The 125,782-nt window shown below is 39.7% G+C and overlaps 10 protein-coding genes, 3 non-coding genes and 1 pseudogene across 14 annotated transcripts; 10 read left to right on the forward strand and 4 right to left on the reverse strand.

Moving 5' to 3' along the window:
- Positions 1-415: 415 nt before the first annotated feature.
- LOC100429458 (olfactory receptor 2B6-like) lies at positions 416-77,872 on the reverse strand. The gene is given in 5 exon segments (XM_028847764.2): positions 416-976; positions 978-1,748; positions 2,041-2,241; positions 69,183-69,608; positions 77,742-77,872. Coding segments are annotated over 3 exon segments (1,092 nt in total). The 5' UTR covers positions 2,217-2,241; positions 69,183-69,608; positions 77,742-77,872; the 3' UTR covers positions 416-831.
- On the reverse strand, positions 22,983-25,059 carry LOC705826 (putative olfactory receptor 2W6). Its single transcript, XM_001097434.4, has one exon. It carries the CDS (start codon positions 25,037-25,039, stop codon positions 24,101-24,103), a length of 939 nt encoding a protein of 312 aa, XP_001097434.3. The 5' UTR covers positions 25,040-25,059; the 3' UTR covers positions 22,983-24,100.
- Positions 51,722-52,746, forward strand: LOC705704 (olfactory receptor 2B2). The gene has a single exon (XM_001097331.5). The coding sequence runs from the start codon at positions 51,805-51,807 to the stop codon at positions 52,744-52,746; it is 942 nt and encodes a 313-aa protein (XP_001097331.3). The 5' UTR covers positions 51,722-51,804.
- Positions 69,774-69,844, forward strand: TRNAG-GCC (transfer RNA glycine (anticodon GCC)). The gene has a single exon. It is a non-coding gene; the product is annotated as a tRNA-Gly (tRNA).
- Positions 70,194-70,265, forward strand: TRNAM-CAU (transfer RNA methionine (anticodon CAU)). Its single transcript has one exon. It is a non-coding gene; the product is annotated as a tRNA-Met (tRNA).
- LOC114677851 (U7 small nuclear RNA) lies at positions 75,219-75,281 on the forward strand. The gene has a single exon (XR_003729281.1). It is a non-coding gene; the product is annotated as a U7 small nuclear RNA (small nuclear RNA).
- On the reverse strand, positions 75,328-79,079 carry H2BC17 (H2B clustered histone 17). 2 transcript variants are annotated; one of them, XM_077998562.1, is made up of 2 exons: positions 78,414-79,079; positions 75,328-77,841 (listed from the first exon to the last, which is right to left on the reverse strand). In XM_077998562.1, the coding sequence occupies exon 1, from the start codon at positions 78,939-78,941 to the stop codon at positions 78,561-78,563; it is 381 nt and encodes a 126-aa protein (XP_077854688.1). In that variant the 5' UTR covers positions 78,942-79,079; the 3' UTR covers positions 75,328-77,841; positions 78,414-78,560.
- A 137-nt stretch (positions 79,080-79,216) lies between these two features.
- Positions 79,217-84,268, forward strand: H2AC17 (H2A clustered histone 17). Its single transcript, XM_078000796.1, has one exon. The coding sequence runs from the start codon at positions 79,253-79,255 to the stop codon at positions 79,643-79,645; it is 393 nt and encodes a 130-aa protein (XP_077856922.1). The 5' UTR covers positions 79,217-79,252; the 3' UTR covers positions 79,646-84,268.
- Positions 81,470-84,890, forward strand: H3C12 (H3 clustered histone 12). The gene is made up of 3 exons (XM_078000795.1): positions 81,470-82,001; positions 84,308-84,425; positions 84,785-84,890. The coding sequence occupies exons 1-2, from the start codon at positions 81,470-81,472 to the stop codon at positions 84,367-84,369; spliced, it is 594 nt and encodes a 197-aa protein (XP_077856921.1). The 3' UTR covers positions 84,370-84,425; positions 84,785-84,890.
- Positions 84,891-97,960: 13,070 nt separating this feature from the next.
- Positions 97,961-98,308, forward strand: H4C13 (H4 clustered histone 13). Its single transcript, NM_001374543.1, is given in 1 exon segment — positions 97,961-98,308. A coding segment is annotated over 1 exon segment (312 nt). The 5' UTR covers positions 97,961-97,976; the 3' UTR covers positions 98,289-98,308.
- An 848-nt stretch (positions 98,309-99,156) lies between these two features.
- LOC115945174 (histone H3.1) lies at positions 99,157-99,694 on the forward strand. The gene is given in 1 exon segment (NM_001374544.1): positions 99,157-99,694. A coding segment is annotated over 1 exon segment (411 nt). The 5' UTR covers positions 99,157-99,168; the 3' UTR covers positions 99,580-99,694.
- Positions 99,695-103,904: 4,210 nt separating this feature from the next.
- H1-5 (H1.5 linker histone, cluster member) lies at positions 103,905-104,694 on the forward strand. Its single transcript, NM_001194063.2, is given in 1 exon segment — positions 103,905-104,694. A coding segment is annotated over 1 exon segment (681 nt). The 5' UTR covers positions 103,905-103,956; the 3' UTR covers positions 104,638-104,694.
- A 732-nt stretch (positions 104,695-105,426) lies between these two features.
- On the reverse strand, positions 105,427-107,237 carry H2AC16 (H2A clustered histone 16). Its single transcript, XM_078000797.1, has one exon. The coding sequence runs from the start codon at positions 105,916-105,918 to the stop codon at positions 105,526-105,528; it is 393 nt and encodes a 130-aa protein (XP_077856923.1). The 5' UTR covers positions 105,919-107,237; the 3' UTR covers positions 105,427-105,525.
- Positions 106,101-109,319, forward strand: LOC144340625 (histone H2B type 1-M-like; annotated as a pseudogene).
- Positions 109,320-125,782: the final 16,463 nt, after the last annotated feature.

Below are 125,782 nucleotides of genomic sequence, written 5' to 3' on the forward strand. Positions count from 1 at the left end.
AGAAAACAATGGATAAAGAAGGGTAGCAAGGTTGTTAAATTATTATAATGTAAATGAATCACTCAATAACCAAAAGAATCAACTAATAATGTAAATGCATGCTATTTCCTCAGCACTACGATGACTTCTAAAGGTGATGTGGTAAAACGTATGCTGTAGTTTTTGTACACTCAAGAATAAAATATAATTAGACTACTATTATGCAAGACAAAAGTACTAAACAATAAATCTTTGGAAATCATTACATAATGTGCTATTTTGGAATCTAAGCTGTAAGTGCTTTAGGGTTTAAAAGAATGGTAGATAATATGATAGTTGGGAGAATTAGGAAAAAAAATTCATGTAAAAGAAAATTAGCTGGACCTAATAAATATCTAGAGTTTGATTTGCAAAGGAAATAAAAAGAATGCTTTCATTTAGTAGAAAAAACATGACTACAGAAATATGGTAAGAAAATGGAAAATCTGGTTATAATTTTAGAATAAAAATTATTATAGATTTCCTTATTATGCTGATGTGGGAGTGGAAATTTTAAAATTAGAATTGTTAACCCAGATCCAAATTTGAAGTGGTGGGGTTTGAGAGTTTCAGTGAGCCTCCTTTAGTGTGTGTGTGCTTTTGTGTGTGTGTGTGTGTGTGTGTGTGTGATATTGGAGAAAGAAATTCTGGCTTTTCTAAGGGTCTAAGTTACACTGAATTGTACAAGCATTGATGGGATGTTTGACAAACCTTGAAGATGTTGTGATTACAATTTTTGGTGAATTGGAAGGTCAATTCTGGGGGCTTGTTCAATGAAAACATTTCGGCAACAGAAGCAAATATAGTTCTTCGTCAAGGAAATTTTATTTGAGGGAGATTACAATTGTTCTCTACAGTAATGACAAAAGTAGGACAACTTGCAGAGAAATTAGTAAGCTAAGTAAACATTTTGTCTTTAGCAAAGCTTATCATTTGCATGTTTCTTATTTCTTGATTAGAAGACTCTTGCAACCAACCTTTTAAAGGCTTCCTTTACCTCTTTGTTCCTAAGTGTATATATAAGAGGATTCAGCATGGGTGCAATGATTCCATAGAAGAGAGAAACCATCTTTCCTCGGTCCTTGGAGCGGGGTGAAGGTGGTTGCACGTACACGGAGATAGCTGTACCATAAAAAAGTGACACCACAATTAGATGGGAACCACATGTCCCAAATGCTTTTTGTCGACCTTCAACAGACTGTATCCTCAACACTGCTCGCACAATAAAAGCGTATGATATAAGGATGAGTGTTAGGGGTATTAGATGGAAGAGCACACTGACAAGGAATAGTTCAGCCTCATTTGCTGTTGTCTCAACACAGGATAACTTGAGCATTGCAGGGGCTTCACAGAGAAAGTGATCTATCACATAAGGGTCACAGAGTGGCAGCTGGAGAGTCAGGGTAGACAACCACACTGAGTTACCAAAACCAGTAATCCAGGATGCAGCTGCCAACTGGAGACAGAGTCTCTAGTGCATGATAACTGAGTAATGGAGAGGCTGAAAAATAGCTACAAACCTATCAAGGGACCTGACAGCCAGGAGAAGACATTCAGTAGCCCCCAAGGCCAGAAATATGAAAAGCTGAGCTACACAGCCGCCATAACTGATTACTTTTCTGATGATGCATAAATTTACTAGCATTTGTGGGACTGTACATGTGGTGTAGCAAAGATCCAGGAGTGACAGATTGCTAAGAAAAAAATAGGCCGGGCGCGGTGGCTCAAGCCTGTAATCCCAGCACTTTGGGAGGCCGAGACGGGTGGATCACGAGGTCAGGAGATCGAGACCATCCTGGCTAACACGGTGAAACCCCGTCTCTACTAAAAAAATACAAAAAAATAGCCGGGCGAGGTGGTGGGCGCCTGTAGTCCCAGCTACTCGGGAGGCTGAGGCAGGAGAATGGCGTGAACCCGGGAGGCGGAGCTTGCAGTGAGCTGAGATCCGGCCACTGCACTCCAGCCTGGGCGACAGAGCAAGACTCCGTCTCAAAAAAAAAAAAAAAAAAAAAAAAAAAATACATAGGGGTATGGAGTTTGGAGTCCAGGCGTGACACTAGAATAATGGTCAGATTGCCAAAGATGGTCATGACGAAAGAAATCAAGAAGACCACAAAGAGTAGAAATTCCAGCCAAGGTCGATCTGAGAAATCCAGCAGAATAAACTCCTGTATGATGCTCTTATTTACCCAATTCATGATCAATGTTTCAACTCTTGGTTTCCTGAAACAGAAAAATTCAGGAAGTCAATTAACACCCATTTGTTGACTATTTCAGTTACTTATAGTCATTTTACTACCTGTTTGAAGATATTTACAGAATTGATATTGCTTGTTTTATAACATGAAAAATATACAGCTGAAAATGCTCATAATTACCAAAGTGTTTCTAAAATTTAATCTTTTTATATCTGTATCATCACTGCAAAAGTGAAAGCTAAAATGTAAAAAGTAGATTCCTGATTTAAACAACTATCACAAAATTTGTTCTTTGATTTTTTGTCGTTTGGTTAATCTTTCTAATACTTTCCACATAAATAGCTATTTTTAGATTCAGTCATAATCCCTAACACATTTTTTTTCACTCTAATTTCTCAATGCTAAGGAAACTGTCTTGTCATCTGAAACAAAGAATTTATTAGTTTCTTACTTTATATTTCTTTATGTTTATATTATATTTATATTATATTCTTTATATTTATATTTATATTACTTTATATTTCTTACTTTATATTAGTTTCTTACTTTTTTTATTTCAATAGGTTTTTGGGGAACAGGAGGTGTTTGGTTACATGAATAAGTTCTCTAGTGGTTATTTCTAAGATTTTGGTGCACCCATCACCTGAGCAGTGTATACCTGAGCAGTGTATACCGTACCCAGTGTGTAGTCTTTTATCCTTCAGCTCCCTCCCGCCCTTTCCCCCAAGTCCCCAAAGTCCGTTGTGTCATTCCTCATAGCTTAGTTCCCACTTATCAGTGGGAACATACAACGTGAAACAATTAAAATTATTTAGACCACCTCAAAAACTATACATATAGGCTTTAGCAAGCTATTAGACATATCTCAAGGAAACATCTTTTGCCTTCTAGGACTTTATCAAATCAGAATAAAAAGACATTAGCATGGAATTTGGAGGCAGATAATCTGGGTCCATGTCCCTACTAAATAAGTCATTAGTTACATCCTCCTGGGATTACTTCTTACTCTTTGTGAGCTTCAAGCTTTTCATCTATAAAATGACTATAATAGTGCCTTCCTGGGATAGTGGTACAAAGTGTAGACAAAAGGAACTGTAGTCATCTTCTGATGCTCAGAGAAAAATTATGTATAATTTTCAGAACTCTAAATGTCCCAGGGTTGCCAATAAAAAATGACTCTGTGAGTTAAAATTTATCTTCTTATTCTCTCCACAGCTCCAATACCATCAACTTTAACAACAGAGATAATAGTAACTATCTGATGTGAAGTATAAATGTGATCTTTAATGTAAATTGCCTGGCATAATGGCACACAGCAATGTGAATGAAAGTATCATATGATACAGGAACTCTGAGACATTCAAGGCAGAGGCTGTTCAGAGTCCTAAATTTGCTAAGTACTAATATAAGTCAAAGCTACCCGTTAAAAATTTCCAAGTCATCTATCTTGCTAACGCCACCCTCTATTGTTTTATTATTATTTTGTTAGTGTAAAAGTGTAAGTTTAAGGATAAGATCACAAATTTTAAATTATTATTCAATATGTATTTTAATTTTGCTCACTTATTCTACAGTTCTTAGTATAGAATGGGAGAGAAAGCTTTTATAGCCTCTCAAATGAGTCCCAATGCTATGCAGCTGTCAATAAAATTAGGAATGTGGTATAGATATAAATTCAGATATAGCTATAAATGTACAAAAATACTCAAATCCTCAAGGAAAAAAACAAGTTCCTGAACATGTATTTAGCATGCGTCCCTGTGTTTACATAGGGAATATAATATATTGGTCATATTCATATATGCATAAAATTACCTGGAAGGATACAGACGTGTTAAAAGTTGTTACTTCTGGGGAATGGAAATAGAAAGAGGGAGAAAAATCAGATTTTGATATTTGACTTTATCCTTGCTCTTTCTAATTTTTAATAAATATTATAATGCCTTTTATTATTAATAAAAATTATTATATATTACATAATTACTTTAAGTGAGGACACATTCATACTGTATGTTTTACTATAAAGACAAGCATTGCTTTAGACTTTATAACTGAAACAATCTTATATGAATTTAGACTTTTATCTCTTAACAGATTTTTAAAAAAGAATCTACATTAATCTACATGGACATTTTCTAAAGACTGGACTGCAGGGGCATTGGGCATTCGGCATCTTATTGACAAAAAAAATCGAAAAGGGTTGCCACTCATTATAGGAATTCTGAAAAGCAGAACAAGTGGAATCCATAGAAAGAGATTTCACAAGTTCACAATTTCCTTGAGTTAACAAGTGTTGGAAAATACCCTCAGTCTATATAATTAGGGTGACTGACTGCATATCTCAGTTTGCCCAGGACTGCGAGTTTACTCCTGCTGTTCTGACACAATTACTAATAGAACCGCTCAGTCTTCAAAAGGGTTCATGTTTGGGTGATAAGTTATAAGTCTCTCTAGCTGTAATATTGGAGACTAAAATAATTTTCAAATTATTGTTCAAGAGATACCTCATCACTGAGGACACTGCATATGCTTTCTCCTTACTTGTGCCAGTGGCTTTCCCTGACCAGCCCTGTATCTGGCATTTCTCTGCCTAGAATTCAGCCAAAAACAAACTCTCCAAGAAGCCCTGACTAATGACAATTCTAGAAGGGAGGAATTCAATTAACTTCTCACCCTTTCTCACTGAGGTTCAGCAATTACAAAAGTATTAAATGCACTTCTGTTATAGGTAATGTCCATGATCCACAGCAGTAAGGGAAATTTTGCCCCAAATTTCTCCTGCAGGAGAAGAAAAGTACTGGGGAGACTGTAGTGCAACTCATTCTTATATTCTGCTCTGCTCATTTTTGGGGCAAAGTTTCCCCATCTTTCAAATATCTAGTAACCTCAATACATATCCACTCTAAAAAAGAGAACTTTTGTTAAAAAGTTGAAAAATTGGCTGGGCGTGGTGGCTCATGCCTGTAATCCCAGCACTTTGGGAGGCTGAAGTGGGTGGATCACCTGAGGTCAGGAATTCAAGACCAGCCTGGCCAACATGGTGAAACCCCGTCACTACTGAAAATACAAAAATTAACTGGGTATGGTGGCACATGCCCGTAATCCCAGCTACTCGGGAGGCAGAGGCACGAGAATTACTTGAACCTGGGAGATGGAGGTTGCAGTGAGCTGAGATCGTGCCACTGCATTCCAGCCTGGGCAACAGAGTGAGACTCCATCTCAAAAAAAAAAAAAAAAAAAAAGTTGAAATATTATCTTGCACACAGAAGTTTCAAGTAATTTGAATTGTTATTCTTATCACTATCATTGGATTGGAAGGACTTGTTAACAATGGAAACAAGTAGGAAACTTGTATCTCGGAAATCCTTGCAGATAACATAACCAGTTATTTCACGGATTACACCTGTGCTGATGGTGGTGCCCAGTCATGGCTGACACCTCAAAAGGCTACACAATCTATTCCTCTGGTCCTGAATAGAATTCTGTTTACAGCATCTTCGGAAGATATCATTCTCATTTTGAGTTAACAAGCTTTCCTTTGGTCAAGATAGGAACATATTTTAATAATGCGAGACAAAAGGGATCAGATAGCATAGCAACTGTGTTACAACTGCAGGTAAGAAAAAGTGAGTATTGGGCCAGGTGTAGTGGCTCCTGCCTGTAATCCCAGCGGGAAGCTAGGGCAGATTGCTTGAGTCCAGGAGTTCATCCTGGGCAACATGTTAAAACCCTGTCTCTACCAAAAATACAAAATCAGCTGGGTGTAGTAGCATGTGCCTATAGTTTCAGCTACTCAAGAGGCTGATGTGGGAGGATTGTTTGAGCCCAGGAAGTTAAGGCTGCAATGAGATATGATTGCATCACTGCACTCCAGCATGGGCAACAGAGACCTTGTCTCAAAAAAAAAAAAAAAAAAAAAAAAAGCAAAAACAAAAGTGAGTATTGTAAAAAGCAAGAGCTGAAAAGGTTTATTTGGACTTTTAGAACTTTTATCTACATATAACTCAGGATATTTCAATTTTATTGCCCGAATAAATACAATCACCACCCATTTGCTTGTATATTAGTTGGGATTGCATCCATCAGCTACATACTGAAGTCTTTCAGTACATGGCTGACAGAGGATTCAGAATAATGAGGTTCAGCAAAGTCCTGAAAATTTTATTTTAAGCTGTTTACTATGGAATGAGCATTGAGATAAGAAATATGACAACAGCTGTAGTTTAGATGCTGCTACTAAGTCACTTCACAACTGGGCAAGTTACTCAATGACTTTGGGAAGCAGTTTAATCTACTGTAACACCAGAGTTTTCTGTTTTCCACTCGATATAAAAATTGTTTGCTTCTAAGTTTTCTATAATTATCATACCTCTGAGAATGTATAAAAAGCTTTAAAAATACTACAGTGAACCCCCATGTTCCTGCTGGAGTATAAGGATAAATACTAGGAGTAATTTTTTCACACAACAGTGCAATTTGGCTTAGAATAGATGAAAAGTTTGCCAATATTTTTTGTCTGTTTCACAAAAGGTTAATTATTCAGGTGGAAATCTGAATCTAGGGGTTCAGAGAGATTATTTTCGCAGGCTACTACATAGCAGACAGAAGGCTTGAATCCAAGACTGCTCTGCTCTAAAGTTTTAATTTCCAGTAGAGTTAACAAAACATTGCAAATAGTAGTATAAAACAAATAAATGGAATTAAGAAACTGGAGCCTTAGTCAAATTTTTCTAAGTGAGATAATCATAAACAGTCCATAAGTGCTCAAAACACCCAAATTTTAGCAAGTTTTATATAATAAATTTCTGAAATGTGTTCTACCTACCTCTATTTTAAGCATTAGTGATAGGATGATTTGTGTGTCCAAGAAGCTTTAAATTCAAATAGGATGAAATGGAAGCATGCAGATTCAATAACCTCTTCGTAAGCTATTAATTGTAAAACTGATATAGTGAAGTTTGTTCACTTTTCCCTTGTTTCACTCTGTAAGTGGCAAATTACAAGATCTCCATTCAGGATTAATTTAGAAAATATAAGAGTAGGTACAAAGCATTACAGATAATCCTACATGTTTTTCTGATATTATATTACCAAGTAAGAAGGTATTTATTCGTCTTTCCAGAATTCTCCTCACCGGGTTTACAAAATAAATGAGAGGGATAGGAAACTTTATTTTCGAATGTTGGGTGTGCTCTGGCTTACAGGGGAAGATAACAATCCTCATGTGGTTTATGGTAATTGACCATGATACCTGATGAGAAGAGAGAAGGAGGGGATCTCTGTGATGTGATACTTCATTTTAGTTTAGATTTTCTCCCTAATGCCCTTTCTCTGGGGATTGTCTCCTCAATTGTTTCTGAGACAAAAGGGAATGACAGTAGGGACTAAAATACTTTACCAAATAAAGTCTGGATTTTGTGCCACCAAACTGAGTGTTCGTTTCCTTTTTACTAAGCAAGTTCTGTCAAGCCACAGAAAATTGTCCATTTACTCTGAAATCCTGAGGTCAATTATCATGCAATAAAATAGGCTTCCAGTTAATTTGATGTAGAAATATTTTTACCTTGATTTACATAAAGTAGTTTTCTTCATTATGTATCCAAATAGGTTTCTTTTCTTTCATAGATTTTGAATTTCTAGCCTTAGTTAAAAAACTCTTCTTCAGTTCAATGTAATTTCCTAGATATTTTTCCAAGATTAAAAAAAGATTTATATTTTTCTATAGTTTTTTCTATACAGGATTTGTTTTTATACATTCTAATATGTAGTTTCATCAGCTTTTAAGGATGAGTAGATATGAGAAAATATATTTTCTCATATGGTTATGAAAAAGGTTGGTATCTATAAGTAGAGTTTTTATAAAGCCCAAGAAAAATACAAATAACACAACTGAAAAAATGCTAAATGATATGACCATATTTATACTGTGAACTCAGAATAGAAAATCTATATATGATTTTAAATTCCCAAATATTCAGACAAATATATTAAAGTAGTAATGATGAGTCACTTATCAGACTGAAAAAACAATGTAACTAGCAGTAACTCCTATTTCTAATGTTGCTGAAGGGAAAAGGCTCTCATAAATTATGGTTAGAAATTCAAAGTGTCACTGACATTTTAGAAATAAATAGGGCAGTGAATCTTGAAAAAAATATTCTACTCATCAACATAGCAATGCCATTCATGGAAATCTATCCTATGGAGTAAATTTACCAGTACACAAATCATAGAAATAATGATTTTTATTGTAGCAATGTTTGTGGTGGCCAAAGTAGAGAAAAAATTAGTTTCTCAATAGGAAATTGACTAAGTAATTAACCTAATCCAGAAGTATTTGCCTGTGATGTTGCTGAGTGAGAAAATGAAGATGTAAAAAGGAATAAATAACATGATCTTAATTACATAAACAATAACTTTATGTATTGTGCACCTGCATGGAATTACACGAGAGTGAAGAATAATAAAGAATACTTATTAGCTCCTTCATGTGGGCAATCTGAAGAGGGCAGAGGCTGACAACTGTGAAGGGAGAAGGAAGGGGCATCAAGTAAACCAGGGAAAAAGAGTAAGATGTAATCCACAAAAAATAATGCATACCATTTAAAACCTTCCCAAACTAGTAACAGTGCTTATCACTGAAAGTAAGAGTGAGCATGAGGGCGGGATTAATCAGGGGAAAATGTTTATAATGTTGAATTTTCTTTTTTCCCATAAATGCTTATAATAGATAATTTAAGTAAAGGGAATAGTATTTAAAGAAAAAAAAAACACCAAAAAACAGAGGGTTAAACAAATAAGAAAATAAAGACAAATCTTTAGTTTGCAGAATGAACCAAGGTAAATAAACTAAAAAATTTCAGTAGTCCTTAAAGTGAAAAATTAAGAAATAATGCTCAGTTATCAAGGGACTGGAAACAGGGGAGAATCTGCAGTTTAATACTACTACTAATAATAATATCAATGTTTACTATCCTTACAATGTCTTACATTTGTATCCTTACATTTCTATCCTTACAATTGCTACACTTTATTTTTTTTAATGTGGAAATGGAGGCTTAGAGAGGTTAAACAAACTTCCTAAATTAACATAATTTGTTAGGAAACCTAGATCTACTATGAATCTACATTTTTGTTCAAGTTTAATTTCTCCTCTTTGACTAATGCTTAAGGATGATTCGTGCCAAACTCAACACTCCCCATTTACCCTAATTTCCCAGAGGACTACTTACTTGATTAGTAGTGAAAGATCTCTTGAAACAATATAATTATAATTTAGTATATTAATTTATGACCATCTAATCAATTACCTCTCCTTATATCGGAATGAATTAGGCTTGGCTACAGTAATATTTTAGTGACTAGCCTTGGGGGTTGGATCACTCAGGCTTAGCTCTCAGGAAGAACTTTGTATGTAAGGGGGAACTGAGCATTGAGAAAGATAAACCTTTAATAGTACTTTAGGAAATGCCAAGTATTAAATATCTGAGAGACTAGGTGAATATAGAATTTGAAAAACAGTGTATCAGAGCAAAACAAGAGAGGGTCTTGGGCTACTGCCACAAATGTGCATGGGTATTTGTGCTTGATTTAATGGTACCTGAGAACATAACATGTTCTCAACCCAAACCTCATTCTTAGTTTATATTTTCCCTTTTATGATGGGAAGGTCAGCAACATCATTATGTTTAGTATGTAGAAGCTCAGATAAAACTTGGAGCATTCTTGGATTAGATAGGTTTCCATGAACTGATATTATGACTCAACCAATTTTAGTTACTGCCCCCAAAATTAGAGTGGCATGATTCTGGAAGAATTTAGGCATTTTCATAAATGTAATTTTGGTACCTTATGCCTGTATATTGGGTATATGTAGAGTTCAGGGCAGGGTCTAGCTAGGCCTCCAAAAAGCAAGGATTCAAGAATGGAAGCTAGATACAAATGCATAGGAAAATTTGGAAAGGTGTGAGATTGAGAACCTTACAGATCTTATTGGCCTTAGAAATAGTATTCTAGTTTGTGAAAGCATAGGAATGTGTGAATGCTTTGGTGGGAGAGCTGAATAAATCCTTAGCAATATTTATCTCATTCTGATGCCTGTATTTGGTTGAAATATACTTTATACTATTCTTTGCACTGAATGTTTTGCAAAAATTATTGAGTGGAAATAAGTTCTTTCATGTACATAAATGATGAATGCACTGCGGAAAGGAAAAGTAATGAGGGAGAACATCATGTTTTATATAAAATGCTCTGTCTTGCAAATTTGCTGAAAATTAGAATCAAATTCTATATCAATAAGGCAGGTGAGCCAGTTGTATTTTCTGTAAAAGAAATTCTATAACAGCAGAAAAGACTGAAGACGTTGGCTCACGTTAAGAGGAAATGAGGGTGGTGTGGGAAGAGGCTGAAATTCTACTATAATTATAAAATGCTCCATACTGAAATTCATAAGAATAATGATTTTAAAGCAGTGAATAGTAAGATCACGTGATATGAGAAATATCTGAAGTAACTGAAGACAACAATAAGGTTTCCTTCAAGAAAGGACAGTCAAAAGAGTGATTCCCTTAATCTGATGCTGCAATTATCAAAAAGAAGTTATTTGGGTACAAAGATGAAAGTGTTCTTTTGAGGCTTCCTTTTAAAAATACCTCCAGTAGTAAAATCTGTCATTTTTATTGTCACAAAATCTTGATCAAATTATCTCCCTATTTCATTTTATTATTTGTCTGTTGCTGATATGTATAGATACAATCGATTTTTGTGCATTGATCTGTTTTCCAGTGACCTTCATGAACTCATTTAATTAGTCTAATAGTTTCTATGTAGACTCTTTTGCATTTGAACCCATACAATCATGTCATTGGGAAAAAATGATAATTATACTTCTTTCCATTTCTAGTGTATTTTATTTATTTTTCTTGTCTTATTACACAAACTAGGACCATCAGTATAATGCCAAAAAGAAGTGATGATAGTGGGCCTCTGTGTCTCATTCAATACTTTATAATTGTGTATGATATCTGCTGCAGATTTCTTGTAAGTATTCTTCATGAGCTTAAGGGAATTTTCACTATATTCCTAGTTTGCTAAGATTTAAAAAAATAAATAGGCATTTAATTTTATCAAATGCTTTGTCCAAATCTATAGAGATTTGCCAAAAAATTTTTTAATTGATAAATAGTATGAAATGATTTTCAGATGTTACACCACTCTATCCTGTGATAAACACCACCAGTGCAATATGCTATACTTCTTGTATAACACTAGATAAAATTGATTAACAATTGTTTAGGATTTTCATATCTAGGCTCACAAGAGATTGGTCCCTAGTTTTCCTTTCTTGCAATGTCGTTATCACATTTGGTATTTAAATTATGGTGGCCCTACAAAAGGGGTCATAAATTATATCTGCTATCTATTTTCAATATAATACTATGGAAGAAATAACCACAAAATCCCTGGGACATCCAAAAATAATTATTTTTGCTTAGAAGTCCCTGGTTTAGCTGAGTGGTTCAGTTCCTCAAGTCTCATGTATGTATCTGTGGACAATACAGTTTGGCACAATAATTTTGCTAGCCTTGGCTGAAGCCTCAGTTGAGAAAATTGGGCTAAAATAGCTTTACTCAGTGTATGTCATTTTTCACCTTGCTATCCTGAGCATGTTCTCAAGATAAAATTGGAGAAGCATGAAAGGGAGTTGGAACCATGCAAAGCCTCTGGCATATTCTGTGGACCAAAGAAGTCACAAAACAACTCAGATTCAAGGGCTCAGGGAATAGACTTTACTTCTTGATGGGAGATGCTACAAAGTTACATTGTAAGTGGCATAAATACACTTACAATATGTATTTGTAAGTGTATTTATACTTACAAAGAGAGAGGGCTATAGAATTAGAAATATTTTTATAATCAATCTATCATAGTTAACAATCTTTTTGTATAAGAAATATGCTTACTTCTTTCCATGATCCCCAAAAGTCTGTCCAATCATGGCATCAGCCTCAAAGTCCAGGATCCTATGACCAGCATTGCGTTTGGATGCAGCTCCTCTTGATCTACAGACCTAGCCTCATAGATACTATGGTGCTCCACCCAGATAACGTCTTCAGGGCCAAGGCACTCATCCCCAAGGTCCTAAGATACTGATGACCGATGAATCATCCCTAGAAATTTCTTTGGCCATAGGGAAATGCCTTGGCCAAGGTTTTACCTCCTCCACAGTTTACAAAGACTCATCTTCTTTGCTTCTATTGGGAAAACTCTGAAAGGCCAGCTTAGCTCCTAAGCTCCCCATAAGACTTTGTGAGTTGCAGCCTCAGCTGTAAATGCATTTTGGATACTCCTCCAACGTATTTACCAATAGGGAAGGTTGCCATCTCTGAGTGGGCCCAAGAACAGGAAAAGGCTCTTCAGAAATTCCAGACTGCAACATAATTATAGTATTCCACAACTCTAGGCATCATGTGAAGCCACAGGTTAAACTCAAATAGTAGAATTGCAGTGTAGACCCCTAGAGTTCTTAAAGTTATCTGAAATAGAGAACTATAAATGTTTGTAAAACCAGTTTATGACATGCTAGTAGGCATTGTAGAGTTACAGTCTGACCGCATGACGTCAAGTAACTATGAGGCAAGAACTGCCCATCATGAGCTGGGTTCTGTCCAGATTCATTAAATCATAAGGTTGGGTGGGCCGTTAGCAATGCAATATTAGATGGAAATGGTATATCCTGGACAGGGCACAAGCAAGGCTGGCAGTCTAAGTAAGCTTCAGGAGCAGGTAGCCTGGTCTTATATGTTCATCTTTTTTGCATTGGGACCTCTCCTTCAGTTCATTTCTATGTCTGTCTGTGGCAGAAATTGGGGGTGGCTAATAACTAGCTTGCAGTAGAGAAGAAAGCTCATACATAGCTCATAGAGGGGTCAGCCCAATGTGTTCACAGGAGCTGAAAATGGATTGCTTTTACACTACAACACCACTCATGAGTGGTCCTAAAGACATTGGTGAGAAATCTTTCCAATGGGAAGAACTCTGGGAAGTGAACTAGGCCATCTATTTTTTGTGTGAAGAAAGAAGTGACCCAAGAAAGAATATAATGGGAGGTAAAAAATGACCTGGCTGATTAATTAAGGAGCAAGAATGGAAGATCTGAGACCACTTTTTCTGAAACAGGGTATGTAGATGGTTACATGGAAGTTAGTATAAGTGTGAAGAACTTTGCATTACACCTTAATGTCCACCAGGGACTATCCATTATGGAAGATGGACTCAACATCTGGATAGTTGCCTAAGCTAGTTGGCATCAGCCAACCTCTATCATTAACCATCCCAGTCCTGGCACAATGGAGTTGTAAATGCAGTAGTTCTGGTAAAAGAGATGGAGGCAATGTGTGGACCCAACATCTTTGGCTCCCTCTTATCAAAACTGATCTAGCAAATTGGTGACCAGATTGAAGATAAGTTTACCAGCTTAGACACTTTCCAAATCAGAAGAGGCAGCAATTTATTTTGAAAAGTATAGGCAAGAATATGCTGGGTATGAGCCTATCTTTCTTGCCTATAAGTCTTCAACCTTCTTTACTATCTGGTGGTTTATATTAGAGTGGCATGAGATTTCATATAACATTTTGTGAAGAATAATGCAGTGAAGAAGTATGGCAGTGGGTAAATGATTATGACTCCATTGGTTGTGTCATATATTACACCACACAGAAGCTGCTATCCTGAAAAAACAACGAATGTCTTTTTAATGGTAAGGCTAAAGTACCACTATGGAGGCAGAACTTTACTAGACTAGGAGGTGTGCTCCAGGATTCAGTTGACATTCTAAATCAAACACCCTTAGATGATACTTTGTATCTAGTATACAAAATACATGGGTCTGGGAACCAAGGAGTGGAAGCAGGAATGGCTGTACTTTTCATCACTGTCAGTGATCCACTTGAGGAATTTGTGCATCCCATCCCCACAGTTTTGGGGTTTGTGGGTTCAGAGGTCCTGGTTCCCAAAGGGAGAAAACTTCCACCAAAGACCAAGGCAAGAATCTAACTTATCAGGCTTCTCAGACTAAGGGACCAGCAGGTAAGAAGTGGAGTCATCACCTTAAGCAGGGACAATTTACCCTGATCATCAGGGAGAGCTAGAGCTACTGTTACGTGAGGAGACAGGAAGTGGTATCTTTGTCAACTCTAGGCAAATCCTTGCCCAATTTTCAGAGCAAACATACAAGTGAAGCAAGCCCAATTTTAAAAGGACGTAGTGACTAGAGTCAGGAATCAAGATTTGAGTCATTTCACCAGTTTAAGTTACCAGGGTCTGCTGAAGATGGGGGAGGTCTGGAATAGATAACAGAGAAAGGCTATGATAAACATCAGCCGTGGCCTCTAAACCAGCTGGAGTGATGGAAGTTGTAGATCATCTCACTAACTTTCACTAGTTTTCCTTAGGAAAAGAAGCTCCGTGGAATTTTAAAAGAGAATACGTATCTAAGAATACATATAACGAAATGGATCAAAACACAAAGAGTGGACTATGGTAGACACTGCAACATGCTAGCCAGTCCTTATTCAGAAATAAAAGACGTATTTCCTAGCTGTCAACTTTCTTTAGGGGTTGTCTTAGCTAAAGAAAACTGACCTGCCAGAGGTCATTCCTTCTTCCAGAAGCAGCCCACATACAATGACCGATCAAAATGGTGGCATAAAGTCACTCTTGCCTCAAATAGGGACAATTTTTAAGAGCCAGCCTAGTTTCAGAGTTCCCTATGGGATCTGCTGAGGTCTTCTTTGTGAATGCATTAAAGTTCAACTTTTCCCTCTGCCAAGCTTGTTTCTCTTTTCCAAGTGTTTTACAGAGTATCTCCTAATAAATTCCTGCACACCCACCTCTGTCTCAGAATCTTCTTGCCAGGAACCTAACCTGCACCAGTACAATTCAAGGTAAAAGCATATTTAGAAAAAAAACCCAAACCAAGAGAATTAATTGCCAGTTGAGAGATATGACAATAAATACTAAAATAAGTTTTTGAAAAGGAAGTAAAATTAACTCAAGTGAAAATGCTAAAAATACAAGAAGATATGGAGCAAAAGGAAAAGTAAACATATGGGTAACTGTAAATGAATGTTGATTGTGCAAAACATTAATAGTAATATCTTATAGGATTAAAAGGCATAAAGAGAATAACATAGAAGGCATGATGAGGCAAATGGTATTAAGGTTGTCTAAGATTTTAAAAAATAATAAATGTCATAAATTGTGTTAATCTATAATTGGTCCCAAATATGCACACACAAGATCCAGGGCAACCACTGAAAGAATGTTAAAGAATGTAAAACTAATTAGCTAGTATAGGGTAAAATGAAATTTAAAAATTGATAAATTCAAGAGAAAGAAAAAAGAGAGGGCCGGGCGCGGTGGCTCACGCCTGTAATCCCAGCACTTTGGGAGGCCGAGACGGGCGGATCACGAGGTCAGGAGATCAAGACCATCCTGGCTAACACGGTCAAACCCCGTCTCTACTAAAAAATACAAAAAACTAGCCGGGCGAGGTGGCGGGCGCCTATAGTCCCAGCTACTCGGGAGGCTGAGGCAGGAGAATGGCGTGAACCCGGGAGGCGGAGCTTGCAGTGAGCTGAGATCCGGCCACCGCACTCCAGCCTGGGTGACAGAGCGAGACTCCGTCTCAAAAAAAAAAGAAAAAAGAGAGAATGTAAAACAAGTGAATCAAATAGAAATAGTAACATAGTAACTATAAATCCAAATATATCAATGATTATATTGAATACAAATACAATAAATAAACTAAAAGTCTAAAATTATGAGACTGGAGGAAAAAAATCCAACCATAAGCTGCTTATAAAATAAGACTTAAATATAAGGACACAATATTTGAATGTAAAAGAATAGTAAAAAGCATATGTAAATGTGAATGAAAACAAAGCTTATGTTGCTCTATTATTATTTTTAAAAAGTACACGCTAAAGCAAGATGCACAGCTAAAGAAGAGCAATATTTTGGAATGGAAGAAGATTCAATTCACCAGGAAGAAATAACAATTTTAATTTCTGTATGTATCCAATAACAATTATTCAAAATATGTACAAGATAAATAGACAGTTAAAAAGAGATAGAAACAATTCCACAATCATATTGGGATACTTCAATATACCTTTCTAAATAGTACATAGGAAGAGCTGACCAAATTTCAATATGGGTATAAAACATTGTAGGGGAGGCAAAACTTACCTCTGTCCTCTCAGGCTCTCTGGCTAAGTCTGAGAATTAAATTGGTACAAGACAGATTAACAGTAGAAAAGCACACAGATTTTTTACATACACATGGGAGGCCTCATAGGAAAATGAAGACCCAAAGAAGTGGCACAACCCAAGTGCTTCTACACTACGTTGAAGAAAGACAATTTGTAGAAAAGTAACTAAAATAAATGGGGGAGAGCAAAGGAAGATATGAGTTACTTTAACAAGGTCTGTTTGTACAGAATTCTTTTGGACTCAACTTCCCATTTATGGTGATAAGAACATTTCTTTCCAATGGAAGTTTTATCTACTGATTTTAGGAAGAAAAAGAAAGGTCAGAGTGCCTTTCTTGTACCTACTGTTTTTCATGTGCCTTTAGCTCAAAACAATCCTTATGCCGAAGTGGCATATTTTGGCATCTGATAGAATATTCTGCCACTCATCAAGACAGAAAATATAAAAGAAAAGCCATATGGCCATCTTAGTAGATGAAGGAAGAGTGTCTGACAAAATGCAACATCCATTTTGATAGTAGTCTAATAGAAGAGAACTTCCTCAAATTGCTGAAGAGCATCTATGAAAAATGTATAACTAACAGCACACTTACTGAGGAAAAACGGAATGCTTTTCTCCTAAGATAAGAAGCATGGCATGGATGTCCACTCTTATCTCTTCTATTGAACTTTGTTCTGGAAGTTATAGCCAGTGCATTAAGGCAAAGCAAAGAAAAGGCATCTAGATTGGAAAAGAAGATGTAAAGTAGCTTTACTCACAGATGACATGATTGCCTGTGTAAAAAACTTGATTGAGTATACAGTAAAGCTTCTGGAACTAAGTGAATTCAGCAAGTTTGCAATATACAAGATAAATACTCAAATATTCAATTGCATTTCTATCTAGTAGCAACAGATAAATAGAAATTAAAACTAAAAATACTTTTTATGCTAGTATCAAAAATATGTAATTTTTAAGAATAAACCTGATACTCCATCATCATTCTCACTGAACCATTTTTTCCATACCCTCTTTCTACTTGTCTCTTCAGAAATAAATTTCTTCATTTTTGCTTATCTTTTTATTTTTTCTTATGAGCATACATCCATGTATTTTTTTAATGTCCTCTGCTTTCTTTCATCAAAAGTCACATGCTATAGATACTTTTTTTGTACTTTGCTTTTTACACCTAACAGTATGTCCTGGAAATTACTGCATATTGGTTCCTAAAGATGTTCCTTGTTCCATAATAGTTTATTGTATAACTATATCATTGTTTATATGATCACTCCTATGTAGAGGCATTTATGTTGTTTTCAATATTCTTAATTTATAAGAAATGCTGCACAAATAACTTTGTACATATGTGTTGTTGTACTGAAGGAGATGTATCTTCAGGGTAAGTTCTTAGACATGGGATTGTTGGGTAGAAAGATAAGAGCATGTGTGATTTTGTTAGATATTCCCAAATTTTCCTCCAGAAGGGTTGAACTCATTTGCATTCCCAACAGCAATGTACACTAGGAGAATTCTGGCTCCTGTCTAGAAATCTATGTGCGATGTTTCAAGTCTGGTCACAGGCAATTACAAAGATTTTACCTGGCAGAATCCCTAGGGGAAAACTGCCTCCTCACACCAGACTGGATGTACAGCCAATGTATGGCAATCCTAGGAGAGCTGCAGCCAAGAACTCGGGCCCCCCACTGGCTTGCTGTGCTCTTTGGTGTCTTGGCATTCCTAGCCCAGGCATTTCCTTTTAGAGGCCTCTTTATCTGGGGTCTTTTGCCAACATCTTCCTCAGGTGCCTCTGCCAATACCTCCATACCGGAAGAAGGGGATGGTAAACTTAAAGGCACTTTTATTCACTTTTACTCAATATTAACTACTTTTCTACTTGCAGCCTTTCTTCCTGTCCCTCCCTTCAACCACTGGGTCCATAAAACTGTCACTGAAAAAGGGGACTTGTCGCAGACTCCAAGAGCAGGTACTTGGATCTTGCATGGGAAAGAACTCAGGGCAAGTCACAGAGTATAGTGAAGTTAAGATGACCTATTAGAGACTTCAGTTACAAAGCAGAGCATCCTCAGAAAGCAAGAGGAGGAACACACCACCTTAAACATACTGCTTGCTTATATAGGGTGTTAAGAATAGAGTGTTTATTAAAAGTCTAGGATCAGCTTCTGACAGGCTACTAGTATTGTTATTTTCCTATGTTACTATTGATTTCAGTAAGAATTTATGAGTATTCTTTTATTTTTTAAAGCAAAATCTATCCTTAAACTAAGAATGCTTTTCATTCTTAAAGTATTGGGACATTTCAATAAGTTCTGGGTCTTTAGTTAGTTAACATCATTAACTCAGTCCCTCAACCATAAACATCTTGTAACCAAGAGTGTCCAACTCCCTGGGAAGGCAACCCAGCAGGTTTGGCTTTATCCAGCCTTTATTCAAGATGGAGTCACTCTGGTTAGGAAGCCTCTGACAGAACTGCAGGAGCCTTTTGTTTGGGACTTTCAGCATTTGAGAAGATTCCCCAGATTTGTGCTAGTTCACAGGGTATAATGGAAGTGTGGGGAGCACTTACTCCAGTTTAGCTGCTTTACAATATTATCAGAGTAAGTGATTAAAGGCATTTACTTTAATGGATTTAAAGGATTGCTCCTTTCATTTTGGCTGTTGTTTTAATTGACTTCTCCCACAACTGGCAGCTCAGCTCAGCTCTTGCTGGCCATTGAAACTCCTGCTTCCACGGAGCTTCACTAAAAGAACATGCCAATATTTTTAATGCCAATCTAATAAGTGAGAAATAGTATCTCAATATTGTTTTAATTTGTGCTTGTCTAATTATATGTGCATTTAAATTTTTTATATGTTGAGAATAATTTTTGTCTGGTTTGTTGATTGCTTCATTTCTCCATTTTTCTATTTGATATTTGGCTCTTCCTCCTTCAATGGTTCTTTATATATTAGAGATATTAGCCCTTTGTGCTATACATTGTGAATAGTTTCTACTACTTTTGTCGGTTGCATTTTGACTTTGTTTACAATATTTTTGCCATAATTTTTTTTAATATGTAGACAAATTAGTCAATCATCAAGAGGAATTCATCCATTTCCTTTTGATACTTTTATGTTTTCAATTTTATCTAGATCCTCAATTCCTTTGGAGTTTATTCTTGTAGTGGGTGTAAGGAAAGGATCTCATGTTTTTTAATAATGATCTACATGATCCTGCACGAATAAAAATAATTCCATTTTTACCTAGTTATTTCAAATGTCATCTTTGTAATATACTGAATTACCATATATATTTGGGTCTAATTCTGGACTTTTTATTCTATTTCACTGGCATAGTTATGCACTAGTACCATGTTATTTTAACTATAGAGTTTTATGATAATGTTTGGAAGGGCCAGTGCTCCTTCATGGTTTTTACTTTTCAGTGTTTTCTTAGCTATTCTTTCATTTTTTTGTTTTTCCATCTGAACTTATTATCAACTTGTTTCAGGCTAATACTGTTCTAACAGTCTTTATCTCTACCATGTTTTATATATTGCGACAACACTATAAACATGTGCATTGTGCTTACAACATGCCAGGAACCATTCTAAATGCTTTCATGTATTAACTCATTTAAACATCAAAATAGCCCCTGGAGAATGGCAGTATTATTATTCACATTTTTAAGCGAAGAAACTGAAGAATGGAGAAGTTAAATCTAAAGTAGAGATGAAATTCCAATTATGCAAGGAAGCCCATGTTCTCAAACACTTGACCCTTCTCTCTGTGGATCTATATAACCTCAAAGCTAACTTTATCTTTGACATATGTGTATCAGATTTGGGGGAAGAAAGAGTGGCTTGCAGCAGCATGATATTCCTGAGACTCTGTATGCCTGACTTCAGGTGAGAACTCTCTGAGTGTTGATAGGCTGCAGCTGCATGCAATACCACACGAAAGGGTCAGGGAGAGACCAGAAGGTAACTGGAAGGTAACTGAAAAACCCAGAAGAAAAACTTAAGATATTGACTTCTGATACCAGGCCTGACTGCTTATTATTGGATGGGGTATATTATGATGATAGGAGTGGAATTAACTAGGAGGAGCTTATGAAAGCACATCATGTGAAGGAGGCTTTACAAATCTTTCTCCTAGGAATTGCATATACATGATTCCCATTTAAGGCATGAAACTTCTAATCTCACTTGACCTACTAGTCACATGTTAGACAGTTGATCACTCCTTCCTTCTGGAAACGCTTTCTGCTCTTTCAGGATACACCTGGTCTTAATCTTCCTCCTGCTCACTCAATCCCTTTCTCTGGTTCTTCCTCATTTTCCTGAGATAAAAAATATTGTGCTTGCGACTTTCTCTGCTGGGATCACTCTCCCACAGATGTGTTTTCTTTGCTTTCTTATCTCCATCAGATCTTTGCTTGAACATACTTTCTAAGGTCTTCCCTGACTTCCTCCATTTGAAATTGCAGCCCTTCCATAATTCCTCCCACCTTTCCCTGTTACACTTATCGTCATAACACTTACAAAGATATTAACTATCACGTTTCTTTTATTTGTCAGTTTTCTTTCTTCTCCACTAGAATATAAGCTAAATGCTATGATGATTTTGTGGGTGTGTATTTTTGTTTATTTTGTTCCAGTACCTAGAACAAAGCCTGGTGCATAGTAGGTGCTTAATACATATTTACTGAATGGATAAATAAGGAAGAAAACCTTGAAAATAGACAACATATAAAATAGATGAAAGTTGTCTTCATGGCTGTTGTATTACCCACCAAGACAACAAGATGGAAAGTGATGTGCTAATCTGATTAATAGGCACTCATTGAGCTGTCCTCTTATAGATCATAATTCAAAATCACAGTGAGTAGAAAAACATGCACAGAGGCATATATGTAATATTTATTTCTCCTGGAGTTAGTTTCAGCATCATGGCTAAGAGATATGCAATTGTGCACAGTGGGTTGGATCCTGATGCTCTTTTATCTAAACCTCCATCTGCTCTGTCTGTGTAAAAGACCAGACTGTAAGAATGAGTCATAGATTAGCAAAAGGAAGAATCTGTAGAGGATAAAATGTTTCTGATTTTTTTAAAATTATGGGCAGTATTATGTGATTCCCATGAACGATTCCCAAGGCAGAACTATTAGAATATATTTGATTCAACTCACTTTATGCCTAAGTAAGCTATGTCAACTTTATAAACTATCCTACAAAATAAATAAAAGGTGATGCTGGGCCATGTTAATGTTTTTAAGGACATAACCAATGTTATTAAGGACATTTTTGCCTTGAGATCTGACACTGATTATTCCCTAAAACCTATAATAATGATTCTAAGTTTTTTAGAAGAGAGTGTAATTAACATAAAGCTTATGGAGAAAAAATAAAGTTTTGAAGAAAATTAGTCGGAAATTCCACAGGGTGCTTCCAAAATCAATGTATCTATAGAGATTTATACTCTGTTTTTTTAATCTTCTGTCTTACCTATGAATTCTAAAGTAATGCATGTCTAAACAGTATGGAGATTATAAAAAATTAATATAATCATTGTTTTTAGAGAATGATTCTAAAAGGACTTTTATTTATTTAGAAATGTATAGTATATACATGCTAGTAAGACACATATCATAAGTTGTTTTCTAGTAGAAGAGATGGAAAATGCTAAGCTGTGGGTCTCAATTCTGTTGGCTGAATTGATCCCTTTAATAAACATCATCATGGACAAATATCATATTTTACTCAGTGTAATTAATGTAGGAAAAATCAAATATATTCTAATTTTTCTGCCTTCTTATGGAAATAACTGAATATCTTCTACAATCAAAACCAAACCAAAACCCCATTCTCATAAACCCTAACTAATCAAAATATAATATAATATAATCCACCTGGATAAAATACAAGAGTTAGAGCTCAAAAAGTGGCAAATACGCACATTGTATCTGACAATTATATGTTTTGAGGAAAATACATTAACTATGTGGTATATTTTCTAAGGCTTCTAGATTAACCTGACCTTTCTTAAAATTTTTGAGGGAGCTTAACTGAGAAATTGCTAAACCCATTTTGTATCCAGTTCCTAATGATGCTGCTGGCAATACTCCCAAATTTTGGAATCCCTTATTCATTTGCAGAAATTTTAACATAATAGATGTTTTCCAAAGTTTTGAGATGAGATTGATTCAAATGATATGTCAGATCTGAAGAAACACACTTACCTTTAAGGTGGACATCCATTCATTTGACATAAACCATTCAAATCAATTTCCCTGATGACTGTTGAGGTACTGCTATCATTAAGGTAAATGTGAAGAAATCAACACTTGGGGAATACCCAATCATTAAGATTCTAACAGCCCCCTAGAATTGATCTCATTTCTCTCTGCCTCTATTCAAGGTTATCCTGACAACATATGAGAAAAGCAGAGATTGAATAATCTTCAAACATTTTAATCAAGAAGACTCCTTAGCTTTCTTTTGCCATTAACAAGTAATAACAAGGATCGAGTAGTAACAAGAAATTCTTCCTTCTATATAAAGCAAACACCTCATGGTCTTGCTTTATCTCCTTTCTTCTTGATTCTCTATCACCTCAGAAAATCAAACATAAATGTCATTAAACTCAATTATATAAATAATTCAACATGTGCGGAATCCATGGTTGGTTATGGTGTTGGAGATACTAAAGCTAGATAATTAAACAATTTATTTTGGCTCTCATTCAAGCATTTGGCACTATAAAAGCACATTTGAACTTTCTAGAAAAAAATAAGTACTTCTTCAGCACGACTTCGAAGATCTTTCTTTTCATATACTGTTGAGGACCTACTAAGTCCTTCTAAGATATTTCTTTTCATATATTGTTGAGGACCTATTAAATAACTGTAACAGAAACTGGTATGAGAACAAAAATGGCTGGTGTCTATATTCATGGCCAGTATTTTGGAGGCTTCTGGTGATGATGCTTGATTTAGAAGGACTTGAAAGGAATACAAGTGATTGTCAACTCAGGAGGAATATTACATGTTTTACATGTTTTCCTTCTTTTCTCTTTCTTTTTTTCCTTCCTTTCTCTTTCTTTTTCTTTCTTTCTCTTTCTTTTTTTTTCTTTCTCTTTCTTTTTCCTTCTTTCTTCCTCTTTCTTTCTCTCTTTCTTTCCCCTCTCTCTCTCTCTTTCTTTCTGACAGGGTCTTGCTCTGTCACCCAGACTGAGTGCAGTGGCACAAACATGGTCACTGTAGCCTCAAATTCCCAGGCTCAAGTGATCCTCCCACCTCAGCCTCCTGAGTAGCTGGGACTGTAGGCATGCACCACCATGACTGGCTAACTTTTTATATTTTTCATAGAGATGGGGGTCTCACTATGTTGCTCAGGCTAGTCTCAAACTCCTGGACTCAAGCAATACTCCCACCTCCCAAAATGCTGGGATTACAGGTGTGAGCCGCTGCTCCCAGTCCCTACTTTCTTGACCTACCTAACCATTGAATTCCCCCATCTCATTAAATGCCTCTTCATTCTGCAATGCCAAAACATTCCTATATTTGCTAGGTCTAACAACATGTATAGAAGATGGGTCAAAAGACAATCCCAAAATTTAATCACCCCTTACTATATTTCTGCACTCCCCTTCCCTAGCACCTTCTTCATGGCCTCTTGAACGTCTTTGTTTCTCAGTGTATAGATCAGGGGGTTAACACTGGGAGTGACAATTGTGTAGAAAAGGGTAAGAAACTTGCCCTGGTCCTGGGAATAAGTATTTGCTGGCTGGAGGTACATGTATATGATTGTACCATAGAAGAGAGAGACAACAATTAGATGGGAGCTGCAAGTGTTGAAGGCTTTCTTTTGCCCAGCAGCTGACTTGATTCTGAGTATTGTTCCTGCAATGTAACCATAAGAAATGAGAATGAGGATGAGTGGTGCCAGGATGATAAAGATTGCCAGGGCAAAAGCCAGTGCCTCAAGCATCGTGGTGTCTACACAGGCCATACCAATTAGTGCTGGCATCTCACAGAGAAAGTGGTCCACCCGTCTGTGCCCACAGCGGGGTAGCATCAATGTCTGGGGTGCCATTATGAGAGAATTGCCAAAGCCACTCAGCCATGCCACTGAAGTCAGGTGTCCACAGAGACTTGGGTGCATGATGACAGCGTAGTGCAGGGGTTTGCAGACTGCAGCATAGCGGTCATATGCCATGACAGCCAGGAGGACACACTCCACCCCTCCCAGGGCCAAGACAAAGTACAACTGGATGGCACAACCCACATAGCTGATGGTCTTATCTGGACCCCAAAGGTTGTAGAGCATCTGAGGGATGGAGCCTGTGGTGAAACACATGTCCAGGAATGAGAGGTTTGCCAAAAAGAAATACATCGGTGTGTGCAGCCGGGAATCCAGAGCTGAAAGCAAGATGATGGTCATGTTGCCAAGAAGAGTCAGCAGATAAAAGATGAGGACAACCACAAAGAGGATCAGCTCTAAGTGGGGACGGTCAGAGAAGCCCACCAGGATGAAGCCTTCAAAAGAACTTGTATTATCCTTTTCCATCACCTGTGGCTACATATTACCTGTTGAGAGAAAGATGAGTGCCTGTGAATAGCAGAGATATAGCCCTTCAGAAGTGAATGATTGGTAAAATAGTAGAATGGCAACTTCCTTAGATATGTGGGATGCTTGACCCAAAATTTTAATAGGTATGGATTAAATCATTATTTGGTCTGAGGAGCAGAGCATTTGGGAGAGTTCCTTTTTTTTTTGCTCCTGGCTGTGATGATTTACCAACATTTTGCATCACTGTTTTTCAATTGGGCAGGATGTAAAAAATTACTTTCAAAAGCTAAGGGAATTAACACTCAAAATGTTCCACCTTTTTTAAAAATGGAGAAGTAGTAAATGTTTCTAGCCGTACGTGACCCTTGGATAGACAAAGTGGATTGGGCCGGGCATGGTGGTGGTTTACGCCTGTAATCCTAGCACTTTGGGAGGCCAAGGCGGGTGGATTAACTTGAGGTCAGGAGTTCAAAACCAGCCTGGCCAACATGGTAAAACCCTACATCTACTAACAGTACCAAAAAAAAATAAATAAATAAAAAAAACCTGGGTGTGGTGGCTGGCGCTTGTAATCCCAGCTACTTGGGAGGCTGAGGCAGGGGAATTGCTTGAACCTGGGAGGTGGAGGTTGCAGGGAGGTGAGATCACACCACTACACTCCAGCCTAGGTAACAGAGCCAGACACCATCTCAAAAAAAGAAATAAATAAATAGTGGTTTGTGTCTCTGGATCAGAGAACCAGACTTGCTATTAGGTGAAATCTCATTCTAAATACTGTCTCATAAATACTGGAAAACCTAGAGTCATATCTAAACTCAACAAGGTGCAAGCGATCAAGCAAAATTTTAGGAAGAAGATACTTCATTATTATTTATATCTACATCTCTGATCCTATTTATTTTATTTACTGGGCATGACTCTGACATAGATGTGTCAGACAAGACAGCAATGAAAAGCTTACATCGTCACCTCAATATCCTCAGCCTATCCAAAGCCTCTGTGATCAATTGTTTTACACCGCTGAGATGTATTTAAACCCTGCAATTGAGTGACTTTTCTGATGTTGGGAATGCTTTTCCACACAGATAGAAAGACAGAAATAAGGCAATCCCCAAACTCAATTCCAATGGAACTAGTATTCCACATTTTATTCTCCCGAAGAATCCACTTCTAAGAAGCCGAATCGAATATTGTATTTAGTTGATTCTTATGATCTCATAGAATGAAAAGATTTCATTCCTTACATTTTTAATCACTTGGTGGTGATTTTATGTCTTAAGGTGAATGCACTATATAATATTAATTAACTAAAGGCAGAGTCCCACTTACTAATATTTTTGAATACTTTTCTAACTAAGCAGTTAGTAAAAAGCAATAGTATTGTGACTGTTAAAAGGGAATCTTTTGTATCTCTCAGGTACATAGAGGCACAAAACAGGGTACAAACCCACTGTTATAAGAATGCTTTGCCATAATTAAATCATGTTATGACATGTGTTCCCAGCAACAGCTTTAAGATTTTATACATTAAACTTTGACACTTAATTTAAGTCGCCATAATCTTTGCAGAAACATACACTCACACACAAACGTTGACATTGGAAATTAAAGGATTGTCAAAATCATCAGTCCAGAGGCTGCAACAAGTTTCTACAGTAGTGAAGGGTGGATGTGATAATATCTAGCTGGATAAAATGGGAATTTTAAAAGATGATGTTATATAATGGTTAAAGAAGAACATATAGGTACCTACAAAAGAACTGGAAAGGTCGATACCAAACTGATGATACTGGATGCCTCTGGAGAGAAAATTGGATTAAGGACTGGGACTTTCTCTTTATCTAAAATGTCTTATTTCTTTAAAAATATCTGGAAGAAAATATGGCCATAAAGGAATAGCTATTAATTCTGAATGGTAGAGTATACATGTTTTCTTCTATTAGTCTTTGTAAATTTCTGTGTTTTAGATATCTCAAAATGTTTTAGAAATATAAATTACAAGTTATTTAAATATTAATGTAACCGATATGTACCTCTTATGAGCTAAGGCACTAATGTTAACTGTGTGATAGAGTTTACCTCACTTCATTCTCAAAGAAGTCCCAGGAGGTCAGCAGTTTTATTTGTCAACATCAAGCTATTGAGAGTGATGAAATAACCTGCTCCAGATCACAGGAATGGGTCATGGAGCCGACTAGATCCCCTGTGATATCACTCCAAAGATCACTTCATCAATCACAATTCTCACTGTAGAGTTGAGCAGCTCAGTAATTATACTAAATCTGCACATAAAGAGAGAAAATAAGTTGTAAAATTTGACTAAAACTCATGTCCTTTGACTTGTTGCACAAAGTTCAATATAAAAAGACTTATTGGTTATAAATTGAATAAGGTAGGTAGGTAACTGTCTTGGTATTACTGGCAAAGATGTAGAGAAACAAATCACATTTTTATTCGGAAAATGAGAAATACAGTTAAAATTTGCCTGCTAGGATGGGTTAACACCAAGTTCACTGGGCACAGAAACTCTGCTGCCAAAATAAGCCTAGGCCTGGCATCATCTGTATTTACGGGAAGAAAGTGCAAGGCGACTGTGATTGGCAGTGACGGTCTCATTCCATAGTTATCATAATCAGCATTTTCCCTATGAATGTTTATCAGCCATAAAGTGGAATATAATAAACCCAAGTTGTTTTATTATTTTTCTTCTTTTTCAAATCAACCAGGGATTATTCAACTAGGATTATCTTCATAAATTTTTCATTTTGATTCAAAGTGGTTAAGCCATCTGTTCACTGCCTTTCTCCTTATATGATCATATCAATTCAGTTATTACTCTTCCTTATCGAACCTTCCCTTTGTGAGAATTGCATTCCTGTGTTTATGGACTTTAAATAACTAATGCATAATTTCTTTGTGTGCCAAGAATATTATTTTAAATGATATGTGTATGTCTATCCTTATTTGAATTCAATAGAATGGCTTCTAAATACAGTGACATGACAATTTTCTCACAAGAGCCATACACATTAACTATTTAATTATAGTGAAGCAGCTCATCAGTTCTGGCATTTAAATGTGTTACTATTGTTTTGGAAAACAAGACAAACTTGTTTTCTTGAGTGACTTCTGTAACCATGACCAGGTAATATAAATTTCACAATATTTTTAAAAAATTGAACCAAATAATACTCCAACACCAACTATTAGCTAATTAGCTTATAAAGAACCAGAATGGGGATTTACTGCTTAGTTAGTTTGGAGGAATGGATTATCAGGTCCCAGGGTTAAGAAACATGTGGGCACACTTCATAGCTAGATAGGCTGCTCGTTCTGTGCCAAATGGAAAATGAGGTAAATTCAAAGTCATAAGAAACCTAGAAGAACATTTTGTTTCTTTCATTGACTCTCCATGTTGGAGTTCAAAGTCCCAGTATCAATACTTACCACTCACAATTACTGAGAGCTCATTATTCAACATACTCTCATGCAATGCAGAACTACAGTTCATAATTTTATTCTTAAGATTTTCCAATACATTAAGTTCTACTCTCTAAATTAAGTTTTTGGTAATAACTCCACTAATAAACTCAAAGATCTCTCTCTAGCTTCCTCCTAACATTAATGGTATTATACCACAATCTTTAAAGTTTGACCAAATCTATGTAAATAAAGTGCATAGACAGACTGTGAGGTATTGGCATAATACATTTAATTGTCCATGATTTTGGCCACAGCCTAAGGTTCTAGGGAAACCAGATCCTCAGGTAGTTTAGAGGCCTAGGTCACATTTCTTACTACACCATTAACTTACCAAATTTGACTGCAACCTCAGAAAAGCCATGTCTGTGTTGCTTCTCTTTTTGGGACTTCACTTGGAAGTCCAAATGGGATGACCAGAGTGAAGACAAGGAGAGGAGAAAGATGACATTTAGGAAATCCAAAAGAATGGGAAAAAAACAAAGGGGCAACAGTACCTAGCAGAGCTAAATCTGAGTGAATGAAGAGAGAATGTTGATGAGCACACAATAGTTACATCACCCGAGGTACAGCTATGAGGTACATCCACATACTCCACCACCCAGCCCCAGATAAGGAGCCAGATAAGAAGCAGCATGAGGGAAGTTGGGGGTTCTCTGATGTACACCCAGCACAGGAAACACTTAAAGATTCAAGTCTGAAAAGGAAACTCTCCTTATAGGGTTCGGAGTTGATATGGGATTGGATACTTCCTTTTCTGATCACTCTATGGAGTAAAACCTGCTTTTCAAAAACTCCTGTCACTAATTATCCCTAACAAGGTTTGGGGGACAGTATGGCCTCAGAGGAAATATCGCTCTTCCCAGCACACACAGACACACACATAGGCATGCACACACACAATGCAGATTCACCCAAGAGAGAGACAAGAGACAGCACCAAATCTTCAAGAGTCTATTTTCGTCATCAAGACCAGTACATAGTAATAAGCATTAAGGTACCAAAAGTGGCCACCTTATACTTAGTTCAGAGCAGAACCTAGAGTCATGGAAAAGATGTACCAGGATATATGTGTGCTTTGGTTTCTTTTTGTGTTTCCTATCCTCTACCACTTGCTTAGTATATGCAGTGCAAAGAAGTGCTATTATTAAAGTGCTTTCACCATTTTGTTTACTTAAGATGAATTTTCTATGCAATTTAAAAATCCTTAACCATAAAGTTTAACTTGAATGTTTTCTATTTAAGACAAATATAGGTATATCAAGAGGAGGGTGAATTAAAAAAAGAAAAAGATTGATTTTTGACATTTAAAATTAATATTAAAAAGGCCAAAAATATTAAAATAATTTTATTTCAAAATTGCCAAATTTGGTATAAAATTATTTCAAGAGAGTTATTATCAATCTGACTGACAAATGACATCAGCTAAGTCAGAATAAATTAACAAGTTTTAGTTTTTTAAAAAGGCAGTAAATAACAGTATGCAATCGTTTCAGATCACTTGATTATCTGTTATAGTCATTAAGTAAACAATGTAGAAACAACTGTATCTCAAAAGCATATGTTCTATATTTACCTATCAAAGGCTTCTAAGGGAGATAAATTTTACATTTTACCTCTGCAACCAAAGGTTTTAATTGATGACACACATGAAATATAACATATAAATGCAGTTTGTACATTTAAAATGTTATTTAAATTTTAATAGTAGGCTAATAGTCTACTAACTTCAGTGACTATTTCCAGGTACTTTTGTCAACAGAACAGAAAATATCTGGTCATTAGTTTGTCAAATACTATGTTTTAAATATAAACATTATTAAAGTCATGTAATCTTAATACCACTAACTATATAAGTAGAGATAGAATATATTAGCTAGAAACAATGATAATACTATCATCTCCATTAATTTACAGACAAATGACATGCAACTTGTTTTCTTTGGACAGAAATACTGAAACACATAGAGGTGCAGTCAAAATTAATCAATATTAATTCTGTATGCCAACAAACTTCTTGGCATGGTCAGATGACTATTCCTCCTGATAATTGCTTTCTATGCTTAGATTCAGTTATTAGCTCATATTACTATCTGTTAGCTAATATTTTCTCTTGGAAACTAGGGAAAAATACCTAGAGAATTTGATGCTCTCAAGAATTTCCTATCTGAGATAATGAGTCCCTCTGAGAAGTGAAGGAGATGAGGTCCTTATGGGGCAGTTAACTCAAGAAGGGATATTAAGTTATTAAACAAAGAAGAAAATTTAGAAGAAATATTTAAATTTATTTTTTGCCACCTCGCTTCTACCCCTTTTATTCACTCTTGGCCCACCACCATTCCTAACTCATTACAAATACATTTAAACTTGTAACTGATGGAACTATTATAGTCATGGAAAGCTACTTTCTGTGAAATAAAATGATACAATCAAAGGGTTATATGTGATGCAAGAAGTGCTTCCCAACGTGTTACCATACGACTTAACATTTTGTAATATGACATCATAGAATGTCTTCAGGAAAAGAAATGAAAGCTATATCAGTCATCTTTTCCATCAGATGCAATTACATTTAATTCAGTCTTTTTTATTGCAATTTAATTGTTATCATTGTAGATTTTGTGGAAGTGAAGAACAGATTACTTATAATAGTTACATCACAAGTATGTATAAAATTTGATGTCAAATGTCCATTATTTCTTATTTCTTCAAACTTTATTTTTCAAACCTGCTCTTTTTGATTTTCATCCCTTTGTGATTTGTCCAGTCAACAAGTCTTGAAATACCACCATTTTCTTAGGCCATCTATTTCCCTGAATGCTCATATTCAATAAGTCTCTAGGGCTACTTTTAACCTCTGTCTTTCATACCTCCAACTAACTTTTTTGTTTTTACTCATCTTGTGCTAGCTCAGTAGCTCATTAACTTTTGCATGATTTGTTATACTAGCCTGTTCCTTTGTTAATCTCTAGTATCTTGCTACTTCAAACCATCTTTCGCTTTGCTACAAAAGGAGCCCTCCTAAAATATAGGCTTTGTTATGCCCATACGTAAAGTCCTGAAATGACCCTGTCTAGAGAAATACATGCATATTCTTTAATATTGATGTAGTTCTGTACCAACTTCACATTTCCAACTCTATCTAAAGAGCGCCTGTTTGTTTTATGCTCCAAATGCATTAAACTACTGACCATTTTTCATAAAGAATAAGAATTTAAATCATCTCTGGAATAAAGAGAAAGAAGAATAGCCTTTAGAGAATGGCTGAAACTCTAGCTCAGAAACAATCACTGCAGGCTCGAAAATTAGGAAGGCTCATTTACTACCATTAGAGAGAAAAATTGCTTTGAAGAGTTGTTGTGAAAGTTAAATAAGGTAAGAAACACTAAATATTTAGCATTGTCCCTGACATACAGTAGCTCTTTGATAATTATCATTACTCCTTTAACTATATCTCCTTCCTTATGATGTTCTTTCAGATGAGGATGTTCATCTTATAAAAATAATACTGAAAGAATCAAGGCCCAGGTGAAAAATTCTTCCTGTTGCACTTGACTATTGATATGGTTTGACTGTGTTCCCACCCAAATCTCATCTTGAATTCCCATGTGTTGTGGGAGGGACCAGTGAGAGGTAACTGAATCATGGGGGGAGGTCTTTCCCATGGTGTTCTTGTGGTAGTGAATAAGTCTCACGAGATCTGATGGTTTTAAAAATGGGAGTTTTTCTCCATAAGCTCTCTTTTTGCCTGCCACCATCCATGTAAGATGTGACTTGTTCCTCCTTGCCTTCCACCATGATTGTAAGGCCTCCTCAGCTATGTGGAATGATAAGTGCATTAAACCTCTTTTTCTTCTCATTCTCAGGTATGTCTGTATCAGCAGCATGAAAATGGACTAATACAGAAAATTGGTACCAGGAAAGTGGGATGCTGCTGAAAAGATACCCAAAAATGTGGAAGCAAGTTTGGAACTGGGTAACAGGCAGAAGTTGGAACAGTGTGGAGTGCTCAGAAGAAGAGAGGAAAATGTGGGAAAGTTTGTAGTTCCCTACAGACTTGTTGAATGTCTTTGACCAAAATGCTGATAATGATATGGACAATGAAATCCAGGTTGTGGTGGTCTTGGATGGAGATGAGGAACTTGTTGAGAGCTGCAGCAAAGGTGATTCTTGTTATGTTTTAGCAAAGAGACTGGCATCATTTTGCCCCTACCCTAGAGATTTGTGGAACTCTGAACTTGAGAGAAATGATTTAGGGTATCTGGTGGAAGAAACTTATAAGCAGCAAAGCATTGAAGAGGTGACTTGGGTGCTGTTAAAGGCATTCAGCTTCAAAAGGGAAACAGAGCATAAAAGTTTGGAAAATTTGCAGCCTAACAATGCAATAGAAAAGAAAATCTCATTTTTGAGGAAAAATTCAAGCTGGCTTTAGAAATTTGCATAAGTAACAAGGAGCCACATGTTAATCACCAAGACAATGGGAAAATGTCTTTAGGGCATGTCAGAGAACTTTGCAGTAGCCCCTCCCATCACAGGCCTGGAGACCTAGGAGGAAAAAATAGTTTCATGGACCAAGCCCAGGGTCCCCATGCTGTGTGCAGTCTAGGGACTTGGTGCCCTGTGTGCCAGCCACTCCAGCTATGACTAAAAGGAGCCAATGTACAGCTTGGGCCGTGGTTTCAGAGAGTGCAAGCCCCAATCCTTGACAGCTTCCTTGTGGTGTTGAGCCTGCAGGTGGACAGAAGTCAAGAATTGAGGTTTGGGAACCTCTGCCTAGATTTCAGAGGATATATGGAAATGCCTGGATATCCAGGCAGAAGTTTGCTGCAGGGGAAAGGCTCTCGTGGAGAACCTCTGCTAGGACAGTGTGGAAAGGAAATGTGGGGTTGGAGCCCCCACACAGAGTCCCTACTAGGGTACTGCCTAGCGGAGCTATGAGAAGAGAGTCACTGTCTTCCACGCCCCGGAATGGTAGATCCACCAACAGCTTGCACCGTGTGACTGGAAAAGCTACAGACACTCAGCACTAGCACATGAGAGCAGCTAGGAGGGAGGCTGTACCCTGCAGAGCCACAAGGGTGGAGCTGCCGAAGACCAAGGGAACCCACCTCTTACATCAGCATGACCTGAATGAGAGACATGGAACCAAAGGAGATCACTTTGGAGCTTTAAGATTTGACTGCCCCACTAGATTTTGGACTTGCCTGGGGAGTGTAGCCCTTTTGTTTTGGCCAATTTCTCCCATTTGGAACAGCTGTATTTACCCAATGCCTGTACTCACATTGTATCTAGGAAGTAACTAACTTGTTTTGATTTTACAGGCTCATAGGTGGAAGGGACTTTCCTTATCTCAAATGAGACTTTGGACTGTGGACTTTTGAGTTAATGCTGAAATGAGTTAAGACTTTGGGGGACTGTTGGGAAGGCATGATTGGTTTTGAAATGTGAGGACATGAGATTTGGTAGGGGCCAGGAGCAGAATGATATAGTTTGGCTATGTTTCTACCCAAATCTCATCTTGAATTCCCACATGTTGTGGGAGGGACCTAGTGGAAGGTAACTGAATCATGGGGGCAGGTCTTTCCTGTGCTGTTCTCATGATAGTGAATAAGTCTCCCGAGATCGGATGGTGTTAAAAATGGGAGTTTTCCTGCATAAGCTCTCTTTTTGCCTGCTGCCATCTATGTAAGATGTGACTTGCTCCTCCTTGCCTTCCACCATAATTGTGAGGCTTCCTCAGCCATGTGGAACTGTAAGTCCATTAAATCATTTTTTCTTTTCTTTTCTTTCTTTTTTTTTTTTTTTTTAGGGGGATACAGAGTCTCACACTGTCACCCGGGCTGGAGTGCAGTGGTACAATCTTGGCTCACTGCAACCTCAGCCTCCCAGGTTCAAGTGATTCTCCTGGCTCAGCCTCCTGAGTAGCTGGAATTACAGATGCCCGCCATCATGCCCAGCTAATTTTTTATATTTTTAGTAGAGATGGGGTTTCACTATCTTGGCCAGGCTGGTCTCAAACTCCTGACTTCGTGATCCGACTGCCTCAGCCTCCCAAAGTGCTGGGATTACAGGCATGAGCCACCACACCTGGCCTAACCTTTTTTTTTTCTTTCGCACTCTTGGGTGTGTCTTTATCAGCAGCATGAAAATGGACTAATACAGCTATTCCTCTCTGTTGTATTTGGCAGAATACCAGAAGCTCTTTATTTGCAGTTTGACTTTAGCACTTATTTTACTCTACATTGATTTTAGTTTATTTTGAAGAAAATTTAGAGAGATGGATGATTAAGGGGTGAATTACTAATAAAAAGAACAAAATGTACATAGAGAGAAAAGAAAAGTGATAATTTAGAAGAATTTACCAAAATGAAAGAATCAAAATGCTTACTGTGGCTGGTATGTGAGGAGATATGAAAGTAGGGGTGAAGGACAGTGAAGTGGAAGAAAATCTGCTTACTTGATCTACCTAAAGGAGAAACCCCTTTGGTGGAAAATAACATCATCTATTGCTCCTATTGTCCACTTACACAATGTCTAGTATATAATAAAAAGTTACTAGACATGAGAAGACCAAGAAGACCATATAATCAATAATCAAAAAATTTTAAAGAGGACTTAGAAAGAGATCCCTAGATGAACCAGATTTTAAGGTTAGCAAACAAATATTTGATCATAACTATGATTATTTTGTTAGAGAAAAATATGGATAAAATACATAAACTTATAGAATTTTCACCAGAGAATTGAAATACACAAAAAAGAATAAAATATGCATTCTAGAAATAAAAAGTAAAATAATAACAAATTACAAATTTAGTCTGGCTACACTGTTGTTGGGAACGTAAATTAGTGCAGCCATTGTGGAAAGCAGTTTGGAGATTTCTCAAATAATTTAAAACAGAACTAACATTAAACCCAGCAATCCCATTACTGGATATATATCCAAAGGAAAATTATTCTACCAAAAGACACTTGCACTCATAAGTTCATTGCAGCACTATCCACAGTAGCAGAGACATGGACTCAACCTAGGTGCCAATCAAGAGTAGACTGGATAAAGAAAATGTAGTACATACACACCATGGAATTCTATGCAGCCATTAAAAATATCAAAATCATGTCCTTTGCAGCAACACGGTTGCAGCTGGAGGGCATTATCCTAAGCAAATTAATGCAGGAACAGGAAACCAAATACAGCATGTTCATTGGGTACGCACAGATATAAAGATAGACACTGGGGATTACAAGGGAGAAGGGATGAAGGCAAGGTTAAAAAACTAACTATTGGATACTATGCTCAATACCTGGATGACGAGATCAATCAGACCCCAAACCTCAGCATTACAAAATATGCCCATGTAACAAACCTACACATGTATCGCCTGAATCTAAGATAAAAGTTGAAATTATTTTTAAAAATACATAAATGTAATTCATTTTTCTTTCTTTTATTATTATTATTATTATACTTTAAGTTCTAGGGTACATGTGCATAATGTGCAGGTTTGTTACATATGTATACTTGTGCCATGTTGGTGTGCTGCACCCATCAACTCGTCAGCACCCATCAACTCATCATTTACATCAGGTATAACTCCCAATGCAATCCCTCCTCCTCCCCCCTCCCCATAATAGGCCCCGGTGTGTGATGTTCCCCTTCCCGAGTCCAAGTGATCTCATTGTTTAGTTCCCACCTATGAGTGAGAACATGCGGTGTTTGGTTTTCCATTCTTGCGATAGTTTGCTGAGAATGATGGTTTCCAGCTGCATCCATGTCCCTACAAAGGACACAAACTCATCCTTTTTTATAGCTGCATAGTATTCTGTGGTGTATATGTGCCACATTTTCTTAATCCAGTCTGTCACTGATGGACATTTGGGTTGATTCCAAGTCTTTGCTATTGTGAATAGTGCCGCAATGAACATACATGTGCATGTGTCTTTATAGCAGCATGATTTATAATCCTTTGAGTATACCCAGTAATGGGATGGCTGGGTCATACGGTACTTCTAGTTCTAGATCCTTGAGGAATCACCATACTGTTTTCCATAATGGTTGAACTAGTTTACAATCCCACCAACAGCATAGAAGTGTTCCTATTTCTCCACATCCTCTCCAGCACCTGTTGTTTCCTGACTTTTTAATGATCGCCATTCTAACTGGTGTGAGATGGTATCTCATTGTGGTTTTGATTTGCATTTCTCTGATGGCCAGTGATGATGAGCATTTTTTCATGTGTCTGTAGGCTGTATGCATGTCTTCTTTTGAGAAATGTCTGTTCATATCCTTTGCCCACTTTCTGATGGGGTTGTTTGCTTTTTTCTTGTAAATTTGGTTGAGTTCTTTGTAGGTTCTGGATATTAGCATGTAATTCATTTTTCAAGGCAAACCCTCCCCCCAAAAAAAAACAAAACAAAAAAACCCACCAACCCCTGTAGTCTTATTTTAACCTCATAATACAGGAATTGTGACTGGAAGACAAAAAAGTAGAAGAAATCCCAAACTAACAACAAGAAAGAAAAAAAGAATAGAAACAAATTATGAACATAATGATTTGTATAGATGTATACAAATAATTTAAGATACAAATAGAGTACCAGATAGAGAAGTGAGAAAATACAAGGCAGAAGCAAAATTTGAAGAGATAATGGCTAAGAGTTTTTCAAAACCAATGAAAAACATCAGCCAACATATTCAAGAATCTCAGTAAATGCTAAAACGTGACAGCAAAAGCGTAATCCATAAAAGGAAAACAAATAAGTTGACTTCACCAAAATTGAAAATGTTTTTCTGTGAAAGGCCCTGTTAAAAGCATTAAAAAACCAGTTATAGACAGGGAGAAAGTATTTACAAACCATATATCTGACAAAAGACTCCTAACTAGAATATATTTTTTTAAAACTGTCAAAACTCAACAGTGAAAACGCAAACAATCCAACTAGAAAATGGCCAAAAGACAGGAGCTAATGTTTACCACAGAGCTGATGTTTACCACTGACAGCAATAAGCACACGAAAATATGTTCAACATCATTACCTATTAGGGAAATGCAAATTAAAATCACAAAGAGATATCACTACATACTGAATAGAAGAATTTTTTAAAATACTGATGACACCAAAGCTGACAAGAATACGGAGAAATGAGCTATAATACATCGCTGGTAGAAATGTAAATAGTACAACCACTCTAGAAAATAACTGCTTAAAAAATTAAACATACACTTACCATATAACCCAGCAGTCACATTTCTTGACAGTTATCCCAGAAAAATGAAAACTTATGCTCACAGAAAATTCTAGACATTGCTGTTTATAGTAGTTTTATTTGTAGTACCAAAACACAGACACAACCTAAATGTCCTTCAATGAGTGAATAAACAAACTATGGTACTTCCATGTCATGAAATATAACTCAACAGTAAAAAGGAACAAACTATTGATACATGCAACAGCTTGAATGAATGTCAAAGGAATTAATCTGAGTGAAAGAAGTTCATCTTAAAATATTACATGCTATATGATTTCATTTATGAACAAACATTCTCAAAAATGACAAATTAATGGAGATAGTGAACAAATTAGTGGTTGCCAAGAGTTAGGGATGGGGCATCGAGAACAGAAAGAGATAGGTGTAATTAGAAAGGAGTAACACAAGAGATATTTGTAGAAATGGAACAATAGTGTATCTTGATTGTGGCAATAGTTACACAAATCTACATGTGACAAGTTACATAGAACTATACACACACACATGCTTGTAAAACTAGTTAAATGAGTAAAACCTATGGATTGTATAAAAGTCAATTTCCTGGTTATTTTACTATTATTATGTAAGATGTTCCATTGTGGGAAACTGGGTAAAGGGTACAAAAGACCTCTATTATTACTTTTGCAATTTCTTGTAAATCTGTAACTTTTTCAAAATAAAAAGTTTTTAAAGAGACTTTTAAAATAGAATAAAGATGATCTGTATGAAGTAATACAGAGTGATTTCAGGTTATATTGTTAAATGGAAAAAGCAAAGTGCAAAGAGTACTATATATCATCGTTCTATTTTGTTTGTTTGTTTGTTTTTTAGATGAAGTCTCACTTTATCACCCAGGCTGGAGTGCAGTGGCACAATCTCGGCTCACTGCAACCTCTGCCTCCCAGGTTCAAGCGATTCTCCTGCCTCAGTCTCCAAAGTAGCTCGGATTATAGGTGCACACTACCACACCCAGTCAATTTTTATATTTTTAGTATAGACAGGGTTTTGCCATGTTGGCCAGGCTGGTCTCAAACTCCTGACCTCAAGTGATCCACCTGCCTGGGCCTCCCAAAGTGCTGGGATTACAGGCGTGAGCCACTGTACCCAGTCTATACTACCTTTCATATAATGTACTATCTTACAGTTCTTTCATATAAGAAAGAAGGACATGTAATGAACGATACACATATCTGCCCCTTTATACAAAAAGAAAGACAGGAATGATAAACCAGGAACTAATAAGATTAGTTACCCACAGGGTTAGAGGAGGTGGTGATTTGGAATACAGTATTAAAAATGGGAGAATTAGTGGAATGGAAAGGCTGAGGGGGAGTGACACTTACGTAAGTACATATAACATTTTGTGTGTTCTAACTTTTATAGCCATAGTAATGCTTCATATATCCAAATTTAAATAAATAATTAAAGTCAACCGGAATGGAAGATACCCAAAAGAAATACAGAGAATAATAAATTAACCCACCTGCATTACAAATGAGCAACAAAAGCAAGTTAAAGAGGGTAAGGAAGAAAAAAAAAAACTAACCTAATTAACTTTGGGAAAAAGAGTATCTTGACTATTTTGCTGATGACAGACTCATCTAAGGATAAAAGCAAAAAGAACTGTACATAAATATTGTGCTCTAGTTAGTAAAACTGTTATTCCCAACAGAGTGGATTAGTAATTCTAAAGCTATTTGTGTATTAGAATTGAGCAAATAAGTACATATATTATGGATAATGAGAGCCAAATTTCTCACTGTCCAAGAAAGAAGGTACAAGAAAGGAATGGAGGGAGTTGATGCAGATAAACTCTGTGGTATTTAGATTGGAATCGGAGGCATTAGTATGAACTGTGGTCACACACACAAACACACACACACACGCAGAGCTAGGTACAGAAATAAAAATGTATGTGTATGCTCTGTTCACTGAGAGTCTGGAAGCAATAACAAATCAGTAGCAATGAGCACACCTGGTGCCTAGATCTTGATTTCTAAATATATTTTCCAGTAAAAGGAACCAAGGATCCTTAGAAAAATTATTGATTCTAGGGCTGGGGAAGTAAAAGTCCAAGATGACCCTAGAACAGCTGGTGGTGACACAGAGTATAGAAGTTCTCAAATAGTGATGGGGCATGTTAAAAAGATACATGAGTCAACTTGAAGGAGCTCCCAAAGGCCAAATCTAGGACAATTTTAGCAGTAAATTAAATAATGATAGTATTGGGACTACAAACAATAGAATAAAACAAATTCCCATGAGTCTATATGAGTTTAAATAAATGACTGAACAAATAACAAACGGGGGAAAATAACAGCTCTTCTTTACAGTAGAATTCCAATAAATAAATGTAGAATTAGCAATAGAAATAGAAAATAGATGCTACAGAAATAATGGTTGCAGGCAAGAATCACTGATGAACACCAATGTAAGTAGCAAAAATATTATGAGAAACAGAATATTTGCATAATCTCAAAATATTCCCTCTCAAGATAATTATAAATTTAAAAAGGAAAAATGGTCACTTTACAGTGGAGAAACCTGGAAGAAATTATCTTAACCAAGTGTTCAAAGTTATTGTCATAGTAATACAATAAAACATCGTGAACATCTTGATATGAGGTACTAAAAGGAGCACCTCAACGTTCTTGTGATATTCTCGCCAAACATATATAACCTCAATATATGCCATAAGAAAACATCAGACAAACCCAAACTGAAGGTACTTCTATAAAATAATTGGCTAATAATCTTCAAAAGTGTCAAAGTCTTGAAAGACAGACTGAGGAACTGTCCCAGGTTGGAGGAGGAGACTAAAGAGATACAGCAACTAAATGCAATGTAGGATCCTGGATGAGATCCTGGGATAGTAAAAGGACATTTGTGAAAGAGTTTGCTTTTTTTTTTCTTCTTTCTTTTTTTGAGACAGAGCCTCACTCTGTCACCCAGACTGGAGTGCAATGGCTTGATCTTGCTCCCTGCAACCTCCACCTCCCAGGTTCAAGCGATTCTCTTGCCTCAGCCTCCTGAGTAGCTAGGATTACAGGAGTGCACCGCTGCACCTGGCTGATTTTTGTGCTTTTGGTAGAGAACCGGGTTTCACCATGTTGGCCAGGCTGGTCTTGAACTTCTGATCTTGGGTGATCCTCCCATCTCGGCAAAGTGCTAAGATTACAGGTGTGAGCATCTGCAGCTGGCCCAGTTTGCAAAATTTTAACAGTATTTTATCAATGGTAATTTCCTGTGCTTTGAAAATTATGCTATGATTATGTAAAATGTCTAGTTGAAGAGTATACATGAGTTCTCTCAACTATTTTTGTAACTTTTTGTAAGTCTAAAATTATTTCAAAATAAAAAGCTAACAGAATCAGTAAAATACACTCAGCAATTCATTTAAAGAGCTTTGCATTTAATTATGCGCAGATATATGTGTATATCTATATACATATATCTATAATCTACATTTCTTAAGACAATTAAGAATGTGAGGTCTCCTTTTATTTTATTTTATTTTTTTTAGCCGTGAGTCTGAAGATCTGAATGTCCTGTTTTTAAAGCAGTAATTTAGGATTCTCACCTTTCTATTTCCCTCAGTTGATCATTTTTTGCTAAAGAAGGCATGGCTATGCTGCAGAAATCTGGTAGCCTCTGCTAAAATACTTCTATCAAGGCATATATGGCCTCCATATAGCATTCCAATCTGCTTCAGACAGATCAAGCACTTTTGGATTTTTTTGGGTATGACAGCTAAAGCCACAATTGCTCACCTATAGATGGACAGATTCAAGATCTTTCTCTTGCTTTCAGCCACACACAAAGCTAACAGTCTCATGAGTTGATTCAGAAATAGAAGCAGAACATTCAAATACAGTTAATTTCTTCTCCAAAGTTGAAATTTAGCTCACTTAGTTTATTATATCCCTGTGGCAGCTTTTACAAATTGCCACATACGTGGTGACTTAAAACAACATAAATGTACTATCCTACAGTTCTGGAGATCAAAAGATAAAAATCTATTTCAGTGGGCTAAAATCGAGGTGTCAGTGAGAGGTTGCCAGATGTCAAGGTGGTCAAATAGGACAGCAAGTCAAACTGAAAGTAACAATTAATTAAAATTGCCACCTTATGAAGCTTATAATAATCCATTTCATTCATCAATCTCAATTTGCTTTATGCACAGGCTAAAGAGATAATGCAACTGGAGTTCAATACATCTTTCAAGTGTTTAACAGAAACATTATTCTCTGAAATCTCCCCAGAAGGGAGATTCTACTTGGTCAACTACTGAGTGTGGAGATTGGTGGCAGTCAAATGATAAATACTGTTTTCACCTAAATTCATTTCATGTGGGCCCTGGGAGTCCATAAATCCAGTCTGTGGTCATTTCCTCTGATTCAGGATGTTCACCTTTTCCTTTGCTAGGTAGAAAGGAATTTATCCAGGCAATGCCTGGATATATCAAGCATGATGTCTATATATATATATACATCAAGCATGATGTCTATACAGTTTCAAAGTAACTCTCTACAACATACATCTCAGTTAATAAATGCAAAATACTTATTAATTAGTTTTGTAGCAGACAAACTTAGCAGACACTTCATAAACAAGGTAATAAAAGTAAAAAATCTCAAATAATGAGACACATGGATATCAGATGCCTCTTAATATGATGAATGAGAAGATAACAGTATTTCTGTTGTATTCCTGCCAAAAATAATGAAGAAAAGTCAAATGCCCCAAATTGAGAGACAACCTACTCAGTGACAGGCCAACATTCTTGAAAAATACCATGTCATGAAAGATGAGGAAAAGCTGAAGAACTGCTCCTGATACAGAGAAACTAAGGAGACATCACAACTAAATACAACACATAACTCTGAGTTGGATCCTAGACCAAAAGGAAAAGTTGATTATGAAGGACACTCCTAAGGCAACTGACATAATTTAAATGTGGTGTGTAGATTGGATGGCAGTATTGCAATGGTGTGAATTTCCTAGTTGTGATGGTTATGCTGGAAATGGAGAATATTCTTGTTTGGAGGATATACCCTCTGAAAACTTTAGGAGTAGTGGGTATCAGGTCCAAAACACACACAAATGCTTCAAAAAATTTATACATGCACACATGTGTATCTAGAGAGAGAGAGAGAGAACTATAAAACAGGACTTGATTCTTTGTATTGAAGGCTTTGCTTTTTTGGATTTCTTATGGCAACATGGAATTAGTTGAGGAAATTATTGTTGGGCTAGCCTTGTTTGGAGAAAGCTTCAGCATTCCCTTTGATTTCTTAGAATACTACCCACTCCCTTTGGACTCCAGTACTAAGGGTTCATTTTAAATGTTAGTAAAATTTGGTCCTTATCCTATCTCCATTTCTCCTGGGAAAGTTGTTATATCCAGTCTTTCATGCTTCCTTAATATTTATCTGACAGAAAACACTTTGCCCACCTTGCTACTTACAGAATTTTGTTCTAATATTCGATACATTTTCTATTTTAAAATGCTAACAAGTATATTTCTGAAAAATAAGTCCTAGTGGTAAGAAGGAAGGCATGAAAAAAAAAAAAGAACAAAAAAAATACAAAATACAAAAATAAATAAATAAAAGTGGAACAGCCATATTATGTCACCAGTTCCCTGACACATTCTATTTTAATCACCCTAAGCCTCAGTTTCTACATCTATAGAATGCAGATAGTGAATTGCTTTCTCAGAGAGCACTTATGAGGACTGAGTGAAATAATCCTTTGAAAGGATGGCACATGTCTGGCTAGTAATAATAAATTCAGCAGATCCTTCCCTACTTCTAGAATTGCGTAAGTGGGTATCACTTGATAGTTTCTAAGTTTCAGAACTTTTGAAATCATTTCCATTTTTGCATAATTGTTTCATTCTACAGAATATTTATATTTATTCATATTTTCTTGCTTAGTTCTTTACTTTCTTTTCAAACTATACTTTTGTTTATTTAAATTACAACCTCTTGGCCAGGCCCGGTGGCTCACACCAGTAATCCTAGCACTTTGGGAGGCCAATGCAGGCGGATCACTTGAGGTCAGAAGTTCGAGACCAGGCTGGCCAACATGGTGAAACCCTGTCTCTACTAAAAACACAAAAAAATTAGTTGGGCATGGTGTTGCATGCCTGTAGTCCCAGCTATTTGGGAGGTTGAGGCAGGAGAATTACTTGAACTCAGGAGGTGGAGATTGCAGTAAGCCAAGGTCACACCACTGCACTCCAGCCTGGGCCACAAAACAAGACTCTTGTCTAAATAAATAAATAAATAAATAAATAAAACCTTTTTGAAAATATTGTAAAAAAACAAAGTTCACACACCAGTACAATTTTTCCCCTCATTCCTGGTCTTCTATTCAGGGGTAACCACTGCTATTACATTTTTAAAAAATCAATTGTATGTAAAATCTTAATTTCTTTCTCTTTCCAGTTTTACTTCATGTCCCATCTACCTCTTTCTCCTCCTCACCCCGCTCCTCCTCCTAATATTACTGTCTGCCTCTCTCCAAGTTACTCTTGTTAATTATGTAAGAAGTGGCCTTTCTTACTATTCTGGGGGAAAAAAAGGTCTTTTGTTATGTAATCTCACACAGACATACAATACAGAAAATCATATTTATGGTGCCTTAAATAATTATTTTATAAAACTGGGACCATGTTTTTTACCTTTTTTGCTTCTTTATTTGCTCACCCAGCGATACCCCAGGAAAATATCTCCAAGCTGTCTGTTAGACCTATAGTTCCTTATTTTAGATGGATGCATATTATTCTGTTCAGTGAACATATTAATTATTTAGAAAACTATCTACCAAAAAAAAAACCACGTTTTTCTCTATCTCTGGTCATTAAAATATCTCTACAATAAACGTCATTGCCCATGTGTCCTTACATACTGTTAATTTCCTTTCCCTAGGAAAGATTCCCAGGAGTAACAGTGCTAGAATGACAATATATATAGTTTGTAAGCAACTATTGCCATATTTCTCACCAGAATGCCTATAACACTTTAAATATCCACCAATAATCTGTGAGTAACTGTCTTCCTTCATCCACCTTAGCAATAAAAGTCATTTATCCTTTTGTTTCTGATCTGGTGAAAATGGGGAGCTTTATCATCATTACTTTAATATATCCTTCTCTCAGAAGGAGATGTTGAACTAAAAAGATATATCTTTCTATATTTGATAACTTGATCATATTTTCTTATATCTATTGATCATTTGACTGTGCTATTCTCTAAACTGCCTATGTAATTTATTTTCCTATTGAGCTATTTGTAGTATTTTTTCAAAATTGTTAAAAGTGTTTTTTTCTATTTAATAGATACCAAATATTTTTTCTAGAATTATAAACATGTCTTCTCATTTTATTAATCTAGAAAACAACTTAAATGAATCTGCACATTACAACATATAGAAAATGAAAGTATTACGTTTGGATTAAATACTGTACTATAAATAAACTTTAAACCAGGCAATTTAAGGGGCCAGATACAATTCTGAACTGAGGAAGACCTTAGAAACTGAGACTGAAAACTCAAAATCCATCAAAGAAAATATATACTAGATATATTGCTGCACATTAACTTTTTAAAAAGCCATTTTATACAAAATATACCATAAATCAAATTAATACACTATTTTCTTGAGATAAATGGTAGCTTATTTTCTGATATAGAAATCAAAGTTTTGGGAACATGATCTCGGATTGCATCTTAGAGATTTTACACGTGAAATAAAAACATTCTTCCCTTGGGCTGGGCGCGGTGATTCATGCCTATAATCCCAGCACTTTGGGAGGCCAAGGTGAGCGGATCACGAGGTCAGGAGATTGAGACCAGCCTGGCCAACATGGTGAAATCCCGTCTCTACTAAAAATACAAAAAAATTAGCCCATGTGTGGTGGCACTCACCTGTAGTCCCAGCTACTCGGAAGGCTGAGGCAGGAGAATTACTTGAACCGGGAGGCAGAGGTTGCGGTGAGCCGAGCTCACGCCATTGCACTCCAGCCTGGGCAACAGAGTGAGACTCTGTCTTAAAAAAAAAAAAAATTATTCCCTTGGCATGTGCAGCTGTGATTTTAAAAAAATAGTAATAAAAATAAAGACTTCTTTCCTGATAGAAGTAATTGGCTTTAAAGAACTCATGAAATAGTTTACAGAAGAAAACTAACTTCAATCTTAATAGCATAAAATTCCAGTGTTTTTTGATAAAGTAGTTTAGTCCCCATTGTCATGCCTTTTGCATTAGAAAAAGTTGAGGATTCAGTCCCTAGAGAAAGGATTTTGCTTAGCAAATCAGTTTTGAAAGAGGAACATCACTTCATAGACATCTCCTTTCTCTTCCCACTGGGTATGCTGTTTACTACTATAAACTGGGGTCGCCGGGGCGGGGAAGGGTTTTGCAGTTCAGTGATTGAGATTTCTGCCAGTGACCAAAACAAACACTACAATCAATAGAGAAAATTCTTTTATCATTTTGCAAAACTGACTCGAAAGATTCTCCGAGAATAGCAGTTGACACCCTAAATTCCAAGTGATGTGATGCTGCACACCACATTCTGGTCATCAGCAATATTTCATCCTTATTATCTAGTTAACTCTGAGTAGAAACTTCAGGACTTACTGCATATTGAGTGGAATTAAAATAAGTTAAAAAATTTCATGAAATCAATTATACAACTAAATGTATGAAGATGTTTATCTGTGCACTTTAAATTAGTCCCGTTTGAACTCAAGCCTTCTTACACACACACACACACACACACACACACACACAAAGATCTACCTCTAATTGCTTAAAATGGAGGTAAGTAGAAAACATTTCTAAAAATTATGAAATAAAATTACATTAAAATTTGAGTGTTCTAAGTAAGCACTCATGTTATAGTCTGTAATTCAAATCTCAGCAAAGACCAAATTATCTGCTGGAAAAATCTGACTTAGCTTCATCTTTTAGGTGCTTTATTGTTATACATAATGTTATTTTGAGCATATCTGCAATTTCTATGGGAAATAAGAACTTTAGAGAAGGTCAGTCTTTTGTTCTAATCTTCAGTTTGCTGCTTACAAGACCTAGGACTTCGGGAAAGTAATTTCTTTGAGTATATAATTTCAGGTTTCTACCTACAAAATTAATCTTTTATAAACAGGAATTTTTTTCTTTTACAAACTTCCTTGTACAATGTATCAGCTGTGTGGAGAAAATGGTCCTACGATTCATTCTCATACTCCAGCAAAAAGACGGTATCTGGAAATGTATCTCACAGGGATATGAGAAACTTTAAGAAAACATAGAAGTAAACAGTTTTATGCTGTAAGGAAAATAGCAACCCTATAATGTTACAAAAAATAAAACTGACAGCCGAAGCTATTAACTAACTCGCCCAATTATACAGTGACTTCGGACGGCAGGTTTGGGACTAAAACTCTTGTTGCCTCTCTTGTCTCGATTTTTTTTTCCACAGTGCAATTTAAAAAGATGCTTCCAAGACTCTGTTGAGCCTCATCTGTTTTTAATGTTAAAAATATATAATGAGAAAATTCAAGAGGGAGATGACAAATATAAGGTCAACCAATACACAGGTAAGAAAGGAGGTAAGGATGCGTATTCATCTAGGTAAGTATTCTAAACTAGGGATTAAAACATTCTAAAGTGACCACAGATAAAAACTATAAAGATCCCCTCAGCAGCTTTCTAAAATTCTCTTCCATTAACTTCTGTTTTAATCCACTTGCTACGCTCTCTTTCTGATCTGCTAGATATATCACATAATTCAAATGTTTTGTTTTGCTAGTCAATGGAATGTTTGCTATTCAAAATGAGAATAATTGTAGCTGGAGATGCCGGCAATGTGATTTTATTGGAAAGCAGAGAAATCTACCACCTTTAAGACATTAGCCACAATTGCAAGCAATTGGAGCAGGTATTAACACATAAGTACTCAGTAGCCCATTTGATATAATCTTAAAGATGCAGATAAGGACTTCCTAGTTTTGTTTTGTTTTGCTTTTTAGTTGTTGACAAACATTTTAATCCTAAAATTAGGGATATGAATCAGAAATTAAATTACATAAAATGTATGAAATACAAAAGGATACCACAGCTATTTAAAGATATCCTTTTAAGAGTGGATAAATATTTGAGGCAACTGTTTGTTTAGAAGATGAGAAAGTATGCAAAGATGAGTAAGACAGAATATTAGAATTCAGTGGTCTGAAATCTCCAGCTTCCTCCCCTCACTGCTTTCCAGCTGCATCATTGTTATTCAGCTCCAGGGCTTCCTACCTGAGTGATAAATATTTCCCCCCTTCTTGTGCCCTTACTACAGAATGCGAGGGGATATTACATAACAGGATACACTAATATGTTATATTGATGAGAGGGCAGTTTATTTATTTTGTAAGGACTGAATCTCAGAGTGAGGCAGTCAATTAATTTGAAAAGAGTTAACTGATTCTCTCCTTCTTCTATAATCCTCAGTGAAAGGGCTTTTTGGTGAGGCAGTCTCTTAGCTGAGTTCTAAGGAGAAAAGTAAGACAGACGGCCTGGTCAGGAAGGAAGGGCCATTGACCCATGTTAAAGGAGAAAGCACATGCAGTGTCCTTAATAGTGAGAGATCTCCTGAGCAATAAATGCAGGAGACGTTATAATTTATCCAAACAGGAACGTGTCTGAGAATAGGAGTGACTCTGTTAGTGACTATGTCAAGATAGCAGGAGTACATTCAGCAGTCCTGAATGAACTGGGGCATTTCAGCCATCCCAAAATTATGGGTTTGAGGGGATCTCTTCAATACTTGTGCAACTCAAAGAAATTGTGAAGTATATGAAATCTGTCTTTACTGAGGTCATTTGCCTTGTTTTATCTGATTCCTGCATTCCTTGGCGCTCTCTCTCTGTCTCTCACATTAATTGGATCAGTCTGTAATTTTATGTAAATTGCTAGCAAAATATATTACTAGTAATATATATATAATAGTAATATATATATATTATAGTAATATATATATATTACTAGTAAGATACAAAATGCTCCTACAATCCATCCTTTAAAAAACTCTTTGTACTTTCAGACTGAATTTTAAGGAATTATCAAGAAATAAAAAAATTATATTTCTTATAATATTTTCACCCTCATGGAGATCAAAGTCTTAACTAAAGCAATGCTAGTCTGAAAGTAGAATACAGAGAATAAATTGGTCAGCACAGTCATTTAAAAAAAAATTACAAAAGTAATGTCTGCTTATTAAAAACTTGAACAAAAAATAGGTAAATTTATTAGTAAAGTCTGCTTTACTCACCACCATTTTGATTTCCTAGGAGTAATACTTTCTTCTGTATCATTCAAGGTAGTTTTTAATTTATATATTAGTATATATATGTTATACTAATATTATATTCTTTTTATAAACTGATGGAATCATGCTATACAAATGTTCAGTAACTTCCTCTTTTCACTTAAAAATACCTTTGAATATCATTTCATATCCACATCTATGACTACAAATCTCAAATTTCTTTTCATATGAGAGTCAAGGAGACATTTATTAGGGAACGAATGGCTCTAAAATAACTAGAAAAATTAAAATTCACATTGCTAACATTTTGCTGAACATGAAGGAAATTGAAAAACAAATATTCTGATATTGATAAAGTAATAAAATAATTAAGTGTCCCATTAAGATTTTGGGGGGGATGAATACATGTTTAGCTGGTAGAGTTGGCGTATTAGTCCCTCCAGGAAATGTATGGGGCTGAATAGCCTCTACTCAAAGCATCTCAGAGTTCCTGCAGAACTGTTGTACTTTCTCTGACATGGCTGTGCGTCTATGTGCCAGGCACTTTGCTAGGCAATTTACAGTAAAGATCACATTTATACTCACATCATATGCTTACTATGACCCCCTCTTGTTGGAGTTGATGGTTTGTGGGTTAAGAAGGAAATCAGATGTTGAGTTTTAACAGGCATAGTCATTTCCATTGGTAACCCTAGGAAATTTAAAGTTCTAAAAATCATAAGTAATTCCTCTCTGAGCACCTCAGACCTTGGATCACTATAGTTCCTTTCATCCACTTTTCTCCATTTCTAAAGGCGTGAGTCTAGGGTAAATGTGTGCGCTTATACCTCACATCATTTATACTCCACATCAAGACAACTTAGAAAAATATTACAGTAGTCCTTCCTTATCTGTGGTTTTGCTCTGCACAATTTCAGTTACCCACAGTCAACCACGGTCTGCAAATATTAAAAGGAAAATTACAGAAGTCAACAATTCAGAAGTTTTAAATTCACGCCATTCTGAATAGCCTGATGAAGTCTTGTGTTGTCCCACCCAGTCACAGGAATCTTCCCTCTGTTTAGAGCAGGGGTGTCCAATCTTTTGTCTTCCCTGGGCCACATTGGAAGAAGAATTGTATTAGGCCTCACATAAAATACAGCAACACTAACAACAGCTGATGAGTTTTTTTTTTTTTTTTTTTAATCATCAGTGAATATCAGGATGTTTTAAGAAAGTTTACAAATCTATGTTGGGCCACATTCAAAGCCGTCCTGGGCTGCGTTCAAAGCCATCTTGGGCTGCATGCAGCCCGTGGGCCTCAGGTTGGACAAGCTTGATTTAGAGCATCCACCTGCCTGTTAGTCACTGAGTAGCCATCTCGGTTATCAGATCATCAGAACACAGAGGGGTGAGTACACTAGAATAAGGTGTTTTGAAGAGAAAAAAAGAAAGGGCCACCACATTCACATAACATTTATTACAATAAATGGGGGTGTGGAGCTGTTATACTTGTTCCATTTTATTATTGTTCTTAATCTCTTACTGTGCCTAATTTATAAATTAAACCTTATTATAGTTGTGTAGGTATTAAAAAAAACATAGTATATATAGGGTTTGGCACTACCCACAGTTTCAGGTATCTAGCCACTGGTGGTCTTGGAATGTATCCCCCATTGATAAAGGGGGGACCACTGTATCATCTTCATTTTACAAATGAGAAGTGTGGAGATCAAAGGGTTAGAAGCATTCCAATATCATGAATGTAACTAATTAGAGAGGGTAGGGATATGAGACCAGCCTGTCAACTTCAAATATCATTATTATTAAGGAATCTATACAAATTCTATGAGCTTCTAAAATGAAAAGGATGTGTCTCCTTAAATTGTGTCTGATAACTTACTAGATACTGTCTACATGACTTTTTTGAGGGAAGGGGAATAATGGGAGGTGGCTTTAACTAATTTTAACTGATTCCTACAATCAGGGAATCTCACTGGCCTTGAGGAGAAATTAGAATGAATTCAAATGAGAGGAAACTGTATCTACATCTACCTCACAGTAGATATCTAGGTAGGAAGAATGGTGAAAAATACATTTACAAACAGTAAAATATCAAAGGATACATTATGTCAATTTGGAAACTGAAAATATGGCTTAAGATTTTTGAAATTAGGCCGGACACGGTGTCTCATGCCTGTAATCTCAGCACTTTGGGAGGCTGAGGCGGGAGGATCACCTGAACTTGGGAGTTTGAGACCAGCCTGACCAACATGGAGAAACTCCATCAATACTAAAAATACAAAATTAGCCAGGTGTGGTGGCACATGCCTGTGATCCCAGCTACTGGGGAGGCTGAGGCAGGAGAATTGCTTGAGCCATGGAGGCAGAGGTTGCATTGAGCTGAGATGGCGCCATTGCACTCCAGCCTGGGCAAAACAGCGAAACTCCGTCTCAAAAAAAAAAAAAAAAAAAAAAAAAATGGATTCTTGAAATTCACTTTGCTGATACGCTGTTACAAATATATAAACACTTTTTAAATACTTGGATGGATAAATATTTATATTTTTATCAATACTTTTTCACATTAATTGGATCAGTCTGTAATTTTATGTAAATTGCTAGCAAAATGATTATAGCTGGCAAAATGATTATAGCTGACAAAATCAGTAAGTGTGTTGTTAACTTCCTGACTTCTTGTATTTCAGAGAATGAAGAGTTGAACCATTCATCATGAATTGGGTAAATAAGAGTGTCCCACAGGAGTTCATTCTGTTAGGTTTCACAGATCAACCATGGCTAGAGATTCCACTCTTTGTGATGTTTCTGTTTTCCTATATCTTGACAATCTTTGGCAATCTGACAATAATTCTTGTGTTACATTTGGATTTCAAACTCCACACCCCTATGTACTTTTTTCTTAGCAATCTCTCACTCCTGGACCTTTGCTATACCACAAGCACAGTTCCACAAATGCTGGTAAACATATGCAACACCAGGAAAGTAATCAGTTATGGTGGCTGTGTGGCCCAGCTTTTCATTTTCCTGGCCTTGGGTTCCACTGAATGTCTTCTCCTGGCCATCATGTCCTTTGATAGGTTTGTAGCTATTTGTCGGCCACTACATTACTCAATTGTCATGCACCAGAGGCTCTGCCTCCAGTTGGCAGCTGCATCCTGGATTAGTGGCTTTAGCAATTCAGTATTACAGTCCACCTGGACACTTAAGATGCCACTGTGTGGTCACAAAGAAGTGGATCACTTCTTCTGTGAAGTCCCTGCTCTGCTCAAGTTGTCCTGTGTTGAGACAACAGCAAATGAGGCTGAACTATTCTTCATCAGTGTGCTGTTCCTTCTAATACCCGTGACACTTGTCCTTATATCTTATGCTTTTATTGTCCAAGCAGTGTTGAGAATCCAGTCTGCTGAAGGTCGACGAAAGGCATTTGGGACATGTGGCTCCCATCTAATTGTGGTGTCACTTTTTTATGGTACAGCTATCTCCATGTATCTGCAACCACCTTCACCCCACTCCAAAGACCGGGGAAAGATGGTTTCTCTCTTCTATGGAATCATTGCACCCATGCTGAATCCCCTTATATATACACTTAGGAACAAAGAGGTAAAGGAAGCCTTTAAAAGGTTGGTTGCAAGAGTCTTCTTAATCAAGAAATAAGAAATATACAAATGATAAGTTTTGCTAAAGACACAATGCTTACTTAGCTTACTAACTTCTCTGCAAGTTGCCCTATTTTTGTCATTACTATAGAGAACTATTGTAATCTCCCTCAAAGAAAATTTCCTTGACAAAAAGCTATATTTATTTCTGTTGCCTAAACATTTTCATTGAACAAGCCCCCAGAACTGGCCTTCCAATGCACCAAAAACTAATCAAAACATTTTCAAGGTTTGTCAAACTTTACATCAATGTTTGTACAATTCAATGTAAACTAGACTTTTCTGATCCAGAAATCATTTCTTCAGTAATACACACATACACACACACTTAGAAACAAAGATGTAAAGGGAGTTTTTGAGAGGTTGCTTGCAAGGGTGTTAATAAATAAATAAGGAATTCCCAAATTATAGGCCTTTTAAAGACGTCAATTTTACATAGCTTATAATTTAATTCTCTCCAAATTGCTTTATCATTACTATTCTTAGAAAAATTATTATGGTGGTCTTCAAATAAAATTTCAACAGAGAACTATATCTGTTTTCCACTGCCTAAATATATTCATTGCACAAATCTTGAGAACTGATCTTTTATGAATTATCAAAATAGCGTAGCCTTAAAATCTTTAAGGTCTCAAACATCTTAGCACTAGTCTGTATACATCAGGAAGAGTCTTAGACTTCTCTGAAACCAGAATAAAAGCTTAGAAATTCTTTCCCCAGAAAGAAAACATTTGATACACATACAGATGCCCTCATCCTTACACACATACACACACAAACTCCATGGCACAAATTATTTTTCAGACAATTGTAGATCTAACAGAAGTATCCAAAACCTTGTCTTAATTATCGATATAAGGTTAACAGCCCTAGCCTAAATTTTAACTCTATTCGCACATCAACACAATACTAAAATCCACAATGATTCTCCAACCCCCAGTTTTACTTAGATCTTGTTGTTTCTGTACTTCGCACTTCTCCTAAGTTGAAGTGTCTTATTCCATCTACCAAATAAAGTTGTAGCTACATTTTAGACTGAAATCAAATGCCTGCTTTTAACCTTTTAAAATTATTCCTCTATTGTATATATTATCTCTCTCCTGTTAACCTCGAAAGCACTTAAAGGGGCCAGGCATGGTGGCTCACGCCTGTAATCCTAGCATTTTGGGAGGCTGAGGCGGGTGGATTGCCTGAGGTCAGGAGTTCAAGACCAGCCTGGGCAACAACGGTGAAACCCTGTCTCTACTAAAATACAAAAATTAGCTGGGCGTGGCGGTGTGGGCCTGTAGTCCCAGCTACTAGGGAGGCTGAGGCAGGAGACTCGCTTCAACCCAGGAGGTGGAGGTTGCAGTAGAGATCACACCACTGCACTCTAGCCTAGGCAACAGAGTGAGACTCCATCTCAAAAAAAAGGGAAACGAAAGCAAGCACTTATAGGTTAAGTCATTAAAAAGCACATTATATAATCATGTCCACAGCTTGTTTAATGCACATTTCTTGTACAAAAAGAAATGCTTATTAATATCATGTTAGTTCCCTTGAGGTAGCATAGATCGTAATTTCAACTTCTTCCATATGGACTTCAGAGCCCGTAAAAATGCTAGAGAAAATAAACACTATAAGTTGATTATCTGGTTGATTTTGTGAGTTACACTATAATTATATTAACTGCTTCATTATTATTCTTTTTCCAATTTTTTCTTTTATCAAATATGTCATAAAAGTATAAAATGCAGTAACTAAGAAATACAATTAGAATGTTTTACTTCAAAACCTTACAGTAACAACATAAATTTCAGCATAATTCTAACCCAACATGGTGGATCTTAAAACTTTAACTTGCATCAGAATCATCTGTAGGGCTTTTAAAGTTCAGATTGGTGGGGGTCACCTACCCCCAGACCTTCTAATGCAGTAAGTCTGAGGTGAGGCCTGATAATTTGCATTTCTACAAATTTCCAGATAATACTTATGTTGCCTGTTAGGAGACCACACTTTAGGAACAGCTGTGCTAACAGTTAAAATAAATAAAGGTATGCTGCTTGCTGAGTTTCTATCCTTTATTTTTAGAAATGAGTTATAATTTAAAGGAAAATAGGAGAAAACACTAATAGAGTATATAGAAATACGAGGGGACATTCCTTAATAAAAATGTATTCATATCTTAAAGTCTAACTAAATGATATACTAGATTTCCAGAGACAAATTTTGATGTCAGCTCAAAGGCAATGTCAGGGTCCTTTAAAGAATTATGAGAAAATAGTAGAGAAACCAGAGTGATGGAGATTGAAGTATTTTATATTTTTTTAAATGAGCCATTAATTGATCTAATAAATTGCATATTGGTAAGTTCTAAAGCCATATGACAAAATTTTATATATATTTTGCCATCAGTTACCTTGTGACTATATACATATATATTCTGGCTTCATTTAGAATAACAATTACTAAACTATGTTATAGAGATACGTATAATAATTTTTTTTTTTTTTTTTTTTTTTAGACGGAGTCTTACTCTGTCACCCAGGCTGGAGTATGGTAGCACAATTTTAGTTCACTGCAACCTCCGCCTCCTGGGTTCAAGCAATTCTCCTGCCTCAGCCTATGGAGAGTAGCTGGAATTACAGGCAAGTGCCACCACGCCTGGCTAATTTTTGTATTTTTTGTAGAAACAGGGTTTCATCATGTTGGCCAGGCTGGTCTCAAACTCCTGACCTCAGGTGATTCAATTGCCTTGGCTTCCCAAAGTGCTGGGATTACAGGCGTGAGCCACTGCACCCAGCCTATAATTCTTGATTTCTTTTTTTTTTTCTAATTCAACTTTTAGTTTAGATTCAGGGGGTACATTTGCAGGTTTGTTACCTGGGCATATTTTGTGATACTGAGGTTTTGGGTATGATTGATCTTGTCACCCAGGTACTGAGCACAGTATCAATAGTTAGATTTTCAACCCTTGTCCCCCTCCCCACCTACCCACTCTAGTAGTCCCTAGTGTCTACTGTTGCTATCTTTATGTCCATGAGTACCCAATGGTTAGCTCCCACTTATAAGTGAGAACATATAGTATTTGGTTTTCTATTCCTGTGTTAATTCACTTAGGTTAATGGCCTGTAGCTGCATGTTGCTGCAAATGACATGATTTTTTTCTTTTTTATGACTCATGGTATTCCGTGGTATATACGTACCACATTTTCTTTATCTAATTCACTGTTGGTGGGTGCCTAGGCTCATTCCATGTCTCTGCAATTGTGGATAGTACTGTGATGAACATATGAGTTCATGTGTTTTTTGGTAGGATTTGTTTTCTTTTGGATATATACCCAGTAATGGAATTGCTGAGTGGAATCGTAGTTTTAAGTTTGAGAAATCCCCAAACTGCTTTCCACAATGGGTGAATTAATTTACTTTCCCACCAACAGTGTATAAGTATTCACTTTTCTCCACAGCCTTGCCAGCATCTGTTGTTTCTTGACTTTTTAATAATAGCCATTCCAACTGGTATGAGATAATATCTCACTGTGGTTTTGATTTGCATTTCTCTGGTGATTAGTGATGATTAACATTTTTTCATATGTTCGTTGGCTCCTTGTATGTCTTCTTTCAAGAAGTGCCTGTTTATTTCTTTTGTCCATTTTTAATGGGTGTTATTTGCTTTTTGCTTGTTCAATTGTTTAAGCTCCTTAGAGATTCTGGACATTATGCCTTTGTTGGATGCATAGTTTGCAAATATTTTCTCCAATTCTGTAGGTTGTCTGTTTACTCTGTTGACAGTTTCTTTTTCTATGCAGAAGCTCTTTAGTTTAATTAGGTCCCAGTTGTTAATTTTTGTATTTGTTGCAATTGCTTTTGAGGACTTCGTCATAAATTATTTCCCAAGCCCCATGTTCAGAATGGTGTTTCCCAGGTTTTCTTCTTCGATTCTTGTAGTTTGAGTCTTACATTTAAAACTTGAATCTATCTTTAGTTAATCTGTGTGTATGGTGACAGATAAGGGCCCAGTTTCATTCTTCTGCATATGGCTAGCCAGCTATTCCAGCACGATTTATTAAATAGGAAGTCCTTTCTCCATTGCTTATTTTTGTCAATGATCAGATGGCTATATGTTTGTGACTTTGTTTCTGAGTTCTCTATTCTGTTCCATTGGTCTATGTGTCTCTTTTTGTACCAGTGCCATGTTGTTTTGGTTACTGTAGCCCTTATAGGATAGTTTGAAGTCGGGTAATGTGATGACTCTGGCTTTGTTCTTTTTTACTTAGAATTGCTTCGGCCAGTGGGACTCTTTTTTGGTTCCATATGCATTTTAGAATAGCTTTTCTACCTCTGTGAAAAATGACGTTCATAGTTTGATAGGAATAGCATTCAATCTATAGATTACTTTGGCTGATATGGCCATTTTAACAATATTGATTCTTCCAATCCATGAGCATTGAATGTTTTTCCATTTGTTTGTGTCATCTATTATTTCTTCAGCAGTGTTTTGTAGTTATCCTAATAGAGATCTTTTTGTTTGTTTGTTTGAGAAGCAGTCTCACTCTGTCGCCCAGGCTGGAGTGCAGCGGTGCGATCCCGGCTCACTGCAAGCTCGGCCTCCCAGGTTCATGCCATTCTCCTGCCTCAGCCTCCCGAGTAGCTGCAACCACAGGCGCCTGCCACCATGCCCGGCTAATTTTTTTGTATTTTTAGTAGAGGCAGGGTTTCACCGTGTTAATCAGAATGGTCTCAATCTCCTGACCTCTTGATCCACCCTCCTCGGCCTGCCAAAGTGCTGGAATTACAGGCGTGAGCCACTGCGCCCGGCCTAATAGAGATCGTTTACCTCCTTCATTAGATGTCTTCCTAGGAATTTTGTGTGTGTGTAGCTATTGTACATGGGATTGCCCTCTTGATTTGGCTTCAGATTGAACATTATTTGTGTATAGAAATGCTACTAATTTTTGAATGTTAATTTTGTATCCTGAAACTTCACTGAAGTAGTTTATCAGTTCCAGGAGCCTTTTGGCAAAGTCTTCAGGGTTTTCTAGGGATAGAATCATATTCTCAGTGAACAGAGATAGTTGCACTTCTTTTTCTATTTGGATGTGTTTTACTTCTTTCTCTCACCTGATTGCTCTGGCTAGGACTTCCATAAATCTTGATTTCTGAATAGAATTTGCAAACAATTCTTATCTACTTCTGTACAACATGGAGCAATAATGACCAAAATGTCAAAGCGGTTCCATTTGTCCCTATCTTTTTGTAAAATCTCACTCAAAAGGTGATTAATAAAACACTATCACCCTGAAAATACCATTATAAGACTTAAGTGTTTTGTCCTACTATAATATGCACTTATAATAACTTGCATGAATTTAAAGAGAACAGACTTCATAAGTTAAAAATGACATTAAACTTTGGGAAATTAATAATTCTAGAGAAATCAGAATTAAAATTAAAAACTAAAAGCAATAAATAAAAGGATGAAATTTAACATAAATCAAGATGGACTCATTTACTTCATTCGTATACTACAGAATAGTATTAGTAGAAATATGACTGGCAGTGAATCCCATAGAAGCCCAGCTAAGACATATGGATAATAAAACATGTAGATTATTGGCTTTAGTTTGAGGATTTTTATCTTAAGAGATACATTATAAAACTAAAATGCCTACACAAAATAATGACTAGAGAATTGAAAAATCAGAACATCATGCCTCTTGAAGAATTATTGAAGGCATTTATTTTTTCAATGTTGAGTAGAAAATGCTTTGTCAAAGTATGAAGCAGAGCTTTCTTCAGGTATTTAAAGGGAAATCATGTGCATAGCTTAGTTTGTCTCATAAAGGTTAGAAATCCTACTAATGCATAAAAATTAAAAAGTAGATCTGAGCATGATATAAAGACACACACACACACACACACAAACAGATGTTATACCATGATGAAATAGCTGACCATTTCTGGCAATTTGGGAAAATAAAATTCTATATAAAATAGAGATTAAAGAGGAAAATGCCTTTCCTCTTTAAATTCTGTTTTAGGAATTTTCTTTTGTGAAATAACATTTGTGATAACAATTTCTGTTAATGACCAAAGAAACAAAAACAGGCAGAGAAAATGATAGATATAACTAAACCTTTGGAATAATGTCATGTAAAAGAAATTGAGTTGATTCCAAGGAAAGAACTGGATGGAAGCTATTCTGATTTAGCATATAGAAGTCAATGCTAGAAAACATGAAATGGCTTGAATGGGTAAATATCTGTGGAGAAACGATTTTCAAATATGAGAAGTAGTCCAAGGGAAGTTGGACTATGTGACTTATAAGATCCCTTTCAATCCAAAAAGTGTATGGCTCTGCCAATTACAATATAGGAGAAATTTGGTTAGATTTTTAAAAAACTTCCTGAAGATAAAAGATGGGGTTTAATGGAATATTTAAACAAAGGATACAGTGAAGTAATCAACTGTATCAGTTTCCCAGGGCTATCATAACCAATTGTCATGTACTTGATGGCTTAAAACCATAGAAAGTTATTATCTCACAGTTCTGGAAGCCAGAAGTCCGAAATCAAGGTACTAGCAAGGCCATGTTCTCTCTGGAGGGTAGTGGGCAGAGGAGGTGTGGTGGTGGTGGTGAACTTGTTTCCGCTTTTTTTGTTTTTTAGTGACTATTGGCATGCCCTGCTCATCCTTGTCTTGTGGCTACATCACTCTCAGCTCTGGCTTCATTTTCATATCTCTTTCTTTTCTGTGTGAGCCTCAGTCAAATCCCTCTTTGCCTGTCTCTTACAGGAATTCATGATGGCATTTAGAATTCACTCAGATAATCTAGAATAAATGCCTCCTCCCAAGATTCTTAATCACATCTTTCTCCATATAAGGTAACATTTGCAGATTCCAGTGATTATCACCTAGACATATCTTTTGGGAAGGGCCATCATTCATGGTACTGCATCATCTGTATCATTTAGGGCTATATAGTCCATCATCTTCCAAAGAAAAGAGCATAAAATTTACTTTTGAAGGGTCAGATTTTTAAATTTTAGATTCTTAAGGAAATGAGCAAGAATCCAACTGTATTCCTACTCGTAGTATCATTACTATCTTATGAGAATTTGTAAACTGTATACATTTTCCTGTTTAAAACAACAAACACATAGATTATATCATTTTTCAGTACATACACTGAATTGACCACAGGGCAAAAATTGGTGAAAAAATAAAATCTTTTGTGCAGATATAAGAAATCAATATAGTTTTTAAAAGGTGCATGAGTATTAGCACCATATGGATAGTGGAATTATTAGGAAGATAATACAGTCTGTCTCTCTGTGTATAATTTAAATATAGACACAAAATACATTGTCATATTTATCATATTTTACTTTTCTAAGTTATTTACATTAAGAATAACAATAATAGTCCCATAAATATGTCACAGGTTTTTTTTTTAAACACCATTTCCAGTACCAAAATGTGTCCCACATATGCTCCAATAAAAAGACACAGATCATCAGACTGATAAAAAAGCAAGGCTCACTATATGCTGTCTATACGAAAGGTACTTTAAATATAAGGACACTAGCCGGGCATGGTGTCTCACACCTGTAATCCCAGCACTTTGGGACCCCAAGGTGATCACTTGAGGTCAGGAGTTTGAGGCCAGCCTGGCCAACATGGGGAAACTCCGTCTCTACTAAAAATATGAAAATTAGCAGGACACAGTAGCAGCACATCTGTAATCCCAGCTACTTGGGAGGCTAAGGCACTAGAATCGCTTGAACCCGGGAGGCGGAGGTTGCAGTGAGCCATGAAATGTGCCACTGCACTCCAGCCTGGGTGACAGAGGGAGACTGTTCCAAAAAATATATAAAATAAAATAAAATAAAAATATATGTGTGTGTGTGTTTGTGTATGTGTATATATATGTATCTATAATGACACACACAAGTAAATAGTAAAAGATTGGAAAAGGTAGCTATAGTAACATTAATCAAAAGAATTGGCTATGTTATTATAAGAAAAAGTAGATTTCAGAGTAAAGAATATTGCCAAGAATATAATCATTTAATAATAATAAACCAATCCATCAAAAGGACATGTGAATCTTAAACATTTATACACATGATAACTAAACTTCAAAATACATACAGAGAAATCTGGTAGAGATGAAAGAGGTAGGTATGCCATGATTATAGGTGATTTCAGCACCCCTTCATCAATAATAGATAGAACAAATAGACAGAAAATCAGTAGGCATATAGAAGACTTGAACATTATCAACCTAAGTGATCTATTTGACATTTATAGAAGGCTCTACATAGCATCAGCAGAATATGCGTTCTTCTCAAGTGCACACACATTTCCCATGATAGACCATGTTCTAGAGTATAAAACATCTATCAGTATAGTTAAAAGGATTCAAATCATAGCAACATATGTTCCCTGACAACACGTTTTGTTGCAAGCCTGAGAGAATTTTAGTTCAGTTATAGATGTTTGCTTCTATGCCCCACAGTTTATATTCCAAATTTCATAAATTCTAAGATGTATATTTTCTCACATTTAACTTCTCTTAAAAATTGCTGTTCATCTATAATCTATGACTTTTACAATCATGTTGGCCAGGTGACAGTCACAACATAGTTGCTATTGCAGTTGTGAATTGCAATGTGTGAAGTTCACTGTTACTCCTGATAGCCTAGCTGGCTAACTGGAATCCTCCATGTTTCAGTCAACAAATGATTTTAGGACCATTTATGGAAGGACTATAACTCTGAGTTGTATCCTGAAAACTTTGTTGATACTGTGAAAGAAAAATCAAACTTACTAAACTAAAGGGAAAAGTCAAGCTGGGAACTACTCAGGGCAAACCTTCCCCCCCATTTTATTTAAAGTCATCCCTCTGCTCGCTGAGACAGATGCATATTCTGATTGCCTTCTTTGGCAAGGCTTATCAGAAACTCAAAAGAATGCAACAGTTTATCTCTCACCTACCTGTGACCTGCAAGCCCTTCCCTGCTTTGAGTTGTCCCCGCCTACCTGGACGGAACCACTGTTCTTCTTACATATATTGATTGATGTCTCATGTCTCCCTAAAATGTATAAAACCAAGTTGTGCCCCAACCACCTTCGGTACATGTCGTCAGGACTTCCTGAGGCTGTGTCATGGGTGTGTGTCCTCAATCTTGGCAAAATAAACTGTCTAAATTAACTGAGACCTGTCTCAAATTTTGGGGGTTCACAATACTTTCTGGTAAGCTCAAGAATGCAACAGCGTTTGTATTTGCAGAATAGGTATAGTAACTATTACTGGATTACAGGGAATACTGTAAGAGTTCAGAAATTTAATGGTTCAGCATAATTCTGGGAACATAGTAAGTTCTCACTGAGTATCTGCTACAATAATGTTTCAAATATTATTGTCCCTCAGTAGCAGGTAAAAACTGTGGCTCGGCCGGGCGCGGTGGCTCAAGCCTGTAATCCCAGCACTTTGGGAGGCCAAGACGGGCGGATCACGAGGTCAGGAGATCGAGACCATCCTGGCTAACACCGTGAAACCCCGTCTCTACTAAAAATACAAAAAACTAGCCGGGCGAGGTGGCGGGCGCCTGTAGTCCCAGCTACTCCGGAGGCTGAGGCAGGAGAATGGCGTAAACCCGGGAGGCGGAGCTTGCAGTGAGCTGAGATCCGGCCACTGCACTCCAGCCCGGGCTACAGAGCAAGACTCTGCCTCAAAAACAAAACAAAACAAAACAAAACAAAAAAAACTGTGGCTCAGATTGACACATACTTTGTAACAGGGAGTTCCAAAATTTGAATTCTGGCCAGTACCTCCAAATTCCAGTTGTTTGCCACTAAACCACTCTTTTCATATGTGTTAAAAGTGTAATTGAATTACATCTTCTATTTAAGAAACAACTTATTCTTTTCAAAGAAATCAGATTTCTTATCTCTTTGAACAGATGTTCTTATTTCCATTGTACACGGGCAGAAATTGAAACATGACAATTATCTAGTCAAGGTTGTCCAGCCAATCTAACAGAGAAATGTCCTTTTCACTAGAGAAACACTATAGGTTAACTTGGTTTTTCACAGGAAAACTTGAGCAAAAAAATGAGAATATCAGGATTGTTAAGCATGAAGAAAATTCTAAAAACAAGAGACAAAAGTTGATAAAAATGAGAGTCACTCATGCCTGTAATCCCAGCACTTTGGGAGGCCGAGGAGGGCAGATCACAAGGTCAGGAGTTCGAGACCAGCCTGGCCAGTATGGTGAAACCCCGTCTGTACTAATAATACAAAAATTAGCCAAGCATGGTGGCACATGCCTGTAGTCCCAGCTACTTGGGAGGCTGAGGCAGAAGAATTGCTTGAACCAGGGAGGTGGAGGTTGCAGTGAGTCAAGATCATGTAACTGCACTGCAGCCTGGGTGACAAGAGCGAAACTCCATCTCAAAAAAAAAAAAAAAAAAAAGGAGAAGAAGAAGAAGAAGAAAGCCTCAAGTAAGCATGTGTACAACTTCAGTAACACATTGTGCATGCAGCCCCTCCAAGTGCTGGCAGGGCCACTGTGCATGAGCACAGTCCACCCCAAGGGAAGAATCAGGGGAAAAGGAATGCAACTCCCTGGAAACATGCCAATGGAAGCATGCTAACATATAAAGTCCCAAGTCAAACATCAAACAGCGCACTTGAGTCTCTCAAGTCACCCACTTGGCCGTCTTCCAAGTGTACTTTACTTCCTTTAATTCCTCTCTAAAACGTTTTAATAAACTTTCTCTCCCAGGGCGCAGTGGCTCATGCCTGTAATGCAAGCACTTTGGAAGGACAAGGCAGGTGGACCACCTGAGGTCAGGAGTTCGAGACCAGCTTAACCAATATGGCGAAACCCCATCTCTACTAAAAATATAAAAATCAGCTGGGCGTGGTGGTGTGTGCCTGTAGTCCCAGCTACTTGGTAGGCTGAGGCAGGAGAATTGCTTGAACCCAGGAGGCAGAGATTGCAGTGAGCCAAGATTGTGCCCACTGCACTCCAGCCTGGGCAATAGAGTGAGACTCTAGTTCAAAATAATAATAACAATAATAATAATAAAATTTTCACTCCTGCTCGAAACCTTACCTCTATCTCTCCCTCCGCCTTATGACCCTCAGTCTAATTCTTTCTTCTGAGGCGGCAGGAGGTGAGATTGCTATAGACCTATACTGATTTGACGCAGCTAGTATTACAGCCAGCAAGGTATGGAATGCCTTGATGGCATCACCTGAGAACTTGTTACAAATGCAAATTCTTGCATTCTATTCTGACACACTGCTTTAGAAACCCTAGAGTTTGTGGCCCAAATATCTTTGTGTAATAAGCCCTCCAGGTGATTCTGATGCATGCCAAAGTTTGAGAACCACTGGTTTAAACTATTTGAAAATTGAGCTGTTGTCAAATTGAATGCTGAGTAACCAACCAACATTGCATCCTTCAAGTGTCTACGAGGTGAACAACACCATGCTAAGGGGTACAAATTTACTCATTCATTTGATGGGATTCAAGACATGCTACCCCAAAATATGGCACCTTGGCATTTGAGAAAACATCAGAAGCAGGAAGGTCACTCTTTAACCTTCCTTTAAAGTAGGTCATAAAGTGAATTAGTGAAGTATTAACTCTCACTTTCATTCCAAAGGTACCCTCCCTAAACCTGGAGGAAAGCCTTATCTTGGCCTCTGCGCCTTATCTTGGCCAGGCGCAGTGGCTCACGCCTGTAATCCCAGCACTTTGGGAGGCCGAGGCAGGTGGATCACGAGATCAGGAGATCAAGACCATCCTGGCTAACACGGTGAAACCCCGTCTCTACTAAAAATACAAAAAATTAGCCGGGTGTGGTGGTGGGTGCCTGTAATCCCAGCTGGTCAGGAGGCTGAGGCAGGAGAATGCCGTGAACCTGGGAGGCAAAGCTTGCAGTGAGCCGAGATGGTGCCACTGCACTCCAGCCTGGGCAACAGAACAAGACTCCATCTCAAAAAAAAAAAAAAAAAAGAAAAGAAAAAAAGAAATGTCCTTATCTCTGAAGACATAGGAATACAGAAGAATCTAAACAGGTCTGCTAAGATCCCCCAGTTTATTACCATTAGATCATACCCCTTCTGTCCTACAATGATATTTCTCCCCAGCTATCCACTTCTTCATCAAACTTAGCATAGAAATACACAGGTATCTTTGAAATTTGTCTCTGAAGGCTTCTGTGTCACATAAAACCTAGAATAAATAAGTTTCTGTTGTTAATTTGTCTTTTGTTATAGGGGCCTCAGCCATGAACCTTGAGATGGGTGAGGAAAAGATATTACTTTACTGATAAGTACTTACTGCGCATCTACTCGGTGCCTGCATATTTTCAGAAATTGCAGACACAGCAGTAAACAAAACTGACAAAAATCCATTTCTTTTGGGGACATCTAATCTGGTGGACAGGAAATAAAGTGAAATTTATGCTAGGTCAGAAGGAACTAACTGCTATGAAGAAAAATGCAAAGCAAGAAAGAGGGGTAGGGTGTGTACATTTCTCTGTTTGAAGGCAGATGTTGCTGCGTCAAATAGTGATCAGGCAAGCCCTCAGTGATGACAAATGGACACTTAAAGGAGGAGTAAAATTGAAGAAGGTGAAAGACCTGCAGGAATTTCTTGGGGAAGAGGTTTATGGGCATAGGGAAGACAAACTGCAAAGCCTGTACTGAGTCTGTGTGATATGGTTTGCCTGTGTCCCCACCCAGATCTCATCTTAAATTGTAGTTCCCATAATTCCCATGTGTCATGGGAGGGACCCAGAGGGAGGTAATTGGATCATGGGGGCAGTTTTCCCCATGCTATTTTTGTGATAGTAAGTTCTCATGAGATCTGATGGGTTTTATAAGGGTCTTCCCTCTTTGCTGGGCTCTTGTTTCTCTCTCCTGTCACCATTTGAAGAGAGACGTGTTTGCTTCCCTTTCTGCCATGATTGAGAGTTTCCCGAGGCCTCCCCAGTCCTCAGTTAAACCTCTTTCCTTTATAAAGTACCCAGCCTTGGACAGTTCTTTATAGCATCATGAGAACAGGCTAATACACTGTGGTTGGAAGGCGCTAAAGAATTACCTGGCTCTTCATTGGTTGAAGCACAGTGAACAAGGCCTGGCGTGGGAGGAGAGGAGGCATGTGTGGCAGGAGGCAGGGAAGTAGGGCCTCGTGGGTGATTTTCAGGAATACAGCTTGGTGTGTACCTACTTACACATTATCTGCTCCCCGTCCCCTTCCCATCTAAGCTGCTTCCCCAAGGAGGGGGCCTTCACAAAGGCGAGGCTGAAGAGTAGGTGTGAGAATGAATGAATGAGCAGCATGAGAGGGATGGTACTGATGAAAACTACTTTTTTTTTGAGACGGAGTTTTGCTCTTGTTGCCCAAGCTGGAGTGCAATGGCGTGCTCTCGGCTCACTGCAATCTCTGCCTCCCGGGTTCCAGCAATTCCCCTGCCTCAGCTTCCCGAGCAGCTGGGATTACAGGCATGCGCCACTATGCCCGGCTAATTTTGTATTTTTAGTAGAGACGGAGTTTCTCCATGTTGGTCAGGTTGGTTTCGAACTCCTGACCTCTGGTGATCTGCCCGCCTCGGCCTTCCAAAGTGCGGGGATTACAGGCGTGAGCCACCGCGCCCGGCCGAAAACCACCTTCCTGGTTAAAAGAGGGAGAGCAGAGGCCCTAGAACTACTGGAGTACGGTTTCTAATGTTGCTGGTGGGCCAGTTCAGGTTCTTGACTTCACTGCACAAAATAATTTGAAAGTGAGTCCTAAATAAGCAAGAGTTTATTGCAAAGCGAAAGTACACTCTGATAAAGCTGATCAGAGAGGGCTGCTCAAGAGACAGTACTGGCTGATACTGGACAAACTCGCCTCACGGGAGTCTTACATGATTATTCATGAGCAGGTGGGAGGACATTGCTATAAAACATGTTCTGGGTGGTCTCTTGGTGCACTGTGGTTTTGCATGGTAGCACATACATCGCATGTCTCATTAGCATGTTAAATATCCCCCTGGGGTGTGTTTTTTACTGCTATAATGAGTATAGGTCAATTTAAGGACACCAATCACGGGTTTCTGTGCTTGCGCCTATTGAAGGATTCTTTCCCCCCTTTTTGCTCTTCTAATTCTTTGCTGCAGAATGTTCCAACTGTCAGGCCTCTGAGCCCAAGCCAAGCCATCGCATCCCCTGTGACTTGCACGTATAGGCCCAGATGGCCTGAAGTAACTGAAGAATCACAAAAGAGATGAAAATGCCCTGCCCCGCCTTGACTGATGACATTCCACCACAAAAGAAGTGAAAAATGGCCGGTCCTTGCCTTAAGTGATGACATTACCTTGTGAAAGTCCTTTTCCTGGCTCATCCTGGCTCAAAAAGCTCCCCCATTGAGCACCTTGTGACCCCCTACTCCTGCCTACCAGAGAACAACTCCCCTTTTGACTGTAATTTTCCTTTACCTACCCAAATCCTACAAAACGGCCCCACCCTTATCTCCCTTCGCTGACTCTCTTTTCGGACTCAGCCCACCTGCACCCAGGTGATTAAAAAGCTTTATTGTGCACACAAAGCCTGTTTGGTGGTCTCTTCACACCAACGCGCATGACACCAACCATAAGTCCAGGATGCGGCTGGTTTGTGCACTGTCAGGCAATTTGTCCTCTCCATTTATTTAGCAAGTTTGTTCTCCTTTAAGAGAAGCTATGATCACCGTATCTAACCTACCTCATTTAAACTAGGTTCCATATCTGAAATCGAATGCAGATATGTGTGTGCATGCACAGGCTTCTAGAGAGTGAGTCCAGATCTTTCATCACTGTCTTAGCTTGGGCTGCTATAAAAAACAACATAGGCTGGGCGCAGTGGCTCACGCCTGTAATCCCAGCACTTTGGGAGGCCAAGGTGGGTGGATAACGAGGTCGGGAGTTCGAGACCAGCCTGACCAATATGGTGAAACCCCATCTCTACCAAAAATACAAAAATTAGCCGGGCGTGGTGGCGGGCGCCTGTAATCCCAGCTATTCAGAAGGCTGAGGCAGGAGAATCGCTTGAACCCGGGAGGCGGAGGTTGCAGTGGGCCGAGATCACGCCACTGCACTCCAGCCTGGGTGACAGAGCGAGACTCCATTTCAAAACAAACAAACAACAAACAACAACAACAAAAACTGCCACCATAGACTGGGTAGCTTAAACAGACATGTATTTCTCACAGTTCTAAGGCTGGAAAGATCCAGCTGCCAGCATAGCCTGGTTCTGAAGGGGGTATTTTTCCTGGTTTGCAGACAGTTACCTCCATGATGTGTCCTCACATGGCAGAAAGAGGTAACGTCTTTCCTGTATCTTCTTATAAGGGCACTAATTCCATTCATGATGACTTAACCCTCATGACCTAATTACCTCCCAGCTACCTTCAAATATGTCACATGGGGAACTGGGGCTTCAACATATGAATTTTGGAGAGACACAAACATTCACATTCTGTGAACCGAGGTCTTAAGAATCACCAGCCCTGTACTGCAGCCTAGGCGACAGAAAGATACCAAAACAAACAAAACAAAAAAAGAAAGAAAGAAATAAAAGAAAAGAAAGGAAAAGAATCCCCACCCAAGACTTTCCCCAGAATATGATCAGGAATATCAGACCAGTGCTTTTGGCATTGATAAGCTTTCAAAAGCAAGTTTAACTTCTGAGTTTGGCCCTTACATTTATGCTCAGGTAAGGTTGAGCAGCAATCTACCTTAAAAAGGAGAAGATTGCTGGAAAAATTTGTGCTTCAAAGGAAAACTATAACACATCTTTCTGTGTCATCTGATTCCGATTGTACGGGAACTATTTTACAACTCTGCAAATTGTAGATAATGATGGCAATACAAAATTCTTCGTATCTATGGACATGCAAATTAATTATATACTGCGGCAGGGACAAAATGGATGGCCATCTTCTTTAAACACGTTTGGGGAACATCTCACCAAAACAGTTTTGGCCTCATTTACACACCTATTTTAATATTCCTGATCTATAAATAGCATCTGTTCTTTGGATTCTCCTATATGTGCTGCGAGCACTCTTTGGATTCTCCTTTGAACAGGTATCAACACCTCACCAATTACCTCATTGAGTTACACAAATTTTTTTTATCCGGGTTCATTTTTATATTTGTATTAGAGTCATCACTGCACCCGTTGTGGAAATTATTCTTCAATGAGACCTTTGCGCTCAGTTTGCCAGGAAGAAGTTTCCAGTGCCACCCCATAACCATGGCAACTGAAGCATAAGGTAAATCCACAAAACTCTTAAATCCCCCACTGCCTCCCTTTTCTTTGGGGAGACCAGTGGAGAGCAACACTAGGTTCCTGTTTGCCTCCCCTTCCCTCTGGCTCCTCCCCTCCTCCCTCCTCTTTTGGCCGCCCTACCTCCTTTATCCTCTGCTCGGGTTCTCTTCCTCCGCGGTCCTCCACTTCATTTTCTTTATTCTTCGTGCTCATGTAACCTTATTCTACCTCTCCCGTTCCCTCCTGAACCCATCTGGACTTTGAGCCTCCCCACGGTCATAAAATGTCTTCTGCCTCCCAAACTAAGGAATTTGGCATCTTCCATAGCGCTTCCTGAAACTTAAGAGTCCGGAGCTTGAGACCACTCGGCAAGTGGATACCCAGGGCCCTGCAGCGGCGGACAGAGTCAGCTCAGGAGCCCGCACCCGCGTGGTGAAGGTGCAGGCCCAGTCGGAGCAGTCCAACTGCGCCGCTGAGACCGTGCCGGAGCCGGGCAGCCCACACACGGGCCAGCCTCCAGTGTTGCCAGAGACGCTTTGAAGTTGCAGTGAAAGGGATTTTTTCTTCCTGAAAAGAAGGGAAGAAGGCAAGAAGGCTCTGTTATGAGGCTCTATTCAATAAGAACGGAAAGCTACCTAAATATCTTTTTGAAAACAAAGTCGATGGTATCAGTTGGATTCCTGAAAAATGGCAAAGCATTCCTAGAGACGGCAAGGCTTACCTGTACGGCAAGCATTGGTGGTTCAGTGGTAGAATTCTCGCCTGCCACGCGGGAGGCCCGGGTTCGATTCCCGGCCAATGCAGCGGTGACGTTTTATGCTTCTTGAAAACTACGTATTACATTTCAGAAGTTGGATATTTTCCCTATACGGTTTTTTGCCTTAGTCTTACGTCCTGACTACATGATAAAGCAGGCAGGGTAGCGACAGGCTATTTTCTTACAGAAACATCGAGGTTTTCCTTTTTTTGCTTTCAGAATGTTTGATACCACTACACGCTGAACTCATCCTCATGTTTGCAGCATAAATAGAACTAGTGGCCCTTGGTGGGGGGTGGAAATCAGATTTATTTAACTGTACCAAAAAACCAAAATCCCCAACTTTTGAGGTAAACATCACAAAGAATTTCCCGGCAGAGCAGACTTCCGCGTGTAGCAGAGTGGCGCAGCGGAAGCGTGCTGGGCCCATAACCCAGAGGTCGATGGATCGAAACCATCCTCTGCTAGCCTTTTTTTTCCCCCCCCACCCCCAAAAAGTTACTTGGGATATACTGTCACCACCCTTCCTTCCCTTGCTAGGTCAATCAAAGGGAAAATGACACCAAATGGAAGTATTCACATTCCTTAGAGGAGAAAATGAGAAAGCAGCTTTCAGTTAAGAAATCAGAGGTATCCCATCTTACAGAGCGGGAATTGATACTAAGTCCATGAGCTGAAATACCTCCACCTCTACATACTATCATTTTGTAAACTATAATTTAAGTTTAGAGTTTCCAGTTTATAGGTAGTTAAATTTTAGAGATTCAGTTAAATAGAATTGGAAGTATTTATTTTATTTTTATTATTTTATATTTTATTTTATATTTTATTTGAGACAGGGCCTCACTCTGTCACTCAGGCTGGAGTCCAAGTGGCGCGATCATAGCTCACTGCAACTTCGAACTCGTGGGCTTAAGCAGCCTTCTGAGTAGCTGGAAGTACAAGTGCTCCCCGCCTAGCCCAGCTGTATTTTTTTTTTTTTAATTGTAGAGATGGGAGGTGGGAGGAAGGTGTCTCACTTTTTTTACCCAGTCTGGTCTCGAACTCCTGGGCTCAGATGATTCTCCTGCCTCGGCCTCCCAAAGTATTGGGATTACACGCGTGAACCCTCTCGCCAGACCATGAAGTTATTTTCAATAACAACTCTTCCAAAAAATGTCTTGCTCCTAGTCTGTTTTCTTCCTTAGCACTTATTACTATGCAGTATATTGTGTCTTTATTCATTTAGTATTTTCTCTCTCATGGGAAGTAAATTTAAAAGGATAGATTTTTGTGTTTTGGCACTGTAGTTGCCATCATACCTAGAACAAGGCCTGGTACATCTTAGATACTGGTGAGTTGGTAAATATTAGTTAATAGCCACAATTTTCAATTCACTAAACCGAAACATCAGCATTTCTCATTACTCATCACCTTATTTTACCTTTTAAAAAATTATAGAAGAGTTAAAAGTGACCACACGGATTTGATCTATTATTAACATCATGACATATTCACTACAAGTTTCTTTTATATTTAGAGAAAAGAGGAAAACACTCATGAAATGTAAGTATTCTTCAATTCCATCCCCAGACCTGTTAACGACTTTCTCAGGGCAAGTCTATTATGACTTTGATGTTCATCTGTCACGTTTCGTTTTCACTCCTGCTTATATATAGCCCCATGGCAATACAATTTTTTTCTGAAACGGTCTTACTCTGTCGCCCAGGCTGGAGTGCCATGGCACCATCTCAGCTCACTGCAACCTCCACTTCCCGGGTTCAAGCAATTCTCCTGCCTCAGCCTCCTAAGTAGATAGGATTACAGGTGTGCACCACCACTCCCAGCTAATTTTTTGTATTTTTAGTAAAGACAGGGTTTCACCATGTTGCCCAGGCTGGTCTCAAACTCAACACTGTTCTCAGTAAGAAACTTTCTAATCACACAGATAAGCAGGGACACATGTGATTTATCTTAAAAAAAAAAAAAAAAAAAAAAACAAGAAAAACGGAACTGTACTTTTTATTTTCTCCTGGATCCTATTTAATAATGAATTTTCAGTTTATTCTTGGATATCGTGACTGTAGACAGAGCCTCCTTCCAAAGTAGTGAATTCAATTTACCTCCTAATCTTGTACAAGGCTGCCATTCTTCTTTCTGTATATAGTTTCCTATTAGCAAGCATGAAATTGAAAAGAGAGCAGCTATATAAAGATAGTCGTTTTGTAAAGACAGACACTTTGGGACCTCAGAGCACACTGTCAGTGTATTGTGAAAGTTGTCAGAATCAAAATGTAATCACTAATGTTAAGAAAACTCTGACAAATAGAGCCCAGGAAGGCCATGAGGAGTGAGTTTTTATATTTGTATATCTGATCATAAAAACTATCACAAAACATTATAAAAACCACAACCTTGTATAAAGGCCCTTGCAGATTTACACAAAAATATTTTTATAAGGACATCCATCCAGTAACTGTCTGTCTAACCTTGAACTGGTGTTACCTTCGTTATTGATCTTGTCAATGAAAAGAGTCAAACCCTGTAAAATATTTGAAGATATGTATTCTGAGCCAAATATGATTGTGTCCTGTGACACACCCCTCAGGAGGTCCTAAGAACATGAGACCAAAGTGGTCAGGGCGCAGCTTGCTTTTATACATTTTAGGGAGGCAGGAGACATCAATCAAATACATTTAAGAAATACATTGGTTTGGTCCAGAAAGGCAGGATGCCCAGGCGGGGCAGGAGTGTTGGGGTGGGGGGTGGGGATGGGGTGCTTCCTCACTACAGGTGAATTTAAACATTTTCTGGTTGACAATTGGTTGAATTTGTCTGAAGACCTGGGATTAACAGAAAGGGAGTGTTCAGGTTAAGAAAAAGATTGTGGAGACCAAGTTCTTTTGAAGTCTTACAGTGGCTGCCCTTAGAGAAAATAGATGACAACAAATGTTTCCTATTCAGATCTTAGTTAATCTCTTTAGGATTGGGAGGGTCTGGAACAGAGATTCTTTACAGACGCAGATTTTCCCCCACACAAAAAAACAACTTTGCAGGGTCATTTCAAAATATGGCAAAGAAACATGGTTTTTGGTGTAAAATATTTTGATTTTCTTCCTTGTCTCATAATGTTTTATGCCAGAGTCAGGTTGGAAAGTAACTCATGATATATAGGGTTAAATAAAACCCATCTGATGAGAATTTATGATTTGTAGGGCATGACTCCCCAGACCCCTTATTTGGGAATTTGGGCAAGATAAAAATCAGAGTTTAGTCCTCAGTCTTTATGGTCAAGGATAATTCTTTCTAAACAATTATGTAAATAATTGATTTTTTAACCTTGTCTTTTTTTTACCTTCCTATATACTCACCTTATTTACTCTGGCATGCATATTCCCATTACAATGCTCTAGTCCCCCAAGATATATTTTATTTTAGAGAGCCTCCCTCTGTTATTTAGGTTGGCAGTGTAGAACTACTTTTTCCATGATTGAAACAAGTCTTATGGTATGTGACATTTGTTAGTGATAGCTTCATGTGATCCATATGGAGGAGATCTATTTTCACAAGCCAACTATTTATTCTGGAAGAGACTTTAGAAATCACTTTTAGTTGAGGAAAAAGAGACCAGGAAGAACAGACAATCCAGTAAATGACATAAAATGAGGTGATGGCAGCCAGGCGAGTGGTGGATAGAACTTAAACTTTCTAATTCCTCAAATTATTAGTCCTCAGTTGCCCATTTTATTCTTTTGGATGCCAACTACAGAGATTTTCTAATCTCAGAATTTCTTAGAGATGCCACGAAACTCCTTGTGTGGGAGACTATTTCTCTGGCCAAGAACTGCTCAGGTTTGGAGGAAAAGGGTATTAAGACTAGCTTTCCTCTCTCCCCACCTCCTTTCCACATTCATCACTCGGAACCATTCAGCATTTTATCAACTCTCTACAACTTAAATTCTTTCTCTATTTAAATAGAGGAGTAAGGAGAAAGGGGAGTTGGAGCGACCTAGGAAGAGTACGATAATGAAAACAGGAATGGGCTTTCAGAGTAGATAGTGGCCTATCTGGACGAGGAGCCAATTTCTAGTCTCTTCTCCATTCCACTTCTGTTGCTGTTAATCTTCCCAAGATAGATAAAAATGCCTAGGAAGGATTTTCATGATTAATTAACTTCCTTCTCCTGGAGAATCTGCATTTAATCAAATAAAAGATATTCAGAAAAAGCCCCTCTGTGCATTTGCTATTTCCCAAATGACTTTAGCATGAATTAATCAGCATGACAATGCGGCATATTTACAATGCGGCAAATATTTGGGATGATATTTACTGAACTCCTTCAGTATACACTATAGAGGCAAGGGGCCAGGCACGGTGGCCCACACATGAAAATCCCAGCATTCTGGGATGCCAAGGTGGGCGGATCACTTGAGTCCAGGAGTTCCAGACCAGCCTCGCCAACAGGGTAAAACCCCTTCTACGAAAAGTACAAAAATTAGCTGGGCGTGGTGGTGCATACCTGTGGTTCCAGCTACTTGGGAGGCTGAGTGAGACAAGAGGCTTAAGCTTGGGAGGTGGAGACAGCAGTGAGCCGGGATGGAGATCGCAGTGAGCCGGGATGGTGCCACTGCATTCCAGCCTCAGCAACAGAGTGAAGGCAAAAAAAGAAAAAGAAAGAAACACTCCTTGAATTACATTACAGAGTAAAGGAAAGCTTCCCCTTCACCCTCTGAAGGTTTGCTGAAAAATCACTGACTAAAAGGCAGATTAATAGGAGAAAAAAAAATTGATCATAGTTGTATATCACATGGGAGCCCTTCAAAATGAAGGCCTAAAGATACAGGGGAAATTGTCCATTGTTTTTAAGGTTCTATAAAGTATGGACAGCCTTGTAGAAATGATTGGACATGAAGGGTAGGATCTAATGATAATAAACACAGTAGGGAAACCCAGAAAGGCCTGTCTGTCCAGATTCTTCTTGGCCTCTCTGAGCAGCATTCCTTCCTTCTCGGTATGGGGCAGGTCCCTCTCTGGAATAGGGATCTTATGACCTATAGTCAGACAAAGGAGGGCAGATAATTTCTGACCATAAATGGCCAGTTTTCATACAAAAAGCCTTGTGGAATGGGGTGGGTGAGGGGAGCTACAATAATATTTGTAGGTTTTACAGCTGGCTTTGGGGAAAAGGGGTTCTGGTTTTTATGACCTGCCTTGGGGAAGAGAGATTTTAGTTTCTGTGGCTAAGCTTGAGGGAGAATGACAGATCAGAGACAGAAGGGCAGGAGGTCAGGGAAAAGCTTCTGCTTCTGAGGCTGCTGCTGAGGCCTTCATTTTGGGTTATAGTTTTCTGAGCCCCAACAATATATCAAAACATCATACTCTTTCTCAAAAATGTATACAATTATGATTTGTCAATTAAGAATAATATTAATAATAAAAAATAGTGTTACAGCTCTTTTAGAATTTGTCTAGCAGGCCTTATGGTTTTCGCTAGGAAGTCCCCACCCCCACAAAGAATAACATTAATTTAAAAATAAGACAAATGTAACATAAATAGAAAAGAACAGGTTTATTTACCCGGGTAACTACTCAATCCACGATGAACAACTGTGAACATCTTTCACCACTTTTACCTCATAGCTGTGAGAACTGAATTTTTTGTTTTTTCTTTAGTTCACTTTGCCTGTTTACTTAACTGGCAGAAAATAACTCTTGAATGCCTGATGTATGTGAGGCCTGATGCGCTATCCAGAGGGGCCAAGTGAGGAATGAATTACTTTCAGCTGAGGATTTAGAAAGTTGGGAAGTCCGGGGCATTTGATGTGGGCCCTGATGGCAGAAAGAGCAGCTTGGTGAAAAGCTTGTCATGGATACAGGAATCTTTGTTAATGTCCAGAGATCTCAACTTCAAGGATGAAGGGCTTCACGAGATCTCTATTTTAGAGGTGAAGGGCTTGATGAAGTCAGCAGATTTGTTTTTTTAATAGTCTGTACCATGATATAAATGTTTTATTAGTTGTCAATATTGAAAATTTATAATATTTCATATTAAGCTGCACATAATCTTGAAAAATTAGAAGTCACACTGTCCGTGTGCTTGCATTGCTAGAAGGGAGAAATCAGTGAAACCAAATTGCACAGGTTTTGTCTTCACTTCTCAAGTTCCCACTGGTCCTGTTAGTTTCCATATTAGTTGGCATTTATCAATATGCTTGTGCTATGGTTGTTCTTACAGCAGAATTAAGAAAACAGTTAAATATATCTTGGTCGATTATCTCTATCAAAACTGGAAAAATGAAATATGGTGTCAGAAGTTAGTGTGTTTCAAGAAAAATAGCAAATAGCACCTCTCTTTATAGAGATAAGGCATGATTTTTAATATCCAGATATTTTTGCTCTAATGTGCTGGGCCTTTGTGAGCAACTGACTTTTAACTTCTGGTTTAAGGAATATCATAACTGTCACCTTATCTGCAAATTAAGCTAAATGTAGATATTTTATAAAGGAGAACTTGGAATAGAAAGTTGGGATGAAAGCATGGAAAATGGTCTTAAGTGCTGTTATGGACTTCATTGTGTTCCCCCAAACTTAGACCAGGTGCAGTGACTCCCGCCTGTAATCCCAGCACTTTGGGAGTCCAAGACCAGCCTGGACAACATGGTAAAACCCTATCTGTACTAAAAACACAAAAATTAGCTGGGCGCGGTGGCAGGTGCCTGCCTGTAGTTCAGCTACTCAGGAGGCTGAGGCAGAAGAATCGCTTGAACCCAGGAGGAGGAAGTTGCAGTGAGCCTAGATTGCGCTACCGCACTCCAGCCTGGGCGGCAGAGTGAGGCTGTTTCAAAAAACAAAACAAAACAAAACAAAACAAAAAAACTTAATGTTGAAGTCCCATCCCTCAGTGTAGTTGGTATTTGAAGTCAGGGCCTTTAAACGGAAAATTAAGGTTAAATTGAGTTGTAAGTGTGGGGTCTTAATCTAATAGAACTAGAAAGCGTGATCCTATTATTATTTATTTTAGGGTACAAAGCATTTTGGCTTTTGATTTTATTTGTTTATTTCTTTTGGACAGCTCTGACCAGATCACAAAACTCAACAGGACTTCCTCCCTTACCCACTCCTCGCTCTTTCTATTTACCTCCCCCACCCTCCTCCCGCTCCCTTTTAACCTCCGCACTAACGACTCTTGAAGAAGCTTGAATCCTGCAATTAAAAGGAGTGAAAAATGGAAACCCTACCCTAGCCCACTGACTCAGTAGAAAGTTAAGAAGAAAGCATTTTAACTGGGACCAGAAAACACAACGCCTTGAACTTGTGCTTTTGCTTTTTTTGCCACAAGATGGCAAGAGAAAGTCACACGTGCTCTCTCACCCACTCGGAGGCTAATCATCCCTCAGATGTTCTCTCAGGGACGCGGGATGGGCAATCTCGTAAAAGAGAGCGACGAGGAATGAAGGGAGGCGACAAATGTGATGCCAAGTTAAGGAACATGATGAAATTAGGGGACTGCTCTCCAAGTAGCTTAGCTTGTCGATAAGCTCTGTCGCCAAGCCCGAGGCGCCAAACTAATGACAAGGTACTGGGGAAGAGAACATTTTAGGGTAGTGAACGGCAAATCCTACATGTATTTTGCACGACCCGCTAACCAGTTGGCATAATTCGGGGCTGTTTGTCACCTGTGACAGAGACGACACTATTCGTCCGAGATAGCCTTCCACCCAGAGCTGCAAAGGAAGTGACGGCAGGAAAATAAAGGAAAAGCTACGGGGTGATTTTAAAGCCTGGAGTGGAATTGTGGAGGGGCTTGCTATTTTGCTTTTAAAGATTTACAGTAGAAGTTATTTATTTAAGAGAGGATAACGCTGTGGCAGAGGATGCAATGCTGAGAATTCAGGCACTGTTGAGAAGAGGGGATCATGCCTTGAAAGTCTCCACTCCCTTATACTCCCACGCTCTTGGTTTACCTCCTATTTCTGTGATCTCTTCTGGGGTCCGCTTCTCTTTAAATGAGGGATTCTCCAACTTCTGTCTCAGGATTCCTAATCATGGACTTTAAAATCCCACCTGCAGATAACGGAAAATTCATTCCCATGCCCGGAGAACCTCTTCGAAAAACACAACCCGAATGAGACTATCTGGCAAATTGCAGCCCTTGGCGGGCTTTTCAAATAGAGCGTTGACCAATCAGAGAAGGGGGACGTTACAGGCATTTAAAGATTAACCCGACCGGGCGCGGGCTATGGCTCACGCCGGTTATCCCAGCACTTTGGGAGGTCGAGGCGGGTTGATCAGGAGTTGCAGACTAGTCTGGCCAAGATGGTAAAATTCCGTCTCTACTAAAAACGCAAAAATTAGCCTGGCACGGTGGCGGGCGCCTGTAATCCCAGCTACTCAGGAGGCCGAGGCAGAATTGGTTGAACACGGGAGGCGGAGCTTGCAGTGAGCCGAGATCGCGCCACTGCACTGTATCCTGGGCAACAGAGCAAGACTCCGTCTCAAAAAGAAAAAAACAAAAAAAGGAAGGAGTCAGCGAAAGCAAACTTGTGATTGTAGTTTAAAGCACAACTGCAAGGCTTTTTCCCCAAGGGCACCTAAGGACCTAAACTAAATTTGTCAGACTGAGCGTATATACTCACACGCAACTTTTTCCCGCCATCTTCCCTCCTAACGGAGGCCGGCCGTAGCCCACTCAAAAGACTACAAGCAAAATGCACCGGCTCTTTCTCTGGAAGCGTGAGTGGCTCTGAAAAGAGCCTTTGGATTGTCGGCAGCTGCGGGCGAGCTCACCTGGAGCTGGTGTACTTGGTGACGGCCTTTGTGCCCTCGGACACGGCGTGCTTGGCCAGCTCCCCTGGCAGCAGCAGCCGCACTGCCGTCTGGATCTCCCTGGAGGTGATGGTCGAGCGCTTATTGTAATGCGCCAGGCGGGAAGCTTCACCCGCGATGCGCTCGAAGATGTCATTGACGAAGGAGTTCATGATGCCCATGGCCTTCGATGAGATGCCGGTGTCGGGGTGGACCTGTTTCAGCACCTTGTACACGTAGATAGAGTAGCTCTCTTTGCGGCTGCGCTTGCGCTTCTTGCCGTCCTTTTTCTGGGCCTTGGTTACGGCTTTCTTAGAGCCCTTTTTGGGGGCTGGAGCGGACTTAGCCGGGTCAGGCATGGCGGAGGAGAGTGAAAGACCACTCAAGAAAAAAGAATGAAGACAAGCTAGGTTATGCCCTATTTATTCACAAGTCTATATGCAGATGAGATTGAGAAACTCTTCTGTCTGATTGGAAGTTACTCAGATGACGTCGATATCAATATAGTCCAATGAAAATACGTATATTCAGAAACCTTATTTGCATTAAGAGAGAGCCGCAAGCTTAGCCAATGGCCCAGCTTCTTTTTCGCCCCCAGCAGCCGCTATAAAATGCGTCCCTCTAGTTTCCTTCCAGTCACTTTCTGACTTAGGTCACAGGTCGTTTTACCATGTCTGGACGTGGCAAGCAGGGAGGCAAGGCTCGCGCCAAGGCCAAAACCCGCTCCTCTAGAGCCGGGCTCCAGTTTCCCGTGGGGCGAGTGCACCGCCTGCTCCGCAAGGGCAACTATGCTGAGCGGGTCGGGGCCGGCGCTCCGGTTTACCTAGCGGCGGTGCTGGAGTACCTGACCGCAGAGATCCTGGAGCTGGCGGGCAACGCAGCCCGCGACAACAAAAAGACTCGCATCATCCCGCGTCACTTGCAGCTGGCCATCCGCAACGACGAGGAGCTCAACAAGCTGCTTGGTAAAGTTACCATCGCTCAGGGCGGTGTTCTGCCTAACATCCAGGCCGTGTTGCTCCCCAAGAAGACTGAGAGCCACCACAAAGCTAAGGGCAAGTAAGGACTGGACTTAAAAAGTGTAAACTTATAAGACAAAAGGCTCTTTTCAGAGCCACCCACCGTTTCTACGGAAGAACTGAGCACTGTTCTCCAAACCTATCAGAAATTTGTGGCCGAGTTAAAGCACTGAGGTCATTAGTTTCCTATTGGGTAAAATGCAGGTATTGAATCAGGCCTAGTGAATACTATCCAATTGCTTCATTATACCGTTAAACGACCGTCCTTCATTGTACCCTCCCCACAAACACCTTTCTAGGTCTTTAAAAAACATTTTGGGGCCGGGCGCGGTGGTTTACGCGTGCTCAGCATTTTGGGAAACTGAGGCAGGTGGGTGGGGAGGGGAGAAATCTCTTGGGACTTTGATTTCCAGACCACCGTGATAACGAGACCTCTGCCTCTTAAAAAAAGCTGGGCGCGGTGGCTCACGCCTGTAATCCCAGCACTTTGGGAGGCCAAGGAGGGTGGATCACGAGGTCAAGAAATCGAGACCATCCTGGTCAACATGGTGAAACCTCGTCCTTACTAAAAACACAGAAATTAACCGTTCGTGGTGGCGAGCGTTGCCAGGGAGGCTGAGGCAGGAGAATCTCTTGAACCTAGGAGGCAGAGGTTGCAGTGGGCCGAGATCACGCCACTGCACTCCAGCCTGGGCAACAGAGCGAGACTCCATCTAAAAAAAAAAAGAAAAAGAAAAAATCAATGCAGGGCGCAGCGGCCCTTGCCTGTACTTGGCGGCAGAAGAAACTTGACAGCAGAAGGAACACTTCAGCCCCAGGAGTTTGAGATTTCAGGGAGCCAAGACCTCGCCACTGCATCCAGACTGGGAGACAGAGCGAGACCCCGTTTCAAAAAAAGAAAAACAAAACCTAAACAAAAGTATTTCTGGTGATCATTTGCTCCTGTGAATACAACAAATGTTAAACCAACATTTTTGTTGTTTTTATGGGTCTTTATCAATACCAGAACCTGGTAGTCCTTTGATCAACTAAAATCTCCATCCTAATAAAATGCTGTTGTCAGAACTACCCAGATTCACTGGCAAAAATCTAATCACTGACCCAAACCTATAATTCCGCGCATGCTAATGAAATTAAACAATGATTTACATAATTAATCCAATAAGCCATTGGGTTGCTTTAAACTCAGTTAATGAAGAGGTCAGATACCATTTATTGGTTCAAGCACCTATCAAACTCCTTCCCCACACTACACTGGGCAAAACTAAGGTTTTGGTGTTTTAGCGGAGAATGTGCCAGACTAAATTTAAGTTGTTTTTGTTCTGGGTGTTGATATAGTCATTAAAAGATTTAATTAAGCAGTTACAAAACGGAACTACTTTTTGGAAGTACTAGCAAATACATTGTTCTACTGTATATATTTTTACACGATCCGAAATAGGAAAAATGACCCATTGGAAATGAATTTAAGACTACGACTGACCTATACAAATTCTAGGTCAGATTATATTTTCATTGGGGGAATCTTAACATGATTGGTTGAAAACAATAAATAAAATTGGCACGGAGGGCGGGCGCGGTGGCTCACACCTGTAATCCAAGCACTTTGGGAGTCCGAGGCGGGCGGGTAACTTGAGGTCAGGAGTTTGAAACCAGCGTGGCCAACACGGTGAAACTCCTTCTCTACTCAAAAATTAGCGGCGTCGTGGCAAGTGCCCAGCTACTCCGGAGGCTGAGGCAGAATCGCTTGAACCTGGGAGGCAGAGGTTGCAGTGAGCTGAGATCGCACCACCACACTCCACCCTGGGCTACAGAATGAGACTCCGTCGGGGGGAGGGGTTGGCGGGGGAAGAGGTGGCAGGAACCAAATGAAGATAGTACTAAGAACCAATCAGGTTATTCCCACAGCAGTTCTGACCAATCAGGATCAGATCATCGTTATAAATTCTGGTAGAAGCCACTGTTCATTCAGTGCTTTCTTTCAGAGCATAACTTTCTCAACTATGGCTCGGACGAAGCAGACAGCCCGCAAGTCCACCGGCGGCAAGGCACCGCGGAAGCAGCTGGCCACCAAGGCAGCGCGCAAAAGCGCTCCAGCGACTGGCGGTGTGAAGAAGCCCCACCGCTACCGGCCAGGCACTGTGGCCTTGCGCGAGATCCGCCGTTATCAGAAGTCGACTGAGCTGCTCATCCGCAAACTGCCATTTCAGCGCCTGGTGCGAGAAATCGCGCAGGATTTCAAAACTGACCTTCGTTTCCAGAGCTCGGCGGTGATGGCGCTGCAAGAGGCGTGCGAGGCCTATCTGGTGGGGCTCTTTGAGGACACCAATCTCTGTGCCATTCACGCCAAGCGCGTCACTATTATGCCTAAGGACATCCAGCTTGCGCGTCGTATTCGTGGTGAGCGAGCATAATCCCCTGCTCTAGCTTGGGTTTCCTACTTGTTTCCAAAGGCTCTTTTCAGAGCCACTTACTTTCTCACGGAGGATAGCTGTCACACCATTGGTTGACTTAAATCAACTTTAAAACAGGGGTAAATTGGGGGAAACTCGTCAAGGCTTGTTCATTCTGATTCCTTCCTGTGTCCTTTGTCTTCTAAGATGGTCCTTTTCTCTGGGCCCATCTCACAAAAGGGTCTTACTTTATCCGAGGAAATCTGTACATGCAAGGTCAATCTGCTTCAAGGGGAAAGCCAAAATCCTTGCACATGCTGTCCTTTGGGGCCGAACATTGGGGATAGCATGTCCTGAACCCCATAACTAACAATTCGATTACAGGTTATATGAAATGCCATTCTTAACTGTGAAACGGGCACTGGCCTTGGATCCCTGGAAACTCGCTGAAAATCATTGACGTGAGGCCGGTTGATTAATAGAAGGAAAGACATACAAGTGTATTTAGCACATAGACGCGAGAGACTTCAAAATGAAGACCCACCCACCAATGAGATACAGAAATTTATATATCACTTTGAGGTTATAGAAAGAATGCAAGCTTAGATCCTGGCAAAACAGATTATAGGAGGGAGAAAGGAAGAGGCTTGGCTAGCAAGGGGTGGGGGGTCTTGTTATGTAGCTGAAACCTCACAGGTAGCAGTCCTCAGAAAAAGATGGTAAATGTCTCTTGTCAGGCTGGGCGTGGCGGCTCAGGCCCTCCACTTTGGGAGGTTGTGGAGGGAGGATTCCCTGAGCCCAGCAGTTTGAGATCAGCCTGGGTAACAGCAAAATCCTGTCTCCACGAAAAACAAATAAAAAAGCTGGGTGTTGCAGCGCACACCTGTAGTTCTAGCTGCTTGGAAGGCTGAGGCAGGAAGATTACTTGAGCCCACCGAGTTCAAGGATGCAGTGAACTATGATTGCAACACTACGCTCCAGCCTGGGTGACAGAGCAAGACGGTCTCTTAAAAAAGTAAAAATAAAAAAGGTATCAGACTCTCAGTTAATCTCTCCTAGATCCAGGAAAGGACTAGAAAGGGAAGGCCTGGCAACAAATGGAAATTTCCCCCACAAAAGACTGATGATTCGCAGGGCCTCATTGGTCTGCGGGCCCTGAGGCAGCCATTTCAAAATAGGTCAAAGAAATATCTTTTGGGGTAAAAGAGTTTTATTTCCTTCACTTTACTTTCCTCAAGAGATTGCTTTAAAGGTTAAATGCAGTAGTATATTCTAGGGCCTTGGACAGTGCCCCAGAAAACACATTAGGCGCACAAAAAATACTCCTTGAACTTGATTTTATCTCTGAATCTTAGTGTGGAGTACCCCTTGTGGGAGACTAAAATATGCCATCCCAAAGTACACTTTGTCCTATTTCAAGATGGCTATTCAGAGAAACTGCAAATATAGGAATAGCTTTGAGAAACTCTTTTGTAAGAGAACTTTATACCTATCAAGAAAATCTACATTAGTAAACCATGGATGCAAGTACTGGCTTTCTCTGAGGCCCCTTTTCCTGCCTAAAGAAGTATCTAAGACTGACTCAAAGGAGAGAAAACTACTTTGTCACAGGCTGTCAGCTATTCTGCGATTACCAGAGAGACTTTATCTATATAACAAGAAAACCTTTGCCTTTCCTCCCTCACCCTCCTACAACTTGTGTCACCACCTCCTCCAACCCCCCAGAAGTCCTAAGACCTTTTTTCTTTCTGTAGTCTCAGAATGGTATAAAAACATCAATTATTTGGCCCTTCTGAGAGAGAAATAATATAGGGTGGTCACAAAAGAATTGAAAATTCCAGGCAGCAGTTTCACATGACTAGCAAAAAGGAAGCTGTTGAAATAGCTGCACAAGCTAGGAGCCAAAAAGACCCTGAAAACCGAAATGTTTGCTAAGCTGAGTAAGTCCTAGTTGACCCAACATGGCACTGGATTTGACCGAGCTTTCACCTGGGACCTCTTTATACACTTATTAACATACAAATCAGACACCCACCAACACCATGACAGTTCTGAGAACACCCATATTTCATGGAAAAATGGATAGCACCACAGTTCTGAGAAATTGTCACCCTTTTCCAGAAATCTTCATGAATATTCCACCCCTTGGTTAAAGAAACCCACAAAGATAGAAGTCCCAATCACTGCTGGGCAAGACTGACTCTCTTGAGTAAGCCTGCCCTTTCCTTCCTTGAGTGTGTATTTTTCACTTTGCAATAAACCTCTGTACTTTCACTATTTTCTGACTTGTCCTTGGATTCTTTCTGGCAACAGTGGCAAGGGCCTGGACACTGGCTGGGATCAACATCCTAACGGCGTTTGGGTACCTCCCCTAGCCCACAGTATCATTTCTTGGAGCATTGTGTTTTGTGAGGCTCTTGTGCATATGCAGGTAATAAATTTGTATGTCTTTTTTTTTTTTTTTTCCTGTTTATCTTTCTACTGTTGGTTAATTCCAGAGACTCAAATTATTGAAACTTCAGAAATCAAAGCAGAAGTTTAAAACAAACTTCATCCTCATGGAACTGGGGAAATACACCTAAATTCTCTGATAAGATTGGATTGAGAAGTCACTCTTGTCATTGGTCAAGATTTGGGAAATAATACAGTTTGATTAGTAACACAGAAACAAATCACTGTAATGATGTCACTTCTGCTAATGGCCAGTATTTATTTGTTTATTTATTTTTATGATTTCTGTTAGCTTCTGCTTCACAAAGCAACATTTTCCAATCTTGTGTTCCAAAACAGGAAACATTTTTGTTTAGGAGGCAGAAAAGATGAGAACAAATGCTTCAGAACCACTCCCTCCTTCCCAGAAGTGATGAAGCCCTGAAAGCGTATAAAACAAGACAGGAAACAAAGTCACTGAAAATATATTATAAATAAAGCTTATGTAGATTTCCACTCAAATGGAATCTTGAGATTCTACAAAAACTGTTTCCCAAAAATATGGTTCTCAATATGAAAGAGATTCTAGGCCTGACCCAGTGACTCACGTGTGTAATCCCAGCACTTTGGGAGGCCAAGATGAGTGGATCACCTGAGGTCAAGAGTTTGAGGCCAGCCTGGCCAACATGACGACAAAACCCTGTCTCTACTAAAAATACAAAAATTAGCCGGATGGGGTGACCCGCACCTATAATCCCAGCTACTCAGGAGGCTGAGGCAAGAGAATCACTTGAACCCACGAGGCGAATGTTGCAGTGAGTCAAGATTGTACCACTGCACTCCGGCCTGGGCAACAAAAAGGTTCTAAAATGTAAAAAACATGTTTTTCTATATATCTGTTGATAATAATAAGGTTTCTTATCTGCACAAGATTAGAAATACTGAATTTTCTGAGATGGAAACTAGTACAAGCTACATTAAATTTTTAATCTATACAAGTACTATAGAGAACCAAGGGAAAAACTTCCCCTTTGCCATCTGAAGTTTCACTGAAAAATCAACTCACAAAGTGCAGATTAATAAGAGAAATGGCAAATGAAGTTATGATGTATACATGGGAGAGAATCATTGAGTGATCATCCAATATCCCAATAAGGCCCAAATACTTAAATAGCCTGATTTCAGAAGGGAGAGAAAAGATGGGAAATATAGGTAATTTTGTTTACAGACAATAATTAATAGGGTGAATAAATGGCTTGGGGAACAGAGATTAAATGTAAATAATTCCCTTGGGAAATTGACCTAATCGCCTCCCAAAGGCCACATCTAATATCACCACATTGGAGACTAGGCTTCAACAGTGAATTCTGTGAGGACACAAACTTTCAGTTTATAGCACTAGGTATAACTTAGTGTCGGATGGGAGATGGAGAAACTCACTCTCATGTGGTGGTTTAGTGATAGTGGCTTTGCAAAAGACATTTGGAGAACCATTCCTTCTGTGCCCAGGCCTATGCTCCAAGAAAACTCTCCTGTAGACCCATATGAGGACAGACCAAGAGTATTCATTAAAGATATTTGTGATAACATGAAAGTAGAGGTAATTTAAGTCATTGAATAAGTAAAATATAGTGGATGAATACTAACCAATGCTCTCTTTTTTGAGGTCAAGATATAAGTAAATGTCAAAAACAAGAGCTGAACTCAAGACTCCATCAACCTTACTATTGCCACTCAATTCATACTGTAAAAGAAAAGGGCTGGGCGCGGTGGCTCACGCTTGTGAGCCCAGCACTTTGGGAGGCAGAGGCAGGCAGATCACAAGGTCAAGAGATCCAGGTCATCCTGGCCAACATGGTGAAACCCCGTCTCTACTAAAAATACAAAAAATTAGCTGCATGTGGTGGTGCGCCTGTAGTCCCAGCTACTTGGGGAGCTGAGACAGGAGAATCACTTGAACCCGAGAGACAGAGGTTGCAGTGAGCTGAGACTACGCCATTGCACTCCAGCCTAGTGACAGCAAGACTCCGTCTCAAAAATAAAAAATAAATAAATAAAATAAAATTTCAGGGACTTCTAAATTTATTATGCCAAAGGTGAACTTAAGCCCTGAAGACTGATTCATGTAGCATATTTTCAATTATGCCTCTTAGATTATAGTCTAACTCTTTTCCTCATTGTTCTTGTTCTGTAAATGTCTAGGACAGATCCAGACCTCCCCGCTTCCAATCACTGATCTTAGTTATGCATTATCTGCCTCCTTCACTGTCCTTTGTCTAACTCAGACCAGATGATGCTCAAGACCTCATGACAGTTACATCTTCTTGAGGCTCAGAAACTAATAACCAAAAATATGGTGGGTTGACATGCTGAACTGAAGAAGCTTCAAGTTCTCTCTGACCATGCTTTGCAAAATCTCTAAATCCTCTATCTCAAAGCACTAGATGAAGTTGTTCTCTGAAGTTCCTTTATTGGCCTAAAGTCCCAGCCCACCAACGAGAACAACTGTTTTTTATTCTTTTTATCCTGTAATCTCGTTATCTATTATGGAAAAAAAAAGATCAAGAATGTAACCATTGACCGGGTACGGTGGCTCATGCCTGTAATCCCAGCACTTTGGAAGGCTGAGGTGGGCGGATCACCTGAGGTTGGGAGTTCGAGACAAGCCTGACCAACACAGAGAAACCCCGTCTCTACTAAAAATACAAAAAATTAGCAGGGCGTGGTGGCGCATGCCTGTAATCTCAGCTACTCGGGAGGCTGCGGCAGGAAAATCGCTTGAACCCGGGAGGAGGAGGTTGTGGTGAGCCGAGATCCCGAGATCGCGCCATTGCACTCCAGCCTGGGTGACAAGAGTGAAACTCTGACTCAAAAAAAAAAAAGAATGTAACCGTACCTGAACAGACCCTCAAGATAATGTTGTCTCCCAGGAGCATTCAAATTCCAAAGAGAACTATTTACAAGTTAATCTCTTTTCCCCAATCCACTCATTCTACCTAGTAATCATTTACTGCTCCTCAGCAGAATCCCTCTTCTCAGAACCTTTGGTTAACCTGTTTAGCTACGACCCAAGCACACATTCTTTCTGTAAACATTTTCTGCCTAAAGAATGTAAACTTCTGTATACTAGTTGGAAAGTGGGTAAACACTCTGCGGTTGTCTTCTATGTGCACGTTAACACATTCGTAAGCCTTTTCTCTTATAAATCTGCCTTTTGTGGTAAAATGTTGTAAATGACTACAGGACACCAGGGAAGACCACTTACCTCTTCACTATTGAGTCTCATTATAGATGAACTTCCCTGTTTTCTATCTTACACAAAGACTTCCTGACTATCATATTGTATAAGATGGAATTTTAAATACACTCTTTCAAATGTGAAAGAAAATAAAAACAAGCCGTAACTAGTCAAATTGTAACTCGTAAGTCACCTTTGTACAGAAACTTAAAATTCTACTAAATTTCTTTGTTTTCTATCGATATAAGCAAGATCTTTACTTTTATATTTGGCGCTCTGATTAATTCCATTGATCCTGGAGTCTATTTTCCAAATGGCTATTCCCAGCTTTCATTTGAATAAACTTAAAAATATATATATTCTTAATAGAGACGGGGTTGCTATGTTGCCCAGGCTGGTAGGCTGGTCTGAACTCCTGGGCTCAAGCAATCCTCCTGTTAAAGAAAGGGTTCCCAATACAGACCTCAGTAGAGGGTTCTTGGATCTCTTGCAAGAAAGAATTCAGTACAACTCCGCAGTGCAAAGTGAAAGCAAGTTTATTAAGAAAGTAAAGGAATAAAAGAATGGCTACTCCGTAGAACAGACTGGTTGCCCATTTTTATGGTTATTTCTTGATGATATGCTAAACGAGGTGTGGATTATTCATGCCGCCCCTCTTTAGACCATATAGGGTAACTTCCTGACCTTGCCATGGCGTTTGTAAATTGTCATGGCCCGCTGGGAGTGTAGCAGTGAGGACTACCAGAGGTCACTGTCATCACCATTTTGGTTTTGGCTGGCTCCTTTACTGCAATCTGCTTTATCAGCAAGGTCTTTATGACCTGTATTTTGTGCTGATCTCCTATCTCATGCCGTGACTTAGAATGCTTTAACCGTCTATGAATGCAGTCCAGGAGGTTTCAGCCTTATTTTACCAGCTGCTGTTTAAGATGGAGTTGCTCTGGTTCACACGCCTCTGACATTCTTGCTTTTGCCTCCCAAAAGGATGGGATTACAGGTGTGAGCCACCAAGCCCAGCCAATTAAATTCTTTACAAGTAAATTCTGATCCTTTCAATGATAGGTTGAAAGACTTTCAGGAGAAACTAAGAGGTTTCCTGATAGAGTTTTACAAGTCAGGTTTAAAACCGTAGGCACTCGGCGGGAAGCAATGGCTCCCGCCTATAATTCTAGCACTTTGGGACACTGAAGCGGGCGGTTTGACTGAGCTCAGGAGTTCGAGACCAGCCTGGGCAACACGGTGAAACCCCGTCTACTAAAAATACAAAAAATTAGCAGAGCGTGGAGGCCTGCGACTGTAGTCCCAGCTACTCGGGAGGCTGAGGCAAAATAATTGCTTGAACCTGGGAGGCGGAGGTTGCAGTGAGCCAAGATCGTGCCATTGCACTCCAGCCTGGGTAACAGCCAGACTCCGTCTCCAAAAAAAAAAAAAAAAAAAAAAAAAAACCATAAGCACTCAAAGAATATAGCACATATGGCATAGTAAACGTCAGGCAAGAGGGCAGAGGGCGGTCGCTGTGGCTCACGCCTGAGATCCCAGCACTTTGGGAGGCCGAGGCAGGTGGATCACCTATCAGGAGTTGGAGACCAGCCTGACCAACATGGAGAAACCCTGCCTCTACTAAAAATACAGAATTAGCCAGGCGTGGTGGCGCATGCCTGTAATCCCAGCTACTCGGGAGGCTGAGGCAGGAGAATCCCTTGACATTCGCCATTGCACCCACCATTGCACTGGAGCCTGGGCAACAAGAGCAAAGCTCTGTCTCAAATAATAATAATAATAATAATAATAATAATAATAATAAGGGCACGGTAAGAGGAAGAGAAGTCAAGAAGGGCAGTGGATTCTGTATCTTCAAAGTTCTTTAATTGATCTTTTTGTTTTGCTTTTTTAGAGACAGGGTCTCACTCTGTCACAGGCTGAAGTGCGGTGGTGCCATCGTAGCTCACTGATACGTTGAAGTCCTGGGCTAAAGTAATACTACTCCCTCACCCTCTGGAGTTGCTGGGGCTATAACCTTACCTGGCGTCTCAATAGGTCTTAATACCACTTGGAGGCATTATAAGCTTAAAGATGCAGGTGGGGCGCGGTGGCTCATGCCTGTAATCCCAGCACTCTGGGAGGATGAGGTGGGCTGATCACCTGAGGTCAGGAGCTGGAGGCCAGCGTGGCCAACGTGGTGAAACCCTGTCTCTACCAAAAAATACAAAAATTAGCCGAGCATGGTGGTGCGTGCCTTCAGTCCCAGCTACTTGGGAGGCTGAAGCAGGAGAATCGTTGGAACCCAGGAGTCATAGGTTGCAGTGAGCCGTAGACCACACCACTGCCCTCCAGCCTGGGCAACAGTGAGACCCTGTTTCAAAAAACAAAACAAAAAAACGCTTAAAGATGCTCTGAGGATGAGAGCAGGGATGGTCATTTCTCTGAGGCGAGGCCAAGGAAGAAGGAAAACTTGATGTTTCCATGTCTCATGTTTAAGGTTCTGACCTGGCAAAGGCCAATGAAGTAGAATGCAAGATTTCAGAGAATAAATTAACGGAGAGGAAAAAACTGAATTGCATATGGTGTTTTGTTTTGTTTGAGACAGGGTCTCATTGTGTTTTATATACATATATACACACACACACACATCTCTATATATATACATACACATATATATGTGGGGGGGGTGTCTTTGTGTGTGTGGTGTGTTTATGTGTGTGTATTGGAGCAGGTGAAGTGAGAACTAGAAGTACTAATAAATAAACTATTTGTGAATGAAGACCAAAGAGGGGGAAAAGCCATGTAAAACACAACCTATCAACCAATTCTAAAGCCTTATGCAAAACAAACAAAACTAGGTGTCAATGAGATAAATAGGTGGCATATCAAATGGAAATTTTAAGCTATATTAAAAAGGATTGAGGCCAACACTGAAACCACCTTTGCAAAATTATGACTGAGACAGTGAAAGAGATTTAACTTAATCAACTCCATCTTGCTTCTAACCTCCTAGCTGTCCTTGTTCATTCCTGGCCATAGACTGAACTAACTTTGGGAGAAACATAGTTTATAGTTTAAAAACAAAAACTGTAAGCCCAGCATTTTGGGAGGCCGAGGCGGTGGATAACGAGGTCATGAGTTCAAGACCAGCTTGGCTAAGATAGTGAAATCCCGTCTCAAGTAAAACTACAAAAATTAGCCAGACGCGGTGGCAGACGCTTGTAATCCCAGCTACTCGAGAGGCTGAGGCAGGAGAATCGCATGAACCTGGGCGGCAGAGATTGCAGTGAGCCGAGATCCGCCATTCCACTCCAACCTGGGCGACAGAGTGAGACTCCATCTCAAAAAACAAAAAACCAAAAACCATGAACCATAACAGCCCTTTCCTGGGGCAGATCTCCTTCTTGCCTGGGGACTAGATGCAAATATGAGCCGCAAGATTTGAAATTACGGTTTAGGAGTCATGCAACTGGAGGCTACAAGATTCAGACCCTCCCTAAACTGCTTTCAAGATCAGCACTTGAGATGTTTTGCAGACCCTACACTTGATGAATCAGCTGGCACCACACAGATCGATAAACTGGTTCATCTGATCTTGTGGTCCCCACCCAGGAACCGACTCAGTGCCAGAAAACAGCTTGGATTCCCTGTGCTTTCAACCCTGACCAGTCAGGACTCCCGGCTCATTCATTGGCTTCTCCCCATCCACCAAGTTATCCTTAAAAATCGTACTCCCTGGGCAACCAGCTCGGGTCCCCTTCCACGCTGTGGAAGCTTTGTCCTTTCGCTCTTCACAATAAACCTTGCTACCGCTAAAACAAAACAAAACAAACAAACAAACAAACAAAAAACCTGTACTCCCCGAATGCCCGGCTCTGCATGAGTTACTCTTTCTTTATTGCAATTCCCCTGTATTGATAAATAGGCTCTATCTAGGCAGGGTGCAACCTTGGGCGGTTCCAGTACTCTAAAGTAAGGACATTAAGAAATTGTCAGAGACAACTGCAGATCAGCAAGCATCCCCCAGAACATCGAAAAGATAAGCACACTTCATTCATTTGCTTAAGCATAGAGGGAATTATATGGAAATGAAAATACGGCTAGCATTTCTCTTGGAAAAGTAAAACTTTTTTTTTTTTTTTTGAGACGGAATCTCGCTCTGTCGCACAGGCTGGAGTGCAGTGGCACGATCTCGGCTCATTGTAACCTCCACCTCCCGTGTTCAAGGGATTCTCCTGCCTCAGCCTCCGGAGTAGCTGGGACTACAGGCGCGTGTCACCACGCCCGGCCAGTTTTTTGTATTTTTAGTAGAGACAGAGTTTCGCTGTGTTAGCCAGGATGGTATTGATCTCCTGATCTCGTGATCCACCCGCCTCAGCCTCCCAAAGTGCTGGGATTACAGGCGTGGGACACCGCGACCGGCCAGGAAAAGTAAATATTTTAAATCTCTTTTTAAAATATCTTTTTAATTTCTATTATTTATTTCTTTTGTTTTCTTTTCTTCTAGTCAATCTTGAGCATGGTAGAAGTACAACTTTTTTTTTTTTTTTTTTTTTTTTTTTTTTTGTGAGACAGCTTCTTGCTCTGTCACCCAGGCTGGAGTGCAATGCTGCAATATTGACTCACTGTAACCTCTGCCTCCTGGGTTCAATTGATTCTCGTGCCTCAACCTCCTGAGTAACTGAGATTACAAGTACAGGCCACCATGCCCAGTTAATTTTTTGTGTGTTTTTAGTAGAGACGAGGTTTCATCATCTTCGCCAGGCTAGTCTCACTCTCCTGGCCTCAAGTGATCTGCCTGCCTCAGGCAGTACAACTCTTTTTTAATGTGAAAAGAATACACAATATATTCCAGTTAACCAACAAAGATATACTGAGCAACTGTCATATCAATTAACATTATCATAAGTGAGGAAAACAAAAAGGAGTCATTTAAAAAGGTACTTAATTTAAATGAAACAAACTTTTTTTTTTAAATTAAGAAATCTTCTATTTGCTTCCATGCTGGTAGGAGAAGAGAACTAACAAAGTATCTGATTTAACGATTTAACACAGAGAATTTTCAAGGGTCTGGGTGTGGTGGCTCATGCCTGTAATCCCAGCAGGTTGGAAGGCTGAGGCAGGTGGACCGCTTGAGCCCAGGAGTTCGAGACCAGCCTGGGCAACATGGTGGAACCCCATCTCTACAAAAAATATAAAAATTAGCTGGGCATGAATGGTGGATCACACCTGTAGTCCCAGGATCTGGGAAGGCTGAGGTGGTAAGATCGCACTCCAACCTTGGTGACAGAGCAAGAGCCTGCCTCGGGGAAAAAAAAAAAAATTACATATCTGAAAAACACAGATGTCAATGCTGTAGAGCACAGAAGTTGGGAGACCATAAGGGTCACAGCCTGAACTATAACAAAAAAGAGGTTAACAGCCGGGGCAGGTGGCTCACGCCTGTAATCCCAGCACTCTGGGAGGCCGAGGCGAGCGGATAACGAGGTCAGGAGATGGTGACCATCCTGCCTAACACGATGGGACCCCGTCTCTACCAAAATTCCAAAAAAATTAGCCAGGCCTGTTGGCAGACACCTGTAGTCCCAGCTACTTGGGAAGCTGAGGCAGGAGAAAGGCGCGAACCCGGGAGGCGGAACTTGCAGGGAGCCGAGATCATGCCACTGCACTCCAGCCTGGGCGACAGAGCGAGACTCCGTCTCAAAAAAAAAAAAAAAAAAAAAAAGGTTGACAAATGTAAAGCATAACAAATGAATCTAATCAAAGTTTTACCTGACACTAGAGACTTCAGAAATGAAGCTCCAAAGATCCAGGGAAAACTATTTTCATATGTACCTCCAATGAAGAATAGACAGACATTTAGAAATGTGTTTAGACAAAGACAGTATTGAAGAAACTTAGCAAACCTTGTCCAGATTCTTCTTGGCCTCTCTGTATAGCATTCCGTCCTCCTAGATATGGCAGGACCCCTTTGGAATGACAGTCTTCAAGGGAGAAGGGAGGGTAACTTTCTAGGTTTTAAGGCTTGCTTTGAGGGAGAGCAGTTGCAGTTTCTGTGACCTACTTTGGGGAAGAGACCTTCTGGTTTGTATGACTCTCTTCCAGGGGAGAACAGGAGGAGGTCGGAAAGACTTTGCTTCTGAGGGTCCTCCAATCTCCTTTAGTTCAAAGTACTCAGCATGCCAAGATGTCATACTTTCAGGAATTATGTTCTGAGCCCCAACAATGTAAATATTCTCAGGGCAATGCACTTATTTATTTATTTATTTATTTATTTATTTATTTGTATTTATTTACTTTATTTTTTTGAGATGGAGTCTTGCTCTGTCGCCCAGGCTGGAGTGCAGTGGTGTGATCCCGGCTCACTGCAACCTCCACCTCCCGGGTTCAAGCAATTCTCCTGCCTCAGCCTCCTGAGAAGCTACAGCATGTCAATATGCCATACTTTGGGGAATTATGTTCTGAGCCCCAACAATGTAAATATTCCCAGGGCAAAGCATTTTTGTATTTATATTTATTTATTTAGAGACAGAGTATCGCTTTGTTGCCCAGGCTGGAGTCCAGTGGTGTGATCTCGGCTAACTGCAACCTTCGCTTCTCAGGTTCAAGCAATTCTCCTGCCTCAGCCTCCTGAGTAGCTGGGATTACACGCATGCGCCACTATGCCCAGATAATTTTTGTGTGTATTTTTTTTCTTTTTTCGTTTTCTTTTTTTTTTTTTCTTTTTCTTTTTTTTTTTTTTGTGACTGAGTCTCGCTTTGTTGCCCAGGCTGGAGTGCAGTGGCGCCATCTTGGCTCCCTGCAAGCGCCGCCTCCTGGGTTCAGGCCATTCTCCTGCCTCAGCCTCCCCTGGGACTACAGGCGTCCGCCGTCATGCCCAGCTAATTTTTTGTATTTTTGGTACAGACGAGGTTTCACCATGTTAGCCAGGATGGTCTCGATCTCCTGACCTCGTGATCCGCCCACCTCGGCCTCCCAAAGTGCTGAGATTACAGGCGTGAGCCACCGCTCCCGGCCGCTTCGTGTGTATTTTTAATAAAGACAGGGTTTCACCAGGTTGACCAGGCTGGTCAGGAACTCCTGACTTCAGGTGATCCAACAGCCTCAGCCTCCCCAAGTGCTGGCATTACAAGAGTGAGCCACCGCGCCCAGCCCAAGGGCAAAATATTTTCAAGGCAATCAGTAAACCAGAGATCTTTCATAGGATTGTGAAAGGAAAATAAATCTCAGGACCCCAAAACCACTAAGCCAAGGGAAAAGTCAAGCTGGGAACTATGTCAGGCAAACCTGTCTTCCATTTTATTCCTAAATAAGATAGCTATAATAAAAAGCTACATACCTCCCTTACAATTTTCCCATAAGGAAATTCCTTGTGGACAAAGGATAAAGAGAACTCAGAGTCATCCTTCTGAGGCTCACCTGAGACACATGTGTATCTGATTGCGTCCTCTGCCCTATTATTTATGTAAAAATGCAGATTCACTGAGCCAGACTAAATTGTGTATTCAATGGGAGGCTGATCAATGACTCAAAAGAATGCAGTCTTTTGTCTCGAATCTACTTCTAACCTGGAAGCCCCCACTTCGAGTTGTCCTGCCTTACTGAACCGAACCAACGTACATCTTACACATGTTGATTGATATCTTTTGTCTCCCTAAACTATATAAAAGCAAGCTATACCCCAACTACCTTGGGCACATGTTATCAGGACCTCCTGAGGCTGTATCACAGGCCCATCCTTAATCTTGGCAAAACAAACTTTCTAAATTGATTGACACCTGCCTCAGATACCTTTTGGTTTACAGGATGTTATATAGACAACCAGAATATTCCTCCCCTAAAATATACCACTTGGCTATAAGGATTATTTTGAGAAACAGCTGACACAGAAAAAGCACTGAAAACGGTAAAAGTTTCTCTTTCATGAAGCAACAAAAACAAACACAACTCCTTTCATGTATAAAAGACATTTCCCTTGGTAAAGATGTCCTCCTTGGTTATATCAGAAGAGGAGAATGGCCCTCAGAGACAATTCTTACCACCTGAGATGACTTGAACCTGCATACAAGACTTCATCAGATAATCCTTGTCTTCCATTAGTTTACTCCCTATATTTTCCTTCCCACAGTTTACTCCCCTAGGAAACCACTACCTCTTTAAAATGGTATACAAACCCCCGGGTCTGTCTGCCTCCATGGGCTTTTATTCCCTTTCTGTGAAGGCTCCCATATGCATATATACAGCAATAAATCTTTTCCCCTGTTAATCTGTCTTTTGTCAATTTAATTTGTAGGGCCCAACTACAAAGCCTAACAGAGTAAAATAAAAGTTTCTTATTCTACAGTTTCCTTCACCAGATAAAGGAGCACTTATAAGGGTTTTCAGTGCTTCTAGATTTCATCTTGAAAAAATTAATTATAAAATAACATATTCAATACCTTGTTTTATGGTCCAAAATGCTGCCTAGTTTTTCTGTAGTTGGAAAAGAGGATTGCTGAGATTAATGCGCCACATGAGATACAGGGTTTAAACCTTCAAGTTTAAGCACTTAGGTTCCATTGTTAAAAGAGAGGGAAAAAGGCCCGGCCTGGTGGCTCATGCCTGTAATCCCAGCACTTTGGGAGGCCGAGGTGGGCGGATCACCTGAGGTCAGGAGTTTGAGACCAGCCTGGCCAACACGGCGAAACTCCGCCTGTACTAAAAATACAAAAATTAGCTGAACGTGGTGGCGGGTGCCTTTAATCCCAGCTACTTAGGAGGCTAAGGCTGCAGAATCGCTTGAACCCGGGAGGCAGAGATTGCAGTGTGCAGAGAACGCGCCATTGCACTCCAGCCTGGGGGGACAAGAGCGAAACTCTGTTAAAAAAAAAAAGGGGGGGGGGGGAAGAGGCCAGCCTAGCTCAGCGAGAAATTGATTAACTGATACAACATAAGTATGTAATGTTTTGCACATACAGTAATCATAGAATAGTTCATAATATACTTGGAGAGACTGACTTTTAGAATAAACTTACATGTTTGTTAAAGGCATAAATAATCTAACACTTTTGAAATATAAAAGGTAAACATTACTGAGAAACGGAATCTGATAGCTGGAAGGCAGGGCAAAGCAGGGCCAGCCTAGGTCAGGAAGGTCACCCAACATGAAACTGTTTTTTTGTTTTGTTTTGTTTTTTGTTTTTTTGAGATGGAGTCTCACTCTGTTGCCCAGGCTGGAGTGCATGGAGTGCAGTGGTGAGGTCTTGGCTCACTGCAACCTCCGCCTCCCGGGTTCAAGCGATTCTCCTGCCTCAACCTCCCGAGTAGGTGGGGTTATGGGCGCCCTCCACCATGCCTGGCCAATTTTCTTTATTTTTAGTAGAAAAGGGTTTTCGCCATCTCAGCCAGGCTGGTCTCGAACTCCTGACTTCGTGGTCCACCTGCATCGGCCTCCCTAAGGGCTGGGATTACAGGCGTAAGCCACAGAGTCCAGCCATTTGAAACTCTTTTTCTTGGAATAAAGTCATCCTTGGTCTTTCCCTCCTGCATTTTATTTGTAAATGTAAAAGACAGGGTTTCCGGGCACAGCTGATTTCCTAGTTCAACAGAAAAGAGGAACAAGAGGGAGCTCAAGCGGCATCTTCACCACTCGAAGGAACTAGAGGGTAAAAGCCACCTTTCTTTCTCAAACAGCTTCCTGAAGTGTTTCTAGGTGGAATGAGGGAAAAAAAAATAGGAAATCAGTTCTTGCCCCAAAAATGTGGTCGGGGAGGGAGGTAAACGAACAGAAAGGACAGCTACAGAAAGAATAAAAGGTAAGGAAAAGAATAGAGAACCAAATTTGGGAAAGATGAGGAATCCCACCTTGGAGCTATCATCAGGTGTAGTCTTTCGCAGTCAGCCACTCCACAGGCTGATCACTTCGAGATTGTACGGAAGGTTTCTACACACGATTTCACAACTGCCCGAAACGACTGTGATTACCCCTCTAGAGATGGCGCCACTTGATTCCAGCAGCCACAAAGCACTACAGCAATCGATGCTAAGAAGTGACAGGAAAAACAGGCTGCAACGATCCAGCCAAAGGAATGTCGTTGCAGCGGCGGTCAACCTAAAACACTGTGGAAGGGCAAGATGAGCTCAGTAACTTTTAATTGGGCATCATTTTCAGAATCTGGAGTTTAAGCACCGCCCTTTCCATTTTTTTCCTGAAGTCGTTGGCAGGGCGTAAGGTCTGCGATTGACTGACCGGATGCAGCTGGTGTGGACAGTTCTCAATCAGGTCCGATTTATCACTATATGTATAAGTACTGCTGCGAGACTCGCTGTGTTGCATTTTACTTAGTACAAGATATGTCTGGGCGCGGCAAAGGTGGGAAGGGTCTGGGCAAAGGAGGCGCTAAGCGCCACCGCAAAGTCCTGCGCGACAATATTCAGGGTATCACCAAGCCAGCCATCCGACGCCTGGCACGGCGAGGAGGCGTTAAGCGCATCTCAGGCCTTATATACGAGGAGACGCGCGGAGTTCTTAAGGTGTTTTTGGAGAATGTGATCCGCGATGCAGTTACCTACACGGAACATGCCAAACGCAAGACAGTCACGGCCATGGACGTGGTTTACGCGCTCAAGCGCCAGGGTCGCACCCTCTATGGCTTTGGCGGCTGAGTGTTTTCCTTACTTATCCCATTCCTCAAAGGCCCTTCTCAGGGCCACCCATGAAATCTGTGAAAGGGCTGTAGACTAGAGCCTTAATGTCCTAAGAACATCCAAACGTATGGCAGTTTTGGCAAATTAGCGATTCTACATAAGCAGTCTCTAAGGTTTATTGCGGTTCGGTGCCCCTTTCAGCATTACTTAGTGGTTAAAAGTGTCGTATTCTCTGATAGACGGCCAAATTTATAACGCCTCCGGTTTTTGCAAGTCACAGTGGAACATCCGGTCTCATTTACCTTGTGTCGATTACTTTCCCGCTATGAATGCAAGGGCTGTGTAACTATGACACTAGTCCGCAACGCTCAAAATGCCTCAATATCGCCCTTTACAGAAAAAGTCGGCCAACTTCTAAAACATTCTTAAGTACGTTTAAATTTGAGAAATACTGGCATACCTACAACGCTCGAGTTTCATATCCCCTTCAATACCTCCACTTAAAAATTTACTCTAGTTTCACTTTTCCTTCACGTTCCTTAACTTTTTGTCAAACCAATAATGACACCACATAATTCAAATAGTGCAAGGCAAGTTTAGATTTTTCAAGCTTACATTTAAACAGGATTTTGATGCATGAAAATTCCTAGAGTTTAGGGGGATTTTTTGTTTCCGTTTTTGTTTTTCTTTAGCTATCAAAACCATTTTACGTTTCTTGACCCAAAGCTGAGGCGGAATGTCTCCCTTTCACTGGCAGATTAAACTGGGAGCCAATTCCGTGTGTGAGACGTGGCATGCCACAGTCTACTGTCCAATCAGAACGCGAGGGCAGCTATAAATACAGGGATGATCAGTTTTTTTACTCTCATTTGTGTTGAGTAGTTAGGCCTACTTAGCAATGGCACGGACAAAGCAGACAGCTCGCAAGTCCACCGGCGGCAAAGCGCCGCGCAAGCAGCTGGCCACCAAGGCGGCTCGCAAGAGTGCTCCGGCCACCGGTGGAGTCAAGAAGCCCCATCGCTACCGCCCCGGCACCGTGGCTTTGCGCGAGATCCGCCGCTACCAGAAGTCCACTGAGCTGCTAATCCGGAAGCTACCTTTTCAGCGCTTGGTACGGGAGATCGCACAGGACTTTAAGACCGACCTGCGCTTCCAGAGCTCGGCGGTGATGGCGCTGCAAGAGGCTTGCGAGGCCTACCTGGTGGGGCTATTTGAGGACACCAACCTGTGCGCCATTCACGCCAAGCGCGTCACTATTATGCCCAAAGACATCCAGCTTGCGCGCCGCATCCGAGGGGAGAGGGCATAAATGTTTTTCTATCATCCCAAAAAGTCTGTCCAACCCCAAAAGGCTCTTTTCAGAGCCCCTCAATTGTCACCGAAAGGAAGCTGTAGATTTTGAGACGTGTCTTAAATCCATGTTACTTACAAGTTGTGGACAAAACGTAGTCGTGGCTCAACACACTAACGCAGGAGTTAGGTCACAGGCTGTTGGTATGCTAAGTCAATTCCACATGCAGAACCTGCTCCTACTGATAAGCATTACCATTCAAAAAAGACATATGTCATAGGGACAATTGTGCAGATGAAGTTTAACTTTTGAAAAGTATTACTGTTCTTTGAGGAATGTGTTTCCTGCTTGTCTATCTGCCCCTAAGGAAGGGAACAAGTAATGTAGTGAGTGTACACAGGCTCTTGTGAGGCCGAGGCGGCCAGATCACAAGGTCAGTACATCGAGACTATCCTGGCTAACACGATGAAACCGTCTACTGAAAAAAAAAATTGCCGGGAGGGTGGCACGCGCCTGTAGTCCCAGCTACTCCGGAGGCTGAGGCAGGAGCATTGCTTGAACCTGGGAGGCGGAGGTTGCAGTGAGCCGAGATCGCGCCACTATCCTCCAGCCTGGGCTACAGAGCCAGACCAGACTCCCTCTCAAAAAAAAAAACCAAAAACCAAAAATCAGGCTCTAAAAACTGCACACATGAGAGTGGAACAATAGACAATCAGGACTCAGAAGGGACGAAAGAATGAATGATACGTTACTTAATTTGTACAATGTAAGCTATTTAGCTCTCGTATACCCCATGTAACTTGACCACCATGGAGCATATGCATGTAACAAAGTTGCCATTTGTACCCCACGCAAGTAACAATTTGGACCAAAAGCTCAACACTTTTGTTCTGTTTCAATGTAATGTTTAGCAAGCCATGTGTTAGGTAGTCGGCCTCTGAAGAGGGATACTTTAACCTACCGACTGTGAAATGAACTTTTAGCTCTGTAAGTGGACCTTAAAAAGTATTTTCCTGTCATTTCACAATATGTTTGTCATAGATCGTGGAGTTGGATTTTCATGAGGTGTTTTTTTTGTTGTTGTTTTTTGTTTGGTTTGGTTTGGTTTGGTTTTTCCGAGAGAATCAGTCTGGGTATTCAACTTCAAGTGGTATTTAAAGCTCTTCCTGGTTTCTAACCAAACTTGTCCAGTATTTTCAGCTGTTTAGAGTTTGGCAGAGATGTGAAGGCAGTTTTTCTCCCCAGTGCTCTCAGCCAGCTCAGCCATGTATCTGTGCCTTCCCTTCTTTCTCATATTGGATTCACTCTTGCAAAAAGGCATGCAGTGGTGTCCAGCCCTTTGGCTTCCCTGGGCCACATTGGAAGCAGAAGAGTTGTGTTGGGCCACACATAAAATACAGGCTCACTAAGGATAATTGATGAAAGAAAAGAAAAGGAAGGAAGGAAGGAAGGAAGGAAGGAAGGAAGGAAGGAAGGAAGGAAGGATGGAGGTGGGCGAATCTCGAGGTCAGACCAGCCTGGCCAACATGGTGAAACCCCGTCTCTACTAAAAATACAAAAAATTAGCTGGGCATAGTGGTGGGCGCCTGTAATCAGAGTTCCTCGGGAGGCTGAGGCAGGAGAATCGCTTGGACCCAAGATCGCACCACTGCACTCCAGCCTGGGCTACAGAGCTAGACTCCATCTCAAAAATATCCCAGCTCCTCGGGAGGCTGAGGTTGCAGTGAGCTGAGATCGGGCCACTGTATGCCAGCCTGGGTGACAGAGTGAGACCCCATCTCAAAATAAATAAATAAATAAATAGAAAAAAGGAAGGAAGGGAAAGAAAGAAGAAAAGGTCTGTGCATAATTTTTGTGATATCCATCACCACAGATGAGCAAAAAAGTCCTCACATTTAAAGGGTTGGATAAGCATATACAGTTTTCGGAAACTTAAGATTTGATTCAGAAAAACAACAACAACAACAACAAACCACTTTTGATCCATGGGGCCAGAAGCCTCTTCCCACAATTAACTTAGAGCTCTTTTAGTGGCTGTCTGCTAGGTGTAGGAACAACTTGACACTGCCTCTTCCAAGCTTCAAAGATAGTTCTCTTCTCACCTCTTCAAGGATTTTCCCTCCATAATGGAGCTGAGGCCATGTTTCTAGGTTTAAAATTTAGAGCTGCCACTTCATAGCTGTATAACCTTTGGCAAGTTATTCATTCTCTATCTGGGCCTCATGCTGCATAGCTGTAAATGTGGCAAATTAATAGAAACCTGTAGAACATATTTAAGATTACTTCCTGGCAGGTAGTAAATGCTGAATGAGTGTCAGCCCTTATTGTTATACCCCTGCTCCCACTACGCTTGGAGTTTTGGGGTTTTTTTCTCCTGGACCTTCTAAGTTTTGTGTTTGGAACAGCAGAAAGTGCTTGGTTAGAACATTTTCTTGTGAAGATCTCCTTTTCTTTAGCTCTCAATTTGCATTGTTTGGTAAGAGGCCTGTACAATATCTGTGTCTCTGTGGATAAATTTATAACACAGCAAAAGGGCTAGATAATAAATAGTTTGGAGTTTAAAGGCCATATATAGTCTCTGTCACACATTCTTTTTAGTTTTTAGTTTGTTTGCTTGTTCGAGACAGCATCTTGCTCCATTGCCCAGGCTGGAGTGCAGTGGTGTTATCACTGCTCACTGCAGCCTTGACACCCTGAATTCAAGTGATCCTCCCACCTCAGTCTCCCAAGTAGCTGAGACTACAGGCATGCACCACCACACCCAGCAATATTTTTTGTATTTTTAGTAGAGATAAGGTTTCACTACGTTGCCCAGGCTGGTCTTGAACTCCTGAAATCAAGCAACCCTCCTATCCCGGTCTTCCCCAGTGCTGAGATTACAGACATGAACCACCGTGCCCAGCCTTTGTTTTTGTTTTTGTTTTAAACAATACTGTTAAAATGTAAAGACACTTCTTAGCTTGAGGGCCATACAGAAACAAGCCATTGTCCAGATTTGGCCATAGTCTGCCAACCTCTCCAGGAGTTCTTAGAGAGAAGATGAAATGTGTTGGCTACTTTAAATTTTCTTGCACAGCATTTCAAGGGTGAGAAATAAGTGACTGTTGATTTCATTAGGAATCCAAATCATTATTTGATCATTTTTATCATCCAGGCATCCTGTCCAATCCCCTCCACATCCTATAAATCGTAAACTTCACCATTTATTTCAACCTCAATGTATTTGCCTGTGTTTTCCTGAGTTCCTCTGAACTTCTATAACCTGAAGTCGCTCAATATCCCATCCAATCTTTTCAGTCAATAGCCAGATATTCTTTTAAAATATTAGCATTTAAACACACAAAAATACCCATATTGATGTATCCTGGCTGCTTATAGAAGAGAGTACTCCTGATGGTGCAGCTTGTTAAATGTGGGTGGAGATTCAGGGGGAGCAGTGAGAACATTTTGAAAACCTAACAGAATCCTGGGTCCCCTAAACAGTTTGTGTATTTGAGGATGACAGGGCGCTCTTGAATAATTTTCCGCAGGTTTGAATTTTCTCTAAACTGAATTATCTGTTATTTTTCTTCCACTTTTTAATGGATTTGCCCAGGAACTAAAAAGGGAAAACACTTCAATTAGAAAACATAACACATTTAAGTTTGAATTTGAATCTGGGTAGTTGGATTCTTAAGTCAAAGCGACTTGAATTACTGGTGCTGCAATGCAGAAGAAGTCACTCTGACCGTGGAACTTTTCCAAGCTGCAAAATCCCATTCTGTAAAGACATCAGCACATGGAAACTCCTAGGACACAGAACCAGTTTGTAAAGTCAAGTCTGTGTGGTTAAGTTGGGGCTGTAGGCAACCAGCTGTCCCGTGCCTGTGTTACTTGCTACAGTTAGAAACAAAGTTCATGCCCAAACCAAGGAACCCAGTGTCTTTTCTCTTGCAAAAATCAAAGCGTGAACTCATGGGCGAATTTTAAAAAATAACTTTCACCGGATACTTAATAGAAATTTATCGCGACACGCTACTAACTAACATGATGTCCTCAGCCCATTGGATTCTTGTGAAAAGCAGAAGGGATTTTTAAAAATATCTTTCATCAATTGCACGAGATTCGTGAAAACACAAACAAGTATGTGAACCTGGAGGCTGTTTTCCTCCTTTGGAGCTTCAAAGTGCCAAATTCTGTACCGTTGTTTTAAGCATTTAATCAAATTTTGAGGACTAACAAACACAATTTGGGAGTCCAACAGCGAGCGGCGGCGGCCAGAGGGCGGTGGATTGGACGCTCCACCAATCACAGGGCAGCGCCGGCTTATATAAGCCCGGGGCCCGACCATAGCAGCAATGCAAAACTTGCTCTTTGGATTTTGAGCTTATTCTCTTCTAGCAGTTTCTTGCCACCATGTCGGAAACCGCTCCTGCCGAAACAGCCACCCCAGCGCCTGTGGAGAAATCCCCCGCTAAGAAGAAGGCAACTAAGAAGGCGGCCGGCGCTGGCGCGGCTAAGCGCAAAGCGACTGGGCCCCCAGTCTCAGAGCTGATCACCAAGGCTGTGGCAGCTTCTAAGGAGCGCAATGGCCTTTCTTTGGCAGCTCTTAAGAAGGCCTTAGCGGCCGGTGGCTACGACGTGGAGAAGAATAACAGCCGCATCAAGCTGGGCCTCAAGAGCTTGGTGAGCAAGGGCACCCTGGTGCAGACCAAGGGCACTGGTGCTTCTGGCTCCTTTAAACTCAACAAGAAGGCGGCCTCCGGGGAAGCTAAGCCCAAAGCCAAGAAGGCAGGCGCCGCTAAAGCTAAGAAACCCGCGGGGGCTACGCCTAAGAAGCCCAAGAAGGCTGCAGGGGCGAAAAAGGCAGTGAAGAAGACTCCGAAGAAGGCGAAGAAACCCGCGGCGGCTGGCGTCAAAAAAGTGGCGAAGAGCCCTAAGAAGGCCAAGGCCGCGGCCAAACCGAAAAAGGCAACCAAGAGTCCTGCCAAGCCCAAGGCAGTTAAGCCGAAAGCGGCAAAGCCCAAAGCCGCTAAGCCCAAAGCAGCAAAACCTAAAGCTGCAAAGGCCAAGAAGGCGGCTGCCAAAAAGAAGTAGGAAGCTGGCGTGTGAAAACCGCAACAAAGCCCCAAAGGCTCTTTTCAGAGCCACCCAGAGATCTCTAAAAAATTGCTGTGCACAATGTGTTAGATCAGGCAGGCAGTTTTCGAAGTTGGTGTCAAACTTTTTGTCTGACGCCTAGCTACAAAGAAGCTTCTTAAATTTTAAAAGCCCCGCTCTATAATCTGATTGGTCAGTTTTGTTCCATCATCAGTACGTGGTTTCTCCGCGTTTAAGCCACTTAGGCGCCAGCTACTTCGGCGTTACTGTGTTCGGCATTGATATAGCCAATTTGATATGACTATCATTCTGTACTGGATTCCTTTTTTTCTTTACCCGAGTCAGAGTCTCGCTCTGTCACTCAGGCTGGCGTGCAGTGGCGCGGGCTCGGATCACTGCAGCCTCAGCCTCCCCCACTCAAACGATTGTCTCACTTCAGCCTCTGAAGTGCTAGGACTAAAGGTATGCACCATGCCGCCCGGCTAATTTTTGTATCGGCTATGATGCCTAGGCAGATCTCGAATTCATGAGCTTCAGCGATCTTCCCGCCTCAGCTTCCAAAAGTGCTGGGATTACAGGCGTGAGCCACTGCGCCTGGCCCTGGATTTTTTTCTTATTGGCTCTAGTACATATAACACGCGATGAATAAACACAGCGAACACTCTTGTAAGCCCTGTATTAAATGACTTGTTCACATTCTGACTTAAACAAGTCACCCGAATCCTGTAAGGTTTTCCCTAAAGTCATTACTAAGCTTTAGATGAAAAATGCTTTTCTTTTCACAATAAACGTTCCGAATGTTTAACCAGTGGCCCAGCTCTCCCGCAGAAATAGTAAGTGGCTCTGAAAAGAGCCGTTGTATTGTAAAGTGACGCTATGGAGACATTATTTGCTCTTGGCCTTGTGATGACTCTCGGTCTTCTTGGGCAGTAGCACGGCCTGAATGTTGGGCAGGACACCACCCTGAGCGATGGTCACTTTGCCCAGCAGCTTGTTGAGCTCCTCGTCGTTACGGATGGCCAGCTGCAGGTGACGCGGGATAATACGGGTCTTCTTGTTGTCGCGGGCGGCGTTGCCCGCCAGCTCCAGGATCTCGGCGGTCAGGTACTCCAGCACCGCCGCAAGATACACCGGGGCGCCGGCCCCGACACGCTCAGCATAGTTGCCCTTGCGGAGCAGCCGGTGCACTCTGCCCACGGGAAACTGGAGACCAGCCCGAGAAGAGCGGGTCTTGGCCTTGGCGCGAGCTTTTCCTCCCTGCTTGCCGCGTCCAGACATGACGAAGAAACGATCGGTAGACAGACTGAGAAGAAATTAGAGAACTTTGCCAGAACTCCACTACTTATAGTCAATACTGGGCGCGAAAATAAAGCTGTGCCATTGGCTCAAATTGCAGTTTTATTTAAACCAATGGAATCGCTGTTATGAAACACGTTTCTTTGGATTGGACAAAAATGCATATGACGTCATCTAGAATCGCCACCAGTCCTACACACTAATGTATTAATCACCTCATTTGCATAAGAATTCGTGAATAGGACGTTACAACGCACAGGTTTTTCTTCTTCTTTTTTTTAAAGACATGGTGTCCCTCTGCCGCCCAGGCTGGAGTGCAGTGGTGCCATCTGGGCTCACTGCAACTTCCGCTCCTGGGTTCAAGTGATTCTCCTGCCTCGGCCTCCTGAGTAACTGAGATTACAAGCGCCAGCCACCACAGCCCGGCTAATTTTTGTAATTTTTAGTAGAGACGGGGTTTCACCATATTGGTCATGCTGCTCTCGAACCCCTGATCTTAGACGATCCGCCTGCCTTGGCCTCCCAAAGTGCTGGGATTACAGGCGTGAGCCACCGCGCCCGGCCACTTTTTTTTTTTTTTCCTTGAGACAGGGTCTGGCTTTGCCCCCAGGTTGGAACGCAGCGGCGCGATCGTGGCTCACCGCAACCTCTTTCCTGGCTGAAGCGATCCTCCTCCCTGAGTCTCCCCAGTAACTGGGATTACAGGCGTGCATCACACGCCCAGCGAATTTTTTAGATGTTTTTGGAGAGGCATGGTTTCGCCATTTTGTTCAGGCTGCTCTGGAACTCCTGACCTCAAGTGATCCGCCCATCTCCGCCTCCGCCTCCCAAACTACTGGAATTACGGGCACGCGCTGCCGCGCCCGGCCGCTTTTTCCTATTCTTTGTACCTTTTCTGCAGTTAAATTACAGCACGCCTGACCCCACCAAGTCAGCCCCAGCCCTGAAAAAGGATTCCAAGGAGGCTATTACTAAGACAAGAAGCGAAAGCGCAGCCGCAAGGAGAGCTGCACCGTGTACTTGTACAAGGTGCTGAAGCAGGTCCACCAACACCGGCATCTCTTCCAAAGCAATGGGGATCTTGAACACCTTCGTTATGACATCTTCGAGCGTTTCGTTGGCGAGGCTTCCCGCCTGGGGCATTACAAGCGTTCGACCATCACCTCCAGGGAGATCCAGACGGCTGTTCGCCTGTCACGCACGCGGTGTCCGAGAGCACCAAGGCCGTCACCAAGTACACGAGCTCCAAGTCAGCTCCTCTCTGGTTCGTCCACTTGGAACTCCACCAGGTTCTTCCTGACCCACACGCTAAAGACTCTTTTCAGAGATACCCACACTTCCTAAACAACTGACGTTCGTTTATCCCTAGTTTTGAAACGTTCAGTTAGCTTTAACCTAAAGCCTTTCATAAATGCTTCTTAATTTATGCAGTAGATACATTGTGGCCTTATGATATTTCCAATATTATCTGCTACCAAGAATTTTATGTTACAAACGTCAAATACACAAAACGGGAGTTTTATTGTGCATATTTCACTTATCCGGACTCAATTTCAACGCTGAGGATCCCCTGTTGAGTAAGTTATTCTCTAGAAAACCAAGTATTCTTTAAAGTAAAAGTCCTATCAACCTCTACTGAAATATCATTGGACGTTTTACAGGTTACACCACAATTTCAGGCCTCCTGGTAGGATGCTCAGTGACTAGCATGTAATCCAGGTGGCATTCTCTTTCAATTTTTCTTTTGTAATATGAATGCTGGGAATGTGCTTTCTTGCTACCTCCACTTTAGGCCTAATTTGCACAAAATGACCTAAAGGTATTGAGATTAAAATGGAGAAAGAAGAAGGAAAGAAATAAGAACAAATTTACATCACCTCTTCCCACCAGTTAGAAATGAGGTCTGGATCATTCCTTGCTAATCCACATGCCATGCTGGCAGATGGAATTTTTCTACTAATTAATTTCTTTTACATTTGTCCTAGGTAGACCAAAGTACTCCACACTTCTCCCGACTTTCACACCTGTCTTATGAAGCTCCTCTAAGATGTAACTTGATTGTGCTTCATGCTTTCCTCTCACCTTTAATGTCTCACCACTATAAAGAATGGCATTTCTGTTTACTATACTTTTAACATGATCAAAATTTTCCTTGATTAAGAGTTTAGAATGTAGGTCAGTTTCTTTTCTGAGTCAGCTCCACATTTCATCTCACTTTATATTCTCCTTACTGGTTTTTTCTGTAATAAGGGGGAAATTATAAACAAAAAGGCAATATTTTTGAAATGTGAAGGCAGGAGAGTCATGGGAAGGCCTTTTCTCCATGACAGAAGTGCAGTCTCCCAGTGTTTAGGCTGGGAAAACCATTTTGCCTTTTCCAGTAATCAGTGTGGAAATACAAGTCCCAATTGTGCTACAGACTATCAGATACCAGAATCATGAAACTTAACACCTTTGTTGTTTTTCTAGGTATTAATCAATCTTTTCTCATTAAAAAGCTGGAGGTCTTAGATGGGCCTATGTGAATGAAAAGCACAAAATCTAGGCTGAATTTATGAGCTCAGAGAGCCAAGGACAGTTAAGGCGCCAAGCACAGTTAAGGAGCCAAGTCTGCAGTCAAAACCAATGACTGTCTTCTCTCCAACTTCCAAAATGTTGCTAGAAACATTTGCAGAAGTCTATTGCTAGGCTGGCGCTGTAGCTCATGCCTGTAATCCCAGTATGTTGGGAAGCCAAGGTGGACAGATCACAAGATCAGGAGTTCAAGACCAGCCTGACCAGTATGGTGAAACCTTGTCTCTACTAAAAATACAAAAAAAATTAGCCAGACCTGGTGGGCACATGCCTGTAATCCCAGCAACTGCAGAGGCTGAGGCATGATAATCACTTGAACCCAGGAGGTGGAGGTTGCAGTCTGCCAAGATGGCACCACTGTACACCAGCCTGGGCAACAGGGCAAGACTCCAACTAAAAAAAAAAAAGAAAGAAAGAAGAAGTCTATTGCTTTACTAGATCCACCAACATTATTCAATCTGAAATTAGTACTGTTACTGATACAGTCAAGGAATGAAATAATATTAGGCTCTCAAAGTACAATTATTATTTCCTGAAATGTTTCTTATAGCTGTCCTCCATTTCTGTAAAGTCACTTTTTGTCCACACTTTGAGGACCATCCCAAGTCTTACTTCCCCTGAAACCTTTTTTATGTCTATTACAATTTGCATTGTTTTCCTGTCTTGAAGCTTCTCCAGAGTTCCTTCCTGTTTGAACCATTCCCACACATATACACCCTGCCTATGAGCAAGCAGAGATCTTGTCTTTCCTGTATCTTTATAATTTTTGTTCTGTTAGACCCAATAATCTCAGAAATACAATTTGTTTCTAGATAGTCTTCTATTTGTCTTTAATATTTTTGTTTTGTAATCCATTTTTCTTTTTAAAAATTTTTTGTAATCTATTTTTAACCCACATTACCTATCTTCTCTTTTAAGGTTGGCCTATGGGACTTACACCGGTATTCAGTTTTGAAATTAGGAGACCAACTCCTAAAACAAATGACCACTTCAAGAGGTCAAGATTTTGGTTTATTTGACACCCAGCTTCTATATTTGTAAGTTGGAGATAACAGCAATTCATAGTCGTGTGAGTGTTGTAAGGATCAGTGAGAATACTTTGTGAATTATGATTATACACATATTTCACGTACATTAAAGAGGAATCTTATATATTTATTCAACACTTGAAAGGCTTAGGGCACCCTCACCTATCTATCAAACTGAATCACAAAGCTCCGCCCATGCAGTGCTGTTTTCCAGTTCCTTTTTATTTTCAGTAGATACTTGTTGAGCACATGCTGTGTTCCAGAAACTCTTCTAGACCAGAAATATACACACACACACACACACACACACACACACACACACACACACATATATATATATATTTTTATTTTTTTATTTTTTTATTTTTTTGAGACGGAGTCTTGCTTAGTCGCCCAGGCTGGAGTGCGGTGGCGCGATCTCGGCTCACTGCAAGCTCCGCCTCCCGGGTTCACGCCATTCTCCTGCCTCAGCCTCCCAATTAGCTGGGACTACAGGCGCCTGCCACTACGCCCGGCTAATTTTTTTGTATTTTTAGTAGAGACGGCGTTTCACCATGTTAGCCAGGATGGTCTCGATCTCCTGACCTCGTGATCGGCCCGTCTCAGCCTCCCAAAGTGCTGGGATTACAGGCGTGAGCCACCGCGCCCAGCCGCCGACCAGAAATATTACAGTGAACTAAACAGACAAAAAGTTATGCACTCACAGTTTATTTTCTAATAAGGGAACTATATATATATATATCTTTTATGATGTAAGATAATATTAAATGTTGGGGAGGAAAATAAAGCAGAAAAGAAAGATAGGCTTTGTATTTCTTATTTTAAATAACATAATCATAGAATGTTCATCAAGAAGTTGAAATTTTAAAAAAGATGAGATGAGGGAGTGGGCCTTTGAGGATTGTAGGCAGAATAAAAAATGAATAAGTAAAGAGGCCCTGAGGTGTTTGTGGGAAGGAGAGATACCTGGTATTAGTCAAGGAACAGCAAAGTGGTCAGTGTGGCTGGAACTGAGGGAACAAGGAGAACAGTAACTGGAAGTGGAGTAACACAAATGGGGAAGCAGCCTCAAGAATGTATAGGACCTTATATCACACTGTAGTAGCTTTGGATAGTGTCCTAAATTTCAAATTTTTAGTAGCTGTAGAAAGCTGTGGGTTTTGTGTAATCAGCTGTACCCATCTTAACCCCCTGTTCCTGGACTTTAAAGGGATAATATGCAAGGTACTCCACATGTCATTACTTCTTTGTTCAACCTTTCAGAAAGGATAGAAGGAAGGAAAACCTCCCAGGGTGAGTCAGGGTATGAAGAATCCCAAAGAAGTGCCAGACTCTTCCCTAAAGATATGGGAACTCAAGGTCTTTCACTCTCAACAGCTGCCTTTTTTCCCAGAATAGTACCCGTTCCCCACAGCTTCCTTAACTAAGCAAATGCTGGTGGGAGAATCACGAATTTTGAATCTGCGTCCAGTTGGGAGCATTAGAAACACCACAAACATGGGCCTGTGACAAATAAGACTGTCTCAAATATTAAAGCCATGCCCACCATGTGATGCATGTCCCTACTTCTGACTTTCAGTGTTCTGCAACTTCTTTTTTTGAGAGGGTGTCTCGCTCTGCCGCCCAGGCTGGAGTGCAGTGGCCAGATCTCGGCTACTGCAAGCTCCCCCTCCCGGTTTCACGCCATTCTCCTGCCTCAGCCTCCGGAGTAGCTGGGATTACAGGCGCCCGCCACCACGCCCGGCTAATCTTTTGTATTTTTGAGTAGAGTCAGGGTTTCACCATGTTAGCCAAGATGGTCTCGATCTCCTGACCTCGTGATCCGCCCTCCTCGGCCTCCCATAGTGCTGGAATTACAGGCGTGAGCCACCGCACCTGGCCGGTGTTCTGCAACTTCTTTAGATCAGTACCTTATTTCTACCTGTCTCAGAGCAAGACAGCAAAATCTCTCATATTTCCTTGTGTAGTACATTATCCACTAATTAGGTAATAATCAAATGGCCCTTTCAATGATATATCAGTTTTTTTGTTTTTGTTTTTTGTTGTTGTTTGTTTCTTTGCTCAACCTTTCAGAAAGGATAGAAGGAAGGAAAACCTCCCAGGGTGAGTCAGGGTATGAAGACTCTTTGTTTAGCTCTTGTTGCCCAGGCTGAAGTGCAATGGCCCAATCTCGGCTCATTGCAACCTCCGCCTCCCGGGTTCAAGTGATTCTCCTGCCTCAGCCTCCAGAGTAGCTGGGATTATAGGCATGCGCCACCACGCCCAGCTAATTTTGTATTGTTAGTCGAAACGGGGTTTCTCCATGTTGGTCAGGCTGGTCTCGAGAACTCCCGATCTCAGGTGATTTGCCTGCCTCGACCTCCCAAAGTGCTGGGATTGCAGGTGTGAGCCACCGTGCCTGGCCTATTTATCAGGTTTATATTCCCTATTTCTCATTCTTCTTTCAACTAATGGTCCCCAACTTTAATCATACATCACAATCGTTGGTAGAAGTTTGTGGGGGAAAAAATACTATTAACTAGACCCTACTGCAGAGATTCTGATTTAATTGATTAGGAGCGGGGCCTGAGCATCTGGTATATGCACACATTTCTTTTTCCAGATGAAGTCTTGCTCTGTTGCCCAGGCTGGAGTGCAGTGGCCCAATCTTGGCTGACAACAATCTCCGCCTCCCAGGTTCAAGCGATTCTCCTGCCTCAGCCTCCCGAGTAGCTGGAATTATAAGCGTCCACCACCATGCCTTATTTTTTATTTTATTTTATTTTATTTTTTTGTAGTTTCAGTAGAGACAGGGTTTCACCATACTGGCCAGGCTGGTCTCAAACTCCTGACCTCAAGTGATCCGCCTACCTCGGCCTCCCAAAGTGCTGAGATTACAGGCATGAGCCACCGCGCCTGGCCGCAACTGGTATATTTGAAACTCCCCAGGTGATATTATGCCTGTAAGGACTGAGAGACACATTTTTCAGTGTGTACTGTGGAAACAGCCTAAAAGATGGCTTCTGATATTTGCACCTTTGTGTAGCCCTTTCCACATTGCACCAGGGTTGGTGAGAATATGGCAGAAGTGATGGTATGTCACTTCCAAGATTAGATAAGAGATTTCCATCATTGCCAATCTCTCTTGGATCACTCACTGCAGAGGAAGGAAGCCAGCGCTTATTAAGAGTAGCCCTCTAGAGACGTGTGGAAGAAAATGAGTCCTCCAGCCAACAGTTACATAAGTGAGCCTTTTCTTGCAACTTGGAAGTTACAGTCCCAGTCAAGCTTTTAGGTAATCACAGTCATTGACTGCAGCCTCATGAGAGATAGACACTGAGTAAAAACCATTCAGCTAAGCTGCTCCCAGATTCCTGACCCTCAGAAACTCTGAGAGGTAATAACTGTTTACTGTCATAAGCTGCTATATTTGGGGGATAATGTGTACACTGTAATGGATAATACAACCCTTTCTTTCAAGGTTGAGCCTTGTCATATCTCTTCCAAAAAATTTTCTCAAATTGCAGCATTCCAGAATATTTACCCTTTCCGAATTCCTATAGCAGTTATAGTTAATATTAAAGACAGCATAATTTATATGTTCTTATAATATAAATAGACATATAATTTATAAAGATAATATAAAATACTGTAGTCTTTAGTGTCATAGGGAATTGATTCCTCTAGCATGCCAAAAACCCTGGATGTTCAAATCTGTTGTATAAAATGGTGTAGTATTTGCATATAACCCACATATATCTTCCCTATATTTTAAATCATCTCTATGCATAATATTTAAAACATGCAAATGATATATAAATAGTTGTTATATTGTGTTTTTTTATGTCACTTTTTTATTGTTGTTATTTTTGATGTTTTCCCCTAAATATTTGGATCCTTGGTTGGTTGAAACCATGGAAGCAGAACCACATATACAGAAGGCTGGCTGTATAACCATAGTATCTTTTGCCATTTCCTGTTTTATGACATTGGTTATTTTATTTAGTATTGTTCAAACTTCAGTTATGTGAGTACCACTTTAAAATTCTTTTTCTTTTTGCTGTATTTGGATACAAGCTACACTATGTATAAAATGAAATCAATTTATTTTAAAAGCTTTACATCAGTATTCCAGTGGAAAATTTCTACCTCTGATCATAAAGAGAAGGTAACTATAAAACAGTATAAAATAAAACAGTAGTATTAAATTCTAGTTATATGCTGCTTGCTGTCTGCTACTTAGAGCCTAAAAACTGTTCTTTGTTACAAAATTGAAAACAAAAAAAAAAGAGAGAGAGAGGAAAGATTAACAAGTGTTAGAGAGGCCTTAAACATCTGCTAGCACCAAATTGACACTTTTCTTTCCAGTCACTTAATCAGAAATATTTAAAGAGAATAGAAAAGAGAATGATATTCTTATTCTCTGTTCCAACATTTAAAAAACCAAAGTTCATAAACTCCTCATAAACATTGTCCACAACTCTAGTGGTACTTGATACAGATCTGAGAAAACACTAGTTTCATTAATGTATTATTTATTTGAGCCACTACTGTATGCTCAACTCAGGAAATACAAAAATATATGACCTGGAGAAGCTTACATTGTGGTGGAACATTTACAAAATTATGCTTACTTTTATTTCTCAAGCCTATTTTGTTGAAAGGAAAAGTAAATTGTAATGACTATTTCACAGTAACTTTCATATATACACCTCATCCAGGTTCCAAGAACATGCTTAGAAGCAGTGGACATCATCTCATAAAGTACTTGTAAGAAAAGTGGGAGTTTATTATTATCTCCGTATTGCAGACAATCAAGAGAATTACACACTCATTGAGGTATTTAAGTTACCAGGCTAGCAAATATGGAGTAGGATGTCAATCTCCAAAGGGCTTCCAGGGCTGTACTCCTTCCCTCTGTTTTAGGCAGCTTGGTAGGTTCTTCACTAATGTGGAATATCAGAACAACCTGCTTCAGTGCCACATCTACTTTTTCTATTTTCAGTATTTTGTTATTCACATATTCATCTTTCTTATTTCCCTGTATATCTGAAAATTCTTGATTTAGTTTGCTCTAATACTCTGTTACGGACTCCTGAATGTCAAAATTTGCATTATGGCTCTGCATTTAATGATCTGCCCACAAGGATTAAACCATACGGTACTTATATCTTGCTTTTGCCACATTGGGGAAAAAAATAACATTAGTCATCAGCTGCCATTTATTGAGTGTGTACTATCTTCTAGATACTATGCATTACTTAATTTATTTTTCCAGGCCTGGGAGGTAAGTGCTAGTGGTATCTATGATCCACTAGTAAGTGCTAGTGGTATCTATGATAAGGAGACAAAGGATTGGACATGTAGCATTATAATGTATTAATGTATTGACTGTTGTATTAGTTTGCTAGGACTGCCATAACAAGGTACCACAGACCTAGTGGCTTAAACAACAGAAATTAATTTTTTCACAGTTCTGGAGGCTAGAAGTCTGAGATCAAGGTGTGGTTTCTTTGTTTTTTGAGACATAGCAGTATTAGTTTCTTCGTCTTCTTCCTTCTCCCTCCTTCTTCTCCTCTTCTTCTCCTTCTTCTCTTCCCTTTCCTCCTCCTCCTCCTTTCTTCTCTCTCTCCTAGCTTGTAGATGGCATCTTCTCCCTGGGTCTCCAGGTCATCTTTCCTCTGTGCATGTCTGTGTTCAAATTTCCTCTTCTTATTTTGTAGTTTAAAAAACATTTTTTTAAGAGATGGAGTCTTGAACTCCTGGTCTCAAGCTATCCTCCCACCTCACCATTCCAGAGTGTTGGGATTACAGGCCTGAGTCACCATGCCTATCCCCAAATTTCCTCTTCTTAAAAGGAAACCAGTCATATTGGATTAGGGCCTACTCTAATTACCTCATTTTCATTAATTGCCTCTTTAAAGACTCTATCAACACACGGTGGCTCACACTTGTAATCCCAGCACTTTGGGAGGCCGAGACGGGCGGATCACGACGTCAGGAGATCGAGACCATCCTGGCTAACACGATGAAACCCCGTCTCTACTAAAAATACAAAAAATTATCGGGGCGTGGTGGCGGGCGCCTGTAGTCCCAGCTACCCGGGAGGCTGAGGCAGGAGAATGGCGTGAACCCGGGAGGCGGAGCTTGCAGTGAGCCCAGATCACGCTGTGGCACTCCCACCTGGGCAACAGAGAGAGACTCTGTCTCAAACAAACAAACAAAACAAAAAGAAGACTCTGTAAACAATTACGGCTACATTCTGAGGTACTGGGGATTAGGACTTCATTTATTAGGGATGGGGAGGCACACAATTTAGCCCTTAATAACTGCTTTCCTACATGGAGAACAGTCCACAGGAGTCAGAAATGGGTGACTCCCTTCTCTGGGCTAGGCCTAAGTTTGGTTATTTGATAATAAGCAATAAGGAAGACAAAAACAAAACAAAACAAAAACTAAGAATGAGGATATGTTAACGTTTAAACTGCTACATTTTCAAAAAATGTATTGCAAATAATTAAACATTTATGTCTTTTCCACAATGAGATTTTTCAGCTCTTTACTTGGGCAGATCTAAATTTTCCACCCTCTAGGAGGGTGAAAAAAGAGGTTCTTTCTACTGGGGCTACTACTTTAGACAGAGAGTGCTCATAATTCCCTATCTAAAGTTACTTCATGTTACTTCATCACTGCTTTCAAGACAGCAATGATGGTCAACTGCAAGTTGGCAGACATTTTAGACAAAAGACATATAGGGAGTCTGCAGGCATTATGTGACCTACAAGTTGCAATTTTTCAATAGTCTCTTTTGAAAAAGTTTCATACAGACTTTAATCTGTCTTAATTTCAGTACGATACTCAATAGGCAGACTGCTATACATGCTGGTTTCTCACAGGAAAGGCAAAATTTAATTGTGTGGTGATGATATGGTGAAATTGCTTGATCCTCCCTCATAAAGAGAATTTGTCCAGGGTTCTCTAAGAACAAATTTCTATTTGCCTTTTATCCTAAAATTTGGAAACAAGAGGGAGAAAAACATTTTTTTTAGGTCTAGAATGACATCTTATTTGCATTATTAAAACAAAACAAATACAAATGGCTAGTTCTCATTTGTTTGTAAGTATTTTATTTGATGGTACAAAAGATCATGGAATCTATCCTTTCTACAGGGAAGGCCACCCACCACCACAAAGTTCATAGACTGACTCTCTCACTGATTCTCTAAGTGATATACTGAAAATACTCCCATTCTCTGTCCATCAATTTTTTCACCCATAAACTAGGGATAGGATGATAGCAGCCTCAAAAGGTTATTGCAGGCCATCACCTTCATACATAGAATGGACTGAGATTCCCAGTTGGAGGAGATGAAGTTTTTTCTCACAGTGAATGATATATATTTTTCAATGTTTCTTAATTCCATTTTTTTTTTTTTTTTTTTTTGAGACGGAGTCTCATTCTGCCACCCAGGCTGGAGTGCAGTGGCACAATCTCGGCTCACTGCAACCTCCACCTCCTGGTTCAAGCGATTCTCCTGCCTCAGCCTCCCCAATAACTGGGATTACAGGCACCCGCCACCACACCCACCACCACGCCTGGCTAATTTTTATATTTTTAGTAGATATAGATATTTTTAGATATAGATATATTTTAGTAGATAATAGTGGTAGATATAGATAGTTCTGAAAAACAAAGCAGAAGTGAAAGTTCTACCAAAGGAAGTACCAAAGGTTTTGCCATGTTGGCCAGGCTAGTCTCGAACTCCTGACCTCAGGTGATCTGCCTGCCTTGGCTTCCCAAAGTGCCAGGATTACAGGCATGAGCCATCGCGCCTGGCCAATTCCATCAAATTACAACAGAAAACTCAAAGTCATGCTTTGTGCCTTGTTAGAAGTCTATGCTCCATGGGTGTGACCACTGCCAAAGCACAACACCAGGACAGAAAGAAGCAACAATTGCATTAAAGGACATGAAGGTAGCTGAAAGAGAGAAGCATCCCTTAGAAAGGCAGGATGGTCTCCAGGGATTGGATCCAGCAAAAATAGATGACAGAATTACCAAAGGACAAAACTGGTAAAGCCATTTCATTGCAGATGTCACTTAGTTCTCTGATGGCTTGAGAAGGATCATCTTAATGTGAAAAGTGGTAGATATAGATAGTTCTGAAAAACAAGGCAGAAGTGAAAGTTCTTCTTTCTGAAGTGAAATATGTGATTGAACAGATGAGAGGTTTGATTAAAATGTCCCAGATGGTAAAGTGAATATATTTTGATGGTTCAATGTTAAGCTCTTTGGTGAGAAAAACATAGTCAGGATGAATTGCCTAGCCTTCAAGAGATTTGATTCCAATATGATATGCACTTTTTAAGGTACTTGCTATTTCTTCTACCAATAAGGTAGTGCAATTAATGTCTGTATTTTTATTTTGGACTTCACAGACACTTGAACTATAAAAGTCATTCATTTGTTTAAATTTTGAAACATGATTTCTTGATCCAACAATACATTGTTTAATCTCTTCCTCTAGTTCTATGGCTAGGTATTTATTTATATTTAATTTAGCAACTTACTTCTTTGGTGGTGATACACAACTGAACAAACATGGCAACTAATTTGCTAACTTACACATCATTAGTGGGAATTTGAATTATTATAGGAGAAATCCATCCCTGGACCAGAGAGTATGACAGCACTGATCTATATCATTTTATACAACTACATTTTGAAGATTTTAAGAATTGGAAGTCCTAGAATAATTTAGTTATTGATATTTTTAAAACATGTTAACAAATACTATACTATTGATTCTATTTTTAGTAATTATTTTCAGTAATGGTATGCCAGACATCTTAGATCAACCCTTATGTTTAAAACAACTAGAAAACAATCTGACTGGAACTGTAGGAGAGGGAAGACTCCCTCTGCCCTCTGAGGGTTTGATAATTAAGTGTATGAAATAAATTGACAGCAGGCAGATTAATAAGAGAAAGACACAAAAATTTATTTTGTGGCCGGGCGTGGTGGCTCACACCTGTAATCCCAGCACTTTTGGAGGCCGAGTGGGCGGATCACGAGGTCAGGAGATCAAGACCATCCTGGCTAACACAGTGAAATCCCATCTCTACTGAAAATATAAAAAAAATTAGCCGGCGTGGAGGCTGGCGCCTATAGTCCCAGTGACTCGGTAGGCTGAGGCAGGAGAATGGCGTGAACCCAGGATCGCGCCACTGTACTCCAACCTGGGAGACAGAGCAAGACTCTGTCTCAAAAAAAAAAAAAAAAAAAAATGTATTTTGTTCATGGAGGTATCATATGAAAAAGAAGTGAATGCCCCCAAATCCAGTGAGATCTAGAAGTTTATATACTCTCTTCATAGGGAAGACAGGAAGGGGGATGTAGGCAATGTAGGGGAAAGGAAATTATTTTTGGAAAAGATGAATGGTCCCTCCAAAGAATAGGTGACTGCATAGTATCAACTTCCAGTCTCCTCTCCGGTGATACAAGTTAATCTTCCCTGGGTGATGAGATTGATGGGGAGGGGACTGATGACACTCTAGTTCCTTTTGGAGGGATTGTCTATAGGCAAATATGGGGAATTCAGAGAAAACCCCACCTTGCATTTGCTGTTCCCTAAGTGCCGCCAGTGACATATTTTGAGGTGGCATTTTGTGAACTTCTTCAAAACTGTCAGGCAGCTACCAAGACAAGGAAGAACTACAGAGCAATAATCTGAAAAGGAAGAAAACCCAGAGTATTTTGCAGCTGTGAAATAATAAAGGAGGAAAATCTCCACATATTATAAATGATCTTTAAGATATATATGTGAAATAGGCAAGATAGAGAAAATTGTTATGTAGCACATTATTGTTTATCTAATAGAAGGGTGTTAAGAATACAAACATATATGCCTATAATAAACAACAGAAGGATACATCATAACATTTAAAACTATTACTCTAAGGTGAGAGAGGCTATTAGGATGAAGGAGAAAGATTTCTTTGGATATAATTTGATTTGACCTTGGGACTATGTAAAAATATTTTATTTAATGGTAGAACCAAATATTAAAAAATCCAATCCCTAGACATCAACAGCAAAATGAATTAAATGGATTTGTATATCTAGATCATAACATAAGCGTGCAGGAAGGGATACTCCAAATACTTTGAAAAATAGTCATTTGATCATAAATGAACATTACTAGTGTGGTATATACCCTAAGGCAGCAGTTCTTGAACCTTCTGGTCTCATAACCCGCTTATACTCTTAAAAAGTAATGAAGTGATGCAGTTGACAATTTGAGAATGCCTTGGGAATTAGAGTTTGGATGCCAGCAATGACAGTCATTAAAATGAAATATGCTCTCCTGAAATAACATTTCAGTGAACAAAGCACCAAGGAGTTTTCCAGGGAGCTCTCTTTTGAACCTTGATCTATAGCACGTTAGGTGGTGGAGCTTTAGGATCCAAAGAATTTGTGTTTCTGTAGGTTATAACTATTGACATTTACCATATTATAGAGTAAAACAAAAAAATTGGTTAATTCATTTAAAAATAATAATAAACCCATTTTATGTTAGCATACATATTTTATGAAAAATAGCTATATATATATATATTTTTTTTTTTTTTTTGAGACGGAGTCTCGCTGTGTCTCCCAGGCTGGAGTGCAGTGGCGTGATCTCGGCTCACTGCAAGCTCCGCCTCCCGGGTTCATGCCATTCTCCTGCCTCAGCCTCTCGAGTAGCTGAGACTACAGGCGCCCGCCACCACGCCCGGCTAGTTCTTTTTATTTTTAGTAGAGACGGGGTTTCACCGTGTTAGCCAGGATAGTCTCTATCTCCTGACCTCGTGATCCACCCGCCTCGGCCTCCCAAAGTGCTGGGATTACAGGCTTGAGCCACCGCGCCCGGCCTGAAAAATAGCTATATTTTTAAAATAAAAAGAAGAGTGACACTGTTTTACATTTTTGCAAATCTCTCTAATGTCTTGTTTAATAAAAGACAGCTGAATACTTGTTTCTGCATTCAATCTCTTGCAATATAAATGTCATCTGAAAATAATAATGAAAAAGAAAAATAAGTGTCAGAATTATTATGAAATAATATTAGCCCACAGACCCACTAAAAGGGTCTCAAGGGTCCCCAGATCACATTTTGAAAATCACTGCAATTGTTGCCATTATAGAAATCACTGTCCTTAGGACAAAAAAATAAAGCAAACATTTTTTAAAAATTATGTTCTTAGTAACAATATTGTTGGTGACACTGGTGGGGATGACTATGGCAGAAGCTGATACAGATGATAATTTGAGAATGCCTTGGGAATTAGCGTTTGGATTCCCAGCAATGACAGCCATTAAGATGAAATATGCTCTCCTGAAACAACATTTCAGTGAACAAAGCACCAAGGAGTTTTCCAGGGAGCTCTCTTTTGAACCTTGATCTATAGCTTGGTAGGAGGTGGAGTTTTCCCCAACGTAAATACAACAGAACCTTACAAATGGAAGGATGGGACCCTCCTGGAGAGCATGATGCTCGTCTCAGGGATGTAGGGCACAATGACCTAGGAGAAGACAAATCCTAGACCACAGTGTAAGTTTCTTATTCAATTCATCATAGTGTTTGTTCCGATTGATTATCGTCATGGATTCCTGGCGTTTTACATCTGAATCTATTCCAATTGACAACTGTAATTGTTCTGTTTAATTAAAATTCTCGAGTTAGCAATACTAATTCTTAGTGGGGATTATTTCAGGCTTTGTTGCCTCTCTCCTGCCCTAACTTACTGTTTATTGCTTCTCTAGACATCTGAGATTATCCTCACCTCCTGTCAGCATGATGTCCTACACTCATTAGGATTTCCTATTCCCCAAAACTTGTAATTGGATCCTCTTCAAGAACTTTGGGTTCTTGACTAGAAACTAAAAATCTCTACACTACGGTTTACGTTAGATTGTTTTCTGTGTGCACTGATGCACCTGGTTGACTTCTGGGACTTTTAGATGATTTTTTAGTGACAGATTTAAAACACTGACATTTGGCCGGGCGCGGTGGCTCAAGCCTGTAATCCCAGCACTTTGGGAGGCCGAGACGGGAGGATCACGAGGTCAGGAGATCGAGACCATCCTGGCTAACACGGTGAAACCCTGTCTCTACAAAAAATACAAAAAACTAGCCGGGCGAGGTGGCGGGCGCCTGTAGTCCCAGCTACTTGGGAGGCTGAGGCAGGAGAATGGCGTAAACCTGGGAGGCGGAGCTTGCAGTGAGCTGAGATCCGGCCACTGCACTCCAGCCTGGGCGACAGAGCGAGACTCTGTCTCAAAATAAATAAATAAATAAATAAATAAATAAATAAATAAGTAAATAAATAATAATAAAACACTGACATTTTTTGCTTTTATTTCCTCCTCTCTCACATATCAAAGAACAGTGTTTTTAAAGGATGAGTGCATGTTACTCCTTTCACTGAATGTCCTTTATCCTTCCTAAAAAGTTTTCCTTTTTAAAACTAACTCACTTTTCTTCCCGATCTAAAAGCTTCATTCTTCTCTGTCATAAAAAAAATTCCTTTACCAAGGTTAATTTACTATATTATGGGTTGTTAATTTAAATAATGTGTTTAAAGAACAATATTGTTTAAAATTTTAGAAAGCACAACAATGGACTTTTATCCACATATTATTAAAGTCACAGTAGTGACTTTAACATTCTACATTGAGCATTTAGGACAATTAATATACTCCACAGCTAATAAATGTATGTAGTTACTGTGTGTGTGTGTGGTTTTTTTTTTTTTTTGTACTTTAGAGTTCTAAATGATGCCTCCCAGTTTTTATTATGTGTATAGCAGTGTTTGAAAAGAAAATGAAATGGAATTTTAATTTTCTAACACTCTTACTCCAAGAGAACAACAAAATTACAAAGGTATCATTGATGTCCAGTTTATTATTATTCCATTAACTCCATTAAATATAATATGAATAATATATTGAGTGTATGTATGTATAAAGTGTCATTTGGCTCATGGAATATGTAGCTAAAGCATCAAAAGATTGGACCTATCTATATTCTCCATCTCACTGCTGAGATGAGCTTCATAAGCACACAATAATGTGGCCAAATATAAATATCTTAATAAACACAGAATTTCTTGATATTCTATAGTTTATTTTCAAGATGTCAATTTAAAATGTTGGAAAAAATAATTAAATTATGATCAAGCTACAATGCATTAAAATTAATATCTAGAATTACTTTTAAAGTCCAGTGTCAATGTTGTCTCCAAAATTTTAGTGCAATTATTTATATAGTTCAATATTCTTGAAACACCATTTCACAAGAACCAACTAGTAAATGATAGTAGTATACTTGGGTTATAATGTATTTTAGGCGCAACTCCATATATATTCACATCACATGTACAAACTTCTAATATTAATTAAGGTAACTGAGATGTAAATTTACAGGGTTTTTTTTTCTTTGAAAAGTGCAGATACTTTAGAAGTTATCATTACAGGACCTCCTAGTTCTATGTAAAACTTGAATTTTTGCATTAATAGGTGATGCCTATACTCTCAGTTTTATATTCTGTATTAATTCTACTATTAAAGCAAGCATGATATAAAACATAGCCTTAAGAAATTAAAACACACACAAAAAAATCCCTTAATTTATTAATGGATACTTTTCTTCATTCTAAGCAGCTGAAGAAATCCTCTGGCAAATAGTCTGTATCGATGTTTTAGTATAATATATTAAACTAAAATTATTATTTTTAAAGTAGTGTCTAACATAATATGGCTTCCAGAAAGATATAGGCCATACCTATTTAGCTTTGAATGCTAGGCTTTAAGCAAAAATTCAAAATTTCTCTCTTTTCCATATCTCAAGATCACAGCCTAAGAGACTTTTAATGGGCAACCACTAGCTTATATCTTGGGAATACTGCAAATTAAACAAATTAGGTCACCTATATGTATCTTCATATGCAATTTGAACAAAAGGGAAATACAGCAGTAAGTGGTTAATTGGCCGAATGGTGTATGTTTTTGTTCTTCAGTAACAAGATGTTTTCCAGAAGTTTAGTAGCTAAATACATAAGAAATACATAAACAACCTTATATTTTTTTTTGTTTTTTTGTTTTTTTTAAGACGGAGTTTCGCTCGTGTTGCCCAGGCTGTAGTGCAATGGCGTGATCTCGGCTCACTGCAACCTCCGCCTCCCGGGTTCAAGTGATTCTCCTGCCTCAGCCTCCTGAGTAGCTGGGATTACAGGTATGTGCCACCAAGTCCAGCTAATTCTGTATTTTTAGTAGAGATGGAGTTTCTCCATGTCAGTCAGGCTGGTCTCAAACTCCCGACCTCAGGTGATCCGCCCGCCTTGGCCCTCCAAAGTGCTGTGATTACAGGTGTGAGCCACCGTGCCCAGCCTATATTGCCTTTTAATTCTTGTTTTTATAATGATGGCAATCCATAATGTTATTTAATTGTTGTTTAATCCTTTCATAAGAATGTTATTCTAGTTTTTTTGATAATTAAAAAGACAGCTCTGGAAACTTCCATAGACTTACCTATTGTTATTATTTTGATTTCATATCACTTTTAAAGATTGTGTACTTTGTTTTGTTTTGTGTTTTGTTTTAAGTAACATGGTCCCGTTAGTCGCCCAGGTTGGAATGCAGTGGGGCCATCCTAGCTCACTGCAGTCTTGAACTTCTGGGCTCAAGCTATCTTCCTACTCCAGCCTCCCAAGTAGCTGGGACTATACACATGAGGCACCTCTCCTAGCTTCACTTTCAAAGGTTTTAAAATCTAATCTTTCTCTGGTTTTAGCTTGCTTAATACAAAATTCAGTTATGTTCTATAGGAAAAATTTCCTCTACTTTGGGATCTTGGCAGTGATCCTCCTAGCAATGGTGATGGGCAAAACAAAAGGCTTTTGATTTTGTTGAAATGTGTTTGATAGGCTACATTAAAGCCACAGCACAAAGAAACCTCATAGAGCAAAGGAATAAAGAAATTTTGATGAAACTCTGAATCCTGGAAGGAAACTCAAAGATCATCTTACTAAACCCTACCTTTATTTACATTTGAAGGAATGGAAACCAAGAAGTATTTGTGAAAAGCATGCTGTCACACCAGAACCCAGATCTCTGGGATTCCTGTCCAATGTGTGTGTGTGTGTGTGTGTGTGTGTGTGTGTGTGTGTGAGAGAGAGTGAGAGAGAGAGAGAGAGAGAGAGAGAGAGAGAGTGTAGGAGAAAATGCAGGAGCAGGGGAAGGAGAAAAGGAGTGAGAAAGCACAATTCTCTCACTCAGCACATATGTATTGAGTGCCTACTATAGGTCAGGGATACACCAATAAATGATATGGATTGTAACACATATTTACTTTTGTAAATGAGCAATTCTATTATAAAATATAAATATGCTTTTAGTTAGTAAAACGTAGGCAAAAACGCTTAGGATGTTTTAAGTAGACATAACTAGTTAGTAAATAGAGAATATGTTGTTAAATATAGATATAAGGGATGGAAGGGTCAAAAGATACCTAATGTTCATGAGGCACAAAATATACAAAAGGAGCCACACATTCAGAATTCACAGATATATGAGACATCGAAGCACTGACTCATTATTCATGAGGCCTTGAGTCAGCCACACATTGGAGACACCGTAAGTTCTCTACTTCAGAAACAAAAATAACATCCGTGGCTGTTCAACCAACTAATTGGTTGGGACCAGGCATATATATCTCTGTGTCTGTCCTATAGGTTGATTCAATGATGTAAGAGATGATTCAACAATGTAAGAGAGCTCAGATATATGGAAATTGCTCACACTTGATTCAGATAGTGCGGTTCTTCCAATTCACTTACACACTAAACTCTTAACTTGCTCTTCTTTTTCCCCTTGCTGTTTGCTATGTTTTTTAATGAAGCTGTGATTTGAGCATTTTACTGCATAGTCTGCAAACCTATTTGTGCTGTGTCCTCTGGGAGAGCTTGCATGGGACTGTACTTGGAGCCTACCAGGGCATCAAGGTAATTTCTCACATGGTACCAATAAGGACCCTCTATCATAACAAAAATGTAGAAAAGTCACCTTTAGATGGCAACTTGCCAGAAGTAAGGGGAAAATGATGGAGGTGTGTTCTAGTCAGAGGTAAAATAAAGTACAGGGGCTCACAGGGACACAATGCTCAGCAGTTTGAGGAATATCAAGGGGGCCAGGGTGGCTAGAGCAGAGGAAACAAGTGAGACAG

The sequence above is a fragment of the Macaca mulatta genome, chromosome 4 (genome assembly GCF_049350105.2).
Source record: "Macaca mulatta isolate MMU2019108-1 chromosome 4, T2T-MMU8v2.0, whole genome shotgun sequence".
Lineage (NCBI taxonomy): Eukaryota > Metazoa > Chordata > Mammalia > Primates > Cercopithecidae > Macaca > Macaca mulatta.

Bases quoted from the DNA above. Each gene is read 5' to 3' on its own strand.
- LOC705826 (XM_001097434.4), bottom strand. From the start codon at position 25,039: ATGGAAAAGGATAATACAAGTTCTTTTGAAGGCTTCATCCTGGTGGGC.
- LOC705704 (XM_001097331.5), top strand. From the start codon at position 51,805: ATGAATTGGGTAAATAAGAGTGTCCCACAGGAGTTCATTCTGTTAGGT.
- H2BC17 (XM_077998562.1), bottom strand. From the start codon at position 78,941: ATGCCTGACCCGGCTAAGTCCGCTCCAGCCCCCAAAAAGGGCTCTAAG.
- H2AC17 (XM_078000796.1), top strand. From the start codon at position 79,253: ATGTCTGGACGTGGCAAGCAGGGAGGCAAGGCTCGCGCCAAGGCCAAA.
- H3C12 (XM_078000795.1), top strand. From the start codon at position 81,470: ATGAAGATAGTACTAAGAACCAATCAGGTTATTCCCACAGCAGTTCTG. The intron at 82,002-84,307 runs GTGAGCGAGCAT...TTCTGGCAACAG, and splicing joins GCTTGCGCGTCGTATTCGTG to TGGCAAGGGCCTGGACACTG.
- H2AC16 (XM_078000797.1), bottom strand. From the start codon at position 105,918: ATGTCTGGACGCGGCAAGCAGGGAGGAAAAGCTCGCGCCAAGGCCAAG.